General features: G+C 35.8%; 1 protein-coding gene across 2 annotated transcripts; it reads left to right on the forward strand.

Annotated features, from left to right (window-relative positions):
• The first annotated feature begins 7,722 nt into the window (after positions 1-7,722).
• On the forward strand, positions 7,723-69,053 carry LOC145685784 (uncharacterized). 2 transcript variants are annotated; one of them, XM_081758312.1, is made up of 9 exons: positions 7,723-7,896; positions 20,100-20,302; positions 21,720-21,811; positions 36,843-36,928; positions 44,197-44,289; positions 50,086-50,162; positions 54,379-54,570; positions 59,143-59,413; positions 65,325-69,053. In XM_081758312.1, the coding sequence occupies exons 1-9, from the start codon at positions 7,764-7,766 to the stop codon at positions 66,875-66,877; spliced, it is 2,700 nt and encodes an 899-aa protein (XP_081614438.1). In that variant the 5' UTR covers positions 7,723-7,763; the 3' UTR covers positions 66,878-69,053. The 2 variants fall into 2 exon arrangements, with proteins under 2 accessions (XP_081614438.1, XP_081614439.1); XM_081758313.1 differs by having other exon boundaries at positions 44,200-44,289.
• Positions 69,054-144,179: the final 75,126 nt, after the last annotated feature.

The following is a 144,179-nucleotide window of genomic DNA, read 5'->3' on the forward strand; positions in this document are numbered from 1 at the left end:
GAGATCTTGAACCGAATAGTAACACAAATTCCCTGGTTTTAGTCGGCATTTAATTTCTTCGTGAATATGATTTTCGTCTGTTAATATTGATCCTAGATATTTGAAAGTATCCACTTTATCAAAAGTATTATTTAATATTTTAACACATCCATAATTTGCTGTATTCTGGTCCCGACACACTTCCATGTATTTAGTTTTCTCTGCATTTACTTCTAAGCCCATGTCTCTGCAATCGTTTAATAAGATCTCTGCGTTTCTTTCTATTGTTCTCCTATCATCCCCTATTAAATTTACATCATCAGCATAACGGGTGGAATAAGAATATAGAAACGGAAGAACCCGAGAAACCAACAGACACTATGTTCTCCACCTAAAACTCATAAAGTCTGGGATTGAACTAGGAACCTCTCGCAACAGAAATGAGCGCTCTACCACTGAGCCACCAGTGCTCTCTAGCAGTAGTCCCGTTCCATATAGGCCTACCTAGGTAGTTGTAATACTAAAAAGTTACATTAAACTCCAATTTCAAACGTCAATTATATAATCCCTAGACATAGACAGTGAGGTTTAACTAGGGATGCGCACGAGACAAGATTTGTGGCTGTCTCGTCTCGGAAATGTGCTGTAAAAGTGATATCTCGACTCGAAAAATGTATATTTCTCAATTGGAGGAGCCGTGTCTCGACTCGAATTTTGTCAGGAAAATCCTGTCTCGACTTGTCTCGTGCGCATTCCTTGTTTTAACATGTGGTATTAAATGAGCATACGTATGAAAACAGTATATTTCCTGGATTAAAAATTTTGAAGTATGCATTTTTTTCTTTTATCAAAGTAGCTATTTTTTGGATTAGATTGAATTTCAGTTTAGCGTCTTTTTTCAGCAGCAAGGCTATATGAAAAGTGGACCTACAATAGCAGTATGAAGTATTTCAGTTTAATGTCCCACTATTATACACTTTAGGCTAAAGGAGATAATGATTAAAGAAAGTGAATGATGATGGAAGAATTGATGGAATGAAATGTAGGAGGAAAGAAGAGCACTCCGAGAATACCCACAGACACGATATTGTCCACCACAAATTTACTTGACTGGGGATCGAACAAGGGACTCCACGCAGTAGAGGTAAGCCCTCTACCACTAAGCCACTGTGTCCTTCCAGTTGGACCTACAGCTTGCCGTGAAATCAAAACCACAAGAGCTTGGATTGAACCCTGATCTTCTGCTCTAAAGACGCGTACGCTATCCACATACCACAATGGAGCTCTAGGTTGTATAAAGGCATTATAAAGGCATGTTAGCTTAAATGTTTCTTATTGTTGTTCGTTGAACTTTAGCGTCTCTTTTCAGCATTGAGGCTATATGAGACGTGGACCTACAGTTTAATATGGAATCCGAACTATTGTAATGCGTTTAGATTCTACTGAGGATCGCAGAGGGACCCCGTGCATCAAAGGCGAGCTTGCTACTCACTAGACCAGTTGGGAAAGTCGCCAGATATTTTTATTGATACCACTATCTATATTAGTTTTGTGTCTCAGAACTCGAAAGAACAATTAACAGTGTTTTCTTTTTGTTTATTGAACCAAGGCCATAGGGGATAAAATATGTCCCTATTCACGTAAGGAAGTTTTAAGAGCCTTATAAAGGTGCCTCAATTTTTGAAACGATATTATCGAAAAATATGTTCATATTTTGTTCCCTTTTAGCTTTTCGATACTGGCATCATTTAAAAGTGTGTTTCATTACCAATGAAACAAGTCACGATTCGTAAAATAAAATTTCTGATTTTACGTTTCTCGCATATGATCTTTAGGTTAAGGAGACGTATGCATAATGAAAGTGAATGATTATGGAAAAAATGGCGGAATGATGATATGGAAGGAAATGGAAGAATTCCAAGAAAACTAGAGGACGCAATTTTGTCCGCGAGAGGTTCGTGTGACCGGGAATCCAACCAGTGGCCCCTCACACCAAAGCTGAACACGTTATCACTAAGCCAGGATGTCCGTCATGAGTTATGATTTGTATCAGTGGCGTAGGGAAGGGGGGCAGAGGGGCCGCCCCCTCCCAAAGAGGTCCGACAATGTACTTTGGTACTTTGATGTTTGTAATTTTTTATATATTTTTATGTTTATATATTTTTTGTTTGTAATTTTTCTATATGTATCTATAACAGCACTTGGCCCCCCCCAAACACATATCCTGGCTACGCTACTGACTTGTATTGCAACCTTTCCGCTGGTCAAGTGGGTAGCGCGTGTTCGTGTGCTGGTCCGGAAGTTTATTATCAGTGGGAAAAATCACAATCATTTACTTTCACTAATCGTGTATTTCCTTTAGCCTAAAAAGCATAATCCTGAGCCGTTAAATTGAAATTTCATTTCATTCATATTGCTTACATAATGTGGAACACACATTGTTCGAGCTCATGTGAGTTTTTTTTTTTTATTTTGTAAGACAGAATTGTGTTCGTGGGATTTCTCTCGATTTTTTTGTATTCTCTTACTTTTTTCATTCCACAAATTCTTTAATATCACTCACTTGCAAATATGACACAACTCATAGCCTATGCGACATAATCGAGTGGAATTACACTAAAGTCTTAAATTACCTTTCCTTTTCTGTTTTTCTCTTTCTTTCGTTTTTTCTGTCTGTTTATTTTCGTTGGTTGGAGAGGAATTGTAATAATGGCCGCAAAGTTCCGGTTCCGGCGGAACCGGTTCTGAAAACCTGATCTCCAAGAACGAACGCAAGGCCCGTGCACCAAAGATGTGCACGCTAACCACTAGACTAGAAGGGAAGGGTATTTATTTTATATGACATTAGAAGAATGTAACTAGACTTTTTCTTTTTTGATTTTTTTTTATCGTTCTAAACCTAAATATTTTATAGTTGCTAGTACTCGTACTTCTCCATTCAAATAGTAACATGAAATCAAACTGAGTTCAAGCTGTTCAAAAGTTTTCGTGCCTTCCCTGCAAATGTACTGAGAGTTTGAAGTTGATTTACGTATTAACTAATTTCTCGAAATAGAGGCTGTGAACTAGTAAAGAAATGAAATATTTCAGTTTTATGCCCCGCGGTCATGCCGAGTAGACTAAAGGAGATGGTGATGATGAAAATGAATGAAATGATGGAATGAAGAAAATGACAGGAAACAGGAGAACCGAGGGTACGAGCTTCTAGGTGCAAACTCGCACACACTGTTTGTTCACCACAAAGCTCACTTGGCAGAAGCTGGAGTTGAACCAAGGACCCCACCCACCAGAGATGAACTCCGTACCCTCGAGTCGGCGTGGCTCCAACTAGTAAATAAAATATGGACAGAATTTACTAGCAGATCTTAGGTTTTGACAGTAGATGCTATACTCTCGGAAAATAAGTCGTAAGTTTTATATCCCATGTTTGTTGGATGTGTCCCCAAGAAGACTCATAGCACATGCCAATGAACAAGAATAGAAATATTTGTGGAATGAGAAACAAGAAGAATCCTAACAACAAAACACACGAACACAAACCATAAAACTCACATGATTTGGAATCGATGCTGAAATAATTTACACAAGAGGGGGAGAGCTCTATCATTCATCCAGCATACCTCTATTTAATCCCAAGATTGAGATTCTACATAGACCTTGTATTAGAAGTAGCAAACAGACAAATTGAAGTAGCCATATTATTATATTTTTCTCTCCTGATAATGAAAAACTATTAACTTACTTAGTTTTGTCTAATTTTTGGGAGGAAGGGAGAAAATTTCTGGAAAATCAAAACTTGAATATAATTCCAAGTTAACTGACTAATCATTTTATTTATTTATTGACAAGACTTTTTCAAAGTAGCAAATAAGCAAAAGTCGTAAAGTCGTCACACTCTGAAGAAGATCGGTGCCTGCTTTCTATTTGGTTTCTTTCGGGAGAGTGATATTTAATCATCCCTTACATTTATTAACGTGGCTTCCGTTATTTCTTTCCTTAACTTAAGAGTAATATAAATCATTTTTAGAATCATGTGAGGCTGACAGCATCATATATTATCATTTGTCAATTTAATAGTAAATTATTACCAGGATGCATCTCCATGAAGCTGTCTTTCAAATTTAAAAATGAAAATTCAAAATACATATAAATCGTTTCTTTTTCGTTAGTTATTCATTATTTCGATATAATAATTGTTCACTAAAATAAATAAATAAAGGGTATTTCTTAGTAAGAGTGAAATCGGTCCTTGATCCAAATTGGGTCGCTATTGACCCAAAAGGTTACCCTTGACCTAAAAGTACCTAAAAAAGAATTAGACCCCCTACCCCCTCCCCTTACCGAATTATCGTATCATACATGCTCAAAATTGAATATTTTAAAATTTTGTTGGGGGTGGTCGAAAACTTTTGAAAGTTTCACAGATTGTAGATACTATCTAGATGTAAATGTGCAATTTTTTTTCAAAACCGTCGATGCGTATTTCCTTTATTTTTTTGCGTGTTGAAAATTTTAAAAAATTGTAGAATTTTTTTTTTTTTTGGGAGGGGACACGTCGCTCATTTTTTAGTTAAAAAAATTCTTATACCTTAGGTACAACATATATTTTTTTCGAGGCCTGAAAGTGATGGCAACATTGTCAGAAATAAATAAAACTGAAAACAAATGTGTCTTTCGCACAGTTTTTCCACCAGTTTAGAGTCCTCAAGGTGAGGGCCCCTTTACACAATCCTTTGCCAAAGTTTACAATTTCCCTTTCTCTTGCATCCTTTCAGCTTCTGTTGTTCTTCGGCTACTTGGATTGTGTCCATTTCGGAATAGCAACACTAAATATATCTCCGTAACAGTGCTTCTACTTCGACCGACTCTTGCACAACGAAGTTACATACACCTCGCGTGGGCTCCTCGTATCTATCAGTGCTTGCTTCACTGGCCGCACACAGGGGAGCTCGCTCTCTACCGGTACCGCTAGCGCTCGCCGTCTCCTTTAGCCCAACCGGCATAACCCTGGGACGTAAAACTCATTCATTTCATTTCATTTTCTACCGTGAGCTGCATAACTTTGTTGTGCAAGAGTCGGTTGAAGTGGAAGCACTGTTACGGAGATACATTTGGTGTTTCTATTCCGAAATGGACACAATCCAAGCAGCCGAAGAACGACAGAAGCAGAAGGGACACAAGAGAAAGGAAAATTGTGAAATTTGGCAGAGGATTGTTTGAAGGGCCCTCACCTTGAGGGTCTTAATATGGTGGTAAAACTGTACGAAAAACACATTTGCTTTCAGTTTTTTTTTTTTTTTTTGACAATGTTGCCATCACTTTCAGGCCCCGAAAAAAATATATGTTGTACGTAAGGGTATAACAAATTTTTTAACCAAAAAATCAGCGACGTGTCTTCTCCTCCCAAATTTTTTCTACAATTTTTTGAAATTTTCAACACGCAAAAAAAAAAAAAAAAAAAAAAAAAATGAAAAAGAAAATATGCATCGATGGTTTCGAAAATAATTGCACATTTACATCTAGATAGTATCTACAATCTGTGAAACTTTCAAAATTTTTCGACCATCCCCACCAAAATTAAAAAAAAAAATATTTTTGAGCATGTATGATACGATAATTCGGTAAGGGGAGGGGTTAAAATTTTTTTAGGTAGTTTTAGGTCAAGGGTAACCTTTTGGGTCAAAAGCGAGCCAATTTGCATCAAGGTCCGATTTCACTATCTTACTAGGAAAGATAAATTTGACCGTGGGAAGAACAACTTAAAATAAGAATTCGAGATACAAACAAATATTTTGTTCCTCGTTACTTATTGATTATTTTCAGAAAAAAATCTTTTGATTCCGAAACATGAAAGTATAATTAGAAAATAAACTTGGGTGAGGTAAACTTTACACTAGACCGCAATTCAAAATGGGGACTCAAACTCATAAAAGTCATATTCTCTTCGCTACGTTTTGGTTATTTTAAATTAAAAATATTTTGTTTTCAATAACTTAAATACTGTATATATATTATTTTAATATTTAAGATATCTGTACACTGACCCTGTCAAATTAAAATAGGGGATCGAAGTAGATAAATAAGCTCCAATGAAGTTTGTTTTCTAAAAAAAAAATTTTGTGTTTCAGTGCCTTTTCTTGCAGGAAATCAATGTATGTACATAAATATTAAAATTTTATCCCTTTAAAACAAGGGAAGGAAAATTAGTTAATGTATTAATTCTTGACACACAAGAATCAGTATTCACTGTAATTAAGATTTCTTGTTTTCTCCTGCACGATAAGATTTTAAATTTTACCTACGTGGGTGCACTCAAGATGAGCCACTGACGTTTTCCATAACGATTTTTCACTTTGAAACAATCAGTAACTAACGAAAAACAAAAGATTTATATATGTGTATTGAATCCCTTTTTTTAAAATTAAGTGAGTCAACTTCATGGAGATGCAGGCTTCGAAGTCTCATAATTTCGATTGATAGGTAAATAAATATTCGATTTAGGTTTTGGCCTTCAACTTGATCGAACTCAACCAAATTTTTCAAATGACCCAATTACGTATCGGTAACCTTCACACTAATTGATAGTTCGACTAGGTAAGGGCGTTGCCAGTAGCGTCGATTTTTGTATAACTTTAAGCGATCCGTCAGGTAATGTGTTTCGTTGTCAGATATCCAAGCAAAGATAACTAGGCCCTGGGGCGAGGAACAGCAAACTTGGGGAAGCACGTACTTTTTCAACCTTCAGGATCGGCACCCATAGCCGTTCCCGAGAAATTAATGTTCACAGACAAAATAATTTCCAGGCGAACGGATGTAATGATGAAAGATTGTGGCAGATTGTCGCCAGAGCTACTAATGATCATATTATACTTCTTTCTCCTCCAACTGAAAAGAAAGTCAGATCTACATAATTTTTTAGTAATACAAAGTACATGAGGTAACTACTTCATTTTAATATCCAAACCATGATGATATATTCCGGGAATTCGATACATCAAAAAATCATTACCGCAATCCACGAATTACATTATTCCCTACTACGGCATGAACCCTTATTAAAAGAGAATAATCGGGGGAAGGGGCCACGGTGACTCAGTGGTAGAGCACTTACCCCTGGTGCGTGTGGTTCCTGGTTCGATTCCCCGCCGAAATAAATTTGTGGTGGACATCATATCCGTAGGTTTTCTCGGGGTACTCTCGCTTCTTCCCACTTTCTTATTTCAAAAATTCTTCCATTATCACTCACTTGTTTTCATCATCGTCTCCCTTAAACTGAAATATTTTAAAAGAGAATAATCAATTCTACTTCCACACTTTATGTATATATATATAAAATTTAAAATAGCAGAAATCAGTATTGTAATTTTCTGGAAAGAACAGAAATAGCAGTTTTTCAAAAGATGATCCTCATTATTGCCCACTCTTGTCCATTTTGCCCACACTTGTGACGACATAATTGTTTTGAAGATAATTTATATTCTTTGGCAAGTGTGAATGAATCAACAATAAAACCTATTTCACTAAATAATATTTCGTAAGTGTATTAAATAATTATTGACTATTATTCGACTTTTGCAATATAAAAAAAGTACATGATTTATAAGTATCTTTAACAAGACAGTTTCGTTTTATTTTTGTTTCAAATTTATCCCACATAAATTTTTATCCAATACATACATGTGCATGCACTCTATTAAAATCATTATCCCATTATTTTTATTACGTTTCTATAATTTTAGACTCCTTGTTTCAAATCTAAGAGTTTGATCGACCAATGTTCCAAGATGGATCCTAAGGATAAAGCTTTGGCAGAAATTCGAAGATATTTCCCTAAGGATGAATGGAGAACTATGTCCGACTATGAAAAGCAGCGCCATGTTAATGTATTGGATAACTATAAAATGATGGTACAACTTGGTAAGCTATACATTCCATTCTTATCCTTTGTTTGTTGTATATGTGTTAGAGAGAGAGAGAGAGAAAGAGGTTCTAAGACAAAGAAAATGTATGTTTTATGCATGGTATACCGTGCTCTCACGAGTTATAGCTGCAGATTTAATTTTTGCTTACATTTAAAAAAATAAATAATATTTGAGTGTGTAAGGTGTCCGTCTACTTTAGTATTGGTGCATAATTGTGGGATGTTACACTAAACTAAAATGTTCTAAAGCAGGGATGCAAATAAGCAACAAAATTTTACTCGCCCAAGAAAAAAATACTAGCCAACATCGCAGTGTTTACAGTTTGAAATAAATAATAGTAACTCGCCCGCACCGATGAATCACTTGCCCCGGGCGAGTGGTTATTTGCATCCATGTTCTAAAGTGTATAATTTGCAAATTCTATTGCCAATTTTCTTCAGCAAAACGTATACTTGCATTTAAACAAGCATTGTAGCTTGTACCTTTCCCTTACTGCCTTACTTAAAAGTACCAGCGACCGTACTAATGTCTCCACTGTTGCCACAGTTCTAGAGCCTGTCTATTCCACTTGTGCCCTCGGAAACTATGCGAACTATACTTCGGCCCCAACCCCCACCACCCTCTGACGGAGGAAACCCTCCCTTTGCTTAGGGGAAAGAAGTGAATAACCTCAACTGTGTTGCCAATTTGTCATTCAGTCGTTTGGTCTTGACGAGTGAAGATCGTAGGCTACTTAGAATGGCTAACAAGACAGAGCACAGCGAAGTCCGTGAAATAATTCATTTTAGCAACGCTTCCGCATCTAACAATTGAAAGATCTCGGCCTCAACAACATGTCCCTCCTCTTTCGAGGGAGGTACGGGAAATCACATATCGACAGCAGCGCCAGAAGGGGCATAGCTGGGATAGAAAGGCTCTTGCTCTGGAGTGGGCTGAAAACTAGTACCAAATTGAAGCAAAAAGGGCTGATTATTCATTCTTTTATACCAGTGTAATACATGGCTCTATAACATGAAACTAAAAGAGTTAAAGTTCTAGAACACCCCCTTCTTGCAAGAGTCCAAATCAAGAAAGTGCCCTTTCAAAAAAAAAAAAAAAAATGCTTTTTAAAAACACCCAAATAAAAGGACCACGAAGAACCGTGGAAGTAGATGAATCTTTTCTCTCACTGTATAACTGACTTACTTAAGCATAGTCTGGTCTTCTTCTGAAAATGCAATACTTGATTCAATGCGCGTGTGCTTCTTCTTCTTCTTGTTTTTAAGATTTGAAGCTAAAATTTCCACCACACTGATTCTTCCTCTTCTCCTTAGTGCGCGGCGTGGATGCGCTCATCTAACGTAATTTGTTTCCCAATATAGTTCGAATTACGATTTTTCCACACAAAGCTCATAGCGTTATACGATGCAGCGTCACAGAATGAATGTTCAATAGCATTTTATAAAGAGTCCAACACACAGTATAAATGGGGGTGCGGTGGCTCAGTGGTAGAGCGTTCACCTCCGGTGCTTGGGGTCCCTGGCTCGATCCCAGCTCGCGCCGTGTGGACTTTGTGGTGGACAAACACCGTGCTAGTGGGTTTTCTCGGGGTTCTGTTTCCTCCCACTTTCTTCATTCCTCTATTTCATTCATTTCTCATAATCACCGTCTCCTTTAGCCTAATCGACATAACCGTGGGACGTAAAACTTAAAGATTTCATTTCATTTCATTTTCATTTACACAGTATAAATAACGTGAAATGTAGGAAAGTCTTACTGACACTTTTGAAAATATGACAAGTATTTGTTATATGGTACTGAATTGGGTAGAATTGTACCAACTTTATCACAAAAAGGGCTGAAAATGCCAGCGTTGTACCAGCGGGCCGATGAATTACAAAAAGGGCTGAATTTTGGTGCAATTGTACCAAGTGTGGCAACACTGAACGTCTCGCATTTAATTGAATGCAGTGATGCCTACCTGAAGCGTTATAAAATCCCATATTGAGAAGCATACATTCCCATTTTGGTCTTGAATTTCCCACGTTATACCAATTACAATATAGAAGTCTCTCTCTCTCTCTCTCTCTCTCTCTCTCTCTCTATATATATATATATATATATATATATATATATATATATATATATATATATATATATATATATATGTGTGTGTGTGTGTGTGTGTGTGTGTGTGTTTGTGTTTGAAAAATGAAATAATTGTATGTCATTCACTTTTTTGAATACTATATCAGTAAATGGTCTGTAAATTTCCATCTTCTACGTTTATCAAATGTTAATGAAAATAATTACATTTTGCTGTCAGGATTCAGTATTTGTATTATGCCTTTGAGCCATCATCTAATGAACGTAACGAAACTATAACAACTTTATTCTCCAGTCATTTTATGTGAAACATTTTCCAAGATTGTTGTTTTTCATTTTGTATTTTACTTCCTTTCCCGATAATTATTTTCTTCCAAACAAATACCAGAGCACGATTTCCTTTCCTTAGTTTTTTTTTTTTTTTTTTTTTTTTTTTTTTTTTTTTTTTTTAATCATAAGTTTCTACTGCAACAGCATGCGTGCATTTTTCGGTAACAAATCTTGACACTCACCATTGGTTTCAAGATTACTTATGACTCGTATATATGAAAAATCCCAGAAATGCTGCTAATTGCGACGTAAGTTTCCTTTATCCCTTTTCAAAAGATTGTCAAAATTCCACAAAATGGGATTTTTGCCACCGGTTGGCATCACTAATTGAATGACAAGCAACTCTCAACAACAATAATAACTTATTCTTCAGGTACAAGTGTAGCAAGTAAGTGTTGCTGAGTTGACTGATATGCAGTACGTATTTCTTATAATTTATCTTAATTTGAATATTTTTTTGGAAAAAGCAACTTACCCGCCCGAGAATTCGCTGATGACGCTGGAAGGCTTCCCTAGAAGAATGAATATTGGATATTACCTTTCATTTGTTTGTTTATTGGTTCAAGTTTAGGTTTTCCTTTCAGAACTGAAGCTCTATAAGACGTGGACCTTCAGTTTAAGGTGGAATCAGAATAAACCTGTAGACAACCCGATTTTTTTAGCGGGGTAGAAATGAATATCGCTGGGGACAATGAATATATCTTGGCCAGGGCCGGCGCTAGCAATTTTGCCGCCCTGGGCAGTACTTTCACATGCCACCCCTTTAATCCTCAAACCTTATTTGACAGAAGACGTTCAAGTGTCACGAAAAAGCAAGATGTCCCATTTAAAAACAGTATGAAATGGGAAAATAAACAAAAAATTGAACTACCTCTCTCGAATATTTACGTAATATTTAAATGACCATACATGACACAATATTCAGTATGCTCGATTTCGCTGTATATATTGCAGTCTTGGTATATATGTGATATAGAGCAGCGCATATAGAAAAAAAAATAAAAATATGCTTTAGTCACGACAAAGAATTTTAATTTTTAAGCTTATTTCATATCAAAAAAGTGTTTCCAATACAGTATGGAGCCTAAAGGTAATATAGTGAATCAAATATTACGGCAAAATTAAGTGATTAGCCTAAGCCTTATGTACTAAAACACAATAGAGACACACAAATTTAACATATTTTAATTGAAAGAAACTTTTCTTGCTTTGATGTAAGCAAATTCCTTTATCACATTTGCGTAGTTCAATGTTTCAGCCAATTAACGTTCTATTGATATCATAGTTAGACCATTCTAGCGTGTTTCAGACCTGGAAGACTGTAGTTTTATATAACTTCCTTCTCCACTTGTCACTGTTACCTATAAGGTTAACAAAATCCTAAGTGCAGCACTGACATTGGGAACAAAGTCATGTTCCTCAATTAATTTTAAAGCTTATTTTGGTGAATTTTTAGGCTTAATTATAGCGGATAACATGGGGTTAGTATCTTTTGATTCTTCGTGTTAAAATGCTGGCAAGTTTAGTACACTTTTCAGACAAAAGTTCAGGTGGCATATCTTTAAGATTACTTATATTGTAAAGAAAATCGACATACTCGCTGTACCGGTAATGCCTAAGTTGCTCAAATCTTTCTCTTAAAGCTAAAGATATGCTACACTGACTTGATCCCTAGTCTTTCGTTGCAAGCGCTGCTATCGGCTGAAGGAATTCCACTCGCTTTCTCTTGCTTAGCAACAGCTGAACCCTTATTGGCTCAACGCGTGGGTGTGTAAGGGTGTGAGCGTTAGTTCGCATTTTTGCCACGGCTCAAGACATTTTGGCAGCACAATAATATAATCACGTCTAGAACTTTGTAATAAAAATCGATATTGTATCTTGTTTGTGGATCTTCAATAGCTTCATCCCGTTCCTCGTACTGCAACTGTCTTTTCTTCTTACGACTTCGAGCTTCCACTGTATTACTTATCCGTGGATCGCCCATATCTAATACTGATGGCAACTCATCGCATCAACTAAGTAAGATTGAAACTTTGTATCATTTCTGCTGCTCTCAAAGTAGGCTACTCAGATATATTTTAAAGAAACCCGACTGCATCCAACAAATGAGAATCAATGCTTTGGAGACTCTTGCTTACTATGTTTATGTGGAGTAAAAAGTCATACCAGATAAAGAGTGAGCAAAGAAAGTAGTTACGCACCTGGTTTCCTATACACAAAGCATCGTGGCCGACCATTTTATCCAGTCGTTCTTTTAGAAAAAATGTTCCGGGGGGTCACACTTAGTATTCACTGCTGGTACTATTTATTATTATATTATAGGCGTATTATTTTGGTCTCTTCCGGGGGGCACTCTCAGAGCTCCGAGAGGGCAGTGCCCCCCAAAATCATGTCTGGAAGAAACACTGATTCTATCTGTTCTATTATCGTTACTTATTTGAAGTAAGACATCATAACCCTCGCCTATTTTATATCTAAGTGGAGTCAGAGCATCAATTCGGCTCTTCCTCCTTATGGTGCTTAATGGTTTTAAAGTGAGACTGCTAACGTGTTCCTTCCTGACGTATACTTCAATATTTTGCAACACTCAACAAAGTCAGTATTTTACTTTTAATTTATTCACTAAGAATTTGAATAATTTCATTTTGGACATCTTTTCCTAACTAATGGTGGTATTTAATTGTCCTCCCATGGTTCTTTTCATGTGTTCGCCCATGACTTGCAAAAAGTTCTACCAGTTTCAGAAAATTACCATTATTACTTGTGTAAATTTTATCAGATGTTCTACGTAACGGTAGACATTGTTCATCTAAAAACTGTATTATTGCAACTAGTCGTTCTATTATGTTCTTCCAATGTTGTGCTTCGGTATTTAATATTTTATGGTGTTCTGCGTCAATTGTAAGACCACTCTTCAGTCATATCGAAAGCTCCATCCACCTTCTTTGCGACTCACGGTGACTAGCAAAAGCTTCAGAAATGTGACGCCAATTGTTATAACCATCAACTGTGAAAGATATTTTACTTGTGGATCTTGGTCTATAACGACATCACTATTTGTGATATTTGTGCTCGCTTTTGTGGTGAGATCGTCATTCATTGTATCTATAGAAAAATATGAAGACGAAGGTGTATCACTAACAGAGAGCAGTCACTCTGAATTATATTTCCTGACTGACTGAGTTCTTCATTTAAATCTTTTTTTTTTTTTTACTCATTTTCATTTTGAGGAACGTTAAGAACTTATACACCCTAGCTGATAATCTTATCTACGTCGCTGCAAGAGAAATATTGAACGAGATACAGTACATGTGACTAGTAGTTTGATAATTGAAAATGAAGAGAAGTGCTCTGAGTTTCCTAAATGTGAGTGAAGTAAGTTTAATTACATTCTCAGGTGAACACCATGTGGACTTAATACGAAGCATTATATTTTGATAATATTCTTTTTTTCTTCAAATTTTGCCGCCCATTAGACTTGCCGCCCTGGGCGGTGGCACGGCCCGACCCCCCGTCGCGCCGGCCCTGATCTTGGCTGTTTATTTATTACATACTAGCTGAATTACCCTTTCTTCGCATGGAAGAATAGGTTTACGAGAAATATTTGAATCACCGTCCCCCTTTGGATACGTATTTCAACGAAAGTATAAGTATAAAAATACAGGGTGTATCAAAAAGAACTTTAAGAGGGGCGCGGTGGCTCAGTGGTAGAGCGTTCACCTCTGGTGCTTGGGGTCCCGGGTTCGATCCCAGCCCCCGCCAAGTGAACGTTGTGGTGGACAAACACCGTGCTCGTGGGTTTTCTCGGGGTTCTCCCGTTTCCTCCCCCTTTCTTCATTCCACCATTTCACTCATCTCTCATTATCACCGTCTCCTTTAGCCTAACCGGCATAACCGTGGGACGTAAAAACTTAAAAATGTCATGTCATGTCATGTCAAAAAGAACTTTACAACTTTGTAAACTCATATTGATTTATTTATTTAGCTTATAGACATGGTTTTGGTGTCATTTTGTAGCAAAATACATCGTTTTTTTTTAAACCTTGCACCTAAAGTGATTCAATGTAGCTTCTATCGATGATGCGGCGCACATCCTATCTGAAGTCTGTCTTGCCAAACACAAAATTCCTTACGAGCAATTTTATCAGTGTCCTTTAACTCTTGCACCATTTGTAATTGGTACGGTGTGCCATCATTTTCTCAACATACGCCAAACTGGTATATGTGTAACGTCTAGCTGTCGAGAAGCGTGCCGGATTGATTTTGTAGCACTATTCATAAAGTTTTGTCTCACTTGTTCTACAATCTTCAGACGTACGGGGACGACCTGAAGATTTGTTGTGTCTTACCGAACATCCAGTTTCAATTAAACACTTATACCACTAATAAATAGTAGGCCCACTGGGAGGATCTTTACCATACTTTGTACGAAAATTACATTGCACAGTTTTCACACACTTGTATTATTCAAATCAAGCCGGTAGCCAGCCCAAAAATGTAGGGGGGGGGGACGATCTAAATATTATAGTTCATCATCATATTAAGTTCATCATCATATTATAGTTCATGTGCAAGAATACCTTGAAAATTTTAGGGGGACGCCCCCTAGACTTCCCCCCTGGATATACGGGCCTGATTCAAAGTAAAACACAGCTTAGAATGCTCGGGACCAGTAACGGCAGCCATCTTTGCTACAACTGCCGCTAGTGCTTGCAGTGGCTTTTTTCTGAACTAATGTACTACGTGAGTCAAAAGATGTATTTTGCTACAAAATGGCACCAAAACCATGTCTGTAAGGTAAATGAATGAATCAACATGAGTTTTTAAAGTTGTAAAGTCCTTTTTTGATACACCATGTACAGAAGATACTTTACTTTTGGCATACATTTTGAATACGCCCTTGAATCAAATCAATATGATTAAAAAAAAAAAAAAACTCGGCTTGACGTGGGAATTAAGTATGTTCCGAAAGATTTTCAAAAGGGTCAGTCGTTTTCTCAAGTCCGAAAAATTATGGATTCAACACTAATCTCAGCCATTTTTCACATTTTCATCCCTTTTCTCGTCTCTCTGCCGATGGGGATGAATTTGGACTTAAAATGGCAAATAGAGCGTCATTATTCATCTCAGCGACTCTGGAAATTATGGATTCGACAACAATAACGAGTGTTTTCGATCATTTTTATATGTGACCCGTTCCCTCTTTCTCTGGGTGTGCTAGCAGTCTTACTCCCCGATACTTTTTTTCAGACAGCAAGTAATATGTGCACTAAATTTGGTTAAAAATGCTCCAGGCGTTCTAGAGTTATGCTGGAATATACATACACATTCATACACACTATATACATGCATACATATTTCGTATATACTGTAAAGATGGAATTTGTAACACAGTTGTTGCTTCTTTTACAAAGGATATACTATACTGATTGACGTTACGGTAGACAATTCAAAATCTACGATGATGCATAATTTAATTCAGTTGCTTATTTTAAAGGAGTTTAGTTTATCGAACTTATTTGTATATTTACTCTGTGTTCCTGTCCATTCATGAGATTAAAAAAAAAAAAAACTCAAGAACTATTTGATTTTTACGAAGATGTAGAGGGTGAAAAGTTAAGAGATGAGTTCATTAGTTTGGGTGATATTCAAACCGGAAGTTGTACTAAATCATGAAATCAACTATTTCCAGTTTTAACATTGATCACTATAGAACGAAAACGGTAGAAGCTGTTTCTTGCAATCTATTAAAAAATACATTTCATTTCCATCTTTAACTTCGTACTAAAACCGGAAGTGATAGAAATCCAATAGAACTATCGTTTCAAAAATTCATCTACATAAAACAGAAATGTTAAGAGATAGCGAGGTGCTCTCGGTGCTATGCTAAACACTGCTTGAATAGTGCGGTGTTGCCAGATAGTGTCTAGTGTTTACTGATGTCAGATAATTAAGGAAGTAATCATGGAATTCTGCTTGGATACTCACTCACTGGTGAAATTAGTTTTCGACCTTATTGCAATTCACAGTTAAGTACCGCTTCTCAACTGCAACGCTAAAACCCAGGAATTTTCTTATTATGACTATCACAATAAACGTAAAAATTTGGCGACAAAGCATTATGGTGTTCTGCGCAAGTTTTTTCTCAAAATCTATTTCCTTAAATCTAAATTAATATTTAAATAAAATGTGAAACATAACACGAAAAACGATCAAACAATATATCTATTTCGTAATAAGATCGTTACTTTAAAGTACTTTACACATACAAATAAACATTACATAAAACTGAGCACTTCTACTAAGATCTAACAGCAAGTGTCATCTTGTGTGCTCATTTTAAGATGTATCAAATATCTTCTTTTATTTGTTATCTTTTTCAATATCAGAAGACATAATCAAATGAATCAGTGTCTTGTATTATACCTAAAACGTAACTCTATCTTATAGTACAATAATTACAATATATAACATTTCATTGAGCAATAGTTAAGGGAATGGGCTAAAATATGTATTGACTTCCGGTGTTCTAAGAATGCATACCATCTATTTAAATCAAAAGGCAAAAATCAATCTCTGTTTTTAAGATTGATTCCTATAGAATAAAAACGATAATAGAGAGCAAAATGCGGGTTAACTACCAAAAAATATATTCCACCGCCACTAATCTCTCTACTAAAACCGGCAGTGGTATAAGTCTATTATCAGTTCGGATTACAATATTACTTGAGATATCATCACGCCATACCAAACAAATTCGTTCCCGTAATGTACACGTAACACCGCTACTTGTTTATGGTTAGTTCATTTCTTTAAGCAGAAGTGATTAAAATGCTCTAAATTGAATTTAGTTTGGTAAATAAAATTGCAAGAATTTGATACCTAGTTTTGAGTCAATTAAAAATTCTCTACACACATTACAACGTTTTGTTTTAAAGGAAGAAAATGAATATAGAGAGGCCAGCGCGCTTTAGCCCCTTCCTGGCTACGGGTCTGAATTTGAACCACTGTCATGTGTTCAACTATTTAATCCTCTTTCACTGGGAATTGAATATAGGAAAGGCGCTCGCCCTAGTCCTGCTGGGAGAGTTTTAATTTAGGAATTTAGGATTTAGATTTCTGGGCTTTCAGCATCTATTGCCATTTAGTCCGTCACGTATGAGGGATAACGTCCCTCGGCGAGCACACTATCTGGGGAAAGGGAAGGAAGGAAGTGACCAGGGACCTATAAGTTAGGTACCACCTCGACATTTGCCTGGTGTGAATGAGGAAAACCTCATTCAAGATGGCTGGCCCGAAAAAGCTTTTTAAACTTTTTCAACCGAGTGTCCTCATCGGGAATCGAACCCGGGACCGCTCGCATCGAAGGCGAGAGCATTAGCCACGCGGAGCCCCAATAGATTGAATTTGTTCATAGTGACATTCATGGGGATAACAGCCTAATAGTCGACCACTCATCTCTGATGCAAGGGGTCTCTGGCTTGATTCCAGGCCATGCGAATTCGTATGAATAATATCTTGTTCGTAGAGTTTCTTGAGGTTCCTCCGTTTCCTCTCACATTCTCATTCTATCAAATCGTTTACAATAATTTATTTTCATCTATCATCTTCCCTTCTTAAGCTTAAAGTCCATATACTTTACACGTGACGTTAAATGTTAGATTCTTTTCATTGTATAGTGAAATTCATTTACAGAATTTTGGAATAAAAAGAGTTCTAGTTTCGAATTAACTTTAGTTTGTTTATTTATTAAAATTTAGCTTTTCTTTCCAGCACCGAGGCAGTATAAGATATAAACCTATACGTTAATTTGGGTTCGAACCCATCGTATTGCGGTCAATGTTATCCCACGTGCAACCGAATCCGGGTCTAATGCATCAAAGACACGCAGCAGCCACTAGATTAGCGAGGAGGGTTTGGAAGTCCTTAGGATAAAGTTTTACGGTATAGATCAAACCAAAGATTAAAGGAAAATATAGAATGGGAATTAAATGAAATTTCTAGTTTTACGACTCATGTATATGCATATTGGCTAAATGAATGTAAATAATCAAGGGAGTCAGGTTTTAAAACTTAGTGGGAATGCTATTACCATTCAAAGTCCGGAAAATTTTGAAAATTGGCATTCCATAGAATGCAATTTCACATACTTTTGAATTAAAATAATTTTTTCCTCCTTTTTCTAATTTATTTTCAGATCAGAAAATTTGTATTCGAGACAGAGATTAGGATTAGGATTTAGATTTCTGAGCTTTCGGCAGCTGTGGCCGGTTACGTTTGAGGGATGACGTCCCTCAGCGAGCACACTATCCGAGGAAAGGGAAGGAAGGAAGCGACCTAGACCTATAAGTTACGCACCATCTCGGCATTCTTTTGGTGTAAATAAGGAAAGCCCAGGAAAACCTCATTCAGGATGGCTGTCCTGAAAAAGCTTTGTACACTTTTTCGAAAGAGTGCCCCCACTGGGAATCGAACCCGGCTGGTAATAGGGAGTATGGTAGGCCAGGAAGTTCGAGAGTTTCAAGACTTTGACTCAATCTAAATTCTCTGAACACCGACCTTTTGTGATATAAGAAATTTTAAAAAAGGGCACAAACAAACAAGAAAAGAAAGAGAAATGGAAAGAAATTATCGTTCAATTTGCTTCTTTAAAAGTCTTCAGCGGTACAATTCCGGAATTTACATGTTTTTATTCCTGGTAAAGTTTACATGTTTTATCCTCTTTATATCCCCTCCTCTCCACTCTCTGTAAATATCGGGTCTTACTATCATTCAAGAAATGCTGTAAAATATTAGAATTTCTCTTTTCTTTCTTTCTCTCTTTTTTGTATGAGTACTGAACTACAAAAATTCTTGGGATGCTAGGGCACCGTAACACGCCAGGAGAGGCTGTGTGAAAGATAATAAAAGAATTAGTGTAATGATAATGGAGAAAACGGGAAAACCTCGAGAAAATCCACCTACACGATGAATTTACCACAAACTCAAATGGGTTCGAATCGGACCTAAACTTCTCGAAAAAAAAAAGTGATCTCTTTAGTATTGATATCCGGTACCTCCCAATATAGAAAAATGTCTTAATAAGGCAGCTGATGAAAACCTGAGTGAATTGAATTGAAGCAAGACAGAATTCACTGGTTACTTTTGTTTCTATTATAACTTTCGTGTTTGAAAGGAAAGAATATCAAATCTATACACGATATGTAATGAAATTTTAGCACTGTACCTATTTAATTAGTATTCAGTTTTAATAAGAAATAAGCAAAATTTCACGTCTAATTATTCTAACTGATCTTCGATGTACAACCTGTCAATAAATGGTGTGATAAACACTCTGGGATGAAACCAAATAGAAGCTCAGTAATTGAACAATGTATTTCTTCATTAAATATTCAACTGTTTCCTGAATTTTAGTCAATTGCTTCAAATGGAAAGCACTTTATCAACTCTGAATAAAATAAGATTCAGATTTTATATCCACTTTGTATGTATGTGAAAAATGCCACAAGTGAGGAAAGGTATTTTAAATGTCATAATAATTATAAAACTAACTTAAGTAATTTTCTAAAAAATGTTTTATTATTTTTAAAAAAATTAAGCAGTTTTTAATTCTATAAACAGATTGTATAAAATGAGAACACAAAAGACGAAAAATGTGATTTGTTCGGCTTCGATCGAACCAGGGATCTCCAAACATTATTATTATTATTATTATTATTATTATTATTATTATTATTATTATTATTATTATTATTATTATTATTATTATTATTATTATTACAGGACTAAATCCTAGAAAACCAGATTTTATGTTGAACAGAAAGAAGAAACCAGTTCCTGATTCTGATTCGGAGGAAGAAGAATGGAAACCAGAGAAGGAGAAAATAAACCGAAAGCCAGTAGGCATTGCTGCTAGATTTAAGCCACCATTCAAGGAGGCCCAGAAACGTAAAGTCTCGGCTACAGTAACCAAACCTACTTTCGAGGTAAGAAGCAAAATCTGCCAGACATGTACTTGTAATATACTTATAGATAGTTATGAAACTCATTTTGATTAAGTACAACTTACTTGATTAATACGCAGTTGTATTTGGTTCGTAGTCAGAACACTAAGACAGGGGGAAGATAATTTTTGGGAGGGCTAACTTGAGTTCAATTTATATTTTTGATTGTTTCTCTCTAAATATGTATTTATTAAAATAAACAACTGAAAGTTGCAAGGGGACTGAAGATAGTCGTAGAGAGGCTTGAACATCTCTGGCTGCAGCCTAACAACGAGTTGAGTTTTTTTTTTTAGTTTAACGTCCCGTTCAGCAGCGAGGCTATATGAGACGTGGACCTACTGATTAATGTGGAATCCGAACCACATGAGCTCCCGCCGGGAATCGAACCCGGGCCTCCCACGCCAAAGGCGCGTATGCTAACCGCTTAGCCACGGAGGAGCTCTAGCCTAACAACGGATCTGCGTGGGACCACCTTAGACTCGTAGTACAACTTGTACACAGAATTAAGGCGTATCACTCGAAAAACATTTGTAGTACAGAAATAGTGAACTATTCATGCAATGCAGACTCAGTTGTGTTAAAAACTTTGGAGGGGGAAATCTGCAACGGACTCGCTGATTCAAAACTAACCATAGACGTACATTAATGTTCAAATCGGGGGATTTAGCAATACCAGGAAGATATTGATCTTAATGCTCCTCATACCACGCCCAAATAGGTCTGGTTGTCTGTGTATGCATTTATCACATTGCCATCGTGGAAGACTAAGTTATTAAAGACAACATCTGTACTACAGAATGCACCTAGTTACCTAAAATTTCACTCTATTCACTCGCAGTAATACTTTCTGTAAGTGTAATAGTAGGCCCAAAGATATATCGTGAAATTGCTGCCCACACCCATGTTTAACACTAAGAATTAGGCATCCAGACCATACGGTTTTTTTGATGTTCGCTAGTGACCTGAGCGAGCCGGGCTTGGGCGGGCCGACACTGCTTTTTCTTCAGATCAGGCCGGATTCGGGTCGATTAATTGCAGTTCTTCTAATAATTGTTGACTTTCATTAAACGATAATTGGAATAAAACCAAACGCTGAAGTCTCTGTGTACACAGGTGGAGTCAGAGGTATTACAAACAATGCAATATTTACAGTTTGTGTTGCTTAGCGGCAGCTTGCTTATCGAGCTGGGCCAGGCTCAGTCCAAGAATTTTTAAAACTTATCGGGCCGGGCCGGGCCGGGCTCGGGCCAAAAGCCTCCAAAATTTTCCAGACCTGGGGTTGGCTGGGCCTAGGTTCATTATTTGTAAGTCATGACTAAATAGATTATAAAATGCAAATCTATTTAGATATTGCTCAAAATATAAGTGTGATAACATGTATAATATGCTTTCTTACCAGATTCAGCCGCTGGAACAACTGAAAAATGATGAGTTCATAACTTGTGATGGAACTGATGGTTTCCGTGGATTTTCTGAAAATGAAATTGAAAGGTAAGTTTAAATTATTTATAAAATATTACTCGCCACTATCTAGTCCTACGCGACAGGCTTGTTACTGATGTTATATATGTAATTTTTACTTAACTCGTAAATTTTTGTAAGCAGCACATTTAAAAGTAAATGAACTTTTATTTAAAAAAATAAAACCTTCAAACTGAAACACTTAACTCACACTTATATATATAAAAACTTCAAACTAAAATCTTATAAACTAAATAAAAGTGCATACAAAACCTAATTATACATATATATATATATATATATATATATATATATATATATATATATATATATATATATATATATATATATATACAGAGGTAGATCCAAGGGGGGCTATAGGGGCTATAGCCTACCCTTGACGCTCAAATTTACACGGGATAAAATGGGGTTCAATCCTGCTTTACACGGGATAAAACTGCAAACTATGGTTTAGCCCCTCCCTTGATCATTTCTGGATCCGCCACTGTATATTAGGGTGGGTCGAAAAAATCTATTTCTTTCAAATCAAATTCTAATAGTGCGAAAAAATTGGACCATCTATCGAAATGTTTTTTTTTTTTTTGAAATCGCGTAATATCTTCAGTTCGCGCATCCAGGTTAAAGTTTTACCAAATTGTCAAAAATCGTACTTTTTTTGGAGCACCCTGTATAGAACACAGGTTGCTTCTGATAGTTGTAATAGAGCGCTAATTCTCAAGTAGGCATGTAACAATACACAAGAAAAGAAAATCAACATCGGATAATATCTTCAGTTCTTGCTCGAAAGTCAAGATCTCGTGAAATTATAAAAAAATCGTACTTTTTGGAAAACCCTTATAAAATAGCTTATGTTGTTATAGCCATAATAGGGCTGTTATATTTTTTACAACCATGCGGGAATATTCAGAAAAAAATAGAAAATGAATAGTATCTTCAGTTCGTGTACTGGAACTTAAAAATCGAAAATTTTACGAAAGGAATCATTTTCTATGTTTTCGGTCTGAGCGTGCAGCTCTTCGCTCACTTCTAATCTTAGAAATGACCCAGAACTCACAACGAGGAGGTGGCTGCACTTCGAGTTCCACCCACACCTGTCCCAACCACCCTACCAAGTTTCAAATTTATTTCTTTTGTATTTCGGGCCTGTAACTTTAAAATCAGACTTCTTACTAAAAATCTGGCATTATAGAGCGTGACAAAAGTGTGGTCCGAATAAAACCATCTCTGTTTAAGGATCCATACACTTTTGTAGCAGCCTCTGTTACAAGTTTAACACATCTTTCTACGGTGGTGGTGATGAAAGTTTACGTTGACCAATCTATCAATTCGGTATAGTCAGTTGCTTCAAAATTGAGATCAGGTGGTGAAAAAATTCTCACACTTTTACCTTATGTTGATTGATTCCTTGATTTCAACAATCTTCTGAAAGCAAATTCTCTTATGTGTTTCCGTTCATCCCTCGCCATGGCCAAAATAAGGTTTTCAGGGTGAAAAAAAAAAAAACGTTTGGCTGTATTACAGGATCGATAATTTCTAGTAAACTTTCCGGTAGATATCGTGATGTCTGAATCAATTTAAACACATGTTTTGCATCATCTTTTACAAACGAATTGTGTTTAATAGCAAAACAAGCTGGTGCATATGCTTTTACAATTTAAGTCGCCAATGTCTTCAGCTCAAATGAAGGATCTTCCGTCGAAATGTATAAACTTAAAATACGATTCGCTATAGTAAGCCACCTTGACTAATTGAGCCTGGATCCTTTACTGCAAGATCACTTGGACACTCGCCGCTGTTTATAGCTCTAACAATATTAAGAAGATATTTTTGGTCTTTGCTCGGTCATTTTCTTTTACGGAGATATCTTCGGTCTAAATATTCTCATAACCAACAACAGGAAGCTGCTCATAGTGTTTCAATTGTTTGCCGATAGTTCCAGAAAATGATTTGGGGCCTGAAGTGTCACCATCTAGGTACTCAAAAAGATGTCTGAAAGGTAACTCATTAAAATGTAATAAACAAATGAACCACTGGAGTGGTCTTCCAAGTTTGACATCAATATTATGAATAATCCCACTTTTCCATCCAGTATTAACCACTGTCCCATCACAGCCGATAGCAACAAGATCATTTAAGTCCACGTCTTTGTCACTTAAATAATAAAGTGTACTCTCAGATATATCCTTTGCAGATCCAGTTCTAGGCGTTATATGACCAATGAACTGACTATCAGACTCCTGAAGTAAGAATATATTATCTTCTTTTCTTATTCTGCGATACATTTTATTGCTTATCTTTTCTTGTACCAGAGTTTCATCCTTCCTACCATCAAAGTATATAGCTTTAGGGCACATTCGATCTCTATAACAACATAAACTACTACAGAGTGTTCCAAAAAAGTACGATTTTTTACAATTTCACGAGATTTTGACCTTAGAGCAAGAACTGAAGATATTATCCGATGTTAATTTTCTTTTCTTCTGTGTATTGTTACTGCTACACTTGAGAATTACACATTAAGCTGCTACACTGCTACACTTGAGAATACTTGAGAATTAGCGCTCTACTACAACTATCAGAAGCAACCTGTGTTCTATACAGGATGTTCCAAAAAAGTACGATTTTTGACAATTTGGTAAAACTTTAACCTGGATGCGCGAACTGAAGATATTGCGCGATTAAAAAAAAAAAAAATACACTTACACGTTTCGATAGATGGTCCAACTTTTCCGCACTATTAGAATTCGATTTAAAAGAAATCGTTTTTTTCGACCCACCCTACTGTATATATATATATATATATATATATATATATATATATATATATATATATATATATATATATATATATATATATATATATACTATGTTCTTCGATTTAGTTAACTCTTATTCAATAAATGTCTTGACAATCCATGAAATTGATATATATTTTTAAAAAATGTAGTCAGTTTTTGCCATTTAGCAGTGATATCTATGAAAACAACTTCAATATGTCATACCGTTGTAGGATTGCCAACTAGCCGGTATTTCATTGGCCTGGTCGGAAATATTGCTGTTTTAATTCAGACCGGTAACTGGACAAACTAACCAGCCCCTTTCTGACAGGTATTTTGAAATCTGTAATCCAGGACAGAGCGTGCAAATCTGTCTTCAACATTGGGAGGGACGTCTAAGATCATTCCCAATTTTTTTTATAGCAATGTTCAAAATACTTATAAAGTTGAAAAACAATGCTGTGGAGGATCACGGGAGCAGAGTTGTCTTCAACATTGGGAGGCGAGCAAATTTGAGGCTTATTCTGGGGGACATCAATTTCATCTCATTTTCCTTTGTGGTAATCGGACACAAATCATCACATTTCTCCCCAAAAAACACATTTCAAATCGGATTATTGGGGGGGGGACAGTCCCCTAGTTCCAAGATTGGAGGGAACATGTCCCCCTCATTCCCCCGGGATTTGCGCCAGTAATCCAGGATAAAACATCGAACATTGAAATTCTTGCATTTACAAATACAACTCTCCTTTGTATTATAAATTAAGCGATATTTTTTTTTAATCTATGGTATTTTTTATTTATTTACATAAGAAATTTGATATAACATTTAGATGAAATTTGATAACATTTAGATTTTATTGTAAAACATTGCTTCCAACAATAGATACTGAAGTGTATAATATGTCATAGTTGTGCGGCATGAATATAGCGATAAATTTAAATTGTCCATCAATTGTTGGCAAATAACTCTTTGGCATTTCGTTAAGTACAATGTTTCTTGCATTGTTTAGTTTCACGTCCCTAGCTGCTACATAATTATGACAACTTTCCTTAAACTTCCAATTTCCTTCCTTACGACTTCGTAAACCAATCTCCTGTAGTTGAAGTATAAGTTTAAAGAGTAAATTTCATTTTGTAAATAAAAAAATTGTCACATAAGGATTAATATACTTTGGTTCATCTGTTTAGATAATACTAAAGAAGTGGCAGTTAACTGGTAAATACTCTATTAAGCTTATTGGTGTATGTACTAAGGATATGCAGAATACATGTACTAATGCACTTTTGTCCACGATAGTACATTTCTTTCCCATGGATGGGTTCGAACAGACTAAAAAGGGAAAAGGGAAATTTTTCGATTAAAGGTGAAAATCCAGGAAAATCTCGTGTTGGTTGATTGACCAATTATTATTATTATTATTATTATTATTATTATTATTATTATTATTATTATTATTATTATTATTATTATTAGGTATTCTGCCTTTCGGCAGGTCCTGGGACTAATGAGGATTTTTTATTTCAATTTTAGATTTCGGCCTGGAAATGTTTCTTCCACTTTTGTCGATCTTCAGCTTCCTCTTTTAACTCCCAATATTTTTCTCCTATCTTTCAAATCATCGATAAGCTGTGTCCTTCTTCCTATTCCTCGCTTTCCTTCCATCTTTCCTTCTATGGCGGTGTGAAGAAGACAATTTCTTCGCAAGATGTGTCCAATCCAATTGGCCTTTCGACGAAGAATGGTGGCTAGAAGTGTCCTCTTCTCCCCTATCCGTTTAAAAACATCGTTTGTTGCTCTCTATGTCCATTTTATCTTCTCCATCTTCCTCCAACACCACATTTCGAAGTTCTCCAAATATTTCTTCTCTAACTTCCGTAATGTCCAAGTCTCTGAACCATACAATGCAATGCTACTTATATAGCACTTGGGGGGCGCGGTGGCTCAGTGGTAGAGCGTTCACCTCCGGTGTTTGGGGTCCCTGGTTCGATCCCAGCTCGAGCCGTGTGAACTTTGTGGTGGACAAACACCGTGCTCGTGGGTTTTCTCGGGGTTCTCCCGTTTCTTCCCACTTCCTTCATTTCACTCATTTCTCATTATCACCGTCTCCTTTAGCCTAACCGGCATAACCGTGGGACGTTAAACTTAAAGATTTCATTTCATTTTTTTTTATATAGCACTTGACCAAAATGCTTAATTTTTTCTTTGTTTTTCAGAAATAAACCAATACAATAGCAATGATGTGTGGGTGTGTGTTTCTGTACAAAGTAGCATAGTTTGCATCCATTGTTAGCTGGATGTATTTGTGTGTATTTTTTGTTAAAAAATGAATGAAAATGTAAAGAAATAGAAGCAAAAAGCAAATTAATAAAACAAATCACTGGTTACGACTTCCTTTAACAAAGCTAAATTAATCTTATCACATAACTTCTGTTATAAGGAAAATTTGATAGGAAAAGGGAAAATTCTCAGTCGAGGGAAATTTTCTAAATATTTACTAAATATTAGACTACTAAATATTTTTCAAAAGCTAACAATTTTTCTTTTGCTAGTTTTTCGTAAATGAAAAGAGATAATGAAATGTAACATACCTCAATAATAGATAATGTTATTTTACACCGGAAAATACGAATCGGAAGAATTTTCAGTGTTGCCATCTATATAAATTACAGTGTGACCAAAGTTTGATTTACCCAAATATCTAGGTTAAGGCAACGACTAGAAAAATGAACTCAACGGTAATTGATGACTTATAATGATGTCTGTGTTCCTTGTTTACCACTTCGTAAATAATATTTGTATTTATTATGTAAAACGTATGTAAGTTATTACAGAATAAATACAAATATTATTTAAAAAGTAGTTAACAAGAAACACAAACAGCGTGATAAGTTATCAATTACCGTTGAGTTCATTTTTTTAGTCGTTGCCTTAACCTAGATTTTTGGGTAATTCAAATTCTGGTTACACTGTAATTTCTATGGATGGCAACACTGAAAATTCTTCCGATTCGTATTTTCGGGTGTAGAATAACATTATCTATTATTGAGGTATGTTACATTTCATTATCTCTTTTCATTTACGAAAAAATGGCAAAAGAAAAATTGTTAGTTTTTGAAAAATATTTAGTAGTTTGCCCCCTTAAGGAAACCTACGAACACTGTATGCGAGACGGCAGCAAAATCATTCAGAGCAGAGTTCCACCATATGGTGTCGCTACTATCGATTTATAGCAAGTAATACTTCATCTATTGGATTTTGTATTTGTTATCATTGTTTTAATTTCGTAATAAGAAGCTTGGCCCTAATAGTGCAGATTTGTGATACGAGGATTTCGTTTACATTTCTAACAGCTAAAGTAATATTTCGAATAATGCACATTCGTACATTGGAATGTTACCAAGAAATCTATGTTATGGAATTTCTTCAATAATATCACAAGTTATAAACGAGTAAATCTAGTTAACTCACTCACACATTGATTAAGTCTTTGAAACTTGAAATTTTTAATTCTATTTAACTTCTAGACTTTGAATAAGAAGGGGTTTTGGAAAATTTGGCGCCTTAGAGAAACGGGGAAGTTGAACGTTTCACCAGATCTCTGAAAGCATTGTGCTTAGAAAGTTGAAATTTTGCTTAAATGGTTTTCAAAGACCCTAGTCCATGGTAAAATGAGGTTTTGTGAAATTCAATCTCTGAGGGTAGAAAATGAAATAGAGTTAACTATTTTTGCCCTTCACTAGTTTCTCCAAAATCGTTAGGTCTCAGAATTTGAAAATTTGAACAAATGTTCTAGTTGACTATGCTATACTGGGAGGGTCACTTAGGTACAACACTAACACTTTCGTGATAATATTGAACGTGTATGTGTGCATATAATACATTTCAGTTCTATTGTGACAATATATCTATCTATCTATCTATCTATCTATCTATATATATATATATATATATATATATATATATATATATATATATATATATATATATATATATATACCTTAACAATCTAAAATGATTTTAAAAATCTTGAAAAATGTGTAAAATTATTCTTCTCATATACTACTACTACTACTACTCAGGCCTGTAGCCAGCCCAAAAATGTAGAGGGGGCGGCTGAAATTAGGGGGGCCCCGATGCAACCATATTATAGTTCACTTGCCAGTCCACCGTGAAAATTTTAGGGGGGGCAGCCAAAATTTAGGAGGGAGTCCGGCCCCCCTAGACTCCCCCTGGATACAGGCCTGCTACTACTACTACTACTACTACTACTACTACTACTACTACTACTACTACTACTACTACTACAATACTAAACTTGACCATGCGATGATTAACTTCAGAATAAGGTATCTAAGTGGTCTGGACAATATACAAATATAAAACTCACCTTTCTCCATCCATGGCGAAGTTAACTTTATTTTCAAATATCGTAGGTTTATTTCTTATAACATCGTCCAATTAATAAAACATATATTGAAATCGTAGTGTCACTACAAGATTTACCAAACATTGTTAGGGTCATCAGGTCTAGGAGGCTTAGGTGGGCAGGCCATGTAACTAGGATGGAAGAAAGTAGAAAGGCATTCAAAGTCTTGACTGTAAAAACCAATTTGAAAACGATCACTAGGAAGACCTAGGCGCAAATGGGAGAACAATATTAAGATGGACCTCGCAGAAATAGGAATACAAAGTAGAAACTGGATCCAGTTGGCTACGGGTAGAAGTCAATGGAGAGCTTTTGTGAACGCGGCATTGAACCTCCGGCTTCCATAGGCCATTTAGTTAGTTAGTTAGTTTGTTTGTTTTAGTGTCACTACAAATGAATTTAACTGAATATTATACTTGAACTATAGATTTTCCCATAGTTAATAATAATAATAATAATAATAATAATAATAATAGAAATATGTTGTTTCTTCATCTTGGCAGTTGGCAACATATCTTACGGTGCAATCTGAAATTTGAAAGAGAAAGATATTTTCTTTCATTTAGTAGTTCAACTGTGGAAACAATTTTGTTCATTATTTTTGAAAATGGGCTTATTTTTGATTAGGTGCCTCAAGTATAATATTGCCCTGATAAAGTAAAATCTAATAAATAGGTTGTCATGAAGCTGATGAAATGAGGAAGTAGTTTTTTAGGTTGAAAATCAAATATGTTGCAGAATATCCATTTTGTTTTGTAGTTTTCTGTAATATGGTAAGGGCCATTCCATGTGAAATCAACAAATCAAGGTGGCTCATGTGTTTTAGATTTTCTTCAAATTTTGTACAAATGTTGTGGTATCCAAATATAGCACACCTGTCAAGTTTTACAGCTCTATCTCAAAGGGAACTGCTGTAGGAGCCATTCGAAGTTTGGGGGTTTAGATGCAAAAAGCATCTGAGTCTGCCTTCGACTTAAAATACTGAAACCGCTAGATCTCTGGAGATATTGAAGCTATTTGAAAATGGTTTTCACTAAAACAATCTTAGAATTTGTAGCATTTAAAACATTGTAGTAATTAACTGCTCAAGTAAGGTTAAGCACATGAATTTCACCATCAAAGAGAAAAGAAGAAAAAAATAATGTCAAAATTTGGCAACTATTCCTGAAAAAGGCCCACGTAACACCAACCTTAAATTTTCAAAATAAGTAGCTCTGGTGTTCCTTTTTAACATATAAAATAATTAGGAGGGTGTTTTTTGGTATGTTGAAGAAAAACAAGTTATGGCACAATGTAAGTTGAGGGTGGATTTAGGCATTTTTTGCACAAAACCTCCAAATTTTCAATGACTGTGTTGAAAATGTTTATAATCGTCAAGACTGAGGTGACTGAATAAATGAATTGCACCAGAAACCTGAAACTTCAAGTACCATTACTGAAGGGACTCACATTCTGTCATTAGTTCGAAAATCATTGACGACTATGAAAACTATTGAAACATTTCAAACAACCGAGTATCTCGTTCGTGCATTAAAAGAATTGGCTCACTTATAAGATATAAGTACAAACAATGGATTCAAACTGACAGAACCGAAATGGAGACAATGCTTAAAGATAGAGACAACTTCATTGAGATTTTTGTAGGGATAAAATGACAGATTAGCGCAGCATCACTTCATAGCCAAATCGCAGAGCAACTACTTCAAATACACACAATATAAACTTTGGATGACAAATCATGCTTAATTGTAGTTGATTTTGCTGAAAACTACTCCCGTATTATTCAAGATGAAGTTTTAGAGTAGCACTGGACCAACATTCTACTCAACAGTGCAACATTCTACTCTTTTTAAATGCAAGATCCTAAAAGATCCTGTAACTCCTATTATCAAATGTTTCATTATGTTGTGTCAGTGATATGTTAAAAGCACGATACAGTTACATTTATGTTTTCCAAGTTATTATTTTTTTAATGTGTGTTAACAATGTTTTTCCTCAAATTAAACACGTTATCTACTTTGGAGATGGGTCAGCAGCCCGATATAAAGACTATATATATATATATATATATATATATATATATATATATATATATATATATATATATATAACTTTGCCTGAATGAGTGATTTTGGACTCACTTGAAAATGGAACTATTTTGCCACAAGTCATGTTTGGGATGGCATAGTTGAGACGAAATGTCTAGCGAGACATGCTAGTTTACAGAGTCCAGTGGATGACCGAATTGATACTGTTACCGATTTTTTCGAATTTTGTCAAACTACAACCAATATTATACTATAACCAAACTCTTTCATGCTGGAATATGTTGGAAACCTTTGTTCAATGCTTCAAAAGAGACTGGAAAAGCCATAACGTTGCAAGGGACGCGTGAAATTCATCATTGTGAACACATCAGCCTGTTGAAACTTGAAGTCAGCTGTGTATCTTCTTCAAAGACAACATTCACTCTAAATCTTGAGCAGAATCGAAAGACATTAATCTTCCATGTGAGTAATTTATTGCGTGCATTTCTGAAGAGAAATGGTGGATTGGAAAAATAGTTGAGAATTCACAGGAACAATGTGACTAATGTGAATTTCCTTCATCCCCATGTACCCACGAAAATGTTTTTCTGGCCAAAAATACCTGACACATGCTGGATTCCATACGAAAACTGCATCATTAATATTGGAGTACCAGTATTTCAACTAGTACTGGCAGAAATTACAGCATTTCTGAAGGAGAAATCCAAGTTACTGAGAAGAGCTTCTCTGAAATTGGTGATGAGAGATCTTAGGCTTACTATTTCAAATTGCTTACAATCAACCAAACATGTAAATGTTATTTGTGTATTATATAACGATAGTTCACTATTGTTCAGTGTTTCTTTTATTAAATCAAACAGCACTATATAGGCTACATAATAGGCACATATTGTTTTTAAAATAACTTTATAAATTATATTTAAGGCAGAGTTTCTACTTGTTTTTTATTATTATTTTTTCATAAGAATCATCAATCATTGTAGAGGAACATACTTAGCCATGCAAGTCGTATTACTAGAAAATAAAATAATATGAGACTTGAATTATGTTTTTTTCCTTCAACATATCAAAAAACATCCTCCTATTTTTATATGATAAACAGGAATACCAGAACTACTTATTTTGAAAATTTGAGGTTGATGTTAGGTGTTTCAGATATAATTGAAAAATTTTGACGTTATTTTTCTTCTTTCTTCTCTTTGATGGTGCAATTCATATGCTTACTGACAATCAATCCAGCATTACCACTTCATCACTGTTGTAAAATTCTTTGACTGAATTAAAGGTATTTGCAGGAATACTATATCCTCTTTTAGAACCAGGTTTGGCTAAAATACAATGCTCCTTCCTGATATTCTGGGCATTACGAATGAGATACTCGGTTGTTTGAAATGTTTCAACAGTTTTCATAGTCGTCAATGATTTTCGAACTAATGACAGAATCGGAGTCCTTTCAGCAATGGTACTTGAAGTTTCAGATTTCTGGCGCAATTCATTTATTCAGTCACCTCAGTCTTGACAATTATAAACATTTTCAACATGGAAAATTGGAAACAGTCATTGAAAATTTGGAGGTTTTGTGCAAAAAGTGCCTAAATCCGCCCTCAACTTACATTGTGCCATAACTTGTTTTTCTTGAACATACCAAAAAAAAAACACCCTCCTAATTTTTTTATATGTTAAAGATGAACACCAGAGCTACTTATTTTGAAAATTTGAGGTTGGTGTTACGTGGGCCTTTTTCAGAAATAGTTGCCAAATTTTGACATTATGTTTTCTTCTTTTTTTCTCTTTGATGGTGAAATTCATGTGCTTAACTTACTTGGGCAGTTAATTACTACAATGTTTTAAATGCTACAAATACTAAGATTGTTTTAGTAAAACCGTTTTCAAATAGCTTCAATATCTCCAGAGATCTAGCGGTTTCAGTACTTTAAGTCGAAGGCGGACTTAGATGCTTTTTGCATCTAAACCCCCAAACTTCGAATGGCTCCTACAGCAGTCCCCTTTGAGGTAGAGCTGTAAAACTTGACGAGTATACTATGTTTGGATACCACAACATTTGCACAAAATTTGAAAAAAATCTAAAACATACTAGCCACATTTTACTTTCAAATTTGGTGATTTCATATGGAATGACCCGTAACTCAAAAACCCTTAATTAAATGAAGAAGACAATTCTTAAGCTATAATAATCATTATATTTAACAAAATTTAGGACAAAAGAAACCTTACTACCTATATTAAAATCGTTATTAGTTAGAGAGTATCTGAATACTTTGTTGTAATATTTTCTTATCTTGTTAGTTTAATTTTTTTTCATGAGTTATTATTAGCAAAACTTGCAGCAATTGTAGATATGTAGATATGGAGACAAATGACAAATCGTTGGATGATATTAAAAAAAAACAGACGTGTTAGGAGTACTAGAGAAAAAAGACTAATTTGGATTTTTTTTTTAAAAAAAGAAAGAAACTCGTTAGTACTCTGGTCAGAAATTGTACATTGAGAGGTGTGACAATAGGTATGGTGTAAGGAAAAGGGAGGAAAGGGAGGGAAGGATTACACTTACTCAATTATATTAAAGCAGATAATTGATACGTTAAGATGAAAATGGTAGCTGAGGCTCGTAGCATATGGACGCTTTTCCAATGATGTAAGTGCCTTATTATAGGTAGCTAGCGTTTGACACTCCTTATGGACGCCCACCTGAAATTCAAATTTAAATTCTAAATTATTTTGTGAATGTCTAATACGGCAAAAGTTAATCTATTCATGGTTATTTGTGATTTTAACTTCGTGATTTGTAATGCCTAATTGTGCTGTTTCTACAGAAAACTTCTATTGATTTGTGTTAAATAAAAATTATGAAATTTAATATTCTTATTGTAAAATTAGCACACCGAGCAAATAATAGTCATCATGGTAGAATTCACCTAGTACCGAATAATCTATCTTTGACCTGGATAACTACCTAAATTCCCTTTGGAAGTAATTCAACGAAGTGCTACAAGGATGTGAATATATACTTCCTGACCGCTAGATTCTGTAATTTCAACAAAATACGCCCATTGCTCCAAATAGCCCTATATATTTCCAAATGAATTTAAATATGGGAACTTTGAGGACCAGATCAGGTGCTACAGAGTGCCTAAGTATTCCTTAAACCATGTCATACTCTTTTGGACCTTTGAACACGGCAGTTGCGGTCTTAAAAGGTGGTATGCCTGCTCTGTGTTCGCCATGAAAATGGTGGATAATTTGCAACATCTGGTCATCAAAAATGTCCAAATTAACATACTGGGTCATGCTCACATTCACCTGTACGAGTGGTCTCAAATTATAGATGGAGAAACACCCCCAAATGACAACAGAATTTCCTTCAGCTCAACCACTCTTTAAATATAACGAATGTTGAACTTGATGCCTTACATTACATTGTATAATAAGGTTGGTTATGTTCTGTCCTTTAGTCTAAAACAAGTGACTTTAATTAAATTAGAGGGGCTAAATCGATATGTGAAGTCTGTTTTATCATAATACGTACTATTTTTATTGCACATGAAAATTTGTTACACAGACACAAGACAGGCGTTTTACGTATACAAACAGAAGTCTATACGAATTTCTACGGAAAATACAATTATAATCTTTTTCTCTTGTATCTATCTGAAAGAGTATCTCTGATGATAAACCAGCAATATTCAGCAAGCAAACTGCTGTTCTTATCCACTAAACCGCTTTTTAAATGTTGCAATATCGTTGTAGAACGGCTCCCCATGTTCATCACTAACTATGCTTGCCATGCTGCTTTTTCTATATCCGACAGTGTACATTCAAGCTTACTATTCTGCAGGACAGTTGTGAATGAGCAACGACTTCGTTTACCTTTGCTTCACTTAGGCTCGGGAATTTTGCCTTCAGGTGCTTGAAAACTGGCCCATCTCGATTTAATGCTTTGACGAAGATTTTCATCAGACCTAGTTTGATGTATGATGGGCTAAAAAAAAAATCTTTAGGGTCCACGAGTTATTGATGCAATATGTTCTTGATTCTTGGGATATATGCTTATAATAATGGGCATGTTTTCCGCATGTAATTGTTAATTCTGTCGTGGGTATCCCATTCATACAGAAAGCATCAAAATTTGGTACAGTGTAGTCTTGTTGCATGCCTATAGGAATTCTAATAACTTTAAAATCTCCACAGATTCGCTACTTGAATGTATTATATTTAATGTAATGCAATATACCACGCATTATCTAGTATGCTTCTTTTGTGTGAACAGTGTACGCCACTGGGGCAGATGGATAAGCATTACCAATATGAAGCAACAATTCCTTCAGACTTATCTTATATCAACGAACAATCCCCAATCCGCTGGATTGTAAAAACATGAAAATGAAATGAAATTTTTTGAGTTAAACGTTCCACGTTATGCCCTTTAGGCTAAGGGAGACGACTGCTGGATTGTGTTCATGGCCAAACTACTGACATAAACAATTAGCGTTGGTACAGAGAACAATTCCTCCCGTCTCCGAAAACTAAGATAAATTACTCTGTCCCCTTCGAAACGTGATTGTTTTGACATGTTTTCAGTAGATTCCACTGATAAAGTCGAGAGCCTAAGATTTCCGCTTTTGCTTTCGATAGATTTAAATCCCGTATCAGATCGTTTAACTCTTCTTGTATGATGAGATGTGGTGCTCATGAGAGGATGGTGACTCGACAATGAGGGATGATGACTTGAAAGCCGACGACTTTGTTGCCTAAACTTCCTTCTTCTACATCAAATGTGTAATTTTCGGGAGCTTTTAGCATAGAAAGCTCTTCTCTCTGGGGAACTGGGCGCCTTGCTGACTGCAAATTAGGATATTGGATGTGATTTTTGATTTTGAAGAGAAGCCGTTAACATCTGTAAAATAAAAGTAACAGTCACTTAGTGGTCTCTGCGCTTCCTCCAAGTTATTGGCATTGGAAATTTTAGCCAACTTTGCTTTCCTTGCATCCAATTTCGCAAGTTCCTGGAACAAGAATTGCAACAGATATGTGGTGCCCATCGCTTATCTTCCGTAATTATTGACTCCAAATGTTCGTTGCACTTAGTTCCTTTTGCAGCTTCTTTCGGAAATTAGTTGAGATGATCCTGCATTTACGGACTACAGCAATTACTGTCAGGCATTTAAAAAAATACAGGCATGAAATTGATAAAAGTCTGTCTGGATTAGGAATTTCTTGCTATCATAGGTTTGGCGTATATTGCATTTACACGTGTTAGATCATTCCATATAGATACGTACATTGGACAGTCCGTTTTGATACATAAACAAATCTAGCACTTCATTTTATGTTGATCATGGGCACTTCCAAACTCAATGGCTCCCTGTCTTGCCATTTTGTCACATCTTTGGAGTTGAGTTGAGTTGATTTTAGTTTAGCGTCCCTTTCGGCAGGCTATATGAGACGTGGACCTACTGATTAACGTGGAATCCGAACCACATGAGCTCCCGCCGGGAATCGAGCCCGGCTCTCCCACGCCAAAGGCGCGTACGCTAACCTTTTAGCCACGGAGGAGCTCTCACATCTTTGGATTGACTTATCATGATGACATGTTTCCCTACAACCAACTGCCACACTCAACCCTTAGTCATAGCTGATGAGTCATTTATAATCCAATGTTACCAGTGCAACACCATATATAACAATAGAAACGAATCAATGTGTATTTGAGAGTGTTAATTTTTTAATCCAATGTCTAGTTTTAATTAAGTATCTTTGCTTTCAGGAACAATCCAAAGTTAGCGATTCTAAAGAGAAAAATCAGTTCCCTAGAGAGGTCCATTGAGAAGCTTGAAAAGGAGTTACATCCAAGTAAGTGATAATTGAGAATCATAAATATTATTGGTTGAATCTATAGGAGGAAAACAATCAAAACCCAAAAACTAGAAGTTCGTTGAACAAGAGTGTATGTTATTGAAGGTCATCTTATTAATACTTTCAATGTTGCCAACTTCTATAGTAATTTTCACGAGTAGATAGTTGCACTGCTAGTGAGTATTATATTTGAGTTCTGCGTCGCATCTCAACTGATCTGCTGAATGATTGGTATTTCGGTAAAGAAAATACAAATCGACTGAGATGATATTGCATTTAACTATAGCAGTCGGCAGCAGTGCTATCACATGTTTGTGAGAACTGTCATACCAGTCGGCAGTAATGAAACGGTTAAACTTTCTTTAGCTTGTCACTCGCTCTTACGCTTAGTACTTTTGAATTATGAAAGAAATTGAATTATATTTACAATCCATGGTTTTTAATTTTTTTCTTGTACTTTCAATTTTCTTTACATTGTATCTCTGATTTCGGAATTTCTTTTGTTTGTGCATGATTATTCTTTACAGCTATAGAGAAATCTGTATCTATAGGATAGCCCAAAATTATGTATATATTGTTTGACTGACTTTAATTTTTGTAATAGTGGACAGAAAGTTTCGATATCGCAACTATGTGTAAACCTGAGAGTGTGGATAACGGTCATTGGACTTAAACCGTTAGTGTACGCCAGATAGGATGGCGGAACGGTTGTCTCTAGAATAGTATGTGCGTTTGTATTCTGCAACAAACAATTACACGGAGGTGAGACGGAAGATGTCAGTCAAGTTTGGAATAAATGGCCCCTCTGTGTTAAAATCGCAAGAATAAACAATAAATTTGACGCTACAGATAGCGTTTTGCATACGAAGGGAGAGGGTAGGCCCTGGAGTATGCAACAGGATGATGAAAAGACTTCGTGTGTTGGAAGCCGATTACGGACAGGCATGTATCTATTTGGATAGTGTATTGATGAAGCATACCATGGAGAACACAGATTAAAATTCTTGTAAGGAAAGTTATGAGAGTAATGTGTTTAAGTTATGTTGCTAGTTTCTTAATCGCAGTCTTTGAAACATAATATGCATAATTATGTTCCACCCTGTATAATTCCATAAGTTTTCTAATGTGATAATTTGACATGGAACATGTTTAACGCAGTTCGTCTTAACTTTGAAGAAATATTTTGTTCTTTTTTTCGATTCCGCAATTTCGTGTTCCCATTTCTTATATTTTATACCCTTTTTAGACTTCGAAACTTTGATTAATTTAAAGTAATTATTAGACTTTCCAAAGTACGCTTTGCATAAGAGTCGGAAGTCTCTGTATAAAACGGCTATGTTCGTCCGTCCATTGGTCGACAGGTATCAGAGCAAAACAGTAATAGATATCAAGAAGCGTTTTTTTTTTCCAATCGATTCAGTGTTCTAAGAATAGGTTCCATCTTCCTAGGTTAACTTTCTATTCAATCCTAAACCAATTTCTACGATTATCATTATAGAACAGAAACCGTAACATATAGGGACAAACCGTTTTATACAATCGATTCAGCGTCTGAAGAGAACATAACATTACTAGCCACTACACTTTACCGAAACCGGAAGTGGCTGAAATCTACTAGTTCTTCCGGCTTCAGTACTTACTTCCATACAGCAAAAAACAGTAAGAGATATCGAAAAGTCTCTTTCTCTATGTCTCTTTACTATTTTTTTTTTTTTTAAACAAAAACACATTTAGCTTTCCAAGAACGAGTTTTGTCTTGCCTTTTATCTACCTGTTGAAACTGAAAGTGCAAAAAATCCATATTTTTTTGGTTACAAGACAGCACAATGGATAAAATGGAAGTAAGGTAACGTTAAGCAGTTTTTTTCCTTTAATATGGATTCAGTCCGCAAGAATATGTTACACCTCTTGTTTCATTCCTCTGTTGCAACTGGACCTACAGGGGCATGGTGACTCGATGGTACAGCGCTTACCTTTGGTGTGTGGGATTCCTGGTTCGATCCCGGCCAAGTAAGTTTGTGATGGACAACACCGTGTCTGTGATTTTTCTCGGGATACGCCCGTTTCTTCTCATATTCTCAATCCACGGATTTTTCCATCATCACTCACTTGCTTTAATCATCCGTCTCCCTTAGCTTAAAGGACATAATCGTGGAATGTTCTGACAGTTGCATCATCAGCATTTTTATTTAATTTTTAAACAAATTTTTTAATTCAATTTTGCATATAATTATGAACAACGTTAGTGAATATCATTTTCATTTTCATTTTTGTGTGTTCAGAGAAGCAAAGGACATTCTTTTATTTTCCTTTACTATCCGAGAGTAAAATGTTTTCTTTTTTTTTATTCTGTATACCTGTCGTTGCGGTGAGGACATTTGAAAGACCCTTCTATTCTTTCTTAATACTCACGCTGCCTAAGCCATATGCGTAGAAGACCACACATACAGAGGACCCTGCGTGAGCCCAAGAAAGAAAAACAAAACAGCTTTTAGCATCTTTTTGTGAAATTGAGAAAAATAATAAAGTCTGAACACATTGAATAGAATCCAAGTGGAAAATAATCTCTGTGAATTTGTCAAAATCACATCATAGACCATATGTCGCCACGCAGTACCAAGATAAAATTTTGACACAGGTCTGTAACTTGGTTCAAAAGCACGCACGAGACTAATAGGCGCCGAATCAACCCCTATAAAAATTTTCTATATAACATGTGAAATTTGAAGAAAGCACGTACGTCGGAGAGACGACGTTCGAACACCGTAAATAGGCGGAGACCAAGAAAATAAAAATTGAGGACACCAAAATAATCTGACCAATGAAAGAAAATTAAGGGGGAGCAAAAACACAGCTAGAGGCGTGTCTTAAATAATCGAGAAGTTGAGAATTCAAAATTCCAAGTCAGTCAGTCAGTCAGTCAGTTAGTGAGTTGTAGTTAAGAAGCAGTGCGTTTAAAACTTTTACCTGGAACACACATATACACACACACACACACACACTATACTAAGTTACACGTCAATTAAGAAACAGTATGGGAGGCTAGGTTAACAAGTAGCCCGGTGGACGATTATTTTAGCAACACTAAGGTATAGGCATTTATATTTAAATCTTCGGCAATAAACTAATTCTTTAAATAAAAATTTCGCAACTAAGTAAACGTTTACAGACATTTTGTGGGAGTGATATAATTTTCACACATACATTTATGAAAAATCTTGCACGGCACGCGTTGAAAAACTGATTTCGCTAAGACGCTACGATTACCAACTAGACGTAAAAACAAACTTGAACGTTGCCTATACACTTTCCAACAGCAGACGAAAGGTAGGATCCATCTAAATTATTTATTGGTAGAAAACGGAAAATTTCTCACCATTAAGTAAGAATGCAAGACGTTCTCTCTCTGAAAATTAAAGACCGGAAATAGTTGAGACTTCCAAACATAATTCCATTGCATTGAAAATAAACATTATAATTCGAACTTGAGCTATCAACGATTAGATTTTTTTAAAACTTAAAGTCAGCCTACGTTGAACTGTAGAGACACTCTGCCAATTTTACTTATGTAGTATGCGATATTAGTGACCGCATCATTCTCATTCAAGATATATATTAATCCCTATATTTTTTGTTTTTGTCACTCACGAAGCATAATTGAGGATAAAAGAAGGATAAACTAGATGTAAACAAAAAATATGTAGACTTTTTAGTGGCTCGAATTGTGCAATTCTTGATAACATATGACTATTAAGTATTTAAATTAGAATGTTTACATTTGTATGCTGTGAAAATGCGTCTAAGCCATTGACAGGCACTCTTTTTAATGTGAGATAATTAAAAACCAAGCTTGATAAAATTTTTTAAAAGTGTAATCAGTATATCGTTTAAATTGTATGGAATCATTATGTCTGTAGAGTCATTTACAAAGGAGTTGGTAACTGAGTAAATTCATTTCAATCAATATGGTCATAGGAGCTTTATAAAAATCTGTATCATGTGTCAATGAAAGTATTCGACGTAGAGAGCTTAAATGTGAACTACTAATCAGAAAAACGCGAATAATCTCACGATTAGTCATTTTTGTTAGAGATACGGAATCTGTTATTAAGAACGGAACAGCTGTTAGATTCTATCATGAAAAGTATGTATTGACAATAACCATGAAGTAGGCTAAGCAAAGCCGCATTTGAACAAATTATTCTGATCCTCAAGCCAATAGAGCGATCAGAAGTCTATGCGCATAGACCACACTAATTACGACAACCTACGGATACATGAGTATGTTACTGTTGCAACATAAGAGAAATCATGAAAAATAGATACATTTGTCTAAAAATCTCTTTCAAAAGACGTCATTGCATTTATTATGAATATTCTAGTATAAATTGTATTCTGTGTATGTATGCATGCTTATGTTTATGATTTATTTGTGTATATTTGTGTCTTTATATTTTGCTATATTCGCTAATATGTGTTATGCATGGTTAAGTCACAATATTAATCACATTGATATTATGTATGAAATATTCTTGTTGTTTATGATGATATCAAATTTAATATTAGGTGTAATTATCTCTGATTCTCAGTGATAACTACGAACAATTAGAAGTCAGGCTTAGGCTTACTCATTTTCTTTAGCTCATTCTGCTTTTCTCTCAAATTTCTCACTAAATTCTAAATCAAAGTCATGACTTAGTCCAACTTATTTCGACCTATTTCAACTTATTTCGATTTATTACTATTTCAATGTATTCCAACTTATTCGTAAATATATATTAATTTTACTTAACTTAAATCGTAGGTAATTAGATTCAGGTTCCATCACATTATACAAATCTTAAAATCATATTTTAGGAATATAATTAGTCATAAAGTATCAGCTGATCGACACTAATCTTTTATTATCCAATTTTACGTAAATAGGTATTTTCAAATGTAAGGTCGTAAATTAACCAGCTTGTATTGTACTCGTTATGAAAGGATAACCAATCGTAAATTTTAGATATGACTGTTTATGTATATCGATCTCACTAGTTTGTTTATGTATGTCAAGTTACTGGTAATAAGTTATTCAAGCTGGAGATCAAGAAAGAAAAGAGATGTAATTCACTTAAATTAATTTCGGTGCTAAGGCCTTCTGCCTTATTTTTCACACTTATCACAATATTCCAAATGCAGCGTTAATTTTTATCATACTCGATTTTTTATCTAAACATTTTTGTTTGTTTTTATTCATTAAAGCTTTTGTTGTTTGGTTAACCTAAAAATTCGTGAACTTTTTCTTTCATAAACAAATTACATCCCTAACCTCAACGGTATTTTTTTTAAGTCTGTTAGGCCAAACTGTTAAGGCAATATAGGCAATTTTTTAATTCTATCTGCCATGGACTGAATTGAACTGATTTTCATGATCTTTCAATCAAAATTTTAAATTCAACATGTTTGTTTTTTTCTTGCAATATTATTATTATTATTATTATTATTATTATTATTATTATTATTATTATTATTATTATTATTATTATTTTATTATTATTTTATTATTATTATTATTCAATTTTCATGGGAAGTGAAAATCAGTCTAGTTCGTCCCTACAAACCAGAAATTAGAGCAAGATTCTTTTTCAGCATTGCAGCATGTGGATACATGGATACAGGTGCGAATAAAATTAATTTTCGTTTGCTCTCGGTTTAGGGGATCTTATTTCCCTAAAGCCCTGGGATACCGCGGGGAGATAGGATTTTCCAAACCGTGAAATCAGTCTTTATCGAGTCATAAACCAGTTAATTCAGAGAAGGGAGACTTTAACGGTGGTGCACATGATAGCAATGGTGACACCCGGAAAACGAACCCAAAACCCCTACTCAAAAAATGTTTATTTTTAATTTCATTTCTAATTTTTACAATGTTAAACTGGAATGTTTCATTTTCATCAATTAGCTTTTGCGGTTCTCTAAAGAACAGAAACAGTAACGCATATCTAGTAGGCCTAATTTCTTTTTGATATGGATTTAGCTTCCTAGGTATATGATGTATCTTTCATTTGTAGTTATGGATGTACTACTTGAAGTTTGACTACTGAATTTGGACAGTTTGTACGTCTACTACTGTTTCACATTGTGAAACGAAGCTCACTTATTAACGATATAGGATTTTCGCGACAGTGAAGAAGAAGGCGTGTATAATACAACTACACATACACTTTAGGATGCTTCATCTTTCTTTAAAGCTCTACACTAGTTCCTTGTTGAGTTCCTCCGTCGCTAACCGGTTAGGGTACATGCCTTTGGCGTGGGAGACCCGGGTTCGATTCCCGGCGAGAGTTCATGTGGTTCGGATTCCACCATAATCCGTGGATCCCGTCACATATAGGGACGTTAAACTCAAAACCAATTCAACTCAACAGTGCCCTGTTCCAATACCTTATATATACACAAAGGGGCCCAAAAGTAGGTATACAGTCCCGTACTAATCGGCTCTTGGCATTTTATATCATTTACTTATTTTTATCCATACAGGTTAACTTTGTTCATGATTTGTTCTTGATTTCTATAAATGCATTAACTAAATCTATTAAAATGTCATACTTAATCGATGTAAGTCTGTATACCAACTTTTGGGTCACTCCATACATTTAGCGCATATTAGATCAATCATAACAATATGTAAGAGTGAACCTGATGTTTTCAACTCTTTTCATCCTCGACTCCCTCAGTACAGTATATCCAAAATACAAAGAAAATGGCTAATTACACTTTTCCTTTATCCGTGTGATAATATTGTGTTTATATATATGTGTGCATAAAACCGAAAGAAAATTAAAGAAATGTCTATCAATTGAAGTAGAATTCAATTTTGAATTTGAAACACTCGTAGATTCATATGTTTTAAATTTCCAGTGTGGTTTGAGCAGGTGACTGATTTCACAATATCTTCAAAATGTTAACAAAATAACACCAAATCTTCCGTATTATACTGTACCTACCTAGTCAATTGTTTAAGATTTAAATTTTCTGTTCTTTATTAATATGAGTCAGAAATCACAAACTTTTGATAAAAATAATTTCAGATTTAAAATGAGCGTTCAAAATATATACAAAGTCACCATTCAAATTGTGGATTCTTTGCCTTCCGCCGATAATCACAATATTTGACACCTTGATAAAAAAAAAAGTTCAAGAATGCTATTATTTCTTCTATTAATTTACACATTGCCAAATTGAGTATTAGGTATGTGACAAACGAATTTTGATTATTTCAGCAGAAGCTCCAGTGGAAAGAAGATATCCCAAACGTAATATCCCAAGACTCAATTATGAAGAAGAAAAGGTTCCTGATGATGATGATTATATTTGTAAGTTTTTTACTTTAAACACTATAGTAATTACGTAATAGTATATAAATGAGCAAATAAATAAAATGCAGAATATTAAGTGCTTCTGAAACGAGTATAATGTTCACTTTTACCCTTCTAACTATGGCATGGATAATATAGTCTTATACAATGTCGTTCATCCGTCTCAGATATCATATATATCACATTCTCTTTGTAAATTCAGTCTTTTTACAGAGTCTAGGAGTTGTACAAAACGTCGGCCGTTTGTAAAATTATGAACATAATTCTCAATCAGCCTCTTCGTAATAAGACGGATAGATTGTAGCCCCTTTGTAAGGTTGCACCACTTTTCACAAAAGGACTGGCGAGATAACCAGGCTCTTTGTAAACTGAAAGAATACGCCTGATTAGAAATTGACATCAAATTATTGTTTATTATTTGTTTACTGTTTGTTATTAAATTACAGAGTTGCCAGAAAGTCTCTTTACACCAAACTAAATGCGTATAACAATGTAAGATGTTAAAATTTTTAAGGGTCGAACCTCCCATCCTGATCATTGATATGACAACAGTGCTTCTCACGTGAATTGCCACGTGTTTGCCGGGTAACTACCACTTTACTGCCTGCGAGGGAGAACAATGAAGTCTGTGCGTTGACCAGTTCATTGTCTTACCTTTTGGTATTTGGTGAACAACAATGTCAGATACTAGTGACTTCACTTTAGAGGAGAGCTTATTGGCAAGCATGTGGGTGCATAAACGGAGGCACAACAATGAAAATATGCCGCATGTATTAGGTTTCGTAAACAGTTCGGTAAGGGTCCAATAAACCGTCAGACTTTGATCGCATGAGAGAAGGAAGCTTTTCGCCTTTGAAGTGTTATGGGTGCCCGTCTTTCTGGTCGTCCATCAACCCGAAAAGAAACGTGTGCAGAAGTTAGTATGTCAGTGATGTGTTTACCCTGCAAGTCGACCAGAAAGCGTTCTGCAGAATTTGGGAATTGTAAAGAGCACAATGTAGCTCCACCTGAAAATGAACTTAGCCCTGCACGCATTGCAGCCAATGACCATCAATGAACTAATTGACGATGACTTAAACCGCCAGTATGCAGCAGGCAGAAGGCCTTCCTCACTATTCTTGCTCGGAAGTGTGTTCTTATCTCTGATGAATTTGCTATTTATTGGTGTTCGTGGTATAGAAACATCTTCAATGGGCAATTGAAATCTCATATTTTTTAATCAGGAAATTAAGAATAATCCTCCGTACATCATGCTTTGAGCGGGAATAACTGAACAACACATCTTTGGTATGTACTTCTTTGAGTTTTTCGTGACCCAGGTTACTTATCTGGAGATGTTGAATGACTGGCTGCTTCTACATGTGCAGAATCTGGGCATGATCAACACGGTCGTTTACCAATACGATGGAGCTTCCACTTACTTCGCATTTATTGTTCGTGAACGCCTGAACGCACTGTTTCCTGGACGGTGGATAGGACGTGGGTCCTCAAATTCACCAGCCCCTTAACCTTGGTCGCCTTGAAGTTCGGACCTTACGACACCAGGCAATGCCCTGTGGGTATCGTCAATTCACACATCAGGAAGAAGCAGCACGTGGATGATGATGCTTTGAGGGTAAGTGTAAGCCTTTCAATTTGTGACGCCACAACTGCTAAAGCAGATGAGTAGGAGAACATGAAGGTATGTCAAGCTGCTCAGGGATAATAGAGGTGCACATACAGATATTTTGAATAAATAACTGTACGTATTATTTATGTAAGGATGAAAGGAACTTTCTGGTCAGTCTGTACTGTCAATGTTGTTTTTTATTTATTAAATTAATATTTACGTACTTCACAACCCAAATGGTTTTAGCATTAAGTTTTTTATTCATTTGCTGTTCATTACTTTTTTCCTTTCATTAATACTCTACGAACTAGTATCTGTTTTTGTTAATGATAAGGTCTTTCTTGTGTTAACCTACTTATTTTATTTACTGTCTGATGATGCTAGTGAGAGTTCTCAAACTTCTTATGTTATTTATTTTCTAATTTCTGCCACCTTTAAAAATCCTACTTTCATTATTTATTCATTTTCCATTAGATAGTATTGACAGTTGTATTTATTAAACGTAAGTAAGTTTGTGTTTTGTGTTTGACGTTCTTATGCAACACAATTAAGATGTGCACGGTTGCGCATGAGACAAAACCAGAGAAAATTTTCGTGATGTGATATAAGATTAGACAACTCTTCTAATAGAAACGGATACACTTTCGAGACGAGGCATTATTTTCACGTCACATCTTTGAGACGAGACAAAATCAGTTCTTCTCATGGGCTTCTCCAAATATGGGCTTGGAAGCACGACCGCGTTTGAAATTGGTATAGTTGGCGGGTGCACAGACCAGGGGCGGTTTGGCAAACTTTTCCGCATTTGATTTAGCTACAGAATTGGCTCGCCACAAAAGTATTGGCCCACGAATTCGTATTTTCGATACTGTACTGTAATACAGTACAACCTGATAGCCAAAACAAGATTTTTTAAGTCGCCGGGCATAAAGCTAAGCTCTGTTTGCGCTAAAAGGTCAACTTTTGTACATATAATTTATATACAGATAATAAATTGGATTGGCAACATTTTCAATAACATTCTCACCTCTAATTTTCAAGAAACTATACCTTGTAAAATTTTATGAAGCCTAGCACTAAAAGATGTTGAAAGTATCCGTCTAGCACTAGTGATTGAGGTAACATTTTCGAACAAAGTATTTTACCTAGAAATAGGCACTTCCGTCTTTACATTTTGGCCCACCCGGCAATTGCCGGGTAGTCAAGTGACCCAGTTCGCCTCTAGTACAAACCATCAAGCACGATCAACCTTCACATTATATGTGTTCCTCATCACCAGACGCGTACCCAGAATTTTTTGTTGGGAGGGATCTCATACTACAAGATACTACATTTATGTAGCATTGAATGGTTGTTATTCTGAATTCATAAAGACGATAATTAATTGTTAAGTACTGTCACTTATACTTTGTAATAGAACTAGTTTGCTTTATAAGAAAAGGAAGGGTAAAAATGAAGTGAAAGACCACATCTTTAGGCTACATTAATCATATCTCTGTTAAATAAGTACATTTTTATTAAGAAAGTATGCAAATATATAACGAATTACGAAGTTTTGAGAGGTGTCCGAACTCGGTGAACCCCCTGCGTGAGTGCTCCTCTGCTCACCACATTTTCCTGCTTCCAAAGAGAGCTGGATCACAGGACTAGGCATATACTGTATTTATTAGACGCTTCATTATACAAAGAGTGTAGGCTAGAGCGTTTTCGAGTACCTATTTTTGGCTGGCTTAACTGAACACCAGTAAGAATAAAGGAACCGAACAAAACACATTTGTGCTGACATCTTCGTAACTTCAGTAGCCATGGAGCAGACATAGAGCGCCTAATCGTGCAGAAGTATGCTTTTTCCGTTTTGATAGAGAAGTTTCTTCGAAAGAAGTCCATAATATAACTGTAGGATACTTTCAGAAGCAAGTAGATCTATGAATACTAACAAACAAGCACGCTCGCAGAAATTTATTTCGGGGGGAGGTCAAATGCAATATGAGGATACATTGTTATACAGTTTGTAAAATCACCCCTAACATTAGAATAAATTTACAGAGAAGTCGGGATTTCGGGGAAGGGGTCCAGACCCTCAGGACCCACGCCTTGCGTATGTCCCTGCTAATAAAACTGGAAACCAAATTTTAGTTAGTGAATTGAATAAGCAATGGCATTTCATCTTGTTTACACTGAAGCACATTATAACATTGTCGGCAAATCCTCTATTGAACCAACACAGAGAACCCGGACATCAATCAATAGGTTCAGGATATCGCTTCAGTAGATTCGCCTTAGATTGGAATCCCTAACTGTGAATGGTATTTTGTATTAATAGGCGTTGTCTTTAAACAGGACAGGATTATTCGACGTGAGCATAAAGTAAACTGACCAGGAAGTGTGCAGTCACATAATGGAACATCAAAATAGGGTCAACAGCGTGATTCATTAAGTACATCGGATTCAACACTAATCATTATTTTATTCAGTTCGGCATAACATCGGCTCGAACTTGAATTATTATTTATATGCGGAATCCATTTGTAATATCACTAGTCCACTACATTACTTCAGGATTCTATAAATCAAAAGAACAGCAGCTTCAACGTCAAAACTTAATTTCCTTATTTGCATTTTATTACGCATGTATATAGATATACCAAAATAATAAGATGATCACATTTTAAGGTGAGGTAAAGAAGAATAAGCTGAGGGGACCCGTAACTAGATTACTCACACATATTTGTAACGCTATTCATTTTACAATATAACTTCAAACAATTCATAGCGTTATCTATTAGCAGAACACGAACAGAATCTTTATATTTATCTGTTCATGGAACTATTTCAATTTATCGACAATTTAACTATATCCAGTCGTCGATACTTAACTAGGTTTTCTATATATTTTACTTCTAATCAACAACAGTATATCTCTTTTCTTCTTTTCTTCGAACAAGTTAGAACATAGTCATAGTCATAACATTATACACAGGTTTACAATCATTAAGAGAGAACATTAGATTATACCATATAGCAATATTCAAATGCATGGAAATATTCATAAGTATAAAGGAAAGAGATTTAGTAATAAGTATAATTTTTTAAATGTTAAAAATAACTCGAATATATATATATATTTATAGCCTTTCTGCATATAAAACATCTTTGACATAAAATAAATAATTCTACCAATTCTTTTTTTTTTTTTGTCATATAACTATCTATTTTAGGAGATGAAAACTATGTTATTTGTTAAAGTATTAAAAACGTCTGTAACTAACAAAATCTAAAATTTTGGTCCGTTACAACATCCACAAAGAGCAACGGTGAGAACTCCAGAGAACATTTAGCGTATATGGTTTGATATGCCTCGAGAACCTAAGATTAAACATGGCATAATGTTCGAAGATTGTATTTAACATAACGGCACCTGCGTAGGATCTTAGTTCCACCAGTACATAATTACCACTAAACACAATCGACTGAGATCGAAGTCTTGGGCTCCAAACTCTATCTGATCACATATCAGACTCATACAATGTATACTGTGTCAAATAAATCTCTTTATAAAACGGCCACTCTCATGAACGGACGCTGAAATTCAGGAGCAGATCACAAAGATATCAGCATAAACTTGCTTTACTCACTCATTTACACTCTTGCTTGGTGCAGCAAGCTAAAACTACGTAACCGAAAACGCTCTGCCCTGTTTGTTTGTAATACAGTAGACTCCCGAGTATCCGGCTCGCAACTATCCGGTCTAGTTTTCTTTTATCATAATTAAATGAGGAAGGCAAAGCGTTGCATTGGCAACATTGCCAAGGTATTGGAAGCGGGCGTCTGCTACGATTCTCGTACGTGTCGTGTGAAAAATACAAGTTCAGCGTTCTGCTCCTTGTCCGTTGTTTCGTCAGTGTGTAAGAAACCTTAATACAGTACGCTTGCGCTGTTCCTGATTATAACTGTACAGTACCTACAATACTGTATTTGTAAATTGTTCTTGGGTTCAAAAGAAATGAGTTCATGGAACTCCAGCCTATCCGGTCTGCCCTTCCGCCACATTAGGCCTGATACTCGAGTCTACTGTATTTACTTTGTTATACTTAAAACTTAAATCAGAGAGAAAAGATCTACAAAATTATAAAGAACATGATTAAACAATTTAAAGAGTTACGATATTTACTATTATTTTTCAGATTGTGATGACTGTGAAAGAGAATGGGAAGGCGATTGTCCCATACATGGACCACTTCTCGTCATTAAGGACACCGAGGTAAGAGCATACCACTTAGACGTTATGAAAATAGTATAGACTTACATAAAAAGATCTCCAAGAACTATTAGAATAAAGCATTATAACAGATAAAAAAATAAAAATCTTTGGGCACTGTTTTAAGTTGAATACCTTCATATCTTGCATCAATGATGCACCCGTCGAAGGTCAAATGGATCACGATTTTTGTTCGAATCACCTGACTGAATTTCCCTTCTCAAACTCGGATTAGCCCAGTGACCCGGAAGCTGCTGACATATCAGCTCTACAGTACTAATTCTCAACCGATGTATCGCGCAGTCTTATGGAGTGTGTCGCGAAATCTTAGGATTTTAAAATAAGTATTGTGTCATCCAGAAGGTCTATAAATATCCACGTTCCCCTTTCAACAAGTTTTACTGTATAACTTTAGTAGTACTGTATAACTTTAGAGCTAGTTCGAGGGGATAGAAAACCCTCGTCTGATAGAAGAAACAAGAAATGTCCTTAAATTCACATTTCATGGTAAAAATATTTGGAGGTGAATGGTGGCCATTAATCCTAAAACTATATCAACACTCCATTAAAATTACAATTTTTCAGTTGTTTTTAATGTAATTTTTCAGAAACGGACTATTATTTCTGGAGAATGGTGAGTCTTGGGAAAAATCTTAAAAACTGTATTTGATAGGAAATTTTCTGCTCATTTAAATTAGTTTAGAAGTTCATTTTCTTTCTAAAGTTATCGTTTTTGAGGAGTTAACTCTTCGTCCGTCATTTTCCCAATATGGCGACCTTAGTACAAGTTAGATCAGTGGCTACTTTTAGTATGTTAATCATGGAGACACTTACATTTACCTGTAAAGAAAAAATCATTACGAATTGTATTCACGAGCACCACATAAGCAAATTTTAATTCGATTAGCGTATCTACAACAAATTTAATTTAATGATATTCGTATCAATTATTATCAAACCGGACAGCAAAAAAACTTATGCTAGCATTGCGACATAACGCAATCAAATATAATATTGAGATATTACGTTAATGCGGATGAAATATCTCCTCCATGTTGAAAAGAAAGAAATTCGTGGCGAAAGAAATCTGGTGTCTACGATCGAAGAAGTCCTTAACCGCACATTGCATGGCACGATCATCAGGAAAGGTCTTCGCCTCCAAGAAGTGTTCAAAATGACGGGATAGGTGGTAGTTTGTGGGTGAGACGTCAGAAGAAGATTGTGGGCGAGGAAGGGTTTCATATTGCAACTAACGGGGAGTCTGTACTATTCTTTGAACGAAATATGGGATTGCATTGTCATGCAGCACGAGGATACCATATCTGTTAATCATTGCTGGATGCTTGCTTACAAATTTACGGTCATTTCATGGAATGGAGTATATTTGCGATCTGTAGTGGTGATTTCATCTCGATGGAGAACAACAGGATGGATTATATTCTTAACCATGGACGGACTGGAAAACTTTGACACACCCGACTTAGCTACAGAGTTGGCCCTCCACCAAAATTTTTGGTAATTGTTTCAGTCACATCAACTGTGTTTCGAAAGACGGTTATGAGCTATTTTTCTCCTTGAACGGATGTTAACAACCAGGATTCATAACAACTTGAATAACTTTCTATTAAATTTAGTACTGAGGTTGTTGACTTTTTTTTTAAATATTGATTAACAGGTTGCCTATTGTTGCTAATCTATCATATTTTTCGGTTTCTTGAGCAAAACTGAAACCTTACTTCTAGTAGAACTGTAAGTTTAATTTTACTCTTTCTGCAACAATACATATATTTGCTGTAGTTTTTTAATAGCTAAGACACTTTTAGGAATCAAAGGGTTCTCAAAATCGATCTACAGGTACACTCATGTCTAAAATTATTGTCGCATGTCTATAAATATGTTATTATAGAAATTTAATTAGATAACAAATTTGCCCGGTATATGTTATAATGTTAGTATGTGTATAATCGGCAAATACATGTATGTGGCAAATTTTATGTCAAAAAAGCAGTAAATAAGAACAATAAAACGAAAATAAAACTTTCTTGTCCATTTAGCAATATTTTGTTTTACTCATTCTAATTTTCGCATTTATAATACTTTTGCTATGAAATTTACCACAAATATACATTTTCCGATTATACACATAGTATCAGTATTAAAAGTTCCCTGCAAAGTTGTTATCAAATTATATTCTTACAAGAAGAACAGTTATAGATATGCGACAATCATTTTGGATATGAGTGTACATCTTCAAAATGCACGCATCAAGACTACCGCTATTAGATTTTGTGACCATCTATCTAGCATTAACGATTAGGTAAAGTTTTCAAATAAAATATTTTTCTTAGAAGTTGGTCCTTTCGAACCATATCATGTTAATTTACACCCGGCCATTGCGGGTGAGCCAGTCAGCACCTAACTTTAAATCACCATACTATAGTCCGCGTCACCCGAATTGGCGTGTGGCATCAGCCAATAAGCTAGCAATGTGCTGTTACTAAACCTTCAGGGAGAAATCTAATCATTCATAATTGTCCACAAATATGAACAAAATCAATTATAAATGATAATTGATTAGATTCCTCCCTGAAGGTTTAGTAACAGCACACTGCTTGCTTATTGGCTGATACTACACACCAATTCGGGTGACGCGGACTATAGCAACATTTTCTAGGGTAGAAGAATTGTATTGAAAACCGTTCTTAATGTTGATCACGGACCAGCCACCGTGATGACCGTTATGATTTTCGTTACATATCTATCTTTCATTAGAAACGACAATCCCATGCATGAAATCTTCCCGTTTATTCTCATCTCTCAGTACACATACACTCAGAGAACCGCAGACCTCCAGACGACGATCTTTGTTGCTTGTATCGGTCCCATTAAATCCAACTTTTGTATCTTTGCGAACCACCGAACGACAGAAGTATTGGTATTCTTGCGTGAACATATTTCGAGGCTCCGCTATCACGGAATTACTGAGGAGCTAATCAGAGTATGCTGTTAGTCAAAGACAGAAAGGCTCAGTTTTTAATGTTGTGTTACAGGCACAAAATTTCATAACCCACATTTGTATGGTATGTGTATTTACTACTACCTCAATGCAGTGTTGTTCTACATGGCTAAACGTAGGATGTCTGAGCCTTCAGCCTGTAAAGAAATATCACTCGCAAATGTGTGTTTTCCATGGCGCATTTCCACACCATTATGTTCAACAAGACTCTGCCTCCTGAATAACTATGAACCCAGTCTGTCTTCTGATCATGTACGAAGTTTGTGCCGACTTACACGTTATCCAGGTAAATTTGTTGGTTGCGTTTCAGAGGGAGATTTTCTACCAGCCGTAAAATCTGGTATTTCAATCACATAAGCCCAGTATTGCACTATTTCATTAAAATTGTCGAAATGAAGAACTTTCAGATGCATTACCTTGATTTGCTCGTATCTTAGCTTTTATTTTACTTAGCTAGGGAGAACTTCTAGCAAGTTAATTAACTTACTCAAGCAAGCAGAGTAACTTGTACTGAAAGTTCGGTGCAGACTTAAAATGCTATTATTTATAATTTTATTTTTTCAACCTTCTGCAACTGTAACTCTCACGAAACATCCTTAGCGACCCCTTCCCAGTTGTGCAGCTGGCAAAGCACTGCCACACCCAATGCTGTTGATTTATCAAACTTTAACCGATAAATCTTTGCTGCCAGGATGTGGCAATTGTCCTTTTTTGTTTAACATCCCGCAGTTATGCACCAAGGCCTAGGGAAATGATAATGATAATTATAAACAAAATGGTGGAATAAAGAAAGTGCGAGGAAACGGAAAATCCACTTGGTGCGAGCTGGAATCTAACCAGGGATCCCTCACATAAAAAGAGCTCTCAATCACTGAGTGGCCCGACAATTTTTACTAGTAAGGTGTAATTAAATATTATTTTCCTGGAGAAATTCATGAAAGTAGATTCCTACTTATAGATAGAAATATATTAATGTTAATGGCACCCGCACATACTTATACAAGTCGTTAATTTGAAGTTCGTAAAGTTAATTGAGTTTGAAATGTGCTTATAATTATTATTGAAATCTGTCGTTTAAAGAACTTATGATTTGTAGTAAAATTAACTGCATGAAGAACTATTTGTTTCTGTTATAAACTACAATGAACATTAAAATATTTCGAAGTCCTTTAAATGTGAATCTCAAAATATTATTTATTGTAGGTACCTAATGATGGAACAAACCCTTTGCGATCTGATAAAACTGTCCCTCCTCAACTAGAAATCTGCCGTTCCAGCATCCGAGGTGGTGGTCGAGGCGTCTGGACAAAATCTCCTATACCCAAAGGAGTTAGATTTGGGCCATACGAAGGAGTTACAAAAGACGAACCGAACAAAGAAGGATATTGCTGGCAGGTAGGTAATTTCAGACAAAACTGATACGAATTAAATACAAAATATGGGCTCTGAGTCACCTTTTAGTACGAATTATCCTACGCTTGCAGATTGGATGATTTTCAGCCCCGTAACCGTCGGACTGGTTTTACCTGCTTTCGTCTCAATGCCAAGGTCAAGTTCAAAATCATTATGCATCGTGCTTGTGTTGGGTCTTCCAAATCGGGAATATTACCGTTTTGTATAAGGTTGTTATGTATTCACCTGCTTTGGTATTTAAGATTGTTCTGTTTTAGGTTGAATTTTCGATATTATATACATAAGATAATGCTGCAAGTGATGTCATGGGGACCTACTGCATCAGAATCAACAAAGATAATTATATTAGTTCGTTCGTTAATTGCCACTTGCTTTCGTTTGTCTGTATTGATGACATATAGGGCGGTTGGCAAGAAATTCCTCTGCGTAGTAAAACATAATTTTATTTTCTTGAGTACGGTAATACGCTGGAATTATGTATACGCAGCGTATGTTTTAAGAACACTATGTTAATTGAAATTTCGAGTGACTCTGGGAAAGACTTCATTCCATCCGTTTGTAAAGTATATATTCTTAATTTTGCGATGATCACGTGTGTTTGGAAAACAACAAGAACAAAGTCTGGCATACCAAAATATGGACTGTTATAGCGCGTAATAATATTGAATTTGAAGTGACTTTCAGTTACGTGTTGTTGTATACATTGATATGTATGAAATTCAATAGGCACGTGAGGATTTTTTTAAGGATAATTGCCTTGATTTGTAAGGTGTATTTTTCTCGTGTTACACTATTGTTATTCTAAGTTCCATACTCTTAATAGCAAGTTTCCCTGCATGAGCTAGTTTACTATCATTGAATGTTTCGTTATTCTTCTTGGGTTTCCATCGGTAGAAAACTATGTTATTGTTTGCACTTCGCTTAAATATTACTTGCAGTCCTTCCTTCCACATAATTTCCTTCTAATTACTGAAAAACCCAAACAGTAATTGCAGTGAAAATAACACCGTATCTTCTTTCCGCGGAAATTTGAATGCTGGGATCACCGTTCTTATAATATTCCTCCTTAGGCTTGGACAACGACGATTATAAACATAATTCCTGGACAATCAATAACTGTACCATGTTTTCTAATTTCCACATGCGAAAACAGATACGGGACAAAGTAGAAAAATGAAATGAAATCTTTCAGTTTTACGTCTCACGTTTTTTGCCGGCTAGGCTAAAGGAGACGGTGATGAGAAATGAATGAAATGGTGGAATGAAGAAAGTGGGAAGAAACGGGAGAATCCCGAGAAAATCCACGCATACCGTGTTTGTCCACCACAAAATACACTTGGTGAGAGCTGGGATCGAACCAAGGACCCCGCGCATCAGAGGTGAACGCTCTATCACTGAACCACGCGGCCCACGGGGCAAAGTTATCAACGAGTTTGATATTGCTCCTTCAATAAAAGTTCACTTGCATCTCTCCTATTACTTCATATTGAATATAAAGGTCTGCATTATATAGATGAATAAAGTCATCGCCAATGTTAATATCGAAATCAGTGTCCTTGTTTGATTAGTTTAGGTTATTAAACGTTCGTTGATTGGGTGGAAGCGATTGCAGTTTATAAATTTCAAAAGCCTTCATGTTCTGGTTATTTTATATTTTTGGCTCATTGCTCTTAATCATCATCAATATTACCCTTGTTGTTGCGTCTCCAAAGGAATCAAACTCAGTGTTTCATCGCTCTAATCTTAATGTTACATAGTGTATATGTCTGTTGTGAATCGGAAAGAATAATGGAAAATGTGTCTTGTGTACAATAGGTTTAAAAAAAATTCTGTGAGAGGTTTAACCTTAGCGATGATGTTAGTTTGTGTGTGTATTTATCTCTTGATACGAGCATTCCTCGAGCTATGTTACAGTGAACATTCAAAGTTTCAGTGCCTAGGATTTTAGTTAGATACTGTCCCAGATGTACTTTTCTGGAGCAAGTTCTCCATCATTCTTAAAAGATGAGGAAAAGTAAGGAGAAAAAATCGTAACACTTACTCGAAGAATTAAACATACGAACATAAAATTAACAAACTTTATGAACTGTTCGGTTATTTCTTACGCTACTACAGGTTTTGTTCAGTGTAAAGTGTTTTGAGCTCCTTCCTGGCTAAACGGTTAACGTACGCGCCTTTGGCGTGGGGGACCCGGGTTCGATTCCCAGCGGGAGCTAATATGGTTCGGATTCCACGTTAATCAGTAAATCCCGTCTCATATAGCCTCTCTGCTGAAAGGGACATTCAACTCAAAATCAACTCAACTGCAAATGTTTTCTTTTTATTTCATACTAGGCTTTCTGCTCTCCACTCAGATACGATGAATTTGCGATCTATATTATAAAAGAGAACGTACAAATCCTTTGTTCCCTCATCACGCTAATACGGCTGAACCAATTTCTTTTATTTTTGGGGGGTTATTAGGATTTGGACCCTAGATGGTTTTTATCATATCACTTTAATTTTTAATTACCAGTGTCTTGAGATAATTGACCATTCAAGTGTCCATAACGTACAAATCCTTTGTTAGTTCATCATAGGTAAAAATAAACGTATTTATATGCAACCCGCATGACCGTGTCACTCGGCGGGTTAACATAAATGACAGGCGCTATAATGTTAACATTTACTGCAATTTGAAAGCGAAAAAGTAAAAATTATCTAAGTAACAAAGTTTATTGCGTTCCGGGGTGACCGCAGCGAAGCGGGGCGGGTTAACATAAATGACAGGCGATATAATGTTAACATTTACTGCAATCTTCTATGGTTTTTATCATATCACTTGAAAGCGAAAAAGTAAAAATTATCTAAGTAACAAAGTTTATTGCGTTCCGGGGTGACCGCAGCGAAGCGGGGTGAACGCTGCTAGTTAGTAATAATTGGAAATTACATCTCTTGCAATATATAAATATTTCTCGCCTAAGTACGTTCCTTCTACGCCACAACAATTGATGTAAAACAGGTTGAATCTATGAAATGATTTGGATTTTTATGATGTTAATAATAAGAAAGTGATAATAGAATGCAATAAAAATTACCTAAATAATAACATTTGATGGAAATAATTAATTAGTCAAATAATAATCATATCTTCATAGAACCTTATTGGCTCTTCTAGACATACAAGAAGGGATTTTAATTAGTTAACAGTTTGGAGGAAACTCAAAGAACTTATTAGCATGAGTGGTTAACACTTTGGATTTCTAAGCAGAAGAGCCGAGTTCGAATCCCGGCGGTTCTAAACTTTTAACATGTTTTAGTTTCAATTTCAATCCATACTCAGTGTGGTAAGAAAGATCTCCTGTGTAGAAGGAAAGAGATGTTGGAATTCGGAGTTGAAGAAGGATCATGCATGGAGACAAAGATTTACAAACTTATTTCCTTCATTTGAGCTAGGTTTGATGTTTTCATTTTATTTCAGTTATTTTCGAACTCATGTCAGTTTTTTTTCTATCTTTTCATACGCAGTATCTAGTGTAATAATACGTTATACACACAACGAGTTATAATGTATTTGATGTATAGAACTCATTGAACGAAACTTTCCAAACAATAGGGAAGAATTTTGAAGTGGAGATTTTAGTTTTGTTCTTTAATTGCACAGCAAAAGCCTATTTTAGTGTTCTACAGGCTTACCAACTGCTTGAAATGTTACATATAAGTTGTGTTGCATCTATTTGGACGTTTGTGATAGCATAAAAAAAGACTGCATCCAAGTTAATGCAGTTCTGGCAGTTAGGGTTAAACTACGTTTGTCGCTGACTGTAAAAATGGGGTTCAGCCACTTTTGTCACTGACTGTACAAACTCTCATTCTATTGCAATAAATCATAGTTAATTTTACTCTTCATATATGTTTTTAATTCATGTTAGTGTTTGAATTGTCCAACTAAGTCTCAACTATTGCTTAGTATTCTTATTTTCACTTCCTTAACTCCAGAGACTTAACGTCTTCAGAATGTCAGTTGTAAGGTTGCAGGTATGGCGCAGACTGTTCAACACATACTACTATTATTAAACTTCCAAACTATGCTATACATAAGTGTCGGAAGTTTTATAGAACGGCTATGTCCTTCTGTCCGTCTATCTGTTGGCAGGTATCACAGCAGAAACGGTAAAAGATATATCGAGAAGTGGTTTTTCGTACAGTATAATGGATAAAGTGGAATTAGTGACAAGCATGTTTTATATATGGATTCAGTACTAGAAATATGTTTCACTACTGGTTTGATTCCTCTATTGGAGTTACAGGTGTTTGACATCAATTACCACATCCGGTTTTAATGGCATTCTCCATAGAGCTAAAATGGTAAGAGATATTGGATAATGTCTTTTTCAAATGGATTTAGCGTTCGAAGAACAGGTTCTATCTTTGATCTTATTTCTCTATTGCAACCTGCAGGTACAGATGTACTACTTTTAAGTTTCAGTATTAAATTCATAGTTTGGAAGTCTACTGTAGTTTTATATTGTGAAACGAAACTAACTTATTATTAATGCAACCATTTACTTCCAGATCAAAAAGAATCACCGAACGTACTGTTACATAGACGCATGGGACACCAGAAGCAGCAACTGGATGCGCTATGTGAACTGTGCTCGTCACGAAGAAGAACAGAATGTGATCGCCTTCCAATATAAAGGGAATATCTACTACAGAACGTTTCGTTTTGTTCCTGCGCATGTTGAGCTTTTGGTGTGGTACGGGGATGAATTTGGAAAGGAGTTGGGCATTAATCCTGATAATTTTCATAAACCATTGCGCCTACAGAAACCTTTAAACTCAGGTATGACGATTAACTATATTTTTGAAAGTACCATAGCGATTTTTCAACAGTGGCTGGGTATAGTACAGCCATAAACAAAATCTTGGGCTCTTCTGCCAATAGGCAAGTGTTGATACGACAATAAAGTAGTATCTAGAGTCAGATAAAAAATGGGAGATGTCACAGCCGTACATCTTATTATTGTATTTTTCTTTCTTTTTTTTTTTCTTTAACTGAATATTATGTGACTGTTGTTGATGGTTAATCATATTTAATTCTGCTATGGGATGTTAAAAGGACGGCCGATCTCCCCTTCTTAATTGAGAAGTTACCAATTGTTCATATTATATATATGTATGTTTCGTTATTTCGTCTGTTTAATATATGTGTTTTTTGCATTCTTAAATCCCAATGATAGAATATTCTTAATGGAAAATTCCTATTAACATTGGATATCGTAGGAGAGACTTCAAGGGTGAGGCAAAGTCAAAGGGGTAATTCAGAACAGGATATGAAAGATTTTTGGAGATGTTTGTTAAGAAATCGTCACCAGGCCTTACACGTGATGAGGACTTAAGCACTGAATATCAATGTGTCAATTTTTTAAAATATAACAAAAAAAAATGTGTACGAAAAGGAAAAATACTTAGAGTCTATGTGCGCACGCAGCTATAGTGTTGGGTGCACAAAAGGGTGTATATGAGAGTTAACATTGATGACCAAAGTACAAAACAGTCATAAGATCTGACGTAAGTTGCAGAAACTTGTCACGTTTTTAGCATGTACTATAAATGTGATGTGTCTCCAAAAACTTATGTAACTTCGTAGACACTCGTCGAACTATATACCTCGGGAGTCCGTCGGTCAGTCTCTTTTTCGGCATTTGTAACTCCAAATTAACCGATTGACTTCAACTGTAACTTTACTTTTTCTTTCTAACAATAAACTGAGCAAAATAATTCGTCTCTATTATTCAAAGTGTACTTGCATCCCCGGATCTATCTGCAGCTAAAGTTTAAGAGAGACTTCATATGTTTGTTGTTTATTCACGTGTGACCGCTCGCATACTATTAATCCTGAAGTTGAAATTATAAAGTACGTTCCGCTCGCGTACTGGAGCTGCGACAAAAGCATTATTTTCTATGGCTTTTTAAAGCTTCTCCTCTAAATGATGGTATCATGATCTATTTTTACATACAAATATATTGCGATTAGAATCAAAGCATATCTCTTTTATGATGTTCTCGTCTTGTGACCAAATCGTTAAATAATAGCAGCGCGGTAGGCTTTTCAATTAAGTTTATCAGAAATTCTTCAATTGTGATCTTTTTAACGTGTTTTTTTTTTTATAAAGCAATGTACGAAGGAAAAACACATTCGCGCTTGAGAAACGCGGAACGACAAGTGAAATAGCTTCTGTGACAAAATAGTACTGCTCGTAACCAAATAATGGTGGAGATTTTGAATTTATATTTTATTTTCTTATGAACGTCTCTGGCATGAAATTGAAAGGGATGACTAGAGATTAGTATTTTATTTGTAAAGAAGAATCTTATTTATAATGAAAATTATTTCCAGAAAAAAATGGAAGCTAATGCTAACAACACATCAAATAAGTAAAATCCATCTGATCAATCATATGGACTGTAATGGCACAAAACTTAATTTAGTTGCCAGTTGTAAATCTCTTCCTGGCTTTTATAATTACAAAAATTTAGAACTACTTTTTTTTTAAAAAAAAAAAAAATCTCTTCATTCTTCGTTTTCACTAACGAGTAACATTTATTTTTAAGGCGTTCAATAATTTGTACGAGGGTAAGTCAATACGTATCTGTAATCAATCTGACGGGGCGAGATCGGGATTGTATGCAGTATAATCCAACAGCTCGAAATGCAGCGTCTGAACAGTTTGAGCGGTGTGAGAGGCGGTATGTGAACACACATTGAGTTGCAATAGAGAAACACCTTCCGACAATCGATGTCTGCATTTATTATGAACTTGCTTACCAGCATATCACTGTGCTGTACCTTTTACTGTTTATTGTTGACCCCTTTTCCAGATAATGTTCCAGGATTGTCCCTTGTAAGTCTGAAACACTGTAAGCTTCAGTTTCCCTGCAGAAGGTGATCTTCCATTTAAAGCTGATCAGAGTTCAGTTTAATCATTAAAGATAACGATCACGCGTTCTCATCTAAATGAAACAATATTAGTAAGACACAATATTAGTTAGTGAGAAACAATATTAGATCATGTTTCAGTGACCCCATTTATTGGAATTTTCAATTCTTGTGACTCTAACGCTGACATAAATGAAGAAGTAACGTTGAGAAAGGGGAGAGGCTGTAGGTTATCCAAGCTAAATAGTTCTTGCGCTCTTTTACATTGAGCGTGGTCACGCGTTCTAACCTTGTAGAGGCCTTAATTTTAACGTAGTGGTTCGAAGCTAAGTGTACCACAATGTGTAAGAGTTATCATCAAGAACTTACAGATTCGTTAAAGTGTCAATATATACGAGGGACAGCCGAAAGTTCTTAGATACTTCTTGAAAAATCAACTTACTAATACCTTTTAGTTTCCTAAAATTTTACCCCAATCATTAATACACCCTAAAAACCTTAAGTCAAATATTTTTAAAAATTTGTTTTTAATTTAATATCAGAAATTTCATTATTATACGCTCTTCTTTTACGGATAGCCTTTTCACTTGTTTCAATCCGGTGTCCTCAAAGCTTTTTCTTTACTTTTGCGAAGAAGGCAAAGTGGCACGGAGCTAGGTCTGAAGAAAAAGCCGGGTGCAGTCGAATACGAACTCTACTTTCCTGTAGAAACTTCGCAGCTTTCAATGCTGTGTGTGGCTGGCATTGTTAGGATGAAGATAAAAGTAAGGCAGGTGGAGACTTTAGGTGGACAAATCTCCAAGTTTCAAAGACATCCGAAAGGAAATATTTGAAGTACCACTTTGATGCCACTGTATGTCGATCATCTAAGTGTATAGTTGCTACAAGTCCGGTCTTAGAGAAAAAAAGATGCCAGCATAACTTTACTCACGCTCTATGCTTGTTTAGCTTTAGAAGGTGGTTTCATTTTGAAAACACCATACTGTCGACTGGCGTTTAGTTTCAGGACTATAGTTGTAAATGCACGTTTCGTCACCTGTATGAATGTCTTTATTTTGTTACTGAGAAAAGCTAAGCATACAGCGACACCACTCCACGTGTTTACCTTTTTGCTCAGGAGTAAGCGCGTATGGATCCCAGCAACTGCTACGCTTGTAAAGACCAAGATCATATTTTATTATGGACTGAGTTGCAGTTAATCCAATCATCATAGTTAACTGAATTTCTTCGTATGTGATATCGCGATACTCTTTCAAAGATTTCCTAATGCTGTAGCATTTTCATCCGTAATTATGGTCCTAGGACCACCAAGGCGAGGCTGATGTGAAGGGAGAGAGTCCCCTAGACACTTTTCTAAAGGGGTATGGCACTATTCTTGCGTTAAACCGTGCTTAAAATGGTAAAAGTCTATTGTACGCTAATCACATCACTCGAGCTCTATTGTTGCCAACTGATAGGTTTAAACTAATCTACACTTCCAGCCCTCTAATTTCCAAACAAGAAACTTGCAGCCTTGTATATATCTTTCACCAGTAGACAGCATACGATTTTAACCATGATACCTTTCAGTAGGCGCGTTATTTGAATTTTAGTATCTAAAATATTTCGACATGCTCCTCGTACAATTCACATATAAACTCTAGTAGAGCGTAATATGGAGTTAATATTGACTGCACCAAAGATCTAAAATGTGAAAGGAGCCAAAGGCATATGTATTTAAAACAAATCTATCACTTGAGCTGATTGGGAATTTGCTTTTGTAATAAAAAGATTGGCAATTCAATTTTGCCTTGCTTGCTTCTACCTTATCAATTGTTATTTTTCCAATTGGAATGTTATATTTTATGCGTGTCGTTTTTCGGAGTTCTATTTCAATTGTTCACATAAGGCTCTCTACTATTCACTCAGAAAGATGGTTATATAGTTTCAGTGGCTTATTTACGATTTTGTTTGGGGGGCTTAAGCCCGGAAGCCCCCCACCTAAATACACCACTGTATAGTTTATATATTCAACTGATTTTACTAACGCGTTCGCATATAATAATAAAGATATTAGCTGAAATGCCCGTTATGATTTCTTATTATTCGCGTGGATGATCCACGCCTTAATTTGAATCTTTTTTTTTTTTTTTGAGAAAGCAGCTTAACCACAAGGGGAATTCGCTGATGACGGTGGATAGCTTCACTAGAAGAATGAATATTGAATATTGCCTTTTACCTTTAATTTGTATGTTTATTTATTTATTACTTACTAGCTGAAATACCTGTTCTTCGCACTGGAAATATTTAAAATATCTGAATCCCTATTTTCGTAGAATAGTTATTTCAATGAAAATTTAATGAAAAATACATAAGATATTCCATTTTTGACATAAATATTGAAATATCCTGTCTCCATAAAATATGCCTTTAATGAAATTGATACGATTAAAAATCAGCTTAAAGTAAGTGCTAACTACGATGAATTCGACAAAAATTTCAATAATTTTTTAGCCATTTATTTATCTCCTCCACCCCCTCATACTCTGCCGATGGTGTTGGACTTAAACGCCATTTGGAGCCTCACTATTCATTTCAGTGACATCGAGATCTATGGATTGCACACTAATATCGGTCTTTTTTATATTTATATGACAACCCCTTCTCACCACTCCAAGGGCACTAATGGGAGTTGTGCCTACAATTAGATAGTATACACAGTGTCGACAATCCACTTAGGGATCTCGAAAACTATGGATTAGATACTAATATCGATCATTCTTGATTATTTTTTTCATGTCACCATTTCTCTTCCCTTCGCACCAGGTGTACTAATGGGGCTGAACTTGGACTTAAATTGCGTCGGAATTGTTCCTATTCATCTCAGCAACACCGAAAACTATGGACTCTAAACTAAAATCGGTCGTTTTCGATCATTTTATATATTACTCCCTTCCACTCTCCTTAGGTGTGCTAAGGAGTTTTATGTCTACTTGAGGCTGAACTTAAACGTAATCGGAACTGCTACCAACGAACTTAGGGCCCAGAAAGCTATGGATCCCAATATATACCAATATAAGTCATTTTCAATTATTTTTACACGTCACAATTATACACACTCCTTCAGGATGCTAATGGTGTCTGAACTTGAACTTAAATGGCATGTGCAGCGTTACTCTTTATCTCCGTAATCTATTAATTTGACACTATTTTCTGTTTAAAACATTTACTCTTTTGGAGTTTTTCTTCCAATATAGAAGCCAATTCCACTCCATCTATATGATAAGTGCTTTAGTTCGGAATCCTAATCCTAACAGGTGATTAGCTTTGACCTTACAGACACGCTGACATAACAAATTAATCTTTTCGAGAAATACTTTTTTAAAAAGGAATTTCACTGCTGATAAGCGTTACATGTATGAACTATGTTTTTAGACATCAGTCTGTTATAGTATAGGAAGATAGTTAAAAGTCATTGATCATCTGATATAAATAAATTATATATAAATTAAAAACAAAATTTTGATTTTTAATTGATTTTAGATCACATTGAATGTGTATTCTGCATAATTTTAGACAGCAATATTACTTAGTTATTGATCCATTCTATGTCATTAAATTTAATATTTAATTTAGAATAAAAAATAAGTGTTTTAAATCTTATTGTACTTGATAATATTACCTAGCATTAATAATTAAAAGAAGAAAGATAAAAATCAAGCTTTCCTCTTTAAATGTTTCTGATTAATTTTGTGAAATGTTCATAAGTGAGGAGAGTTTTCAAGTTTAAGCATAGATTTGAGTGATAACTAAAACTATTAATCTGTACTTTCAGGTTGCATCTTCAAGTGCAGCTACTGTTATTTAACATTTACTGCATGTGAATATTTACAAAGGCATTTACGATATCGACATGGAACTTCTAACACAGTTAAACAAATTCTCCCACCATCTCAGAAATTAGAAAATAATACTTCGCTCGTTAATAGAGAAACAATTGAATATAGTTGTGATTTCTCTTCTGATAAACGATTTTATAAAGCAAGAAATATAAATGATTTACACAAAAATGAAATAAAAAATATAATGGCGATTGAATCTAATTCTAAATTTGAAACTAGATTAGACAAAAACAATTCTTCCACTTCTTTAGATATTAGAACACATAAGGGATTAACAGAAGGCACTATTAACACATACAATATATTTTGTCATGAAAATTATACAAAGGAAAATAACAGTCGTAAATCTTCCAATATACAATTTGGTAACCAAACCGATAATAATTACCGATATCTAGAGGGTGATAGCTTAGAATTTCACGGTGTTGCCGGAATTAATAAATTCGATTACATCGAATTTACGAAAAATGAAAAAAGTTTCAACTTTGAACATTTTAAGAAAACGAGTTTTCGTACCCCTAATCGTAAAAATTCGCACACATGTGACAATTGTGAAACGAAATTCAATCAGACTAGTCATCTTGAACTGGACCTTCCTACCCAAACAGGTGAAAAATCGTATAAATACGACTATTGTGAGAAGAAATTCAATCAGAGTAGTAACCTTCAAGTGCAGCTTCATACTCACACAGGTGAAAAACCGTATACATGCGACTATTGTGAGAAGAAATTCAATAGAGGTAGTAACTTTCAAGTGCATCTTCGTACTCACACAGGTAAAAAACCGTATGCATGCGACTATTGTGAGAAGAAATTCAATCAGAGTAGTTACCTCCAAGTGCACCTTCGTACTCACACAGGCGAAAAACCGTATACATGCGACTATTGTGAGAAGAAATTCAATCAGAGTACTGACCTTCAACGGCACCTTCGTACTCACACAGGTGAAAAACCGTATACATGCGACTATTGTGAGAAGAAGTTCAATCAGAGTATTAACCTTCAACGGCACCTTCGTACTCACACAGGGGAAAAACCGTATACATGCGACTATTGTGAGAAGAAATTCAATCTTAGTAGCCACCTTCAAGTGCACCTTCGTACTCACACAGGTGAAAAACCGTATACATGCGACTATTGTGAGAAGAAATTCAATCTTAGTAGTAACCTTCGACGGCACCTTCGTACTCACACAGGTGAAAAACCGTATACATGCGACTATTGTGAGAAGAAATTCAATCTTAGTAGTAACCTTCAAGTGCACCTTCGTACTCACACAGGTGAAAAACGGTATAAATGCGACTATTGTGAGAAGAAATTCAGTCAGAGTAGTGACCTTCAACGGCACCTTCGTACTCACACAGGTGAAAAACCGTATACGTGCGACTATTGTAAGAAGAAATTCAATCAGAGTATTAACCTTCAACGGCACCTTCGTACTCACACAGGTGAAAAACCGTATACGTACGACTATTGTGAGAAGTAGTTCACTAGAGGTAGAGAAGACTAATGTAGCAAGAAATCCAATAAGAATATTCAAAGGTTGTGAATGAAACCTTACATGAAGGAATTTGTTCAGAATGTTAACCGACAATATAGACATTAAATCTACAGATGAAAAAAAACATTGTGACGAGTTCAAAACCAGTGTATAATATATTACGAATCTACTTACTTATCTAACCAAATGTGCTCTCATATATCAGTATATTTTGAAAGAGTTTCAATAAGACCGTCATTTGAATAAAACCGTTAATTTAGTTTTCAGTCTGGTATATATTACACTAATAACAGAGAATTTCTATAATAAAACAAGACTTTATACAGTGATCTACAGCTCTTGATATAACTTGATTTTTCTAAATATTCTTAACAATGTCTACTATAACCTAGTAATAGAATTGTGAGTGAAGTGATTGAATTTGTAGTATTTTTCACGTATTAATGATTTGTTCTATACTGTTCTGTTTTGTACAGTGTATTTCTTTAATCCTTTAAAATTATTGTTCAAACGCGCATTTAAAAAAAATCCCAAAGTTTAGTCTTGACAAACGCCTAGTAGAAAAAGAAGCGCTCTTTGTTTTCTAGGAATTTCACATTTCCTTCTAATATTGAAACTATAATATATGAGACGTGGGTCTACGTTTAACACGAATCCGAGTACATACCTTCCCCACTGCTCCATAGGTGGTGTGTAACACTTTCTGTTTACGTGGTTTCAGATTGAATTCCCAGAGAAAGAACCCACGTAGCACAAGTACGTCCACGGAATGTCCGAGACTGAGCACGGGACATCCGGGACATCCCGGGATTATCCAAATGTGCTCCCGGGACATCCACAGGATTTCCGCGGGAGATCATGATGTCCGCTAATATCCCGGGATACGGGATATTCAACGGGACCACGAAGGGATGTCTATTGGTTTTCCCTCGGACCTCCTGTCCCATCTGCGACGTCCCGTGGACATCCTACATGGGAATCCTGCAGAACGTCCCATGCAGGACGTCCATGGGATGTCTTCTCATTGTCCCGTTAATCCCGGGAACCGAATGGGATGTTTGGGATCATAATGGGACATCCCAGGGACGTAGTGTGCTATGTGGGAACATTAAACACATCACAATTGTTTGATTCCACCTAAAGTTATAGGTCCACATCTCATAAGCTTAAGTATAGAAAAGAAAAACTAATCTTCAACGAACAAACAAACAAATTGAAACATAAGTATATGTTATCACTGACTAGTTTCCAATCTCATACATGTAAGTAAAAGAAATGTATAATTAGAAAGCTTTAGCACAGCAACATTGTATATACTATGTACACATATAAGAAGATTCTTAATTTAATAATAAACGATTCCTCACAATGTTATCTACTGATCATTTTAACATTTGTATATGTTAGTTTTAATCGTAGATTTAATTAATGGAGCCTTATAGAAAATTAAATCACAAATACTGTGTTCATGATATTATGTCGTTGAAACTAAGATTTCATTTTTAACCAAGATACTTGTTCAATTCGGGAAATCAGTAGATGGCTAGAGCAGTAGCGTAGCCAGGATGTATGTTTGGGGGGGGGCAAGTGCTGTTATAGGTACATATAGAAAAACTACAAACAAAAAATATATAAACATATAAATATATAAAAATTACAAACATCAAAGTACCAAAGTACATTGTCGGACCTCTTTTTTGTGGGGGCGGCCCCTCCGGGCCCCCCTTCCCTACGTCACTGGGCTAGAGAGTAATTTCACGCTTATACACTGTATAAGGCCTAAGACATATTCTTTGATTAATTTATAACTGTTCAGTAGTTTAGTGTCTATATAAAAATAGATTTTACCAACGAATATTACAAATATTAAAATTCATAAATAGAGAAATGCTACTATTTTAATTTTATAGATAATACAGTACTTCCTAAGATGGGCTACGCTTTTAAACTACTAGAATTTTAAATATATTAAGTATGTTGCAACTGCACAAAATAAAATTTAAAATATCTCTAGAGCAGTTGATTGGTTCTTAATACTAGGTTAGTAATGACAATATTTGTTAGTTAAGGTTTCAAATTCGTCTTGTCACTACATCATTACTCGTTTTATCATAATAATTTATTTTCCTTTCATTCATTTAGCCTGTAGAGTATACAAAGATGTAAAACTATTTTTAAAATTAAATAATTATAATAATAACAGTTATTAATATGATTTTATTTTTCAATAAAGATAGTGTATTGTTTGTGGAAATGAATTGATTAAAGATCGTTGTTCTTCGCAGCTATTCCTAGGACTACTGTGATGGTGACACATCCTGCTCGTTACCATAGTAATCCACTATAGTTTTTTTCTTTTTCTATTTGACAAACGCTAGAAATACTAAAGAGAAAATGGTATATGTAACATTACGAAAAGTAAATTTATAGCAAGAGGGATACTGATAAGTTTTTGAGATTTCTAACAGATGAAAGTTATAATAAAAACGTGGAATATAACAAATAAGTAGTATAAACAAGGATGCGTGACCAGGGTTAATTGTAGTGCGACATACAGGAAACAGGGCAACTCTATAAGAAAAAATCACTGTAATTAGCATGGTAACGGGCATGAAATTACATCATCACTAACCTAGTTCATATTTGTAGTTTTATTTGTAATTTTAAATGTAAATTATTCTTCCATACCAGAAAGTATGATTTATAATATATTTTCCTTAAAGTAACTTGTAATAACTTTTAATAAATATGCAGTTTATTTATCATATCAATCTTTCTTCCAATTCAAATTCCTTATTTATCATCGCTAGATACCATCATTAAGAAACTTCTTAGCATTCTCGGAATGCAAATAACTTTCTATCAAAACAACTTAAATCAACCGCGAGTATATATTGTTTCCAGCAATGTACAATGTAGCTGATAAAAATATAAGACCACTGCAAGAAAAATGGACGCCTGCAAGTCTTTTTACAAATAAGTATTTTTGCTCCTTTTTATATACATGGTTAGTGCACACCGCCTTCGGCGCGGGAGACCCGGGTTCAATTTCCGGCGAGACCTAACTTTCGCAGTGCCAATGGTCTGCCGTGAACCAACAAGCAATGCATAAACTTATTTATGCTATCAAAATTAAGGACCATTTGAAAAGAACTAAATCTTATGTTGAGTACCCTAAAGTTTCATTCGCTATGAAACCCGTGCCACATGGACTTGAACTTCCAATCTCTAGTTCCTTCGAAACTTGAGAAATCCTGTCCAGCAGATCAAATAGGTAAATTGCTTGAAGTATTTATGACATTTGACCTAAACTATACCCCATAGCCCAAAAAGAAGCCCTTCCTAATTAATCAAATCAAACTGACCGACTTGGTGAAAGATCTATATCTTACTGAGTATCATGTTGAGTTGCATGGATCAAAGCTGAAGAAGAAGAATTTATTGAGTGTCAATACTAGAATTTGAATTTTCAGGAACAAGCATGAGCGATTTTCTGGTTAGTATGTCTTGGAAAATTCCCTTTGTATTTTTAGATATACAAATGGTATAGAATAATGGAAGTAGAGAAGGGACACTTGCGGGTGTTTTTTCCTACTGCGCATGCGCAAACCCTTGACGCTGATTGGCTGGCGCAGGTCACGTGACCCCGCCCACTTGGCCACGCCCCTTGACGGTGATTGGCTGGCGTCGGCCACGCCCCTGCCACGCCCTTTGACGCTGATTGGCCGGCACCGGCCACGCCCCTTGACGCTGATTGGTCGGCGCCGGCCCGCTCTTTTATGACCTCCATTTTAGGAGTATCTACTGCGCTGACTGGCTGGCGTGGGACCCCCGCCGATTGGCTGGCGCAGGACCCTCCCGCCCCGTTTACGCCGATTGGCTGGCACCGGACCCCGCCCCCCTTGACGCTGATTGGCGGGCCACGCGCACGGTCTGCGCTGATTGGTCGTCGCCAGACCCCGCCAGCGCACATGCCACATAAGATTCGTTCCCTTTTATGAGCACTTTACGAACACATAGCAGATCGATAACACACAAGACTATATAACATAGCAGGGGTGTGCTTCTTCCCTTTTATGAGCACTTTACGAACACATAGCAGAGCCGATAACACATTCTCCACCCGCCTATGAGCACTCTTTTAAACATAGCAAAGAATAATGGGTGTACTCGTTCCCTTTCATGAGCACTTTACAACCACATAGCAGAGCAGATATCACATTGTCCATCCACCTATTTAACATAGCACATAGCAGAGCTAATAAAAGAGTATGGCATATTTTCCAACCCCTATTTAAACATAGCAGAATTAATAAAAGACTGGCTTATTTTCCACCCCTATAATAAGGGAGTGTATTCATTCAACCACTATTTTAATATAACATAGCAGGGCTCAGATGAGAACAGAAAGTGGTGGACAGTGTAACACATTAAAAACTTGTTCTTTTGTATGAACAAAGCAGTCAAAAATTGCGATTTTCGAAAAAAGTTGAAAGTTGGGCGATGTTTACCAAACGTGGGTAGATTATACATTTGATGATCCTAAATCGAATGCCGTTAAAATTTTATTTCTATCTCTCACCGTTTTCGAGATATGACGATCCTAAGTTTTTTTGGCAACTTGGCCCACCCTTGTCGTACAAGGTTGAAACATGGTTCCATGGGTTCTTCATGTGTAAAAACGGCAAGAGGTATTATAAAGGGGAGATTTTTTCCATTATTTTTTTGATATTTTTGACTGTTTTCGAGATATGGGCCATTTTATGAATTTTGGACATTCAAAGGGACTTAGAAAATATCTAGCACATATCTTAGACGATTTGTTTGGAGTATTTCTCGCAATGACGCCCGGAAAGTCGAGAAACAGTGCTTCAATATGTTATGTTTGCTCTATCTCTTACAGTTTTCAAGATATGACGATCCGAAGTTTTTTTTGGGCACCTTGGCCCACCCTTGTCGTACAAGATTGAAACATGGTTCCATGGGTTCTTCATGTGTAAAAACGGCAAAGGGTGAGGTACGGGGAGATTTTTTCGATTATTTTTTTTATATTTTTGACCGTTTTCGAGATATGGGCCATTTTATGAATTTTGGACACCCAAAAAATGAACTTAGACGATTTGTCTGGAGTATTTCTTGCAATGACGCCCTGAAAGTCGAGAAACAGTGCTTCAATATGTTATGTTTGCTCTATCTCTTACAGTTTTCAAGATATGACGATCCGAAGTTTTTTTGGGGCACCTTGGCCCACCCTTGTCGTACAAGATTAAAACATGGTTCCATGGGTTCTTCATGGGTAAAAACGGCAAGGGGTGAGGTACGGGGAGATTTTTTCGATTATTTTTTGATATTTTTGACCGTTTTCGAGATATGGGCCATTTTATGAATTTTGGACGCTCAAATGGACTTAGAAAATATTTAGCACATATCTTAGTCGTTTTTGTTTGGAGCCAATAGTAAATAGTTTTATTTTAGCCAATGGGGTACTTGACTTGCAGATTTTGCTCCAATGAAAAAGAGTTTTATTTTAACCAATCAGAGGAAAGCAGAACAACTATATAAGGGCTGAGGTTCGAAGCAATTCTCAGTCAGTTATTCGTTGGATTGTAAAAATACAACATCGTGTGCGGTGTGTGAGAACATTGAAGTGAATTTTAAGTGTGAATTAAGGGTAAGTATTTTTTGAACTTTGTCAAAATTTTCGGTGGTGATTTTTAATTGTCCCTCATAACCGCACCCAAGACCGATTATTTTTTGAAATATACGTTGTGTTGAATACGTTCGTGAAAACCCGAGGTCACAGCGGTCAAAAATAAGCAAAATATCGATTTTTAAAGAAATTAAGTACTTTTGAACTTTGTCAAGATTTTCGGTGGTGATTTTTAAGTGTTCCTCATAACCGCACCCAAGACCGATAATTTTTGAAATATACGTTGTGTTGAATATGCTCGTGAAAACCCGAGGTCACAGCGGTCAAAAATAAGCAAAATATCGATTTTTAAAGAAATTAAGTACTTTTGAACTTTGTCAAAATATCCGGTGGTGATTTTTAAGTGTTCCTCATAACCGCACCCAAGACCAATTATTTTTTGAAATATACGTTGTGTTGAATATGTTCGTGAAAACCCGAGGTCACAGCGGTCAAAATAAGCAAAATATCGATTTTTAAAGAAATTAAGTACTTTTGAACTTTGTCAAAATTTCCGGTGGTGATTTTTAAGTGTTCCTCATAACCGCACCCAAGACCGATTATTTTTTTGAAATATACGTTGTGTTGAATATGTTCATGAAAACCCGAGGTCACAAATAAGCAAAATATGTTCATGAGCGGCCAAACATAAGCAAAATATCGATTTTTAAAGAAATTAAGTACTTTTGAACTTTGTCAAAATTTTCGGTGGTGGTTTTTTGGATGATTTTGCAATGTAAGATTCCTTTTTTCTATTTACAGGTTTAGAAAGAATACCTTTATTGGGAAAAACACTTTTGGTGATCTATAGTGGGAACAGCCCCAATTACTTTTTTCTTGCAAACACCTGATTTTTCCGAGAAGAGTTTTGCAAAAAAAAAAAAAAAATACAATAATTAATTATTAGGAAAAGAATTCTATAAGCATTGCTTTCAATATAGCGTTACAGTGAATAATTGTTGATCGTTAAGAAAAAACACTAATTGGCGTTCTATAGTTGGAAGACCACAATTAAGATAAAACAGCAAGCATTAACGATTTTACAATATTCTAAAAGTTAGATAAACAGCAAAAAAAAAATGGAGCGATTTAATATAATATCCGAATCTCAGGAATATTATAGACAGTTTAAAGATAACGGGAATTTACTGACAATTGAATTAACTCCTCCCCCAGAGGGAGAAAACCCCCTTGAATGGGTAGAAAACGGCATTAATGATTTGGTACGGTATGTAATGAGAGGTGTGCACCCTCATCATCGTGTAGGGTTGACTTTTATAAACCAAAATCACCCAGATAAATCATTCTATTTGTCTTTTCGAACTGCTAATAATATGACTGCTGAAAATGTGTGGGGTGCGTTAGAAAAAGTAATTCAATCCAATACATCATTCTTATATCAAGATCGCTTTATTCTCTATTTTCACCACGTCGAATTACCTATTGGTATGGGACGGGTGAAACAGAATTTTTCTGACATAAACGAATACATAAAACATAACAGGTATTATAGTCATTAAAAACCCTGAATACTATTGTTTGGGTCAAGCTCTGGTGGTAGCTATAGGGCTTATTGAACATAAAAATGATACAAAAGAAAGAGATAGATATCGCAATCAATACGCACAACATATGTTTCAAAAGGTATCCGAACTAAGTGAAAAGGCTGGTGTTAGCCTAGAGAATGGCGGGGGGATACCGGAATTAAAAAATTTTCAGGCATATTTAGTGGATTATAAAATCACAGTGTATGATGGGTTATCGGGGGAAAAATATTTTTTGAGGGTCACGGTCATGGCAAACAGATTAATTTGTTATATATTAACAATCATTATAACGTGATCACTAGCCTAACAGCAGCCTTTTCATGCGGATACTATTGCGAAGAATGCCACAAAAAGTTTCAGAATAAAGACAGGCACGTGGGGAAGTGTAAAGCTTTATGCAATAAATGCCAGAACAGACCACCATGCACAATTACGAAAAGTGTAATATACTGCCGGGAATGCAATAGATGCTTTTATGGGGCTCAGTGCCTCAAAAACCATAAGGCTTCATTGTGCGATATTCTGAAAGTGTGTCCTCAATGTCGTAAAGCATACGTGGTGAAAAAGGGCGGAATCCCCATGTCTGGGGAAGTATTCTGCACAGGGTGTAATATGATGCCGTCAGGCCATTTATGTTATATACAACCGTGCCGAACGCGTACTCCACAGAAATGGCTATTAGTGTTTTACGACATTGAGTGCCGCCAAGATAAAGAAGTGGCCGGTGGTATTTTTGAGCATGAGCCCAACCTGTTTGTTAGCCAACAGGTGTGCTACTGTTGTAAAAACAGTGCGAGTGAACGGTGTGCTGTATGCGGCGATAGAGAACATGTATTTTATGGGGACAAATGCATTGTCAAATTTTTAGATTATTTAGCACAAAGGCGTTCTGAAATAAATAAAATAGTCGTTGTAGCTCATAACGCAAATGGTTACGACGGCCATTTTATTTTACGCGCGATGATGCTTCATAAAGAGTGGACGCCGCGAATAATTATGCGCGAGTGCAAGATTTTATCGATGGAATATTTATATTTAACATTTATTGATAGTCTAAATTTCTTACCAATGCCTTTGTCCAAATTAGGCGACGCGTTCGATTTGCCCGTCTCGAAGGGTCATTTCCCTCATTTATTCAACACAAAAGCTAATCAGGAGTATAGGGGTGCTTTACCAGGCATCGAGTATTACGATGTGGGGGGCTTAAAAAAGAAACAGAAAGAGAAGTTTTTGCGTTGGTATAATGAGGAAAAGGAAATACTTGGAGAGACGGGTTTCATTTTAAAAGAACAGCTTATCAAATACTGTGTAAACGATGTGAACGTGCTGCGCAATGCGTGCATAAAATTTATGAACGAGTTTGACGTTATATCTGACGTCAACCCGTTCCTAGAAAGTATAAGCATTGCCAGCGCGTGAGTAGTATTGGCTGCACTATAGGACACTTTGGACTTTGACCCCGACATTTGTGACGTCATAGGTCAAAGGTCAATGACCTTAGCTTGGGGTCAATGACCGAGGGGTACTTAGGACCACCCCCTCTAAATTTTGGCAGGGGTACCTTGGCCCACCCCCTAAATTTTGGCAGGGGTACCTAGGACCACCCCCCTTAAATTTTGGAAATTGCCAAATTTAAAAATTGGGTGTGGTAGCCTAGGACCACAGTATGTACCTCTATCAGTATTGGGTGTCTATGTCGTTCCCTTTTATGGGTAAAAAATTGCCAAAAATTCAAATTTCGGGGTTTTTTGACCTAATTTATCCCCTTGGATGAGGTGTTAATACCTTATATAGTTATATGGGCGTATACAGGGGTCCACTACCTTTCAAAAGACATGGGTATATTAATGCCCCCCTTGAAAAATTTGGGAGGGGTACCTTGGCCCACCCCTTAAATTTTGGAAATTGACCAATTTAAACATTGGGTATTATAGTACAGGACCCTAATATGTATTATGATAAATTTGGGTGGTCCACCTCATTTCCTTCTAGGTGTACAAAATTGCCAAAATATAAACGTAAGCAATACGTTATACCACGTGTTTGGTGTTTGGTCGATTTTATCCCCTTAGATGAGGTGTTATTATCCTATATAGTTATATGGTCATGTATAGGGGTCCATTCCCTTTCATAAGACATAGGTACATTTGTGCACCCCTTTAAAAATTGGGAGGGGTACCTTGGCCCACCCTTTAAATTTTGGAAATTGCCCAATTTCAACATTGGGTATTATAGTATTGGACCCTAACATGTATTATGATAAATTTGGGTGGTCCACCTCGTTCCCTTTTAGGGGTACAAAATTGCCAAAATTTTAGTACAACCACGTGTTTGGTATTTGGTACATTTTACCCCCCTTTGATGAGGTCCTATTACTTTATATGGTTATATGGTCATGTATAGGGGTCCATTATCTATCATAAGACATGGGTACATTGGTGCACCCCGGGAGGGGTACCTTGGCCCACCCCTTAAATTTTGGAAATTGCCCAATTTAAACATTTGGTATTATAGTACAGGACCTCAATATGTATCATGATAAATTTGGATGGTCCATATCGTTCCCTTTTAGGGGTACAAAATTGCCAAAATATAAACGTTGTACCACGTGTTTGGTTTTTGGTCCATTTTACCCCCTTTGATGTGATTCTATGATTACAGGGGTCCATTTCCCATCATAAGACATGGGTATATTGCTGCACCCTTCTTAAATTTTGGCAATGGGGGTCCACTGAAATTGTCCAATTGAAGCATAGTACAGGACCTCAATATGTTTCGGTGGTCCTATTGTTAAATTTTTAAGTACAACCACGTGTTCGGTTACTGACTCAATGTATCCTATTTGATAAGGTATGGACGGGTATCCCCTTTCAATTTGGTAGGACCCTTCGGGTGTAGTACAGTCACGTGATCAATGATTTGGTTTTGATGCGCGACGAGGTCCCTGGTCAATGTTCTCTAGGAATTAGGTGGAAACTTTGCCCAGAGTTCTCGTCTTATATCGCACAGTTCTTTAGGAGAATCTGATAACGTTGTATGTGGAATGAACAATAAAAACACATAAATAAGCATAAATTGTATTTTATTCATTTTCTGGTTTCTTCTTTTTCTTTCTTATTGACAATGTTTGTATATTGAGCTGGGTTTCTTCATTAGACTGCCTCCTCTTCTTGATTGTAATGATTTGTTTCCATGTTTTGCAGCATAGCACCCGTTTGCAAAGCTTCGTATTGTGAATTCTGTAAAAAAGAACGAGGAAAAAATGATTAGTATAGAAATAGATGATGATTAAACAAATACACTTACAATGATAAATATGATAAAATTACCTGGAAGGTATATTGCAGCAGTCTACGATCATTAACCGTGGGTACTGTTGTGAACAAGTATTGAATTTCACGCAGAGATTTTCCTTGGGCTTTACAGCACAAATAAAAATAAGCATAATAGCCACATACGGATGAACCAAGACTTTGCATTTGGCTATTATTATATTTATAGTACATACAATGAAGTTTTAAGAATGCAACATGTTGTGGTACATAAGGAGGAAGGCCATAGCTGTCAAAATATTCTCCAACACCGCGATTATCAATATAAATTGCAATCCAATGACGTCCTAGTTTTGTAGATGGATCTGTATTTACAATGATTGCCAGAGGAAGAGAAAACCGTGAGGGCAACTCATCGCTTGCAAATACCCCAGTAAAATGATTTCTGAACAATGGACTACCGTTTAAAGCACTAGCTAATTGTAATGTATTCAACATCGTGAATGGAAATGATACATAACGTATACGTACCTTGTAATTTAAAAGTCCAGGATAATGTTGCGCTGGTGGTCGATCTCTAGGAGTGAGGAAAACTCTCCATACACAATACAGTTTGCAGGTGCTGCTAATTTCTCTTGGAAATGAACTTCCAATCGGATGGCTCCATGTCGTTGTAAATTCCAATAGTGACAATCTCCAGCAGAAGAATCGGGAGTTAGGTCAAATACAAACAGTGTATATCCATTCTTGTAGTCGGCTCTTGAAATTGTATTTCCAGTATTGGTAAAATGTATGCCAGAGCCTGAGAACAATGCGTGGTACGATGAAATGTAGAGATTTTCTTCAAAGTTGGGTTGCAACGGTTTTGAAGGTACAGCTTTTCCATCCACGTACAATGTAAAGAAATTAATGTTTAGATGTTGAAATTCAAATGGATTGCTGGTAATAGTTCCACTGGATGCTTCATTCGATGTAAATCCTACAATAATACGATTTGGCAATGTTCCCATAAACAGGTTATCAATAGTTTTGGATTGTATATCCTTCGGGATGGTAAATGATTTCATTTGAACCCTTGTCAGAGGATACTTTGCCGGTGTAGATTGTAAAATTTTATTGTGTGCCAATTTAACACTAGGGCTGATGCTGACTTTTTTCACCTGCAACGATGCATCTAGAATATTGATTTTTGCATTGACACCACTTTCACCGACCATGAGACAAAAGTTTGGTTTTGCAGGAATAAGTTTCACACGTAATTCCACTCCATGAATTAAAAATTTATCTTGATTAAAAATGTCACAATGAAGATGTCCAATCATATCGAATTTCATACTTTGTTTTGTCAGTTCATAGCGTTGTTGAAATCCTTTGTTCTCACTTGTGGTTGCGTTCATATGACCAGCCGTATCTTGAAACCACATTGCTATTTGTAAATGTGTATTTTTAGCTCCATCACTATAATTGAGCAGTTTTTCCATGTACGAACGATATGGATGATTATGTGACGGAAATGAAATCAGTTTATTGTTCAAGTAGATTTGTACTTCACTAAACATAGCATTTAGAAAATCATTGACAGGTGCAATTGCTTTATCCGTATTGGTGAAGGAGGAACCATCTGGTTTCACAATTTGTGCTTGGATGTACAATAAGGTTTGTGGCAAATCAATGTATTCATCACTGCTACCACTCACTACAAATTCTATTGGTGAATTTTCAGCTATTGAACTAATTGGTTTGTAGCCAATAATACGATTGTCCAGAACACTGGTTTGCGTGGGCAACGTTGAAAAAATGTCCAATTCACTTTTTACACATTCACAGGATTGATGATGTAAGAAAGCCATCGTTGAATTAATCAAAAATATCCGGTGACGATGCCAATGATTTCTTCTTCTTCTTATGTGATAATTTACGTCTCTTCGTAGGATTGATGGTGTTGATCGTTGGAAGGTCAACCTCAAACTGAGAGCAGTCATCCCATTTTCGTTTATGATATCCACTTCCCAGCATAGTTTTCAACTTATTTTTAGCTTTTTCTTGTAAATTTGATTTTGCCTCTTGCATACGTTGATGAAACGATTCTTCCAGCGGTTGATTCGAGATCACAACATCATTAATCATATTGGCACCTGATTTTAATAATTCTTTTCCCACAGTTTTAGCGCCTTGCTTCACAAGTGGTAACACTGAACGAAATAAGCCACCAAGGAAACTTCCAATGCCATGTCCTGCTTGATAGGGACTTCCCACATAAACGTTGCCGATACCGGACAACGCTTGTTTTTGGTAGTATTGCAAATACGGATCAGTCATGACGACGACGACGGAAATGTAGTTTTGTACACACCGTTCCAAAGGTGAATGGCATACGATGACCTGTGCTATCCCTTATATCGATTTGTATTTGCTCAAAATTCATTTTTTCCACCGGAACATAATGTGCAGGATTAAGGATTTGTACTGCATGACTTCCAAAAGTATGATTCACAGGATCCATGTTGACAATTCGTAGCAAGGGTACCATTGTATCTCCAACAATGACAGATTCAATAATGTCACAGTAGACGTACATTTGTGATGGTAAGCCTAATCGTACATCCGGTGTATATTGTCCTTTTTGCATATCTTTTAAATCACTTTTCGGTTCAAATCCAAGCATTAAACTAACACTTGGTGAGATTTGTACAGAAGTATGGATTTCCTTATTGGGATGTCTTATGAGGCATATATTATTAGTTGCGTCATGAGATATAAATAAATTGGTTTCTTTATGATGTATATTAATTGCATGAATAAGATCCCGTATATTGTTATAATAGCGTACAGGGATCGTTACAACCTTCCACGGTTCCTGATCACTACTACTTGATGATTTGTAATATATTTTATTGTTTTCACTGTTAATGTTCAGCAAAGAATGTGGATAATGAATCTCTACAATTGCCACATCCCATTTCTGGCGAAACTCTACACGTCGTTGTAATTTCGTAATATATGAAGTCAATGTATTTTCTGGAAAATAATCCATGGAACTATTACTGGGAAGTGTAACGTAAAAATCTTGATCAGGTTCCATTCTTCTTCTTCTTCAATGAAGTTGCAGGGATCCACGAATTGAATGAGGAAGGATATCCTTTCCACTAGACGAGATACTCCTTTCTGCGACCTTTTGTTCTTGTACGTAATATTTTATCGATGAGGAACGTCGAAGGGAGCGGCACTGGTTGTAATTCTTCTCTGTAGAAAACACCATCGATGAGTTGATGATTTAAATCCTCTAGTCGATACACTGGTGGGTTTCTTGGTACAATGGCTTTTACTCTAAATATTTCCCAAGTCCAGTTCTCGAGGTAACCCTTGTCAAAGATACGTTTTGTTTTACTTATACGAACAGTATCACCAACAGATAAATCCGTATCTTGTTTTGAACGTTGTAGCTTTTTGTCGTATAAGTTATGCCACACCTCCAGTAAATTGTCCTGAGAAACGTTTGCAGGTGCCATTTTAATACTGGAATGCCGACTTTCATTGTATGCTTTTACAAGTAAAGGCAATACTTTGATGTAATTGTATGTTTGATATTTGGTAAAGTATTTCCACATACGATGTTTCAATGTCTGATTAAATCTTTCTGCGATGCTGGCTTTAATATCTGGATCCTTTGTTGTAACATGTTGCACGTTGTGTTTCCTGAGAAACTTTTGTACTGTCTTGTTGGTAAATTCAGTTCCTTGATCACTACGTAGTACAATTGGTTTCCTGTCCTGGAAAATCATTTCAAATGCATTCACTATATCCTCGGCACTTTTTGATTTTAGTGGTACAGCCCATCCGTACCGACTAAACACATCAATCACTGTAAGAATATAGCGGTAATTGTCATTATAGTTTTGAAATGATTGTAAATCATTTAAATCACATTCCCATTGATCATCAATATTGTTGACAAGATAAAAATATCTACGGAAACGACGACGTACAGGACGATGTAACGTGTAGGTAGGTTGTTTGTTTAACCAAAGTTTTATTTTGGCTAGAGGTATAGATTTTCCTGTGGCTTGCCATAATTTCTTTGCAGTAGAAAATGATGCAGGATGTGCTGGATTGTAATAAATGGATTTCAACTTTTTGTTCATGGTTTGTACGTTGACCATTGTGGAATGATACGTTTTCTTTTTGGTCGGACTTCTAAAACATCATCATCTTCTTCTTCTTCTTCTCCGGAAGAAAATAATTCAGGTGCCGGTTTTGGTGGTGCAGATCCCTCAGATGCTGTTGTACTATTATGCTTGACAATATAGTTTAATCTTCGTGGATTACCAATCAATTCTTGAGGTGTGTTTGACGATGCAAGGTAGTTGCAAAACAATTCCCAGCCTTGAGGATTAGAATGTTTCCTCGATCGAGTCACATCACACATTAAATCTACAATATTGGATCCATGTAGTTTATTGTCGTTGATGTACACTGTTCCTTTATGATCCCACGTAATTGCGTCATCTTGTTTTAAACGACGGAATAGTAGTTCGGCTTTCTTACGATACATTTGTGGTATTGCGGCTAAAATTTCTTGTTTCGTGCTATCGTCAACATTCGGGACGTCACCATCAGGTTTCATTGATGTAATTGTAAGTGGTATTGGTTCTTCTTGTTTACGTATCACATAAAGATATTTCTGTAATATTCTATTGTACTGATTCCATTTTTCTTCATCACTTGGATACGATGTGTTCAATATAGATTGCATTTCACGATCGAGATTAGATTCTCGATTTTCACTCGCACGGGATGATGATGCATGCATTCGTTGAAGCATTTCTGGTGGCACTAAAACCATCTTCTTGCTATGTTCCATGATGTTTATTGTTTAAACAAAATACTGGATAACACACTTCCTACAATAGGTGCAAGTAATGCAGGTAAGAATCCTCCTTGTTGTACGGCTAAATGTTTCTTCTTTTTATCCAATGATTTTGTATTGTCCACGAGATAGCCCAGCGTGTTCTTGTAACGCTTTAATTTTGACTTCTGCGCACTTGTCAGTGGAACATTGCCTTTTAAGACATTATAACAACATTCACAAATACTATGAATTAATGAAGCGTCTGCATTGGCAATAATAGCTTTACGCAATCTTGGTTTAGCTTTGTGCAGAGCACGTAGCAGATCAGCGTGTTTCACTGTAGGAGACATCGTGACAGACTAAGTCATTCTTTTCACATGCACAATAATTTAAACATGTTTTGTTGGTACGTAAACATAATGATGCAAATCGTCGGGAAAAATATTTGTACGAAATCGCATTTCATCGGGTGTATCTTGTTTAAGATCCATCAGTAAATAGCCATGTGGATTTCTTGTTGCGTCTGCATAACTTTCTTGTAGAAACAGTGGATGCTCAGGCATGATTTGATAACTCATATGCTTGATTTGGGACTTGTCACGTGGATTTTTAAACAACACCAAATACGAACAATTTAAACTCATATTTCTATTTGCTTTACTTTGATGAAATACATTTTGTGTTATAAAAATCACACTAATATTTCGATGATGTGATCCTTTTGTGAACATATCAACAGTATCACTATTCACTTCTCGCATATGGTCATCAATAATAATCAAATGTGGTCCATCTTGAGGCTGAAAATCTTTCATTCGTGGAAGTCCTTCGTGAAATTCTACTGGAACCGGCATTGTTGCATACACGTCTTGCCATTCTGCATAATACCAGTATATCTTACGAAATTTTGCATTGATCATGGTTGGGAGATGTGACAGTAATCGCTTCACAAAATACGTTTTTCCACACCCACTAGGCCCTGCGAGAATACAGGTAAATGGATGTTTCCACTGTGTATCCATGATGAACACTAACACCTTGTTTCAAAAATGATGCGTATTTAAAGCGAGTACAAAAAATTTTTTGTTTTAGTTTGTAAATTCTTGCACTCACTGGTGTGAAAAGGAAAAAACCGTTCATCTGTTTATCGAATAGTTGAAAACCGTTTATTTGTTAATCGAATAGTTGAAAACCGTTTATTTGTTAATCGAATAGTTAAAAACCGGATAAAGTTTAACGGTTAACCGTGAAAGCTGATCACTGTTTGATTTAAATTCTAATTGAAAATTTTTCGTTTGAAATTTGTTTTGAAATTTGTTTCAAAAATTTTTTTCAAATTTTTTCGTTTGAAATTTTTTTGTAAATTTATTGTTTCAAAATTTTTTGTTTGAAAATTTTTCGTTTCAAATTTTTTTTGTTGAAAATTTTTCGTTTCAAAATTTTTGTTTCAAATGTTTTCGTTTCAAAATTTTTCGTTTCAAATTTTTGTTTTGAAAAATTTTTTAGTTTCAAGATTTTTGTTTAAAAGTTTTCGTTTCAATTTTTTTGATTTTTTTTAGTTTGAAAAGTTGAAAAAAAAAAGTTTTAAATGCCAAGAATCTTGTTCAAAGTTTCCACCTAATTCCTAGAGAACATTGACCAGGGACCTCGTCGCGCATCAAAACCAAATCATCGATCACGTGACCGTACTACACCCGAAGGGTTATACCAAATTGAAAGGGGATACCCGTCCATACCTTATCAAAGAGGATACATTGAGTCAATAACCAAACACGTGGTTGTACTAAAAAATTTGGTAATACATTCACCGAAACATATTGAGGTCCTGTACTATGCTTAAATTGGACAATTTCAGTGTACCCCTTGCCAAATTTTAAGAAGGGTGCAATAATATACCCATGTCTTATGATAGGAAATAGATCCCTGTAATCATAGGATCTCATCCAAGGGGGATAAAATGGACCAAAAAACCAAACACGTGGTACAACGTTTATATTTTGGCAATTTTTGTACCCCTAAAAGGGATTGAGGTGGACCATCCAAATTTATCATGATACATATTGAGGTCCAGTACTATAATACCAAATGTTTAAATTGGACAATTTCCAAAATTTAAGGGGTGGGCCAAGGTACTCCTCCCAAAATTTTAAAGGGGTGCACCAATACACCCATGTCTTATGATAGGTAATGGACCCCTATACATGACCATATAACTATATAAGGTAATAGGACCTCATCAAAGGGGATAAAATGGACCAAAAAGCAAACACGTGGTACAACGTATTGCTTACGTTTATATTTTTGGCAATTTTGTACACCTAGAAGGAAATGAGGTGGACCACCCAAATTTATCATTATACATATTAGGGTCCTGTACTATAATAACCAATGTTTAAATTGGTCAATTTCCAAAATTTAAGGGGTGGGCCAAGGTACCCCTCCCAAATTTTTCAAGGGGGGCATTAATATACCCATGTCTTTTGAAAGGTAGTGGACCCCTGTATACGCCCATATAACTATATAAGGTATTAACACCTCATCCAAGGGGATAAATTAGGTCAAAAAACCCCGAAATTTGAATTTTTGGCAATTTTTTACCCATAAAAGGGAACGACATAGACACCCAATACTGATAGAGGTACATACTGTGGTCCTAGGCTACCACACCCAATTTTTAAATTTGGCAATTTCCAAAATTTAAGGGGGGTTGTCCTAGGTACCCCTGCCAAAATTTAGGGGGTGGGCCAAGGTACCCCTGCCAAAATTTAGAGGGGGTGGTCCTAAGTACCCCTCGGTCATTGACTCCGGGCTAAGGTTATTGACCTTTGACCTATGACGTCGCAAAGGTCGGGGTCAAAGTCCAAAGTGTCCTATAGTGCAGCCAATACTACTGCGTGCAACTTAATGTATAGAAAAAAGTTCTTGCGAACAGACACCACTGGTATTATCCCACATAGTGGGTACAGGTGGCGTGATAACCAATCTGTTGGCGCCGTTCAGTGGCTCGTGTACGAGGCCGACATATTAAAATCACGAATCCAGCATTCTGGTAACGGACGAGAGGTTGTGGTGAGAGGTGGGTATAAAGTGGATGGTTATGCGCACTATAATGGTGCAGAACATGTTTGGGAGTACCAGGGGTGTCTATTCCACGGATGCCGGGAGTGTTACCCCACAGGCCATGATAACCCCAAATATAACGACGCGTACACTACTTTTAATATGCGTTATGAGAGTAAACAAAATTAATCGATTAAAAGAGCTGGGGTATATAGTGCATGAAATGTGGGAATGCCGGTGGCGCGAGTTTTTGAAAGAACACCCGCCGGTGAATATATTTGTAAAAAACCACATCATGGCTAAGAAATCCCAAATTCATCCGCGGGATGCCCTGTATGGCGGTAGAGTCGACGCCATGAAGCTCTACAAAAAGGTGAAAGGGGGAGAACGTATCATGTATACCGATATAATCTCCCTTTATCCTTATTGTTGTAAGGTGAAAAAATATCCTGTGGGTCATCCGAAAGTTTATGTGGGTGATGACGAGTGTCCTGATATTTCGGGATTTGAGGGAATAATAAAGTGCACGATATTACCCCCGGCCGATCTCTACCACCCGGTGCTGCCCTATCGGAGTGGTGAAAAGTTATTATTCCCCTTATGCATGCGCGGACACTCTGAATGAAGAAGAAGAATGCACGCATTCGGAAGAGGGGAGAACTTTGATTGGAGTATGGGTTGTAAACGAAGTGCGGGTAGCTGTCGAGAAAGGATATAGAGTGCTAGAAAAACACGAGGTATGGAGCTATGAGGTTGTAATGTATGACGCTGAAAAGAAAGAAGGCGGTCTTTTCACGGAATACATTAACCTGTTTATGAAGATCAAGACTGAGTGTAACGGTTGGCCTGCAGGATGCGTCACTGAACAACAAAAAGATCAGTTCATACAGGAGTATTATGAGAAAGAGGGTATTCAATTAGACCGGGAAAAGATTATGCGCAACAAACCTAAGAAACGAATTTCAAAGCTACGAGTAGACAGCCTGTGGGGTAAGGTCGCACAAAGAGAAAACATGGAGCAAATCGCTATCATTAAAACTCCCGAGGAGTATTTCGATAAATTAACAAATCCGAATATTGAGGTTAAATCGTGTATTCCAATTGGCGACAAATTCCGTGTGCTCAACTGGAGTGTTAATGAGAGCGTTATTGCTCCTGTTAAAAATATTAACGTGATAATCGCCTCGAGTTATTTCGTTATTTGGATTTACTTGGCGAGCGTGTGTTATATTATGATACAATAGTATTATTTACACTCAATCGCCTGGTGAGCCACAGTTAAAAATAGGAGTGCATTTAGAGGAATGGAAGAATGAGTTGGCGGAATATGGTCCGGATGCATATATCGAAGAATTTTGTGCTGGTGGTCCCAAATGTTACTATTCCGGCTATTCCGTTGTTAACACTCTTAATGGTAAAACAAAGACAATATGTAAAATCAAGGGAATCACACTGAATAATAAAACATTAAAATATGTTAACTTTGAACAGACGAAAGATATGATTTTAAATAATTCACCTTCTATTAGCGTTCCTCTCGGTCGACAAATTGTACGTACTAAAGATTATAAATTGATTACTAAGCCGGAGGCGCATAAAATCTATCAGGTTATGCTAGTAAAAGGAAACGAATAGAAAATTTTGATACACTTCCCTACGGGTATAAAAGAAAACGAATAGGGTAAATAGAGAGAGAGTAAAAAATGGATAATCAAATTTTAAATCATTATTATTAACATTTCAATGAAATAAAGGTATGTGTTGGTCTAGCATACGATGATGAGGGAGAATTTTACATAATTACTATGATCGTATTCGTCTTTCACTTGATGAATGGTATACTTTTCTATCATATTATTCATATATTGAAAACTACTTTAATGCTGTTACAAATTCTTCATTGCCTATACAATTTTCCATTAGTGAAAATTATAAAATATCATTGTCAGATACTCTTAAAGGTATTCGTCAGTGTTTTATTCACTCGTCAGATGACGATAGTAATGGTCAGATAAATTTCTGTGTTTGTACATGGCGAAAACTCCAGCTTCATTTGCCGTGCATTCAGCGGACCATAGTTACTTGTTCTCAATTATGTAAAGATGTAAACATGTCTACCGTCTGAAAGTATTCACATTTTGAATCGTAATAATAATAATATGTTATTATATTCATAATTATTTTGTGGTGTATCAGAATATGGAGTTTCAACATCCATTTACTTGTATTATAGCTGGCCCCACTGGGTGTGGTAAATCATATTTTGTAAAAGAGTTTTTAAAACATTATGCGGAAAAATGGAAAAATATAGTATTGTGTTATGGTGAGTGGCAACCTCTGTATGAAACTCTATCCTCAGGCTGTACGATTAAAGAAGGGCTCCCCAAAATAGATGATTTTCAGCACAAGCGGGCCCACATCTTGTAATTATTGATGATTTAATGCGAGAATGTGATACACGAATTGTTGACTTTTTTACTAAAGGTAGCCACCACCGAAATTTAAGTGTTATTTTTATAACGCAAAATATTTTTCACCAAACTAAAGGTATGCGAGACATATTAAATTGCCATTATATAATATGTTTTAAAAACCCCAGAGACCAGGCTCAAATTAATTATCTAGCACGCCAATTATATCTTGGTAACACAAAATTTGTACAGGAGGCCTATCAGGACGCAACACGAGATCCTCATAGTTATTTGCTTTTTGATTTAAAACTGGGCACTCCCGACGAACATAGTGTTCGAACAAAAATTTTCCCCTCAGATTCTGACAATTATGTTTATGTACCAGTAAAAAAAATCTCAATAACTGTTATATTTTAATACTCAATTTTAGTATAATAGCTACAAAAATGATTAGCAAAGAGAGTGCACATTTACTAAAACTTTTAGCAAAGGCAAAACCCAAAGTACGCCAAGCAATTTTACAAAATGCTGATCCCGAATTAATTCGCTCTATTTGTGAATGTTCCTATAACGTATTACAAGGAAATGTTCCGTTAAATAAAAAAGAGAAAAATAGATTAAAAAGATATAGAAAGGAATTGAGGTATTTAGCGAAAAAAGGTCCATCATTAAAACAAAAGAAAAAACGAATAATTGTACAAAAAGGTGGGTTTCTTACTGCTTTGCTTGCACCTATTATTGGAGGTATACTATGTAGTTTAATTAAATAATTATGCAGCATGCACAAAAGCTTGTTTTAATTGCACCAGAAAAATTGCACCAATATCAAACTATATCTAATTTAGATGATGAGATGAAAAATATTTTAAATAATAAAAATATGAGTGTTGAAGAAAAATGGATACGCTATAAAGAGGTGTTACAAAAATATTTACACATTGTGCAAAAACCTACTGCAACAACATCAACTAGTGTTGGTACTAAGAAGGAGGAGGAGGAGGAGGATGATGAGGATGAAATACTATCTACTCTTCCCGAAAATTGTCTGCGTAAAGCAAGACCTTTATTACGTAAATTAAAACAAAATTCCAACATTCATTGGGATGACAATGGTAATGGTAATATTTATAATAAATTAATTCCTGGAGCTAATATAGTAGATCTAATAGCAGATTTTGTCAGGTGTCGATAGAAAAATATTCCCCCTACAGGTTGGGAACCCTTTGCTGTACTGTTAGCAAAATCCAATATACCTTTAGAGTATATAGGTAACCCACAGCGTATAGAATATATTCGTAAGCTGACATCTTCATCATCTACCGCTGCTGCTGATCCAAAACAGGAAGAAGAAGAGGAGGAAGAAGAGGAGCCACCACGTAAACGTAAAGTTGTCAACAGATGGCGTGATTGTAAAATATGAAGAAGCTGGCCGATATTTATTATAATCCTTCACACCCTGCCTCGTTTTCAACTGCTACGTCATTATGGAGAGCTGTGAAGAAATCAATTCCTTTACACAAGGTGCAACAGTGGGTGAAAGAACAGCCAACTTATACTCTGCATAAGCCAGTACGTAAAAAGTTTCCACGTAATCCCTATTTAGTGTTCAATATTGACGATCAGTGGCAGGCTGATTTAAACGATATGCAAAGTCTGCCAAAGTATAATGATGGCAATAGGTATATTTTAACAGTGATTCATTTGTTTAGTAGTTATGCATGGGCTGTGCCTGTACGTACAAAAACTGGTGAAAACATTATAAAAGCATTTAAGCAAATATTTGCATCTACCCGTCGTAGACCCTTACGTCTACAAACAGATAAAGGTACAGAGTTTGTTAATAAACCATTTCAGTTATACTTAAAAAAGCAAAATATTAAATTCTTCACAACACAAAACTCGGATATTATGGCAAGTGTAGTGGAACGTTTTAATCGAACTCTTAAAGAACGAATGTGGAAATATTTTACAGCAAAGAAGACTTACCGATACATAGATGTGCTATCGAAACTTGTTCAAGCATATAATTCTAGACCACATAGAGCTCATCAATTACCACCCGCCAGTGTGAATCAGGACACTTTTCAACAAGTTTGGAATAAATTAATAAAACCGCTGCCACATACTAACATTGCAAAATATAAAAAAGGTGATACTGTGCGCATTACTAAAGCAAAACGGCATTTTGAAAAAGGGTACAAAGAAAAGTGGACTGTAGAAATATTTAAAATAAAACAGGTGATACATAAGGAAAAGAAAGTGGTTTATGTGTTGGAGGACTTAAATGGTGAAGTAATTGATGTTACATTTTACGAAGAGGAATTACAAGAAGTGCCTCTGCCGAAACTTGATGAAATAGACGAAATTTTAGAGGTTAGAGGTAAACGTGTACTTGTTCGTTGGCGGGGATACCCCCCTTACTTTAATTCATGGATTCCTGTGTCACATTTAAAAAACATTTAGCTACAATACAATATTATAAACGACTGTTATATTTGTGTATATAGGAAAAAATAATAATGAATGATCCATACTTTAAATACTATACGCATCAAGCAGGAGGTGGTTATAACGTGTATAGGGGTGCACCATATCAAGAAGGTTATGGTATTGGAAGGTTTTTAGGTGGTTTATTTCGAAGTGTATTTCCGTTAATTAAACAAGGAGCAAAAACTGTTGGTAAAGAATTGTTACGTACAGGAATTAATGTAGCTGGAGATGTATTAGGTGATAATAGACCTATTGACGAAGCTTTAACATCACGTTGGCAAGAAGCTAAAAATAATTTAAAAACTAAAGCTCAAAATAAAATAAATCAAGTGTTGGAAGGATCCGGAAGAAAAAGAAAAAAGTTCGTTTTGCAAAGACTGGTGTTAAAAAGAAAAGGAAGAGGGAAAGTGATATTTTTGATTAATATGGAACAGAGTACTACTAGCTTTTATCTTACTTTACCGAGTAACAGTTCTATGGAGTATTTCCCACAAAATACTTTGTCATGTTATACTACCAAATTATATCATCCATTGGTGCTAGAGAAAGGTGAGTGGGAGACGGCAGTTGTTGAAGTACATTATACAAATTCATTTCAGAATGTTTCCAAATATACTAATAATATTTATTACCGTCTCAAGAATACAAAAAGCTGGAACATAACTAAAATCTTACCAGGACACTATTATAATGTTGATGATATTCTATCTCAAATTAATCATAAAAGTGATATATTAAATTTACAATTAAAAGTTAAAGCATCAGTAAAACGAATTGAAGTCAGCAGAGTAATAAAAGATCAAGAGAAGCATATAGAAGTACGTCCATCTCCTGAACTAGCCAGAATACTAGGCTTTGATCACATACAACAAGAAGATATTGCAGTTATGCATCATGCTCGTTATCCACCTGATTTACAAAAATCGCTACCTACACTTATGTATATTTACAGTGATATTGTAGAACCACAAATGGTGGGTGACACCATAGCTCCATTGTTACGTATTATAAATACAAATATTACAGAGTATGGTATTAATAATGTACATATTTTTGACAATCTTCACTATGTCCCCGTGCAACGTAAACAATTTGATCAAATTATTGATTTAAGAGATAGTACAGGTAATCCACTTCCTTTCCAACATGGCAGTGTATGTGTAAAATTACATTTTCGCAAACGTAATACGGTATTATAAATTTTACCATGTGTGAATATTAATAGTAAGAAACAAAAATGCAGTGTGAGAGTATGAAATCAGAATTAGATTTATTTGCTGGTTTACCCACTCAAACCAGTATTATAGGTAATAAAATAGTTCCATATAATCCTGTGGCTTCGATAGCTGATAATGCACCAATAGAATTTGTTGTCCCCGGTCATGGGGATGACTATATTGACTTACCGCACACAATGTTTTATATTAAAGGTAAAATTACTAAATCAGATGGTTCTAATTTAACTTCTGCCGATAAGAAAATCGGCCCTGTAAATGATTTTCTCAACGCAATGTTCAGTGAATTGCAATTATATTTAAATAATCAACTTATTTCCTACTCTTCACATACATATCCATGTCGATCGTATATTGAAAAACTACTAAATTATAATGCTGAAGCTAAATCAACGCATCTCCAAACATCAATGTGGTTTAAAGATACTGCAGGGCATATGGACAGTGTGGCCGATAGTAATGTAGGATTTAAACAACGTTTTCTTCTCACTACTTTAAGTCAGTCATTTGAATTATTGGGTTATATTCATGCTGATATTTTCAATCAGGAGAAATTTTTACTGAATGGTGTACAACTGCGTATTAAGCTAATTCCAGCTAAACCTACATTTTGTCTAATGGGTGACGCAGATGCTGATGGAAAAGTTGTAATTACAGATGCAACATTGCTTGTGAAAAAGGTTGATGTATCACCAGCAGTTAAAATAGCACAAAATAAAGTATTACAAAATCCTAAACTTAGAATAAAATATCCTATAACAAAAGTGCAGGTGAAGACAGAAACTCTACCACAAGGAGTTATGAATAGTACACTTCCAGATCTGTTTTCAAGCATAGTGCCTACACGTATTATTATCGGATTTGTTAGTAATACTGCTTTTAATGGTACTTATCAGACAAATCCATTCAATTTTCAGCATTTTAATATGTCATTTTTACATTGTATGTTGATGGAACGCCTGTGCCATCCAAATCATTACAACCGGATTTTGATAATAATCTATATATACAAGCATATTCCACGTTATTTACAGGTTCAGGTATTTATTATTCTAATCAAGGTAATATTTCACTCGCCGAATATCCTAATGGTTATACTCTACTGGTGTTTGATTTAACTCCTGATTCAAGCGCAAGTGCTGCATTTCATACTAGTCCACAACGGCAAGGAAGTGTACGCCTAGAGGTTCATTTTAAAGAAGCACTGCCATCTCCTGTAACAACAATTATTTATGGTGAATTCTCTTCAGAATTAGAAATTGATTTCCAGAGAAAAATATATATTAATTAACTTTTAAAAAAATGTTAAATACAATTGAACTTTATGAGGCACTACAACAAAATTTACCTAAAGATCATTTTATTGGTGTGTATGCCGCAGATGAGTTACCTCTGTTTATTCATACATTTCCAGCCGCCATAATTATAAACACTGATTCTAGTGATAAGCCTGGTGAACATTGGGTTGCTGTTTATATATCTAATATGTGTGTGGGAGAGTATTTCGATAGCTATGGTATACCTCCCTATATACATCATATAAGGTTTTTAAAACGAAACTGTCTGTATTATACATGGAATAATAGACGTATTCAAGGTGATTTATCTCAATTTTGTGGACATTACTGTTTTCTATATCTAGCATGTCGTGCATCTGGTTATTCACGGCACGATTTCTTAAACAAATTCTCACTCACCACTATTGATGCTAATGATATTATGCTTTATTCATTTATGAGAGTATGATGGTGTTATTTTTTTAAACTCCGCCATTGCCGGTCCCAAGCCCTGGATGAGAAAGGAGGAGGGTTGGGGTTGCTACCCCCGTAAAAGAAAATAAGCCATACTCTTTTATTAGCTCTGATATGCGCTATGTGATATCTGCTCTGCTATGAGGTTGTAAAGTGCTCAAAAGGAAACGAGTACACCCCTGGTATGTTAGATAGTCTTATGTTATATGTGCTCTGCTATGTGTTCGTAAAGTGCTCATAAAAGGGAACGAGTACACCCCTGCTATGTTATATAGTCTTGTGTGTTATCGATCTGCTATGTGTTCGTAAAGTGCTCATAAAAGGGAACGAATCTTATGTGGTATGTGCCATGTACGCGGGGTCCTGAGCCAGCCAATCAGCGCGGCACTCCTAAAAGACTGTGCGCGTGGCCAGCCAATCAGGGTCAAGGGGGTGTGGTCCGGTGCCAGCCAATCGGCGTCAAGGGGGACGGGGTCCCGCGCCAGCCAGTCAGCGCAGTAGATACTAATAAAATGGAGGTCATAAAAGAGCGTGGGTATATCCAGCCAAACAGCATGAAGGGGCGTGACTGGGGGCGTGGCCAGAGCCAGCCAATCAGCGTCAAGGGGGCGGGGTCACGTGACCTGCGCCAGCGAATCAGCGTCAAGGAGCGTGGCCAAGGGGGCGGGGTCACGTGACCTGCGCCAGCCAATCAGCGTCAAGGGTTTGCGCATGCGCAGTAGGAAAAAAACACCCGCAAGTGTCCCCTCTACTAATGGAGGCAGTAGGTTTTCAACACATCCCTTAAGAATGGATGCTGATTGTCGACTCTTCAAAACTAAGCTTTAAAGTCGTATTGTGACACAAAGGGAACATTAAACATCAATCCAATGGTATATTCCATAAACATTAAGAAAACACGAAAGCGTTTCTGTGTTATTAGTTATGATTGGTTATAACAATTACTACTGGCAAGTTTGAAAAGATTTAAATATTGCAATATCACTAGGAGTACAGGGAAGATTTAATTTTTTTTTTTTGCCTGTGAGACGGTAGGACAACTGAAATACATTACACCGTGAAAAACTGGACTTCCCTCAAGAACTTAGGAACTGTGAGCGACGAGCACGTTGAAAGGTTCCATCAGGATATTCAGAAAATAAAGTAGAATTATCAAGATAGATGGGATCCTTAACGGGAGACTATTGCTGGGTTTTAGTTAGAAAAGTTACAGCACTATAAGAGAAAAAATAGTTATAACTTTTAAAAACATTCGCCGTTTTCATAATGCTTTATTTCATACTAGCTGAATATACCCATTCTTCGCATGGGGGCTGTATTTAGAAGTAAACACCTGTGGGAGTATCACCATTCATTTCAGTGACCGCGAAAACTATGTATTTGACACTAATATCGGTCATTTTGTGCTATTTTTAAATGTCTTGGTATACCCCCGCCGATTCCCGGCCAACATACAATGATAGCTGAATGGAATGGAATGGAATCTTTGAGTTTTACGTCCCACGGTTATGCTGGTTAGGCCAAAGGAGACGGTGATGATGAGTAATGAATGAAATGGTGGAATGAAGAAAGTGGGAGGAAACGGGAGAACCTCGAGGAAACCCACGCACACGGTGCTTGTCCACCACACTATTCACTTGGCGGGGGCTGGGATCGTACCTGAGACCACTAGCACCAGACGCAACACAATGATATCTGAATTTGCAAGTCATCGCTAATGGAAGTGTCACCATTGATCTAAGCGACCGCAACAACTATGGATTTGACACTAATATCGATCATTTTGGATTACTTTTACATGTCTCGGTATCCCCCCCTCCGGTGACCCTCGGCCTGCAACTGAATAGGGTGAATTTGGAAGTTAATGCGACTGGAGTTTCACCATTCATCTCAGCGACCATGAAAACTATGAATTCGACACTAATATCGGTCATTTTCTACTACTTATCCCGGTAAACGCCCCCCTGAGACCCTCCCTGGTTCGAATTTTGACAAAAACGCTTCGCCTGGTGTGGGGCCTGGACCAAGGTACCCCTGACCAAATTTGGTAACTCTCGGTCTATTCGTCTGGTCCCCAGGCCGCACACAGACAAACAAACAAACAAACTTTATTTTATTTATATTTTATTTATATTAGATTAGAAGATAAGATATTACTTTAATATCGCTAAAGGTAGTGTAAAACATTAATTCTGAGATAAATTCTGTTTATGATAAAACTTTATTTAATGCATTAAATAAAAATTGAAATTATGACCTAAATTATAATTTATCAACATCTGAAATTTCGTTTACTAAATTAAATCAAGCCTAAAAACTGCCTGACTGAACTAACCATAGGAAATGCTTTGGAAGTGGAACGAGATAGAATTGTTTTTCTCTAAACAATTTTACGGAAATATAGTGTATGTTCTTTTTCTCACGAAAATAAAAACACACATCGAAAAAGAAACAGTAGCGTAGTATGACGCTGTATAATCCATAAATAATCGATTGGCTTAGGCCTATGTATATAATACGTATTATACTATGCATGTACAAAATCTGTGTGGTTCGTGTCCTGCAGTTCCCTAGGAGAGCTTGGGCATTTAGTACGGTCCGGGATTCGATTCTTTATGTTTTGGGCGTCTTTTTTAGACTTTAATAACAGTTTGGATCTTTTGCCAAAGCCGACCATATAGCCACTGGACAACACGGTTCAGAGTTCGGATCAGAACGTTCTGGGAAATCGACACAAAAGCTTATTCTAATTGTATTCTCAATGCCGATGCAATTTAATAATGTGAAAATTATTATGTTGCATAGGCATTAGTTATTTATGCTGGAAAGAAAAGTAAATTAGGTAGTAAATTAGTTTCTTACAACTAGCAAATGTAAATTTATACCATGATAATTATTTTGGTAAAGGATAAACAACATTTCAGTTTCCACTTTAACAAACAACACTAAAATTGTACAAACACATATTAGTTTACATTTTGGCACTTTAATTTGAATGATCGAATATGATAATGAAATTTAGCATTAGGCCCAATTATTCGTATTGCAATCGCGGAAGACGCGGTAGTCGCGAGTTGTGTTTCACTACATCGTTATTTTCCACAATCACACTGTCACCTTTCACTCGCTTTGATGCTGAAGAAAAGTCATTTTTGGTGGTTCCAGGGGGGTTAGTCCTGGAGGTTGCGGGGTGCATTCTCTTTCCTTTCGTTTTGTCTTCTTTAGATAGACTAGAAACTTTACGCTACTCTGCTGCTCCTCGTCGCTAAGACGATTTTAGAAGTAACTATTACGAACGAACATCTTAAGATTTCAATCCTTCCTTTGAGACAACATTTTCATTGTTATTAACGCACTTTTAATATGTTATAGCGCTGTGTTTAACAAACATGCAGTGTCATGTGTTTACTCATCCAAAACAGCCTCCATGGTAACGAGCTGTTGTCACACCAAGAAAAATTGTTAGACTGACTTAGTTTTTCTCCCCGTCTCCGCGCGTTTCTACGCAGTAGACAGGCACACAATGCAGTCTGGTGATGTCAAAGCTAAAAATAGCTATGACAACCCATAGGCAGGAATTTTTAGAGACGAAGTTTATTCTCTGTGTTGAATTTTAGCACCTTATTTGGGGAGACGAGAGGATCACCAAGATTTCCGTCGCAGACGTGACGCACACACACATATCATATTCGTTTGTTTGCTGAGAGAAAAATTCTTGAGAGCGCTTTTATACGAGGTTTACTTAAAAAAATAAAATTTTCTTCATTAATATTCGATCGGCTAAACCATATAGTTACATTGGCGCTCGACAGGACGTTTGTTTTGAGGGGATTGAAAAACAAACAGAACCCTGCAACATTGATCACTTCACTATTGTCACCAAATTTCTTTCACTGGTCTTCAAAGGGTTAACATGAATTCAATCTTCTTGTGATGATATAGCGAAAAACTTTAAATGTCCATTCGGAAATACGGTAAAGAACACGTGGGCCATACAAAACGAATTTCGGATTACGATTGGGCCATAATTCTAATAAAGTTTATCAATGTCTGTATTACAATATTTGTTTTAAAATATTTAAGTGCCACAATTTCAAACACATTAAAATATAAACAAAGTTACTATTATTTTCTTTCCAAATAGTATATTTGATGATTTGAGTAATTAATTACTGGCATTATTTAACATTAAACACAAAAATATTATGCTTGTAAATATACTGAATAATTATTGCAACATAAAATATTTACTAGTGTGGTACCTTCTACTCTTAAGTTTGACATAAATTAATTTTATTACAATTATTAAAAAGCATTCATATGTGATATTTACTTTAATTGAAAACAACTTCAAACACATTGGAGCAGTGGGTGGTTTGTCAGACCATTACACTTTTTAAAGTGTCTGCCCTCCTAAATTTAGAAGATACCACCCACATTAAAGTTATTTATTTTCCAACCCGGAAATGAGAGTTACTTATAGAGTAAAAAGGTTGTAGTTTAAAAGAATAAAGAAAGGAATAATATGAAAATTGCCTGCGCCGAGCTTTACAAAAATATAATATTACCCAAAAATGGGAGGGAACCTCATCTCATGCTTTGGTAAGCCACTTGGCATATTTTTCCTTCTTCAATAAAAGGCTTCGGCCGTCCGGAGGTCACATGGTGGGTCACGGACGCCTACTAACGCCGATCGAAACAAAATAATTATATTGGTACACAACTTTTTTTTTAATTACCAGAAATCATTGCAAGTGTCAACTTCATACAATACAAGCAGTCCGGCACAACGAAGTTTTTGTTTACCCTACACCTACTCGAGGCTTTTTCAACACAAAAACAATTTCGAAAGGTTTCATTTGCCAATAAACGACTAATGTGAATGTACACACTACTATGTGGTTTTCACCAATCCTGATTGCTTTAGAAAGCAGTAGCTCAGAACACAGAGTTGGTTTCTCAACATTTATGATCACTGCATTACACATGAAATGGACTAACTTATTACTACTTGACTTGCCGTTACTTTTCTTTCGTGATGTTTCTCTATGCATACCAATTTCACTGTATTCAGATTGAACACTAGATTGCCTTTTTTGCTTCACAAGGTTTTTCCGTTTACCTGTGTGCTTGACCTTTGTTATAGCGTCACAATGAGCTGGTGGCACATCACTAATAGTAATTGGCGATTGACATTTAATCTTACGATTACATTCCTTTTCAAATCGCTTAGACGTAAGAGGTTTATTCACCCAATTACCACATTCTTCCTGAAAAGGTTTGTGACTTTTGTTAACTGCAGGTGATGCGTGGTCAGCACCTGACCCCTTTACTAAATCATTAATTGCTAAGTTGCTAGTATGATTCGATTTGAAATTTTGGTCATATCTTTCAAAAATACATGCAGAATATTGATTATCACGGTGCGACAAAACAACTTTACGTTTACGACTACTTGTCTGAGCATTCCTTTGACCATGACATTTATTTTTCGAAGAAGATTTACGAACAAACTTTGAAAATTTACGAAGGCAGTACCACATACGTTTCACTCCTTTTAATTTTCGTCTGACTTTATGTACTTTTTATGTTGCCGGTGCTTTTTGCCATAACGAAATTGCAAAATATGTTTCTTTACAATTTGACAAACAACATTTCGTAACCTACTAAAACTTTCTTGACAGGTCTTTAATTTCTTTTCCCGCGTTACTGAGTGATTGTTACTATCATAAGGCCTATCTGGCATAAAGCCGTTTTCACTATTTTCTAAATTGTCAATTTGAGTGCAAGTGACTACGCAGAAAGTAACGCATCTCATTTGTTTTATTTGTATTTCTTTAACTTTCAACTCACAGCTTAAAAACCTATTCTGCTCATGACCTACCTCAAAAATCGTAACAGACACAAAAAATAAACAAGTTTTGTGAAAGGGAACACATTCTAATTTATTGGTTATCAAGGTGCCAGGAAAGTAATTTTGCTTTAACAAACATAATACACTACAAGGATGCGTGAATGGGTTACTCTTGCCTTCATTTTCAACGCAATTTATTACTACTTTCGTAAACCTCTTCGTAGTGAAGCATCCATGAATGCTTTTCGTTCCTTTACAAAACAAACACACAATAGCGGAAGCAGCTGGCCGCTGATTCATACATACGGCTGCGGTAGACGAGACCAGCTCGATAGTTGAGGATTGCGATCGAGAAACCTTTTTAACAGCTGGGTTGCGCTTGTTACTTTTTTTCTTTTTCTGCTATATTCCTTCCTACAACACTATTCGAAAGAGAGAAAACAAATTCTTTGGCCTTGTCTAACTCAACACTAACGTGACTAACAACAGGAATTATTTATTTTTCTACCTTTAATTCACAATCTTCACAATCAGATATTTCTTCAACCTGTTCAAATTTATTGTCAAGAAATTCAATGTTGGCTTGATTTAAAACAGCTGGTGGCTGAGGACTAACACATGGTAAAATAGTACAACTTTCAACACATTCATTTTTCACTGCTTGTGCGTATATTTTTGGGGCTACGGGGGCAATGTCCCACAAAATACCTTCAAACTCACGTTTAACAAATTCTAAATTATTTTTAGTAACTTTTATTTGCATTGGTACTGTTTTGTTTCTACAATCCTCGCGTTTTTGAATATTTTCTAAATTACTAACTTTTACAGAAGGATGCGCAAAGGTTACAATTTCAGGAGAAACAGCAAACCTAACTCGTTTTGGTGATACGGTTTTACAATTTGCTTTCCGGTTATCACTGGAATCCTTATTACAACTAACATTGTGATATTTTAAATGCCTTTTGTATATCCTTTCAGCTAACATTTTTTCTCAGTGCGTACTATGTCTGGGACTTTCAACTTACGTTAAATGTCTGACAAAGAAACACATTCTAATTCAAAAACACATTCATCTTTGACTTTTCGATAGAGATCAGATTTACGTAATTCACGCATTTTAGCAACAATTTTATCTTCAATTTCAGCCCTGTATTCTATGTTTCTTTCTAAAAGAGATTTTGCAATTTCCTGCTTAGCTTTTTTACGAACTTCACAAACTTCCTGATCTATCTTTAGAGCATTTTCGACTTCTAACAATGTAAATGGTTCTTTTCTATATCTGAATTGACTTTCTACTATTAAGTACTCTGTTTCTTTCCATATTTTCCGCATTTCATGCAAAACAGGTATTATTTCTCTATTTACGGACATGATTAATTTACTAATACCGGAACAACAAAATTAAATAGCACTGAAAAGGCACTACAATTTATCTTGATAAAAGATATAATTAGCGTCGCTTTTATGCGATTTTACCAAACGTTCCTGTGCTATCAGGCACCATTTTATAACAGTATCGGTGTTCGAACCTTGTATGTCCCTGTTTGGGATACGCCATTTTATAACAGTACGTGTGGTTCGTGTCCTGCAGTTCCTTAGGAGGGCTTGGACATTTACTACGGTCCGGGATTCGATCCTTTATGTTTTGGGCGTCTCCTTTAGACTTTAATAACAGGTTGGATCTTTTGCCAAAGCCGACCATATAGCCACTGGACAACACGGTTCAGAGTTCGGATCAGAACGTTCTGGGAAATCGACACAAAAGCAGACGCGACGCACACACACATATGCATATTCGTTTGTTTGCTGAGAGAAAAATTCTTGAGAGCGCTTTTATACGAGCTTTACTTTAAAAATTAAAATTTTCTTCAATAATATTCGATCGGCTAAACCATATAGTCAAATATATATATATATATATATATATATATATATATATATATATATATATATATATATAAGATATTCGTATTTCCGTTCGTGCAATTCAAGTTTTTGATAACAATCGAAGTAATCAAGAATTCATCTCGCTCGAATTAGCGATACGTTTTGTATGTAAAATTTGAAACGTGAGGTATATACTGTAAAACTCCGAGATTTGGATTAGCTCCGAGAAAGAGCAACTAGAGCAGCAGCTATGCTGGGCCCTTATGTGTTGAAGAGAATTCGAAGAAACGTTTTGACACTTTTAAGAAATTGTATTGTAAATAGTGAACTGTTCTTCGTTATGGTATAATATTCAAAATAATGGATAAGGAAAAGATATCAATATCCTCATAAAATTAAAAAAAAACTATGGAACAAAATATTGAATGACTAATATTATGCTCATTCCAATATAATAGTGTTCAATATTTGAAATCATAAAGATCTAAAAAATTACTGAATACTCCCTTTCTTTCGTATACTTTCTAAGTATTATATGACTGACGCCAAAAGAGCTAAACTTGTACGTCATAACAGTTTCTTTTAATAGAACATATGGCATATCTTGGCAATCTCCGTTCTTCATATGGTATTATCGTGGATTCAGTTATAACAGAAGTATAGAAGCTTACTTCGAAATAAGGTATTTTCGATGTTTGCCGAGGTTTAAACATATTTTCATTTTTCGTTTTTCTCGAAAAATGGTAAAATGAAACTGAATCCACAAAGACGTCCTATAAACTTGAGTCGTCCTTAATAACTAATAAAAATATTTATTTAGGTGGACATTTGCTTTTACTAATCTCATCTAAGGACCGCGTTAACAATTTAATTTCCAAAGTTGTGTCATTTTATATTTGTAGATTTCCATCTAGAGATCTTCATGCAAATCAAAGCTCAGTCTCTTTCTATCTCCACGTTTGATTCCAGTCTCTCGCAATCTTGTCTCTTTCAGATTTAAGCTATGATTATTTATGCTCTTATTGTTTTAGGAAAAAGAGCGAAGACGACGTTGAATGTATTTTATGGTATATGGTCCTAAAAAGCCAAGATGGAGAAGTCAAACAAATCCAGTTTCAGAATTGAGCAGAGGTGTCTAAGCTCAATCTTAACTGACATCCTTACTCATTGAGCAAAGTTGGATTTAGATCAGACGTTGAAATGAAACGTAAACATAGAACATTTTACTATAAAAAATTACATTTTTCAGTTTATCATCAACTAAATCAGTTCTCATTTAACGAGGAAGGTCCATAAACTGTGAGAGTTGAATATTGACGAAAATTAGTGACAAGATTGAGTTTGAGTTGCTAAGCAATGTAGTAATAGTCACTCGATGCGCAAATGCTTCGTTGAGCTGCTACACTGACGCCATCTTGAAATTCAGTAGGCAATGTCCAAGAATTACCTTTTGCCACAAAATGAAAAAAACTTTTGATAGATCTGACTTCACCATTGTAAACCGGGATAAGGCATCTATATGTGGGAATACTTCCAGTGCATGATCGCCATCTTGAAAGGCGCCATATTGAATCGCGGTCAAATATGATAAATGGCAAGGGGGTCATGTGAGGTATCAAATAACACTGGAATTTATTCCTGAATCCATTTCCGTATCCAAAGTTTACATATCTCTTTTCAATTCAGAGTTAAGAGGTCTCTCACCTACAGAAACATATAAAAACTGTACGAGTTAAATTTGTGTTATGAAACGCGGTCGTACGAGCAGTTGTAGGTTTTTAACTAATGCAGTAGTAGTCACTTGATGTACAATAACCACTATACCAATCAGGTCTTGAGCCTAGTGAGAGAAATCGTTATTTAAATTGGAATACGTATAGTGAAAAATAGAATAGCAGCATGCTACAACTTATACCTATTTCGAAGCGCGATGGAATAGACTGGTGTTCGATGAAACACATGTTTAATAGTACTGACGAGCAAAGAATACCAAAGGGATTGTTCGGATATATATATTAGAACATGACATAAACTGGTGTATTAATTGAACGACCAAAGTGGTTCGGATTCCACTGTAATCAGTAGGTCCACGTCTCTTTTAGCGTAGCAGGCATAAGTGTGGTACGTTAAACTAAATTAAACCAAAAATCTATTTTAGGCAATTTTACATGATCCATTATAGTGTTAAGTTTTGTTCTCCAATCTTGAAACCTTACCCAAAGACCAGCATTGTTGCAGAATATTACGTTCTTTTCCAATACTCATACTTGACAACCTATAGTTTACCATGCATATTACGAAGTTAAAATACTTTAATGCATTTGTTGTCAGTTTTTCTAAATAATATCGATTTATCGCTGACGCATTGAGCAATGAAGGGGATTTAAATTATCAGTTCACAGCCTATTCTTAGAAAAAAAATACACCTACAAACTTATAATTTACTTTTCTTGTGTCTGTTCTGCTATTAGTGATAAGAGAATGCATACACACCTGCTAAGAACAGATAGTAATAAAGATTATTACAAGATTCAATACCATGTTGCAATCCATAACACAAGCCTCTTTATTGCTTTTTCCTTCAATATTAAATAATTAAATATTTGCATCTTTCCACCTTTAACGATGGAAAACTCGTTTATAATAAGGGCTTTAACACTCACGAAGATTGGTTAAAAGGGAAATATTCATTTTACAGAGTACATTTTTTCATATATTGTAATTGTGAATAGTTTACTTCAGTATTTTCCATCCCGTGCAAACGCATGATGTGCACATACGTTATAGTCGGCATGTATGTCTAAATATTTTTGTAATACATCACTTTTGTATCTTGAATAGAAGTTAATGTTCAATTGTGCGCAAACTTCAGTGAGATGTATGCTGTCTGTCTTCGAATGACAAACGGTAGTAGTACAGCAATTTTGGTTACGGTAGGCGTGTGACGTTCAATACGAACGCATTTGTTGAACCAGTGAAACATTCATTTTGTACATAAAATGTGAACAAATAATCCAATAAACGTAGTCAACATTTTAAATCAAGCAGTGGTGGAAAAATATACTGTCGTGAGTGAGAATGGGGTAGAAGATAAGACATTTGCAGATATATTGCTTGCAATGATAGCAAGCAAATATGATGGTGACATTTCTCTAACAGCTAGTTACACATTGGATGCAGACACTGACACAGAGTGAGCATGAAGATTCGACAAACGAAATGGATTTGGAACAGATAACTAGTCCATCAATTAGTGACAGTGAGCCTTCTACGAGCAAGTATGAGATGTCATTTTCAAACCGGACGAAATTTGTACGTGTAACAGAAGCTGCCCTCAACAAATACAAAAAATTCAAACAAATTAGTTAAAACCCTGCAACTGCTCGTACGACCGCGTTTCATAACACAAATTTAACTCGCACAGTTTTTATATGTTCCTGTAGGTGAGAGACCACTTAACTCTGAAGTGAAAAGAGATACGTAAACTTTGGATACGGAAATGGATTCAGGAGTAAATTCCAGTGTTATTTGATACTCCACATGACCCCCTTGCCATTTATCATATATATCACACAAAACCAAGCTTTTCATAAGATATTTACTATGAAATCTAATATCTGTAAAGTTCTTGTAAGTATACTCACTGGGAAAACCCTTCCATAGCTTCCATGTACTTTTTTGTTGCGAAGTATGCACTTTGTTTCCTCATCAAACCACGGGGGAAACTTTAAAGAAGGTCTTTTACGAAAAGGCACAAAGTCTTTAACTACAGCCTGAATGACGTCAACAAATAAGTCAGCTGCATCATCAATTGAGCCTGAGGCAAGTAAGCACCATAGGAAAATATGAAGAGCTTGACGTATTTCATCCCAAGAGCCCTTTTTCCACGGGGTAAAGAATTCACTGATTTTTGACGTTGGAATATTTTATGTTTGATGTGAGGGAAAAACATACTGAGAGAGTCGTGATCTGATGGGAAAAAGTTTAACTTTGGGACCACAACCATTGATTTGTGAGTTGACACAATATAGTCCAGGTTACTATCGCCTCTAGTAGGGTGCATACTATGCTGTGCTAATCCAAGACCATGTATAAAATTGTCCAAAAACCAAGAGTCATTATCATAGTTTTTATAATGTGGGACACCATATGTGGGGGAAAGCCAGTCAATGGAGAGATTGAAATCTCCAAGAAGAGTTGCATTGCAGTCTGCTACGGCGGCAATCATGCAATCATGACAAGCTTCCAATATGTACAACGGAGAGTTTTTGTGGGGTCGATAAAAGCAGCCTATGTATGAGTTGTTTTGGACCGCTTGGAACGTTTATTCCAACCCATGAGATTTCACAGTCCTTACTGTATAAGTCTTTACTTTTTAGTTTAGAGTTCACGCATATCATTACACCACCACCACGTGAACCCCTGTCCCGTCTGTATATAGTAAAGCTGTCGGAGAATGGCAGTTCACAATCAAGAATATCATCAGTCATCCAAGTTTCAGAAAAGACTAAACAGTCCTATTCTAAAAGTTCAGTTAATTGTATTTCGCAGTCACTTAGTATGTTTTTAACGGAGCGATTGTTTTGATAATAAATTGAAAGTGCATGGCCCTCACTGGGTCCCGGATTGAGGTGGACATCCTCACTGAGCAGAACGATCAGCAGTAGGTGGTGCCATCTATTGATAGATTTGTTACCTGAGTCAACCTGCTCGGAAGAAGAAGGTTTCGTAATGGCAGTCCAAAGAATCTCAGATAAGGATGAAACCGGAAAAGAAAACATCCTTTCAGACCAAGACAGATCACAAACACAGCACTGAGAAACACACTGTTTATCAATATCACACCATCGTGCAGTTACAGACAACCAAAACACTCTCACATGTATATTACACTAGACACAATAACACGTCTCTAAGCACGATCTTCCCTTCTGAAAGAAGATAAATAGGTGTAGTATGGTTTATTATTATTATTATTATTATTATTATTATTATTATTATTATTATTATTATTATTATTATTATTATTATTATTATTATTATTATTACTCTAAATGAGAACATAATACAGCATTTGCACATGCAAAGAATGTTTATCTCAGGGATGCATTATTATGCAAAAACTATTTCATAAATGCCGGTCATTTTTGCTATGGTGACTAGTCATTGTCTGAGGTAAGTTCTAATCTTTTTTTATGGAAGCCGTAAGATTTTTTTTGTACTTAGCTCATAGCAATCCTCAGAAAACTAAAGCTCCTATAACATCGACTGCATCCTTCCCTGAATTTAAAACGACGGAACTTTTCACAGAGGAAGCACCGATTACGCCTAGTAACCACCCTTCTTCGCACGCTACGTCAATGCGCACAGTGTCTACTCCAAATCTCATGGTTCTGGAGGGGAGTCACTCCAGATAAAGCTCTTAACTCCTTCAGTGTGGATGGCGAGTTAACTCGTGTCTTCAAAACGCACCTGCTGTGCGGATGGCGTATATATACGCTTTCATTTTGCTTTGGCTATTTTGTATTGCGTATGGCGAATATACTTGCCCATAGCATGAGTAACGTTATCCCGACAATATTTAGCGAGTTTGTGCTCAGCTGGTTTCAATTGTTGCTTAATTAAAAGAAGAAGAGGAAAAAGAAAGAAATTAAAATAGAGTTCGGGCTTCGTCTAATACAGTTTTCATTCTTTGCTTTGTTTGAGAGCAGGCAGCACAGTAATGGCTTCAAAACGATATTTCAACATTGAGGAAGAGTTATTAATTAGTGATTCTGATGTAAGTGATTTTGAAACAGATTTAGAATCAACATCCAAAGTTCTCAAAAAAATACACTTTTTACAGCGGTTCGCATCTGAAAATTACGCATTGAAGGGGTTAATTTAGGCCTACAAGATGACAAGTATTTTCCACAACTATCCACAAGTATAAATTCACTACCATCTGCTGTGACAATATCAAGACAAGATACCCGTACCTTGAGTGACACTTCTACAAAGCTTCCAGACAATCAATCAATCGTTCTTCTTGCTATTTCGACAGACAGCACTATGATGTGGAAACATCTTCGTAGTGCTACTATATTCTTAGTGCTACTTCATTTTCAAATGAACAGATACATACCAAAAATACCAAGTCTCACATGCATATGACTGTTATCACAGATACATGGACAAGTGTTTATTTTTTTATATTTTGAGGTAACCTCTTTTGAGCAACCGAAATACGTTATAACTGAAAGAAAACTTTACAACCGAAATACATTCCGGTTATTTACGTAGATTGACCGTTTTCATGTAGTAAATTAGTCTACTTCAAGTTATCTACCAGGAAAATATCTTCCCTATTTTTTCTCATAGTAATATTTACATTCACAACAATTTCAATAGCAAGTAATAGATCGTACGCCTACCCCCCTAAATATTAACGGCATCGCCAGTATCAGAAATCGACGACAAATGTTGAAATGCTTTAAAAAATAAACAGATTGTCAGACGAAAAGAAGTGCCGCCGATTCACGTAGAAATGGTATTGAGGTGACGAATGTGTTTATTTGCCATGTGGCAGAGGTATTAGTATAACTTTTGACTGTATTATGCTCTTATGTTGCTCTGGCTCCAATAATAGAGCTCCTGAGAAAAATTTTACAGTGAAGACATTATCCCGCTATTTTTCAAAATGCCCAAAAAGATTATCCTTGCAGATTTTAACACGGTTTGCAAACGAGTTGATACGTCCTAGACATTTATGTCCTCCATCAATTGCTTGTGTCATTAGTCCTTAATGACGTATGATTCACACAGATAAGATCTGGTTCACGTTTAAAACTGTCAAGATGCGCAGTCACTTGGACAGGGCTTATATGGCATTGGCATTAAAATTATTTGTTACAGATATTCATTTGCAGCTTATATCTATCAGTGATCATACTGTTGTTTTATGGACATTCAAATATGGTCAGGTGTCTCTTCGACATTTGGACGGACATTGTGGAAATCAAATAATTAATTGCTCACTGATGAATATACATGAAACATCTTTCATAATAAATGGCCGTACTGGTTACGTTAACGCTATTATTACCCAACGTTAAATACCTGGATTGATTCACTATGTCAAGAGAAAGATTAAAAGTTTTTTTTTTTTAATGGCAAGGAGCTGAAGGAAAAAGAGGACAATGCAAAACAGTATGTCTTTACCGCTGAACTGTGGAGCCTGCCAAGCATATGTCCAAAAATTATTACTAGTCACAAGATTAAAGCATGGATCAAACAAACTTACACTGATTCTGTTCCAAAATTTGCTAATATCAAATCATGCGGTGGATATCTTGCTGGTAAAACATAACTTTTATCAATACATAGCCACACAAACGTCCTGTTAGCAAGGTTATTGATGTACTGCGCCATGGAAATACACGATTACATCACTCCCAGAAATTCAACAAGCGTTTATTAACCATTGTATGAATTTATATGATGCCTTTGCCATCCTTAACTCAAGTTAACAGGAATACTTAAATCTTGCTCTGCCTGTTATCGGAAGCCAAAAGACAGTACGTAACTGCACCCATCACAGAAGCAGACATTTTTACTATCCTTCGTACTTATAACTGTCTCTAGTAGGGATGGCCAGAACCTTGTTATGCACTCCTTCCAAAGTACTACACAGTGTTGTTGACATTTAAATGAAGTTACTGTATGAACCTTTTAAGAACTGATAATGTTGCTGTCACCTTTATACGTCGACATAATAAGATGATACATGGGATCCACTTTTCTCTGGCAGCACAACAAGTCGTTACAGTTCTTAGGTTAAGTTATTTCAATTGTGGGCTCGGTTTCTGCAACAGGACATTTCCTAACAGGAACTGAGCCAAAGTTTGGCCCGGCGTCAACGGAGTCGCCACCCTCACACATAATGGTTCGGGAAATCAATCAGAAGAAAACAGACTCTAGTCGATATGTGGAGTAACATACTGGGAATTTATTCGAAACGCAAATAATATGGAAACAGAATATAAATTTGATGTGCATATTATATCTAAAATTTAATAACTACGATCAACTGAAATTCTCATTAGCATTCTGAATTCAACATTTTAATACATACAGTATAGAATATCACTACAGGTAATTGATTTGTTTCATTACATTGAATCTTTTGATAATAGGTTGTTACTAATACATATATATATTTCTTTGTTTGATTTTGTTAGATTAGGTTATTAGGTTAACTTCTTAGTACATTAATTAGTTTAGATTTCATATAAAATATTTATATGTAGATGTTCCTGTATATATATATATATATATATATATATATATATATATATATATATATATATATATATATATATATATATATATATATATATTCAATGCTCTTTTTCTCATTTCAGCTTCGGCGCAAGTATATTTATATAATTTGTTCAGGAAACAATATTAAACAGCGGGAACATCAAACACGAGGTAAGTATTTAACCTCTAACTTTCATTTTAATAATTAAAATACGTAGTAAACATATGCATATAATGTTTGCAATATTTTATTAATTTCTCTTTTTCTCATATAAAATTATTTTCTATTTTTACAGGTACGCTGATTCTCCGCTGCAACCACTACTGTTAGTTCCCAAATAATCACAAACGTCAAGTTACTCTTTGCATTGTCTCAAAAGAACCATTCGTCTGGTATTTAAAATATTAAATAAATTGTTGCGCCAGAATTCCACATTTCTACAGAAGGGTAAAAGGGGAAAACAAGGAATGTCACAAAACTGCATTTTCGAGAAAACGGCGATTTAACATTGAAAAACGCGTAAATAAGAATAGGGTTAGTCAAATCTTTTGCTCTTTTTACGTGGTGATTTCTACATCTACGAATGCATGGCATACACAGTCAAATAGTACCAAGAGTCACCAACAGATACGACAAAGCACCCGATAAAGTACGTACATGGACATTCCTAGTTTTTTCCCCTTACCCTTCACTGTAGTACTAAATTCAAATTCCAACTATTCATCTACCATGTGATTAAGTTTCATAACATATAATAAATTTATCGCACAAGTTTGATTACTCAAAATAATGGACACGTAGTAAATTCTGAAGAGTTTAATGTAAAGCTTAAGATTTTGACTATTTTAATCATATTTTACTTTAAATCAAATCATCATAAAATAATGGCAGATTATAATAATAAGGGGAGAGAGAAGAGAAATCTCTCCCGAACAAACGTACAACTAGCTATTCATAATCATTTTCTCACCTTTATTAATTTCCGACATCTTTTATCTATATTCTTTATATCTAAATTATATTTTTCGTTTCGAAAAAATCATTTACTTTTTCTAAATTTATATCATATAGTGCGGACTTGAATCCTTGCTACCACTTTCTAAATATGTAATGCGCTGTGGTGTAGATTCTGAATAGCATCGCATTACAGACTTCCCGGTGTCTAAACAAAAATTTTATCACTTGATAAAATTTTTCGAAATTGAATATTCACATTTTCTCTAAAGTTTTGACTAAATAAGGATAAACTCATTTGAAACAAATTTTATACATTTTCCAACAGTCATCATTATCTTGTAAAATAACGTAATCACAGTAACAACAACCAATTAACTTAAAACAAAACTTAATGACATTATTAATGGTTTTTCAAATTGAACGAGACACTAAATATCAGAACACTAAATAACATTAACACATAATATCAAAACACACATACGAAAATATAACATCTTTGGAAGTTTAGAGTTAGCTTAGGATGATTTAACCTGTATCAAATACAAATCCTTGCAGTCTTATCCGAAACCATGCTTTACTAGTATCTGTTCTATTTTTTATTTTTCTGTGTTCTTTGTTAATTTCCAAATCTTTCTTTGCTTTATGTCTTTCATGTTTCCAATCTGTTTTTTGACTTCCTCCTTCCCATTTTCTTGTTTCCTAAACACATCTTTTTCTTCTTATTTTCCTTTTGTCTTTCATTTCTGGATTTCATTCTTTTCTTTCTCCACTTCCATTTCTGAATTTCTATTTCTTTCTTTCGCCTTACTTCTCCGCTTTGTCTTTCGAATCTTGGTTTACTAAACCTTAATTCACATTGTATCAATTGTTTCATTTTTCTTCTCGTCCTTTTCCGGGTTTGGAATCTTGCTTTCTTTATCTTTGGTGTCCAACATGTAGAAACTTCAGTTTTCTTTCTTTTTCTTTTCCTCATTCTGTTCCTTTCCGTGAATTTTCTTTCTCTTTTCCTTCTTGATGATTTTTTCTCTTTTGATGGACTTCATCAGGTTCCTTTTTCTTCCTTCGATATCTTTCACATTTTTCAACATTTGTTTTCTTATACTTCTGTTTCTTTAATCGATATCTTGCTTCTCTTTCTTCTTCCGAGTCCTCATCGTTCATATCGTCATTCTTTCCAATTTCATATTTTCCTTTTTCCTCATGATAATATTGTCCCATTGTCTGAAACTGATATTTCTCCTGTAATTGTATTTGCTTCTCGTAATTGCTCTCTTCTTCCATGTGTTGATTTACTTTATCTTCTTGACAGAGAGAGTTATTTCCATCCTCATTTACAATCATTGTTTCATTTTCGATTTGTTCTTCAGTTAAAATATTTGGCTTTTCAGTGTCTTTATTGTCTATAAAATTATCTTGGTGTTTCTCTTTTTCATCTATTTTTCCGATGTTAAATTCACTGTTCTTCGATTCTTTCACTTTGTCCATCTTGTTATGATAGTAGGATGAGCCGGATCTGGAACCGATTCTGAAAACCAAATCTCCAAGAACCGGTTCCTAGGAACCGGTTCCGCTGGAACCGGAACTTTGTGGCCATCCCTACGCTCAACCCGAGCTGCTAGCAGGCTGTGAACAGTGTGCTAGATGAAATGGTGGGAGCGACAGGCAGGCGCCCAGGCGGCAGCCGCTTGTCTCATTTGGCTAAACAATCTGGGTAACAAGCAAACTCATTGGCTAAACAGGCAAACTGGCAAACTCATTTGGTTAAACACCCACTGGTGGACTAAAAAATTTTTTCTGGGCGCACAAGCGAATCTGGACGGGAGGGCACAAACGCCTGGTCCTCTTTGTAGTATTTTGAAGGTGAACTTTGTGCCTCCTTTACGTGTCTTTGGGGGCTTTCGGATCCAGGTCTGGAACCAGGTTTTCGGATCCAGGTCTGGAACAGGTTCCTAAGTTCTGGAACCGGGATTTCAGGTCCAGGTCCATTTTGTAAAGAAAAAATCATTGGAGTTTGTTCCTCCAGGTACATGCTAGCGCCACGTGAGTGGTACAGTTTAAAACGTTGTTTAATTACAAACAAAATGGGGTACGAACCATGATCCTACAATGAACATTCTTGACGCTAGAGCTTATTGAACAACAATACATTGCGGTTAATTTAGTAAATCAGTTCTAGTACCAAAACTATTTATTCTAGAATTATGCTTTGTACCTAATATTGTTTGTAATGAAGCAGCGTTTCCAATCGTACCATTTGTATATCCTATCATGTACCTGAGGGTAGAAATTCCCGCCCAAAATGTACAAAGAAGTGGCTGGAAATTCAAATTTTCAAAAAATTCCTTTTTTGGAAATTTATCTCCTCAGATACATGGCAGCGCAACGGTAGTAGTAATCGTTGCATCATTACGAACAAAATGAGGTACGAACCATGATTCTATGGCGAATAGGGCTGACACCGTAGCTACTTTACTAAACACATTGACTAAAAATGTGTAATATGGGAAAAATTCAGACATTTTTTGAAAAATCTCTATTTATAATGGGGGGAAATTCAGAAATTTTTTGAAAAATCTCTATTTACCCTACGATCATGGTTCGTACCTTGTTTTGTTCGGAATGATGCTAGGTTTTAAACAGTACCACTCACATGTCCCTATCATGTACCTGAAGGAAGGAATTCCCGAAAAAGGAAAACAATCTTCTGAAAAAAACTTTTTTCCACTTTGGGCGCGATATTCCCACTTCTGGTACATAATCGGGAAATTTGAATTGTAAAGTTGGAAACATTCCTTCATTACAAACACAACGAGGTGTGGACCATGATTCTAGGATTAATAGCAATGTGTCAGATTTAAAAAAAAAAAAAAAAAGAGCTCTAAAATTTACCCTTTTATTTTTCCCTTCGTCCATGTTTGTGACATCACTACCCCCAGGCGTTACACGCATGGCTGCAAAAAACCCATGAAACATATTCTTTGATGCTTCCCAGTTTGAGCGAATGCAAAAAGAAAGAAAAAAAAGTTGAAAAGCATTACTAGAGATTAATAAAGCAAATTCCGAAGGTCGACGCTATGGTACAGATCTGTACCAAAAGTCCCCAAAGGGTTAAATACCCTCGTTTACTTGCTGTCTAGGAAGTTCTCTGTAGAAGCTAGGACCAGGGCCGTAACGTCTGTGGGGAGAAGGGCAGGAGGGGCAACTGCCTCTCCTCAGGGAAGCTCCCCGTCGTTCGAGGGGGCACATTTTAAGACAAAATTTTCTTACTCCATATACGATACGAACATGAGATTATAAAGGAAGCATCAAACAGGTTCACTACATTACATAAACAAAACAGTACACAAAAGATCAGTAAAACAAAAATGAGCCGTGGGCCCATTTCAGTAAAAAAATGTCTACTATTAGCGGCCCTAGAAATAACATTTACTCGTATGGCTTCAAGATTTGTCAAGATTGTCCCCTTAATTAATTTGTCATGTATGAAACGGGCCCAAGGACGTAACTAACTGCCCCGCAGACCTTGCCGAACGGAAGGGTCCATAGGCTCCGGGAGCCCATAAAGAGTAAGAGAAAGATGGAAAGAGGGGGCCCAAGAATTAGAAAAACAATTTTTCTAGGGGGCCCAAATACGCGTATTAGTGCTTGCCCCCCCCCCAGAAAAACGTCTAAGTTACGGCACTGGCTAGGACCTATCAGTTTGATTTCTGACAGATACGCTTATTAGCTAGTCAATGAAATAATCACCTAAAATTGGAGACATTGAGAAGTCATAGGCCAGGCCTAAACAGATATGGCCAAGGTAATTTCCTATAGAGCCTGAAATTTCTATCTTTCCCTAACCAAGAACTTGTCTCTCTTTCTCAAAGAATTCTGCATTCTATTTTCATTTTATACCTACAAAATCCTGCTGTTTGCAGCACGAAAAAAAAACTAAGGGAATACACCGTCCACTCTTATAGGGAACGCGACGATTCGTGAAGCCTGGGTTCTACACGAATCATCGAACTGCTTTCCCTCACGTGTGATACATCGGAAGAATTCGGTACGATTCGTAGAGCTGGCTTCCGAACTCACACTTGAGAAAACGTGAAACAGCAGAAGTACATCAACAACGTTGACAAACTTAAAGAACATGGCAAACGAGTGACAAAATGCAACACTTAGAGAAGTATAACACAAACAATAACAATTATACGAATTAAATGATAACAACAATAATAACGTAAATATACAACAACGACAATAATAATAATAATAACAATAATAATAATAATAATAATAATAATAATAATAATAATAATAATAATAATAATAATAATAATAATAATAATAATAATAATAATAAACGGAACTTAGCGGCAATCCGATAACACTGCACCCTCAGGAGGTTCTTTTAACACGAGAGGCGGCACTGACAAAATTTCATGGGTGAGGGTTGAGGACCGGGACATACCCTCGCGTTCTATTGGGTGGTGAAATGGTTAAATCTAGGTCAAGTTTCACGACTCATCGCGATTACTATAGTACACGCTCTTCTGAGGCAAATCCCCAAACCCCAAACTGACAACATCTAATTTAAGAGGCCCCATGACTGCGAAATTAAAATACCGCTAATTTTACAGTAATAATTATGTGATATCTTCAAAAGAGATAAAAGATAATCGAAAAGTGGAACAATGCCTCCCTAGACAATATTATTTTACGTGAGGATACCGTTATTACGACTCACTTATCTGCTTTCGATTTCCAGCCATTTTGAAAATCGGCATTTATTTTCGCGTTTCTAAATAACTACAAACGGCAAGCTACTAGGTGACTCGTGATAACGGCATCTCACGTAAAAGAATATTATCAGGGAGGTCTTGTTCCACTTTTCGATTACCTTTTATCTATTTGAAGATATCGCATAATAACTGTAGAATTAGTGGTATTTTAATTTCGCAGTGGTGAGGCCTCTTAAGTCGGAGAATTATATCCTCCTGTTCGAAACAGCTCTGTAAATTCCCCAACTTTCTCCATACTTTTTACAACATACTTACGATTCGTATCTTTCAAACTAATATTAACTGAAATTATCTTAAATTTGTACTGCTTTTAAAAGAAAAAAATGTGGAGAAATATTAAAGGCAAAAAATAAGTTATTAGATTCATTTAATTTGAAGGCTATGAAGTATATTTTATGGGGTAGGTAGGATAATAAATTTCATAAAATGTTAGCCTTCTGCCGTGTCGTGACAAAACGCTGTAACTTTGGCGGAGCAGTTTTGCAAAAATGAGCCGCAAAGTTTTCATACGAAAATGTGATCTGTATCGTGTAGAACCAGTGTATCTTGACTTTGGAAACACGTGGTTGCATGTAATAATACGTAAATGCATGTTGTGTGATTAAATTTGGTGAAAATTGATTGGTTGACCATTATTGCCTACTTACACTGGTTCTACACGATACAGATCACATTTTCGGATGAAAACTTTACGGCTCATTTTCGCAAAACTTCTCCGTCAAAGTTACAGCGTTTTGTCACGACACGGCAGCCTTGGAATAGAAAGTGAAAAAAGCTTGTTTACGTAATTTCCAATATATATTAGCCTACAAATTTTAAAATACAGTATAATACATGATATGTAATTTACAAAGTTTTTCTGTCTTTTTGTATTAATATTCTATTTTTAAAAAGTGAAATGAAATCTTCCACGGTCATGCCGACTAGGCTAAAGCAGACGATGATGGTGAGAAATGAATGAAATGGTGGCACGAAGAAAGCGGAAGAAAACGAGAGAACCCCAAGAAAACCCACACACATGGTTTTTGTTCACCATAACGCTCACTTAACACGATATTCTATTTTAAAGAACTACCAAGGCAAACCTCGAGGACCATAGTTTGAGAAACCCAGGTCTTCGCTAATAACTTTAAGATTCTTCAGGGTAACTTTCGAATGAAAGAATCACGAGGTAAAGTTTATATATATTAAGAATTGCGTAGTGTTGTTCGTCGGGGTTGAAATTCGTGAAGAGCAAGACGGTTTATAAAAAAAAAAAATCCTCACTTCCAGAATGCACATCATCATAGTAGCCCTATGTAACAGAATCATTATATGTAATCTGTCCCTCCAAATATTACGTTGTGCTACCCCAATTTGCCTGATATTGCATGCAATTGGAACATAACCTCTTCAGTCCCAAGCTGTTAGTTGGAATCGCAGAGATAGGAGTTTTATATATTATGAAATTGGGGTGCTATGAAACACATAAATGACAGTTTCGTTGGGGTAGGGTTGACGGGGTGGGGTGGGGGGCCTGTTCAGCCGGCTGAACATTTGTAACAAGGCACTACATTTCTGTCCATAATCGGATACTTATTTTTGGAAGAACAGTGAGATTCACCTTCTTTAATTTTGAGTAAATTTATTCCTATATTTATCGTACATTCAGTTATGTATGTTGACTATGTTAAACTAATATAGAATGTGTACCAGGGGCGGATCCAGGACTTACTTCTGAGGGGGCGGTGGGAGGTCATACCGCAACTTTTAAGTGCTCCGAACTTTGGGATGGGTTATATATATATATATATATATATATATATATATATATATATATATATAAAAAGAAAGTTTCGTCTTGTGGGGGGGCGATCGACCCCCTGGATCCGCCCCTGATATGTACAATATTTATAATGTGTTTATATTGATAATTTTTGAACTATTAGTTCATTCCATTTCATTTCCCTTTCTGCACTCCATTATCCGGTTCACTTTCCATAGAAATCATAGAAATAGTTCCTGTTTTCCTGAATGCAGTATAGGCCTAATATTGCACTAGATACATTTGGGACCTGTTGATTTTGAACACCCTTGTTTATTGTTTATATGTCCACTCGCTCTTCTCTGGTGAAACAACTAGAAAGAGTTCTTTACCTGGACATTCGACTAGCTACTGGCGCGCTTCGTACTAGTCCTGTTGCCAGCCCTTGTGTTGAAGCCAACGAACATTCATTAATATATCGTCGTAGGAGGCTTCTCTTTAATTATTCTGCACACGTGCTCTGTATTTTAATCACCTCTGTAGATTTTCTTGTGTGATGGCCGGATTTACGACCTCTATGCTGCACGTTGTCGCTGTACACATGGTCCGTCCATGGTATATCCATGTGTGTGATAGTCTCCTTTTTGACGAATTTGTGTGGCCCTCTCTTTCGTTGCTTCAATTTTTTGTTGTCCCAACAAGGCTGCTTCGATCACCACGGTTTGAATTACGATTGTCTTCACACCCCAAGCAGCATACTAATTCCCAGCTGTACCAGCAACAGTTTACAACACTCTTAGAACAGTACCCTAATTTTAATGTGTTCTATACGGATTGTTTAAAGAGGGAAATTCTGTTGGCTGTTCCTTTGTCATTGATGAGAGCAACTCAGAATATAGCTTACATCGCATGTGTTCCGTATATACTGCTTAATTTACTGCCATTATGCTTGCCCGTGAACATGCTCTCACGCTCTCGTTCCGTCGTGAGCTGGTTTGCAACGATTCTCAGAGCATAATTAGGGGCCTCCACAAGTCTTCATTAAGCACGCCTTCGTTGAAGACATTCTTCTGAGATCCAGCCATCAGCTCTAACATCAGGACTGTGTCATCGTTGTCTCTTGGGTGCCGGGTCATGTTGGCATCCGGGGAAACGAACGTGCTGCCACAATCGCCAAGAACGCCGCCTTGGCTGAAGTTGCATTGGAGCATATTCTTCCTTACTGCGGAGCTCCCTCGTGGCTAAGCGGTTAGCGTACGCGCCTTTGGCGTGGGAGACCCGGGTTCGATTCCCGGCGGGAGCTCATGTGGTTCGGATTCCACGTTAATCAGTAGGTCCACGTCTCATATAGCCTCGCTGCTGAACGGGACGTTAAACTCAAAATCAACTCAACTCTTCCTTACTGCGATCTTTACTAATTTTTCCACCTTGATACGCACTCATTGGCAAGCAGTTTGGGACCAACCTAATGAAAATGTACGCAGTTAAGCCGCTCCTAGGAAAGTGACATACATCTTCTCACTCTAGTCATCTAGATGAAGTGTCTTCTGACGTGTTTTCGTATCGGACATTCTCACCTGACACATGAGTATTTGCTGCGTGGTTTGGGCCGTCCATATTGTGAGGAGTGTATTGTCCCTCTGAGTATTCAGCACATTCTTGTGGAATGTCCTGAATATTCAGATCTCAGAGAACGTCACGGATTGCCTTGTACCTTTACCCGCGCTTTGGTGGATGATGATGGTATTGCTAGCTTGGTACTTCATTTTCTTCATGCTTCTGAGGTTGCTTACATTCTCTGTGCTTTCTAGTCTCTTTATTCTTTTAATTGCTGCTACGCTTTTAGCTATTGTTCTATCTTTTTATTTTTTCTATATTTATTGTTGTTATCTATTTTTATTCCATATATTTATTCTTTTATCATTATTTTTTGTTTTTAATTTTGCAGCACTTTTTGTTTTTGATATATTCGTTTTAGCTTTCCTTTGCTCTTCTATTGATACAGTACTTGTGCGAGCAGCCGTGTCGATCGTGACATGGGCATACGGCCTCAATGCTGATGTCCCCATACGCCCCCCCCCAACTCAGTCATACATACAAATTACTAAACTGGTAAATTACAAATATTAATAAGCTGGGTACACTCATCCCCTCAATGAATGCAGCCTAAATTCAAACATTAAAAAATGTGGAGCAACATTATTTTTTCCTCTTCCTCTTCAGAGCTTAATACTTAAATTCTAACTCTTTCATTCTCGATACATCACTTTCATAAGCGTCAATATCGCTTTCATCAATCATTTGAAGTACATCATCTTGGTCAAGGCCTCGACCTGAAATAGAAATCGAAACAAGTTTTCTCTTTAATTAACCAGAATGGTCAAGTTCTAGAGTTAATTCGTTGAAAAGAAACGCCAAATTAACATTTAAAATAATTCATATAACATTAAATAAGTACAGCAACAATTCCAGCTAGTTAAGCACCCAACCCTGACTACAAGCCTAAACAATTATACAAACAGTTGTTCAATGTTTCTAGGAAGTAACAATAAAAATGAAATACGAAGTACAAGGATTAGCCAGAATTTTATCAGTTGCGTACGATTGTTCAGCCGGCTGAACACGCCAACAATGACGTCTTATATTTACAGACTTTAGTTCATATCAATGAAATTTCTTACTAATAGTACACACCAGACATTTCTTGATAAGAAAGAAGTGAAATGTATTCCCTAAAATAGGTTTTATAATGAATAGACGTACCTTTATGTAAGGACGATGCAGCTTCCCGCTTCTCTGGACGTCCAACCATACTCCCGAACACAAAACGAACAAAAGAAAAGCGACACTCGCACTACTCATACATACAGATAAAGTACAATGTTCAACGAGCTCGATGACGGAACTTGAATGCATTTGCCCCGTTTGCGATAATACAACGTGACCTTGAAATTTGTTCAGCGGGCTCGACAAGGGGACTGAAGAGGATAAAACATTGCGTAATGTAAGGCATATAAACGTCAGATGCTTCATAATTGTTGCAGTATGTGCTGCCATCTTTTGTGCCCAAGAATAAATATTTAACCAGTAGCGACTTTCCGTGGCCCGGAGTAAAACTACATGTGCTGAGCAACTAGTTTCTTTTCTTTTTTTTTTTTTTAATGTAAAAGTATTATTGTAGGAGTATAGCAGCAGTTATTACAAGTTTTATACCAGAGATGTCATGACCCTTAGCTCCGAAATGTTACCAACCCAACATTAAAATATTTTTAAAAATAGATCTACGTCAGGTTGTTACATATTTCAAATATACATATTAGACAAAAACTTACAATACTGCATATATTACTTAGTATTACAAACTAAAGATGTTCTAATATTACAAACATTGGAATGAGGATGCCTCTAAAACAGTATAGTCTAGTCCCTGTCCATAAGACCCGTAGGAAAGTCATGTCTGACGGCTATTCTCTCCAAATTCTGTTAGTACATGTCTAAACAAGTGTAAATCACAAGGGTAGACTTTTTGACTTATGGGCAGTTTTTTTCTACAGGGGCGTATTCCTAGGGGGACGGCGCCCCTTTTGAGTTGTTGCCGACTTTTCTTAAAATGATTGTAGCTGCCATTGAGATTGTAGCAGAACAATGAGTGAGGGTTGTTTTCTTTCTAAATAGTCCACGAAATAAATCTAGGTATAGATTTCTGTCGTAGCCGTACAAATAGAGGGGGAAGAGGGGGACAAAGCCCAATTTTTGCTAATTTTTTAAAAGCCTGTTTTTATTTTCTTTCCATAATGTCCAAACGGTGATCTCTTGGGTGACAACGATTTTTTTTTTTTTACCAAGACTTACAACAATCCTCTAGTCAAGGACGCAATTTTTGATAAAAATCTTCCAATAGTTATCTCCACAAAAAAAGTAATATAGTCAGATGCGCGAAATTTTTCAGGATGTAAACTTCAGTTGTTTCATGTTTGCTTCACTACACACGTTGCAATTCTAATAGAAGTAGAAAATTATTAACACATCCTTGTATTATTATTCACGATTCTTAGAATAAACAGCACTGATAATGTTCTTGGGATCAAGGAGACATTATTCGAGAGGGATTTTTTTCCTTTTTGAATGATATAGTATGTTGTTATATTATTGGAGAATATTTACATAAATAGATCAGGTGAAGAATTACTTCTTTATAAATATTTTCATATTTTTGTTTACGTAATCACGCACTTCTGTTAAATTCTTTAACGTAGCTAGAAGTCATTTTTCTCTCGATTTTCACAGAATTCACAGCACTTGCAGAAGTCTATGCAACACACAAAGTTGGAGATACAGCGACAACGTTTTGTATATTTCATTTTGCAACCACAAGTAATCAAGAGATCTTCTGGGAGGAAATTTAAATGAGAGTCTGGAATTACCGTATCGTTGTCATCCACTGACCAACCATAATCTTGTGGTAACAGTGACGCGTTTGAACTCAATACAGAAGAGCAAGTGTTAATCATGAAAAAGTTATGCTGACGATGTACACTTAATGAAAAGCTTTTTGGTGGTAGTGATAGCAGATTTGGAGTCTCTGAATATGAAAATAGTTTGAGCCGTAGCTAATCAAACGTTGCAGAGGGACTCCCAGGCTTTAACACCTGTACAAGTTTGGGTTTTGCTAGTCGAAATGTATCCGGATTTGCAGGTAATTGCTAGCCAAAATATAGAATGTACTTTTCATGATTTGCTTTCAAGGCCGAAAACTTGGTCCCCACTTTACTAAAGACGTCCGAATCTGTGAGGAAATGCACTGATATAATAACGTCACAGAATGTGCCAATTTTTCGTGCTAACGTGTGAATTGGTATTCATTCTTTTGAAGATTTTCGCAGTCAAAAAGCCTCAAGACCTTTTGTTTGAACGAACTTCAAGAAGTGAAGAAGACTGACAAGTACATCTGTATCATTTGATGTTACGACCACTTGGTGATAGCCTTCTTGAAGTGCGTGATATATATGTGGAATTATTCTCAAATCTGCTTCTTCAATAGGCTAATCGTCATCCGAATCGTCATCCGAATTAAATCGTCATCCGAAACTTCATTGCACTTGCCAGATTTGATTGTTACAGTCGAAATTGGTCCTCCATCACGTACTTCACTACTCAGAAAGGTAGCTCGTTGCAAAGGAAGTGAAGGTTCTTGTATATAATATCGCAAAGTGCTCTGACGCATACTTTTGTTTTCAATAGACGCCCAAAATTTGTTAATTTGAACCGGTAATTGAGTAGAAGCTGAAATGTTAGATACAGTTATTGGTTGAACCGCAGCTCTTCGTTCCCTTTCTCCGTTCTTAATCGAGTTTGTTACGTAGCTATCAAAGACAAAATTAGTTCCTGACTTTTCTTGGTGAATGGAACTCGTGCTTTCAACGAGGGCAGCAAAAAGGTTACCGAAAATATTAAATTCCTTTAGAGGCATCCTGCGGATTTGATTCATAACATCCACTATCAAACACGTCGGTTGGTTTCTTTCAAAAGTAGAACTGCACTCGGAATCGTATAATTTCCTTATCAAAGCAGTCATCAAATCCGATTTCTGCGGTTTAATGGTTGCACTGTTTTTATCCACCAATGTTGTAACTGGTAAAATGTCATAACTTAGAATCTCGCTCAATAACATGCCTCCTTCCTTACAAATATTAACAAGTCTTTGCGCATGGATGATATCTGTAACTGAATTAGGCCTAACATTTTTTGCATCCTGTGAACCAACAGAATTGAAAGATGGCAACTTCACTTGATGTATGAGGACAGATAGTGCTTTTGATTTGGAAACAAACCTCTCATTCCTAAATTCAATATAAAGTGCATTTCCTTTTGCAGCAAAGGAAAGTATTGATTTTGCATTATGTGGCGGAATATGTTCATTTGTCGATAGATTTTGGAGTTTCATCGTTCCAGTGGTATCACAAGGATGTTGTGTATCCTCAATATAAGAGCACATTATCTGGATGCTTGCACATCATCTGGTTGCTTCAATCTCCTCACTCTGTTTCCCTACTAATTTGTAATGTATTTGAAGATCGTAGTCAACCACTGCAACGCCTATTAATGACCAAAAAGCATTTCTTATTTCAAGAATCTCGTAGTAGATTAACTGCCATTCAACAACGTTCTCTTTTCTTTTAGTTTGGACAATTATTCCTCCTTGATTTTTGGGATCTACTTATCGTCTGCTCCAGTGTCATGTCCAAGCCAACCGCATTGAATTTTCCTGTGGTTCTTCGGACTTCAAATATCCTTTCATGAATTTTTCAAAAACTTGTGGATGTTGAAATTCCAAGTTTCGCATCTCAAGTAATTGATTCTATCATAAACGTGAAACACTGAAAGGAGTTGTTGAACATAATTCAAATGAAGAAGCCAATTACCTTCTCTATATGCTCGAATAAGATTCTTCAGAAGAGACACAAGAAACAAAAATCCTTCCAAATCCTGACACGTTTCTGATCGCTCCGCATTCATCTGAGAGAACTCTTTCATCCCTTGGATTAAGCTTATAGAATTGTTAGTAAGATCTTGAAACAGAAGTTGTACTTTTTCAATATCTTTGTCTTTAACTGCTCTCAATGTATCGGTGGCTATTTTATAGGTGCACTGACATTACTTTTCAAAAATGTTTTCCATTTCAGCTTTTCAATTACTTCGGCAAGCATGAACACTGCTTTTGTAGAGTGAATAGTTACTCCCTTTCAGTACACTTTCGACTACTCTTGGTCCAAATACTGAGTTTTCAATAAGGATTTTTTTCTAATCTACTTCCTGATATATATTTACCTATGAACGCCAATAGTGCTTTGGTCATATGAAAAGATCCCATCATCAGGATGATGCCTGGGAACTCGTTTGAAGTAATTTCGATTTCTGCAGCGATGTGGTAAATTCCCTCGTCGCAAGCTATAGGTAAAGCGGGTTGATGAAGATGATTGAGAAGGTACTGGAAGTTTTTCATTGCAGAATAGACACTGTCGTATGCTGTAATAGGGTATGGTAAGAATATAGGTAAGAACCCAACTTGCTGAAGAGGAACTTCAGATTTCGATATCACTTCGTTCACAGTCCCCCAGGTTACGCTAACGTCCTATCACTAAGTGAATGCAAAGCTTCCATCATGGTGAACACAGATTCCCTTAATGTCACTTCACTTACATCCGCATCAAATAAATCTTCAAACGCTTTTAAATTCTGAGGTACGATCAAAGGCAGCGATTGCTTGCGATAATGCTTTAGGCTTTGACATGGGAATTGAGACGTCACACGTTTGGAGAAATTCTTCTTAACAATATCCAGTGAATAGGACTTTTTTGTTGCCTCTTTAAGTTTCTCTTGAAATACTACCAGAACAGTGTCATGACTTCCTTGCAAACCTGATTGTGTAGCTTCTTCGTGGTCGAAGTTATCAATCGCACCCACTGTACATTCATTATTAACAAAGTAACTTCGAAGAGAAATACCGTCAGAACAATACTTGACAGTGTATTGGGTTAATTTGGCACGTGCATGCATAACTTGGTTGTAGCTTGCAGATACACCAAGTTTACTGAAAGATGTTATCAAACTTTTACATTTTTCATGTATAACATAGGCTGTCATGAGATGTAAAGGTGTTCTTTTTTCTTGCCTCTATGTACGTTATAAAAGAGAATCTGAAATATTGACTTTATTCTACAAGAAAGAGATTTTTCTGTCAGTACGTCATCTTCAGCTTTATCAGTGATCTCACTATAAACGACTCCATGGTCTTCAAGTAAATCCACGTCTTCAGTGGAGCTTGACATAAGAGACAATCGTCCTACTTGGAAAAGTTCTGATAAAAATCAAGCAGCGTTTGTGGAACAGGGGTAGTGATCCATGACGTCTTTAGATCCTGAGCATCACCAATTGTTTTGTCAAGGTCAAAGTTGCAGCTTTTAAGGGAGTTTCTTATTAATCTTCCTGCATCTCTTATAACATTGTGATTCCGGATGGTCTGTGTTAGTTTCTCGGTAGTCTAAATTTGATGAATAGGCAGTAAGAGACTCATTGGTTTTAGTAGGTTTAGAAAATTTAATCGTAGTTCCAAAAATCTTCAGTAAAAAATGGTTGACCGTTATTGCTTATCACGATTCCTGTCCCTTTACCGTTTAAGTAATCTCGTATTTATGACAAAGTCACACCGCAGCTATCTTCCAGAAGCTGTTTGATTATAGGTGAAAGTTCTTTCATCATTTCTTCTTTATGCGACTTTCTTTCAGTGTTTTTGTTTCCCTGTGAACTTCTTCTGAATTTAGTAAGGTATGTTTCTAGGCATATTTTATGATAGTATAAGTCTGCTCCAAAAACTGATGACTCATCTTCTAGATCACACGTTTTCGTATACACATTGTCTTTAAAAAACATTGCTGCCTCGAGGAAGACAAGAGCTTGGTTATTTTCACAAATCCTGTGTTTCTGCGTGACACTTGCGTGTTTATTTAGACCACACACACTACGTATGTTACTTCGTATACTGGATTTTTTGGACATGACGGTTCTGTACGGAATAGTGTGTCTGAACGTAGCTTTTTTGTAGATTGTTTAATTGCCGATTCTTCATCCTCACAGTCTTGAATCGTAGAGTCACTATCTCTTTGTAATTTAAGTAACGATTTTTTCAGTGTGTAAGGCTTGTAGTAGGTATTATTGCAATGATACATTCCACTTCAGAATCCATTGAACGAAGTCTCTACAACATTTTATCTTGCCCGATTTAAGCAGCATTTCTATATTATTTCTACAAATTGCTAAAGTTGTAGTCTTGTGATCTTTGTCTATCTTTTGGAAAATCACACATGTTGTAAGTTCAAAATCACTACTAGTTCCTTGTGTTAATTTCACTCCACGTAAAGAACTTTTCACACTTCACCAGAATTTTTTAAGTGGTGATTCTCGTAGCAGGCAGTAAGGCACACTAAATCAGTACGTTTGTCTCCATCCTTTCTAGTAGCTGCTGTAAAGAAAACCTGGAAAAACTCACATACGACAAAATTTCTATTTTAGTGGTAAAATTCGAGACATTTTATATTGAAACTCATTATTAGTTCACACAATGAAAACAAAGTTATCCACCGTTAGCAAAAGCTTCACAAATAAAGCCACTTAACACATAGAAATATTCTTGTACATCATGTACGTTTTGGAGCAGGAATATCACACACAACATAATCAGTGTTGTTTATTCTAAGAGTCGTGAATAATAATACAAGGATCTGTTAATAATTTTCTACTTCTATTAGAATTGCAACGTGTGTAGTGAAGCAAACACGAAACAACTGAAGTTTACATCCTGAAAAATTTCGCGCATCTGACTATATTACTTTTTTGTGGAGATAACTATTGGAAGATTTTTATCAAAAATTGCGTCCTTGACTAGAGGATTGTTGTAAGCCTTGGTAAAAAAATCGTTGTCACCCAAGAGATCACCGTTTGGACATTATGGAAAGAAAATAAAAACAAGCTTTTAAAAAATTAGCAAAAATTGGACTTTGTCCCCCTCTTCCCCCTCTATTTGTACGGCTACGACAGAAATCTATACCTAGATTTATTTCGTGGACTATTTAGAAAGAAAACAACCCTCACTCATTGTTCTACTACAATCTCAATGGCAGCTACAATCATTTTAAGAAAAGTCGGCAACAACTCAAAAGGGGCGCCGTCCCCCTAGGAATACGCCCTTGTAGAAAAAAACTGCCCATAAGTTAAAAAGTCTACCCTTGTGATTTACACTTGTTTAGACATGTACTAACAGGATTTGGAGAGAATAGCCGTCAGACATGACTTTCCTACGGGTCTTATGGACAGGGACTGTATTAGTAATAAAATAAATAGACAATTGCTCTGAACGTTCCATATAATACACACAAGCTTTAGCAATTATTATAATAGAAAGCAATGGATATAAAAAGCGAGTAGTAGTTTTTGTTTCTCAACTAATATCATCGTTTTCAATTATTTTTACATATCAACCCACTACCAATTTCCCATATATAGAAAGTTTCCCCCATAAAAGGGAATTTTAAAAAATGTTCGGACACATTCTCTTTATTTTTAATAAAAAGTTAATATACTGAATTTCATCTCCCTAAGTTGAACGGCTTGTAAGATACTCAATTTGTCGCAAACATTCTTACCTCCTCTCTCCCGTTAGGATATGTATTATAATGAAAATGATATGATAACATCCCAGTTGTGATTTGCTCTTAACTATATACTAAGTTCTTTCATTTAGCTTTGCCATTTGGTCGTGATGATCACCATTTGGTAGTTGTAGATTACTTTAAAACTTTAAATCTTCCGTTTATCTCGGATTATTTCATCTCCCTTTCGTAACATTTCTTACACTGTATTCATCATATGTAATAATAATAATAATAATAATAATAATAATAATAATAATAATAATAATAATAATAATAATAATAATAATAATAATAATAATAATAATAATAATAATAAATATTATATAAGAAATTGTATAACAATCAATTTAAAATCCACTGAAATTTAAAAAAAAAAAAAAATAGGCTACGAATGATTTGCTTTCTCTCCAAGGTTAGGATTTTTATTGGCAGTGTATGCAGGAAAGAAGGAAGGAAAGAGGTGGTACAATAAGACGAAAAAAGCTCTTTTCCCTCAACGATTTTGACAACTGCTTTCTTGTGTAATTGAAAACAACTTAATATAGGGTGTCCTACTCGAAAGAGGCCCCATAAACATTTGCTTAAATTACACTTAAAGACTTTGCATAAAAATCAGGAAATGAAATGAACATGTCATACCTTGTTTATGAGGAAATATAAAGGTGAATCATAAAAGGTGATGGAAGTGGCCGCCCTCGACTTGTAAACACAGTTGAACACGACAGTGCAGATTCTCGAATGTTGCTGCCAGAACCTCTGGTGTCACTGCATGGATTTCACGGATGATGTTCTCTCATAAATCTTCCAAGTTGTGAGGTTTATTCCTGTAGACCTTGCCTTTTAGGCAACCCCAGAGAAAAAAAGTCAGGTGGTGTTTAATCAGGTGACCTCGGGGGCCACAATCCTTACAAAATCACTCTGCCAAGGAAAAATGATTTGACCTCAGCCATGGTCATTCAAGACTTGTGGCATGTGGCGCCATCATGTTGGTACCAGCCGAGGGTAAGTTCTTCATTGTCCAACTGGTTTACAAATTCTCGAAACATTTCGATGTAAACTGCACTTGTCACAGTAGATTCGAAAAAAATTGGTCCGATGATGCCACGCTGTAATAATGCACAGAACACGCCAATCTTTTGTGAATGCAGGGGTTGCTCGGCCAGTGCATGTGGATTTTCATTACACCACAAACGTATATTCTGAGAGTTTACATAGTCAGATAGGTGAAACCACGCCTCATCACTGAATCATGTGTACTGCAATATTCCTGGCCTCTGAGCAATAAATTTCTGAAACTAACGACAAAATATTATGTGTTTGTCTTTGTCATTGACATTCAGTTCCTGAACAACTGTAAATCGGTATGGATACATGCCGGCCTTCTTCGCAGCTCTGTGACATGTGCTCCGTGACATTCCACATTCCTGAGATAAACATAGAACAGACTTTGGAGGACAAGCCAACAATCGTTGTTTCACGTCAGTCACTTTTTCTTACGATAATGGCGGCCGTGGCCCGCCGTGAAGATCCAAAACCGTTCCACTGCTCTCTATCTTGTTCACTAACTTTTGTATGCAGCATTTAGACGGTATATGCTGGTCACCAAACTGTTCAACAAATATTCGCTGACATGCCTTAATGGAACCGAGTAATCCAATATTGTTTCACAAAAAACACGCGCTCTTCGACAGAATAGCGACATATTGTCACTAAACACTGGACACTGAGCTCCAGCCACAGCGACGCGCGGAAACACACTGTTGCATCAAATGATGTTTAAGAGTGCAGTGTTGCCACGTAAAACGTCACAAATTACGCAATTTCGCCTATATTACATAGAGTAATGTACCTAGTATACTAGTTATCACATCATAGAAATAAAACATAAAGGTGTTTTACTTAGAACCATTTATTCTCTATTGGAAATAAAGCGTCTTTGTAGACTCAAAAGTTTCTTTCAAAACCCACAGAAACCAGCAGCAGAGAAAATAATTCACTCAGCATAGCATTTCTGTGGGTATTGCAAATTCGAGAACATTGGAATTTTTCTCAAATTAACCTTAAGAGTCTTCATCCCGGCGAAATTAAAATACCGCTAATTTTACAGTAATTATGTGATATCTTCAAATAGATAAAAGATAATTGAAAGAATGCCGATTTTCTAAATGGCTGGAAATCGAAAGCAGATAAACGAGTCATGATGACGGTATCTAATGTAAAATAATATTGTCTAGGGCGCTCAGTAGTTTGTTACAAACTACTCGTCACTCATGAATATTCATGAGTGTCGATAATTTTGACATTTTAGCAGTTCCTAATGCACGTTTTAAAAAAATGGATACACCCTTTTTTCCCGCATACTAATGACACATAATGTATGCAGGTGCAGCCGGAGGTAACATGACATATAATAAATGGTTTCCGGTCAAAAGAAATGTTAATTGGACAAGCAGAATACAGAAAAATTTTTTCGGAAATAAAATATGCAGATCACACACGTAGAACAAGGTAATTCATTAATATTCAGCACATGTAACGCGACAGCTGCTGCTGGAGAACATTCTAGAAATTGTGATCGTCGGAATGAGTGAAAGAAAGCACTAGAAGCTTCCAGATCTTTTTTTAATTTATTATTGTTGGAATAGGGGAAAGAACACACTCGAAACTTCTGGAAAGATTGAAGGGCATATAAATACTGATGCATTTGCATGATGTGTACATTTAGAAAGAAGAGGGCACCAAGAACATCAAGTGTTAACTTTGCGAAGAAGATATTTTACTACTAGGAGAGATTGGAAGATTGGTAAGTAATAACGTTGTAGTTTTCTTGTATTATACTTGTTCATTTTTTATATGGGAAAGGGACATATTGTAATTGTTGGAAGTATAAGGGGGACGGAACTGTTTGGTTTTATCGGGAATTGATTGCGGATTTTCCGGCATTGAAAAATGATATGACTCGGTGTACTTTTATGGAATTATAACGTGACTAAGATATAGTATAATGTAATATGTAGGGAATCATCATTAATGATAGCACCGGGACTCGAATGAGTATTCTCCCACGTGGAGAACCGTACGCTAAATTGTATGCTTGCAGTGTGAACTTGTTACTTATACATACCTATTTATTGTGTTTAAACACATTCAGGTATATATAAATTATATTGTACAGAAAGTTAGCAGAATGCGCCCCCCGGGACTCGAATGAGTATTTTCCCAAGTGGAGAACCGTACGCTAATTTTTATGCTTGCAGTGTGAACTTGTTACTTATATATAGCTACGAATTGTGTATGACATAACAGGTATATATAAATTATATTGTATAGAAAGTTAGCAGAATGCGCCCCCGGGAATCGAACAAAGACTGTCCCACGTGAAAAGCCGTACGATAAACATTTTGCTTAGCAGATATTGTTACTTATATGTAACTATGAATTGTGTAAGATATAACAGGTATTTAGAAAGTATATGGGAAATTTTATTGAGCAGGGAGCCATGATACTGCCGGAACTCGAACCAGGGCTATCTTATATTGGATAGGTAGTTAACAGAATCTGCATCGCGAATCGAACCATGGCTCTCTTACATGCAAAGCCAATATGGTTGAGAACATTAGTGTTACGTTGAATATCATATTTTGTAATTTGAAAAGTCGTAATACGGTAACTAAGTACACTTTTTTTCTTTTTGTTTTAGGTGCTGAAGCAAATAAGTGATAGAATCGAGAAAAAGCAGAGAGCACGAAAGACGTGGATTTCAATTGGATTATCACTTAAACAGAGATAAACTATTATTCGGTAAGTATTATTATTATTATTATTATTATTATTATTATTATTATTATTATTATTATTATTATTATTATTATTATTATTATTATTATTATTATTATTATTATTTTCAAAATTTTGTTTGTTTTCAGGTTTTTTAGTCATTGTATACATATATTGATTGCACTTTTTTTTGTCTTGTATTTTACAGAAAAAAATGGAGTTTTACTTTGAGGAATTTAACGTGATTGATGAAACCATTTTCCAGGGAAGACTGAGAGGCTTGGATAGTGCTGAACGTGTTTTACAGACTTGGCAACAAGTAGTGGACCTGCAAGCAGCAGGGTATGTTGGATCGTCTGAAATTGTAAGTGATCTACTATCGCTTTTGTACCGATATTATAAAAATAATCAATATATCATTCTGAATAATGTTCGCTCAGCAGCGGATATTATAGATCTTTTTGACCACGGATTTTTCCGTGAAGATCGACTGTATGATGCGGCATTTATGTCATATTTAAATTATATGGCCTCTGAGAAGGGGCAGTTAGAGCGAGTGAGTGACAAAAGTGTATCCGCGTTCTTTTCATTTACGGGAAATCGAGAAAATGTTCAATCAGAACATAATGATGATGATGATGATAACTCATTACATATTGATTGGGCACTATTAAATGAAATTAATTTGGATGAACCAGTAGAAATTCAAAATTCCGAAACTGACTTTACAGAGATGTTGTGGCAAAAATTACAAGAAATTGAGGAAGAAAATGCGCGTGTTGATCGTCTGAATAATGCACATTATTCAGAAGATATGCGACCCACAACTTCTCAGCACCCTCCATTGCGAGGGTATGGAGGGAATGAAAGAGAGTGTAATATGTTTGAAATTGTGGGGAGAAATGTGAGAGAGTACCCGCGTTTCAATATGAAAGGGGTGGAAATTATTGTAAAACCAACGGTGCAACATATAATTACAAATCCCATGGATTATATTACATCCATGATGGATTATGCGCTTTCTACCGTTCTGAGGGATACACGTCCTCACGATTTTGTTGGTTTAAGAATAAATTCCGACCGAGATCTCCTGAATAAAGAAGTGTTTGTTCCATGGCGAAAACGTCAAAATTTGAATACCGATGTGGTTCTTAGAACGGTGGAAAACGTATTAAATAGCAATGAATCATTTCTTTTAGGGAATCAATTAGAATTCCGGTTTGATATCGTTGATGGATTACACGGACAGGGTATATCTAAACGCGCAGCGGTAAGAAAGTATGCAGAAATGAGTATGTTTTTTAAGGATCATGTGGTGGCCACAAAGGCTAGTGATTTTCTTTGTCTGCCAAAATCCATAGTATATTGGATTACAAAGCACGAAGAAAGTAAGGATGCATTATACAATATGACCCTACCTACACGCAAAACCTGGGAAAATAAAGCACAAAAATTGTGTAATGATGCGAAAATGTACGTTGAACGGAAACAGGGATTTGATTTGGAAGATGTAGTTGCTTTTCAAAATTATTTAGTGAAAAAGAATTATCAAATTGTAATATATGAATTACCGGAAGATTCCAGAACACCTGTGGTACGCTACCCAGGAATAAATGCGGAGAAAAAGATATTTATTTTGTATCAGAGAGGGGATACTGTGGGCCATTTCCAGCCCATTAAGAATATTACTTCCTTTATGGGTAAGAGGAATTTCTGCTTTTCATGCTTGGAAGGATTTCATGAAATACGTGCGGCTCACCAATGTCAGATGAGATGTTCGTACTGTGAACATTTTCATAGTAAAGAAACTAACGCGAAACTGGTACATTGTACACAATGTAATAGAAACTTTGCTGAAGGCATTTGCTTTAATAACCATTTAACACTAAATAAAGTAAAGAAATCCACATGTGATTACGTAAAATTGTGTAACACATGTGGTGTAATTTACGATGTGAGAAAAAGAAAATCAGCTCATGTATGCGGCGACTATTATTGTAGTCTTTGTAAAGTGCACGTAACTGTTGGCCATCGATGTTTCGTTCAAAAGTGTAAACTAAAACGCACTGAACGGTTTTTGTACATTATATTTGATGTGGAAACCATGCTATTAGCACCAAATGAGAAAGGTGAACGGGAGCATGCCGTAAATTTATGTTGTTGTTTGAATGTATGTTTCCACTGCATAAATACAGGAGTAGATAGTTTATGTTTCAAGTGCGGAGATAAAATATCCGGGAACCGTATGTTTTCTTTCACAACCATGGAGGCGTTTATTGAACATGTGCTTATGGAAAGACCAGAGTATCAGATCATTGTGGCACTTGCTCACAATAATTCGCGATATGATGGCCTATTTTGTGTGCGGACACTTATTGAGAAACAAAAAATAACTCCACATGTTCTTATGCACGGTCAAAAGATATTTCAAATTAGTATTAGTAATCGTTTTTATTTCCGGGACACTTTTCTTTATCTTGGTGTAAAATTATCCAAATTACCGAAAACCTTAGGATTGAATGTTGAATTGAAAAAAGGAGATTTTCCATACCTCTTTAATACAGAGGAACATCAAAATTATGTTGGAGAATGGCCAGCATTGTATTATTATGACCCGGACTCACGTAGTACGGCAGACCGGGCAGAACTTATGCTGTGGCATGAAGAGCGAGTACGGAATGGTGATATTTTTGATTTTCAGAAAGAATTGATGGAGTACTGCCGGAACGATGTGCGTATATTGGCGGAGGCAGTAATTAAATTTACCTCCATGATTGAAGAGAAAACAAATGGTATTCAATGTTTTATTTCCAGCACGACGATCGCTAGTCTAGCAATGTTGACGTACCGGTGTCATCACCTGATTGAAAACACAATTCCAGTTATTCCTCCAAACGGGTTCCAACTTACTCAACAACAGAGTATTAAAGCATTAAAATGGTTGAAGTATATGGAACATGTAACAAAGAGATCTATTGTTACTTCGAATAATGCGTTGGAGGAACGGTTTGGCAGATATAAAGTCGATGGTTTTGACGCTAAAACAAACACTATATATCAGTTCATGGGATGTTACTGGCATTCCTGTAAAAGCTGCTACAAAGATAATAGAAATAGCATTTTATGCAAAGAAAATGGTGCGTACAACACTTTTGAAAAGAGATACGAACAAACAGTGCACTGCCGCAACTATTTGAAAAAATTAGGTTATAATTTAATAGAAATTTGGGAATGTGAATGGGATGCAATGGTAAAACGTGATAAACATATACAGAAGATCCTCGAACAACGGTGCAAACATATTCGTGATCCTCTCATTCCGAAATCTGCCTATCAAGGAGGTAGAACAGAAAATTTTAAGTTATATGTAGACTGTGCAGAGGACGAATACGTAGTTTACGTAGATGTCACTTCGCTTTATCCCGCAACAATGTGTAAACGAGGCATGCCTGTGAATGTACCTAAAGTACACAATGGCCCCAATTTCCCCAATGTGCGAAACATTCATGGACTTGTAAAATGCAGTGTTCTTCCACCCTCCGATTTATATTTTCCAATCCTCCCTTATGTTACGGGAGGAAGATTAATCTTTGGATTGTGTAAATCGTGCATGGATGAACAAAATGATGATGAATGTACGCACATAGATCTTGAACGTATCATTACCGGTACGTTTTGTACCCCCGAACTGCACAAAGCATTAGACAATGGGTATGAGCTAATTGAAATGCATGAAATATGGGAGTTTGATTTATTAGTCCCGGAAAAAGATGTTTGTGAAGGATTATTTGGGTCATATGTGAAATCCTTTTTACAAATGAAACAAGAAGCTTCAGGCTTTCCTGCAGAATGCACTACAAAAGAAGAGCAGGAAAAGTACATTCAAGAATATTTCAGGCATGAGGGAATACAGTTAAATTATGAGAACATAGAATATAATCCAGGCCTGCGCAGTGCAGCGAAACTGTTTTTGAATTCGCTGTACGGGAAATGGGGACAAAGAACAGACCTTTCACAGTGCACAATGGTTGATACAGCAGAAGATTTTTTAAAAATTTTAACAGATCCTAAATATGAAATTCAAGCTGTAACACCAGTTGGTGAAACTCATTTAATTGTTCAATATAAAGACTGTGAGAGTGAAAATATCCCATTAGCATTTTCAAATGTTGTGCTGGCAGCATTTATAACCTCATGGGCACGACTGTGGCTGTATGATCTACTAACAAGTGTTGGAGAACAGAATGTAATCTATTGCGATACGGACAGTATCATGTTTATACAAAGAAAAGATGAGCAACTCCCATTAAAATTAAGTTCGTATTTGGGTGGGTTAACAAATGAAGTTCCCGAAGGTTGGGAAATACGTAAAGTAATAGCATTAGGTGCAAAGAATTACGCCTACGCTTTACGCAATGCTAGTGGGGAAATGAAATATGTCTATAAAATACGTGGAATAACATTAAATCACAGAACAAGTGATAAAATTAATTTTGATAGTTTTTATGATTTAGTGACGGGGAATCGGGAGGCAACTGTAATCGAAATGCCATCCAAAATTGTTCGGAAACCAGATTTGCGCATCTTTTCTCGAAGAGAACTAAAGACACATCAAATGGTGACCAGTAAACGCAGACGAATAGACGCTGACATTGTGACTGACGTACCAAAAAGTGTTACTGTTCCGTATGGCTATAGATCTCATAAATGATTGGCCAGAGACTCGTTTTTTGGGGAATAAAAAGCAGAGTTTTTATCACATTGTGTCATTTGCAACGAAGATGTTACGTTTTAAACATCCGTGCACTATTCTCATAGCCGGCCCTTCCCGTGCTGGTAAAACTCACTTTGTGAATCGATTAATCAAAGAAAGAAATGATATGTTTAATGTTTCCTTTAAAGAAATTGTATGGTGTTATGGCGCAGTTATACCAAACTTGGACGTTGATGCAAAAATACGTTTTCTGGAAGGAATCCCCGATATAAATACTTTTGATATAAGTGAAAATTCATTACTCATATTAGATGATTTAATGTCAGAAACAAATGATGATGTGGCCAAATTATTTACCAAGTACGCTCACCACAAGAAATTAACCGTAATATTTATTGTTCAAAATTTATTTCCAAAAAACCGGCATGCTCGAGATATTAGTTTAAATGCACATTATATAGTGGTATTTAAGAATCCACGTGATAAGTTACAAATTGAATATTTAGCAATACAAATTATGCCTCGTGAAAGCAAACAACTCGTGAATGTCTTTGAGGAAATTACACAAAAACCACATACGTATTTATTGTTTGACCTTACACAACAAACACATGATGCCCTACGACTGAGAACAAATATATTTCCCGGAGAAATAATGCATGTGTACAGTAGTGTTAAAAACGCGGCCACACCGTTTTATGTTTAGTTGGCATCAAGATGTTGAAGGTAAAACATCATTATAATACGCTCTGCACGCTTGCGAAATGCAAGCCATCCGATCGGAAAGTTATTCTTCAAAACGCACCGGGTGATTTGATTCGTACCATATCACAAGTAGCAAAAAATACTATAAAAGGAAATATCCCCATATCATTAATTCAGAAGCAAAGGCTCCGTAGACATAAGAAGATCTTACGTGCTCTCTCCTCAAAACTTTCTCTTAAAAAGAAAAAGAAATTATTACTACAGAAAGGTGGTGCATTACTTCCATTAATTCTCGGGCCACTCATTGGTGCCTTAGCCTCAACAATTTTTGGAAGATAACATGTCGGAATTACGTAAAATGCTATTAGTTCCAGAAAATGCACTTCATAGAATACAATCTAATTTAAAGACGCATGAAACACATCAATCAAGACTAGATAAAGATATGAGCGAAATCTTACATCGTACAGATTTGAGTAGAGAACAAAAATGGAAATTGTATCAGCAAGTATTACATCAATATTTACATTATAAATCGAGTCCCACACCGGAAAATCCTATTGCCCTACCCATTGTTGACTCAGAAAATGCAAGTAGTCGTACAGATAGTGATATTTTAACTCTTGTACCCGACATATTACAATCAGTACCAAAAACACTTCGAAGGAAAACGGATTTATTACTTAAACAACTCATTAATTCACAGAAAATCTCGTGGGATCAAACAGGTACAGTAGCTATCAATGGAAATATCATTCCCGGTTCCAATATTATCGATTTAGTAAATGATGTCGTTCGTATACGGAAATATTCAACACAACCAGTAGGATTACAGCCATTTAAAACGTTATTGGATGATATTAATGTTCCTCGGGAATTTATTAGTTCACGTACACCAGGACCGCCTTCACCTGCTTTTACAACCCCGAAAGTGACTGGCAGTAAAATTCGAAAACGGCATTCTTCTTCGACTGCAGTATCCCCCGCAATTGCAGCTAACGTATTTCGGTATTGGAAAGAATATAAAATGTAAATAAGAAATGACAAAATTATCAAAAATCTATTACAAGTATTCAGATCCTGCATCTTTATCCAGTGTTAGTACATTAGAACGTAAAACAAAATTATCCCGAGAAAAAATTAAAAAATGGTTAGCATCACAAGATGCATATACAATGCACGCTCCAATACGAAAAACATTTCCACGGAAACAATATTATGTTAGTGGTCCTAATGAAACATTACAATGCGATTTGGCGGACATGCAAAATATTGCAAAGTATAATGACGGATATCGCTATATTTTATGTGCAATTGACATTTTTTCACGGTACTTGTATTGCATTCCTGTGAAAACAAAGAAAGGGCCTGAAATGGCTAATGCAATAACTTCAATTTTAAACCAAGTGCCATTACTGGTTCACGTACAAACTGATTTAGGGTCAGAATTTTATAATCGCCATGTAAAGAAAGTGTTTAAAGATTTTGGGATTAATCATTATAGTGTACATTCGGAAATGAAATGTGCGTTAGTAGAAAGAGTAATTCGCACCATTAAAAGTAAAATATATCGTTATTTTACTGCAGAAAATACGTATCGGTACATTGATGTGTTGGATCAAATTGTACACAATTATAATCATAGTTATCATTCAACTATTAAAATGGCACCCGCAGAAGTAAATGATTCAAATATCAATCAAGTGTGGAATACGCTGTACGGAAAGACTGTACATAAGAAGAAATTAACTTGTAAATTTCAAGCAGGAGATTATGTTCGTATTACTAAATATAAACATAAGCTTGAAAAAGGATATTTGCCCAATTGGTCTCGAGAAATATTTCTTGTTGATAAATGTATAAAATCAAATCCTGTAACTTATAAATTAAAAGACTGGAATGGTGATGAAATTAAAGGAATATTTTATGCTGAAGAATTACAAAAAATATTTCTAAGCTCAAACAAGACCTATTTAATTGAAAAAGTTCTTCAACGTAAGAAGGGGTGGGTTTTCGTAAAATGGTTAGGCTACCCAGAAAGTATGAATTCGTGGATTCGAGTATCTAGTATTCAGTCTGCATAATGAATTCGTCATTGAAACACGGTTTTTACGTGACGTTACCTTCCAATGCAAGTAGTACACTTTTTAATAATACAACATCCTCATTTCGAGTAAAACTTGCAAGGGCCATAGATTTAACGGACGGAGAGTGGGTTGTGGGCTTAACACAAATTAATATACCGTGGAGTTTTTATAATGTTGGTCCGGGTGAACAAATTACAATTGATACATTTATTGATGGTGAATATATTCGATATCCTGTTAAAGTAACAGAGGGATATTATGCATCCATTAAAGCCATCTTAAATCTAATTCCCGAGAAAGTACGTATAATAAAATATAATTATTTTAAGAATCAAGTGTATATTCAACATTCCTTCCGGTCACGTGATCGGTGTATTCTAGACATAACAAAAGGTTTACAACATATACTCGGTTTTATGAATGAAAATTCAAATTTTTATAATTCAGTGGTGTATATAAAAGATCAACATAGGGAACAATTTCTGGCTCCTCAGGGAAAATATCCCTGTAACCTTGATTATAATATTCCAACAGAAGTTAACGTATGTGTGGATATTGTAAAACAACAAGAAGAAGTTGGACCTTTACTTCGTAAAATTAGTATATTTTACGAGCGGTATGGACGAATCAAAAATATTTTATTTCATAACCCGCAGTACGTGAAAGATGAAAAGAAATATTTTGATACGATAGAAGTAAACTTAAAAGATGAACTCGGTATAAACTTACCATTTCGTTTTGGAACTTCGAACTTGACACTTCACTTTAAACGAAAATGATTTCTGAAAGCATCGAAGACAGTTTCTACATTACACTGGTTTCAAATGCAAGTACAGATGTTTATCCTAAAAATAGTCCAACCCATTTCATTAATAATTTGAAAAATACTGTACGTTTAACAGATACGGATTGGTGTGTCGGATTAAGTGAAATACATATTCCTTTAACGTGTCATAATGTCACCGAAGATGAAAATATCGTTTGGTACAAATTAGAAGGTCATGAAATTATGAAAAGTAAAATTACTCCTGGATATTATGTAAACATTGAACACATACTGGAAGAATTAAATAAAGTTTCAGAATTTATACGATTTAACGCTTCCAATATTATTCATGTTACTTCTGAACCAAACGTTGAATTTATAACACTTTCACCTACTTTGGCTATACAACTAGGTTTTCATGAAAAAAATGATCTCATTATTCAAAAACAGGGATTTAAACAACCATACTTAGATATTGGATATCCTTTTCAAATTTTTGTGTATACTGATCTTATTGAATATCAATTGGTGGGAGATACGCAAGCTCCCTTACTACGTATTGCAACTGTTGGCAATATGACTTATGGAAAAGTTCAAACGTTACGATATCAAGATATTCACTATATACCACTCTCTAAATTTTGCTTTAACAGTGTTGAAATACTACTAAAGGACCACGCAGGACGAAATTTACCATTTCGTTCCGGGACATTGACAGTGACACTTCATTTTAAACGTTCTCCTGGAAAATGAAAAAGCAACATACGTATTATCAGCGGGGACGTGGCCTTCCCTTCTTTTCAGGTCCAGTTTATCAACGGGGTCATGGGATTGGTAGTTTCTTTAAAGGTTTATTTCGTTTTGCATTGCCTTTATTAAAACAAGGTGCCAAAGCTGTAGGCCGGCAAGCGTTACAAACCGGTATACAAGTTGCAGGTGATGTGCTAGAAGACCGTCCATTTAAAGAATCTGTTCGTGCTCGCGTAGAAGAAGCTGGAGAAACATTAAAAACTAAAGCTGCAAATAAACTTAGTCAGTTGTTAACCGGTAGTGGTAAGAGACGTCCACGAAAACGTAAGGCTCCTGCTATTGTACAATTCGGTCCTCCGGTCAAACGTAATCGAAAATATTCCGGTGATATATTTAGTTAATCATGGCTTTACTCAGTGGAAGTAGTCCTGAATGTTGTACAAGTGAACTTGATTTGTTTACTATTCCAATGACTCAGACTGCTATTGAGTCATCTTCCACTGTTGAATATCGTCCGGTTTCTACTTTATCGTCAGAAGGACCAATTGAATTTGTTGTACCTGGTGAAACTGGTGATTTTATTCACACTGCATACTTGTATCTCTATGTAAAATGTAAAATTACAAAAAACGATAATACAAATTTAGTTGCGGCGGATATTGTTGCACCTGTAAATAATTTTCTTCATTCGTTATTTAGTCAAGTTGATGTTTTATTAAACGATAAATTAATTAGTTCATCATCTGGTTCATATCCGTACCGTGCTTATATCGAAACATTATTAAATTATGGTAGTGATGCCGCTCGAACCCATTTAACTGGGGGATTATGGTATAAAGATACTGCAAACCAATTTAATGTATTAGGTAATGCAAATACTGGATTTACAAATCGTGCCCAGTATGTTAGAAATAGTGCATCATTCGATATGTATGGCCGTATCCATGCTGATATTGCCGGTGTGGGATGTATGCTTCCTAATAAAGTAAGCTTACGTGTAAAATTACATCGTACAAAAGATACGTTTTGTTTAATGTCTGCTGAAAATACAGCATATAAAGTCAAACTTGAAGACGTAACACTTCACGTGCGGCGTCTAGATATTGCTGCCGACTTAGCTATGCAAATCAATGCTGGCATGGAACACATTCCGGCCAGCATACCTCTTACTCGTGTTGAAACTCGTACCTATACCATTCCCGCAGAAGTAAGTTCATATAATCTCGATAATTTATTTTTGGGTAAAGTACCAAAAGGTGTTGTTATAGGTTTTGTATCAAACGCTGCATTTAATGGTCAACCACATGTAAATCCTTTTGAATTTCAACATTTTAACGTTAACAAACTGCAATTACAAGTTGGTTCAAAATCATTTCCACCGACACCCCTCACTCCTAATTTTGAAAATGGATTATATGTTCAAACATATTCCACTCTGTTTTCCGGTACCGGTATATATTATCAAGATCATTCACATACAATTTCCCGTGAAGAATTTCGACATGGATACACTTTGTACCCGTTCATTCTATCTCCAACAGGAACATTAGATGATTCTACGTGGGATGTCATACGTGATTCCCCTGTCAATTTAAAATTATCATTTTCTCAACCTCTACAAAATTCCATTACATGTATTGTGTACGCTCAATTTGACTCTCTCATTCAAATCGATAAAGACAGGAATGTATATACTGATCATACAATGTAAAATTTCCTCATTTGAGTGCCATGAGGGTTATTGTTCACTTCTCCGCGTTCAACGATAATGATGATCATATTATTATTAAGGAACTTGCAATTGTAAATCCTGATATCCCCTTTGTACAAAGCTGGATTTTTAAACCACCATATCCATTACATGAATTACGTGTGCCGCTCATACTTTCGAATAAACATCTAGTACAACATGATTATGGTATTGACTGGTACAATGGCGATGTAGATTACTCATTGTTACCTACTATATTGAAACAATATTGTGCTAATACCTGTACCTTGTATACTTATGGTAAAACACGTCAGGACTATTTGCAGCAACTATTGGAACGGACTGTTGTGAATTTAGAAGATTTACAGTGCCCAAAAGCGTCTTCCTTGGGATTTCATGTTTACTCTTGTGCTTATTTAAAACATAGATTTGGACAATTTAAGTGTTGTGTGCGTGAAGCTTTATTATATGCCGAATACTTAAAAGTCTATGGTTATGTTTTATACGTAAATCCAAATAGTGCAACGTATGTTCCATCCAAAATAAAACAAGAGGAGGAAAGTAAGGATGAAATAGACTAATAAACATGTATAGTGATCAATTATTACAAGTGTTACTAAAGGACTGTATTACCGCTGCAAATGTGACTGGAATTTATCCCATTGATCGTTTACCTATACTTGTTCAACACCCTGTAGGACTGATTATTAATTTGGACAAGTCTGATTTACCTGGTAGCCATTGGGTAGCGATCTATATCAATAACAATAAACATGGATACTATTTTGATTCTCTGGCACAGGGTGTGCCTAAACTAATTCAACAGTTCCTACAAAGGAATTGTAAACTCTATTTTGTAAATACTGTACAAGTTCAAGATAATCATTCTATCATGTGTGGATATTTTGTATTATATTTTCTGTACTATATGATACGTGGTGTTTCATTTGACAAATGTATTGCAATGTTTAATCATAAAAAAAAATTAAAAAATAATGATAAGCTTGTCAAAAAACATGTAGAAAACATAATGAAAAAGAAAAAAGTAAATGTTTGTAGATTTTTTTAGAAATAAATAAATACCAATTTTTTAAACTTTTATATTTTTATTTCTCCATAAAATATATCTTCCTTACAATAGTTTTAAGATTACAATGAAAACATTAAACTTGCTATGCCCTTAGTAAGGGTTGTGGATCGCTCATTTTTCCACCAATAATTCAATTGTTGTGCATTTCGATATGCACATGCCGATTTTGATTCTACTTGCTTATGAAATGAACAAATTTCATTACAAACGGTACCTTGTAATTCTGTTAATGGTGGACAACCTTTTCTTTCCAGATCCACAACGTTTGCTAACGCAAAGATTTTCTTTATCCAAATGGCTTTTTCCCCACCTTTACAAAGGAAAGTTGCATCTGATGCACAAAAATCATACATAATATTCCGAATATGTGATACGAGATAGCCAGTCTTACTAGACCATGACAAGCCATGCAAGTGGTTTGTAAGCCAATCGATTTGTTTTTGGCAACCTATTGGTAAATCGTTAAATTCACATGGTATTTTTACTAAACAATGAAAATTTAAAGTATCATCACACGCAGTAAGACAAAATTCACGTATCACAAATTCATTCGGGGAAATCTTAAATCCCTGTATGTCTACAATATACATTTTATGGCAAACTGAAATTTCACACGAACGTTCCATGACAACTGGAATAAGTTGTCCAATAAATTCAGTATTTTTTAAACATTCACCAGTTTTTAACATAAAGTTTGTGATTGAAATTTCACGATGCCGTTCATGAAAAATTTCAAAGAGTTCTACTAAAGTCTTATCATTCAACAAGTGCTTTTCAAGAAAAGTTCCAGGATTATGCTGCATACCACTTATTCCATTTGAGCGTAAGTATACAGTTATCGTTTCTAACACACAACTTTCACTAATGTTTTGTCCACAATTCTCACTATCACAATACATGATTACTAATAAAAGGAAATCAAACAATTAAACAATTTACCATATGTCCACGTATTTCCCATAATCTTTTTCTAGTAAAATTTTTAATAGAATGGGTCTGTATTCAAAGTCCCACACAAGATCTCGGAAACGTTCAATGAAATTCCATATCATTGCAAAAGGCTGTCCATGCTTTTTTCTGTAAATTGATAATAATTCTTCACGAACTTCAAATTTCGTTACAGCATCTATAGCTTTCCGTTCAAGAGATTCCGTATCCAACACCAAACAATCATGTGTCCATTGACTGCCGTCTCCGAACCCGCAAGCAAAACAAATACATATATCGTCTGGTTTCCAGTATATTATACAGTCTTTTATACAATCCAATGATGTACGTTCCGCAGTACACTCACATGGCAAATACAAAAATTCTTCCAACTCCCAATTCTGCACCGGGGAATTACTCACTGTTGGTGAAGGTGTAGGGGGATATTCTTCTATTTCATGATCCACATCAAGTAATGGGAAAACTTCTGTTTCCAGTGGCGGAGGTTGCGGGCTCACCACCGGTTGGGATGAAAATTCTGTTCCCGGTAATACATCCAAGTTGGCCGGGGTAACTTCTGTTTCCAGTGGCGGAGGTTGCGGGCTCACCACCGGTTGGGATAAAAATTCTGTTCCCGGTAATACATCCAAGTTGGCCGGGGTAACTTCTGTTTCCAGTGGCGGAAGTTGTGGGTTCACCACCGGTTGGGATGAAACT

This window comes from Thermobia domestica, chromosome 5 (genome assembly GCF_964235325.1).
Source record: "Thermobia domestica chromosome 5, izTheDome1.hap1.1, whole genome shotgun sequence".
NCBI classification, from domain to species: Eukaryota; Metazoa; Arthropoda; class Insecta; order Zygentoma; family Lepismatidae; genus Thermobia; species Thermobia domestica.

Coding starts and splice junctions, on each gene's coding strand:
- LOC145685784 (XM_081758312.1), top strand. CDS start 7,764: ATGGATCCTAAGGATAAAGCTTTGGCAGAAATTCGAAGATATTTCCCT. Junction 44,290..50,085: donor TGATGATGATGATTATATTT/GTAAGTTTTTTA, acceptor ATTATTTTTCAG/ATTGTGATGACTGTGAAAGA. Junction 54,571..59,142: donor AAGAAGGATATTGCTGGCAG/GTAGGTAATTTC, acceptor ATTTACTTCCAG/ATCAAAAAGAATCACCGAAC.